The 144,179-nt window shown below is 38.3% G+C and overlaps 4 protein-coding genes across 29 annotated transcripts; 2 read left to right on the forward strand and 2 right to left on the reverse strand.

The window, feature by feature from the left end:
• Nucleotides 1–6,043: 6,043 nt before the first annotated feature.
• On the reverse strand, nucleotides 6,044–42,357 carry sema4d (sema domain, immunoglobulin domain (Ig), transmembrane domain (TM) and short cytoplasmic domain, (semaphorin) 4D). 11 transcript variants are annotated; one of them, XM_041969934.1, is made up of 20 exons: nucleotides 42,212–42,357; nucleotides 33,579–33,691; nucleotides 17,994–18,127; nucleotides 16,112–16,257; nucleotides 15,963–16,025; nucleotides 15,781–15,879; nucleotides 15,570–15,663; nucleotides 15,328–15,444; nucleotides 14,634–14,785; nucleotides 13,839–14,014; nucleotides 13,557–13,713; nucleotides 13,198–13,420; nucleotides 12,893–13,005; nucleotides 12,366–12,538; nucleotides 12,116–12,162; nucleotides 11,485–11,856; nucleotides 9,610–9,831; nucleotides 7,532–7,744; nucleotides 7,246–7,334; nucleotides 6,044–6,474 (listed from the first exon to the last, which is right to left on the reverse strand). In XM_041969934.1, exons 2-20 carry the CDS (start codon nucleotides 33,614–33,616, stop codon nucleotides 6,436–6,438), a joined length of 2,667 nt encoding a protein of 888 aa, XP_041825868.1. In that variant the 5' UTR covers nucleotides 33,617–33,691; nucleotides 42,212–42,357; the 3' UTR covers nucleotides 6,044–6,435. The 11 variants fall into 11 exon arrangements, with proteins under 11 accessions (XP_041825868.1, XP_041825872.1, XP_041825875.1 ...); XM_041969938.1 differs by lacking the exon at nucleotides 9,610–9,831; XM_041969941.1 differs by lacking the exons at nucleotides 7,246–7,334; nucleotides 7,532–7,744 and having other exon boundaries at nucleotides 42,212–42,356.
• Nucleotides 42,358–46,357: 4,000 nt separating this feature from the next.
• Nucleotides 46,358–75,365, forward strand: add1 (adducin 1 (alpha)). Of its 16 annotated transcripts, none has more exons than XR_006008439.1 (18): nucleotides 46,358–46,473; nucleotides 55,383–55,590; nucleotides 55,889–56,051; nucleotides 56,353–56,504; nucleotides 58,471–58,551; nucleotides 58,678–58,827; nucleotides 59,677–59,820; nucleotides 59,923–60,021; nucleotides 60,290–60,463; nucleotides 61,934–62,284; nucleotides 65,430–65,525; nucleotides 65,701–65,793; nucleotides 68,418–68,574; nucleotides 69,168–69,545; nucleotides 70,406–70,495; nucleotides 71,221–71,254; nucleotides 72,770–72,823; nucleotides 73,269–73,334. XR_006008439.1 is itself a non-coding variant. In XM_041969631.1 (18 exons), exons 2-18 carry the CDS (start codon nucleotides 55,396–55,398, stop codon nucleotides 73,291–73,293), a joined length of 2,418 nt encoding a protein of 805 aa, XP_041825565.1. In that variant the 5' UTR covers nucleotides 46,358–46,473; nucleotides 55,383–55,395; the 3' UTR covers nucleotides 73,294–73,431. The 16 variants fall into 16 exon arrangements, 14 of the variants coding, with proteins under 14 accessions (XP_041825565.1, XP_041825569.1, XP_041825575.1 ...); XR_006008438.1 differs by having other exon boundaries at nucleotides 71,221–71,258; nucleotides 73,269–73,321; XM_041969631.1 differs by lacking the exon at nucleotides 71,221–71,254 and adding an exon at nucleotides 71,855–71,870 and having other exon boundaries at nucleotides 73,269–73,431.
• Nucleotides 75,366–77,923: 2,558 nt separating this feature from the next.
• nop14 (NOP14 nucleolar protein homolog (yeast)) lies at nucleotides 77,924–86,956 on the forward strand. The gene is made up of 19 exons (XM_041970628.1): nucleotides 77,924–78,089; nucleotides 78,342–78,524; nucleotides 79,347–79,481; nucleotides 79,870–80,011; nucleotides 80,395–80,549; nucleotides 80,658–80,795; nucleotides 80,903–81,025; nucleotides 81,105–81,236; nucleotides 81,316–81,658; nucleotides 81,804–81,934; nucleotides 82,042–82,127; nucleotides 82,219–82,354; nucleotides 82,674–82,775; nucleotides 83,007–83,160; nucleotides 83,259–83,418; nucleotides 85,824–85,971; nucleotides 86,054–86,172; nucleotides 86,263–86,418; nucleotides 86,509–86,956. The coding sequence occupies exons 2-19, from the start codon at nucleotides 78,342–78,344 to the stop codon at nucleotides 86,603–86,605; spliced, it is 2,640 nt and encodes an 879-aa protein (XP_041826562.1). The 5' UTR covers nucleotides 77,924–78,089; the 3' UTR covers nucleotides 86,606–86,956.
• A 3,913-nt stretch (nucleotides 86,957–90,869) lies between these two features.
• On the reverse strand, nucleotides 90,870–99,600 carry LOC121630601 (alpha-synuclein-like). Its single transcript, XM_041970999.1, has 6 exons — nucleotides 99,325–99,600; nucleotides 98,802–98,958; nucleotides 98,652–98,681; nucleotides 97,425–97,567; nucleotides 91,976–92,047; nucleotides 90,870–91,525 (listed from the first exon to the last, which is right to left on the reverse strand). Exons 2-6 carry the CDS (start codon nucleotides 98,920–98,922, stop codon nucleotides 91,508–91,510), a joined length of 384 nt encoding a protein of 127 aa, XP_041826933.1. The 5' UTR covers nucleotides 98,923–98,958; nucleotides 99,325–99,600; the 3' UTR covers nucleotides 90,870–91,507.
• Nucleotides 99,601–144,179: the final 44,579 nt, after the last annotated feature.

The following is a 144,179-nucleotide window of genomic DNA, read 5'->3' on the forward strand; positions in this document are numbered from 1 at the left end:
GATAAATAAAAAAAAAACTGATTTGGGGTTCAACTTGTTCTCTTCTGCTCTTCAGCATGTGAAAATTTCTGCTCCAGTAACTGCTGCCGCTGTAATGACTTTTGATAACTCTTTATTTGAACCCACTGACTGACAAACAGCAGGTGGTGTTGGTGCAGTACAACACATGGGCCATCACGTGGAGCCTTTACTATGCTTTAACCAGGATAAATTTGTTAGCAGGTCACTGAACATACTCAAACTAGTGTTTTCCTCCATTTTTCCAAATTACTTTGTGACTTATAAGATCTTAACCTACAGCAGACGAGTAACAGGTATAACTTTCTAAATAAGAGTTCAACAACAGTACCTTTCACCAGTTTCGTAAAACATGTACATTTATTAAGGAGTGTGTTAACTGTTCATTCAATTCAGGCAAACATAAATAGCATTTGAATAGGAGGAGAAAGAAGAAAAGAGCATCCATTGCCAGGAAAGATAGCAGACACTTCTCCACTTTACTTGTTGCTTAGTTACCAAAAGCATTTTTTTTAAAGCAAGGGTTATTTTCAGACAAGCAAGGAGCAAAAAAACCAGTGTTACAAAAAGAGCAGACACATTGTAAAATTCTTCATGACATTTGTAATATAGCATGATGATAAGATGACAACAGGCCATCACTAGTTTTAATGAGGGACAGGAAAACTATATGTTGCAGTTTACGTCTTAAAATCCATAACATCAAACCAGCCCTGGGGGATTGTTAGACATGTAGCATTTTTACTAGTAAACCAGTTCCCACGAAAAGTTACCAGCTACCTTTTAGGCTCAGTTTTCTGTTTTTAATGACCTTTTAACAAGGTTTTATGTGAATGTATGAATTAATTTATTTGTAAATGTTTCCGTAGTTAAAATAATTTTAAATAGATTATTTTCATGCAAAGTGTTCTGATTACAGACATAGAGGTGAAACCCCCACAACTGTATAGGTGTCACAAGTCAAAACAATGCAGGGACAAGAGGATTGGGAGTCCCCACCCAATTTGCATATTAGAGCAAATTATCCACAAACAATGAGACAAATAATCCAGTGGCTCTTATGGAGCAAAAAAGTATTTTTTACCAGGTATTTACAGTTTGGCATGCAGTAAGTGAATCCATGAAGATAGAGCCAGGTTTCTGGACCAAATATTCCTCTATTCAGTAGTCTTCAACTCATAAGTCAGTGTGTTCTCGGTCAAAATCTTCCAGTACAGAGCTTAACTGATAAACAGGACAGGTGTCAGCCAGGTCTATTGCAATAGATACATGCCAGTGTCAACATACAACACATTAGAGAGTACATATCTATTACGTAGGCAGTGGTTGGCATGCTCATGTTAGTGATAACTGGCCAATTACAATCGGTTGCCTGTCAGTCCAACCAATCTGTGTGCGAGGAGCCGTCCCTGCCCTGGAAATTAAATGTAAAAAAACTTCCTAAGATCGAGACTCAGACTGACTGAGATCCTGCAGAACCTCTGTCTCTCTGAGTCCAGCTCTGCATTGCTTTACCTGTGAGCTGAACTTAAAATAAATTTCTACTGAGTTTAAACGGATCCTCTTTTGTTTTCTGTTCTCAGGCTTCCAATCAAAGAATCGGGTTAACAGGCTGAAGCACTGAAAACCACACAAGTCAACTTTAAGGTAGTTCTATGTAAACCCACAGGTTAATTGATCAATTGTGGACCAGTACTGACATAGTCAGAGGCCTGTGTGTTATTTTCATCCTGCCATCCTTATTTTTCTGGCTATGTACAAGAAGCAGGTTTATGCATACAATGTAAGAATCAGCTCTACAAGCAGTAAATTTTCTGTAAATCTAGATTATATGGGCCAAGGATAACTCTTCATTTATAAATAGAGGTAAAGCTTATACAACACCTAGTTACCATTATGTTCACACTGAAGGAAATTTCCCTTTTTTATACTCTCCTAACATTGGGCCTATTTGTGACCATCAATAACACTGTTGCCTGTGGTTATATAGCCTGAATCCTGCTTCTTACAATGTCAGTGAAACAGTACAATGATGGCAGATGGGCCTGCTTGAGGATGCTGATGTAAGAATTTACTGGGTAGACAATAACCTCCCTGGCTTTGAGAACTAATGTCTGTAACCATGTCTGAAGGATCATCTGCGATTTCAGTGAATGGTTCTTTAAAAAGCATCAGAAGAGGATCACACTCACATGTGTGTTTGTGTTTACAGACCTGTCAGCACACCCACACACCTAATACTCTATATGCCAAATGAGCCAATTAATCACTGCAGCTCTGACACTTAATATCACTTGGCTGTTGTGGGTGTATTTAAGAAAACATTAATCCATATGGAAGTGGATAATGTCATCATTGTTCACAAACCAGACCACAGCTACTGGAAGAGAACATTTATTGATCTTAACATTTGTGTTTTGGATCAAGGTTTGGTGGTTGCTTGGTTAGATAGAACTAATGACACCAAGTAATCACTTGAGTTGAACATACCCACAGAACATCCATTAGTAGCAACAACCTTGCTCAAGTGTTTTCTGTAGGTGCCTGTGAAACAACATGTTCTGTTGTCGAGTTTCTTGTCAGCTAATCTAAACAGATTAGGCCAAATCTATTTAATTACACAAATTCCTCTGTCATTGCAGGTCATATGCAACTTACGCTGAAAGTATGCAGACTAACTAAAATGTTGGCAGAGGACCTGTTGTGGAGGACAGGTCAGGCCACTGTGATATCACATGCCCTACCTAGGATGACTTTTAAGGGGTGAAGACATTTAAAGCGTGCCTTCAGGTGAAAGGTCATTTCTGTTCCTACTCTTGTCCTGGCATGGGTATTATTATATGTCTGCTGTGCTTCCTGAGGGTCTGTAAACTGTGTCAGGAGAAAAGCCTGGTAGGCATACCCTCTGTCCACCAGCAATACAGCAGAGAATTCACATGTGAATCCAAAATGTCATCATTACAACCTCAATAATGACATTCCTGACACAGCCAGGATGTTAAAAGGGATTATTCACTCTGGGCTGTGGGCTGCGTGGCTCAGCAAGGTAGAGCGGTCGTCTTGTAACCCGAGGGCTGCCAGCTCGATCCTCTGTCCAAGTCAAGTTCATGTCGAGGTGTCCTTGGGCAAGACACAGAACCCCTAACTGCTCCTGATGGGTCGTGGTTGAGGGCCTTGCATGGCAGCTTCCGCCATCAGTGTGTGTGTGTGTGTGTGTGTGTGTGTGTGTGTGTGTGTGTGTGTGTGTGTGTGTGTGTGTGTGTGTGTGTGTGTGTGTGTGTGTGTGTGTTTTTATACTATTTTGTCAACCTAGGATTGTACATAACTAAGTCTTTATTCTTCCAAACTGTAATTTAAGATTACTTATTAAAGCATAAGCTTCACCTGTAGCCTATATCACTTTGCCTGGTACAAGTTTAACTCATTTGCACAGTTGTGCCTCTTTAGTCTAGTACTGGAATGGAGTAGAAGTTGCTATAACTCCTTTTAAAACTGAAAATATAGTAATGTTTTTTTTTAAATGTGTTTGATAACACATAAAATACTTATTAAATGTTCTAACTATGCTATTCAGCACCATGACGTGGATCTTACCTGTAAAATTGGTTTCCTTATGGTGCCAACACGTGCAGATTAATGCATGCATTTAATCAAACTGCACAATCCACACGTATAGAAATGATTAAGAAAAACGTCAAACTTTTGACAGATATGTGCCTGATACATGTATCTGTGTGGTACTGGTTAAAAGTTACCGCTAAAATATTTCCATTTTAATTCACTGCATTTCAATGAGAAAAATATAGTGGTTGCCACCGCACTCATATTTTGATGCCATCCTTAGTGGTTACTTTTGAAACAAAGATTTTTATTATGCAAGAAAGTAGTAGTACTTTACAGCATTTTTGGAAGGCTAGAAGGATTTGCTCCCCAGAATATTGATGCTTATCACCCCTTTTAAGCTTATCTATAACTGTTTTAATAAATAGTAAAGATCAATATCTCACCAACATTTTGATTTTTTTTTTAAATCCCCCTAAACTATAACCAGCTTTGCATGACAAGGTTTTGTTTTTCTATATTTCTTCTTCCCAGTAATTATCTCCCAACCCTTCAAATATATCTGCTGGCTTTAAACACTTCAGCTCATTTGACTGCAAATAAAATTTTTCTTAAGTTTAAGTGTACTTAGACTTCATTATGGGTATTTCTATGTAGCTGTGTTGTATTTTGTGATGACTGCTTTCTTTAAGAATGATAATCTTTCCCCTCTCTAGACATATTGTTCTGCCTCGGCATATAGCTCAATTTGTCCCAAGATCCCACCTGTTGTTTGAAGAGGAGTGGAGACAGCTGGGAGTGCAGCAGGGTTGGGTCCACTACATGATTCATGAACCAGGTATAGCAACCTCCTCACGCTGTCAGCCTGCTTTTTTACAGCAAAAAAAATTCCTTCCTCATAATTGTAGAAATGAATGTGCTAGAAAAGGCTATTGATCGCATATTACAAGATCAATTGAAAATAGTTTTTCAGAGCCCCACATCCTACTGTTTAGAAGATCCCCACCAAAACACTGCTGATATCATCATCTGGACGGCTCCTGTGATATATATGTATTTTAGAAATTTTCTTCGTGATTGGTAATCATTGCTTACCTTGCAATGGTTGTCATTTTCTACGAAGATATATTGGGTACATACTGCTTCATAAGGAGTGGTCCACTTATTCGAGACCATTTTCTTTTGTTTTTTGTTTGTTTGTTTGTTTCTATTCAGAAGGAAAAGAACTGCCCTGTGTTGAAGTGAGAATCAGCAAGCTGGACTGAGTTCATGATGTGATGTGAAACCTGAAAACCTCCATAGATTGTATTGATCTTTTTGTGTAGCCAAAGATTATATGTATGCAAAACCGAGAGAGGGAATATATAATCTTTTTTAAGTTATATCTCCTTAATTCCACTTTCAAATGGGTATCCACTTTTTTTTTAAATACGTGTTCCTTTCTTGTACACAAGAGTGTGCTGTGGCTCAAGTTGTGATTGTACCATGAAAACAAATTTGTGTCATGTCTCTATTCCTATAATATTTTTTTCATACAATAAATTTAAAATATGGAGCACAAGAAATGGATACTATATTCAGTATTCCTTGTAGTATTGTTTATGATCATAACTAGTGAAATCTGTAAGGCACCGTTTCCTTGATCTATAAGGCACATTAGTATAAGAAATCAGTCAAGTCAGGAAAAATGTTATGTACTCTAGAAATGTTCTAACAGACACAAAATTACAGATGGTTTTAGTGTTTCTGTGGAAAGTGCTGATGTGGAACACTAATCATAACATTCAGTGGTGGAAGATGTGTTCAGATTGGTAACACTACAACAATACAAAAACACGTCATTACAAGTAAAATCCTTGAGATGATTAATACTGAAGCATTGCTCTGTGAACAGCTTATTGTCGCTACTGGACCAGCAGTAGAAATGAACCATTTCACATACAGTTTTGTGTAAAGTAAATAACTTTTTCTTTCAGGGCTTTCATCTCAGTTTTTGGCGAGATATTGGATCATTTGCACATTTATTAGATTAGAATTATGTGGAAAGTTTGTAGGGGAAAATTAAGTATTTGGCATAGCTGTTAACAATTTGAATCTCTGAAGTTTGATCCCTACTGCTCATTGGCTTACTCTTAAACAATGTGTTTTAAAAGCATGTTACATTATCCACTGTGTAAATGTGAATTATATGATGACAAGAATGTGATGCATTCATGTAAACAGCAGATAGTGTTTATTTCTGCATCAATCAGGTATGCTGTCACAGTTTGAATGTGCAGAATATAAAGGCTTATAGTGAACAGTAAGACTAACATTTCAGTGTATGACATTATTATATTAAATACCATTTGAATCCTTGTTTTTTAGAATCATGCTCAAACATCAAAAGTTTTACTGTGGATGAAATGACAGATGCTCAATTTCTTCTATCAAAAAAGTACAAAAGTCAAACAAGGAGGCTGTGAAGAAGCAAACAGGTTTTTAAGGAAGTGAAGAAGCAAACATTTCAATAAATATCAGTCTGCCACTTCTTCACTTAGAGAATTGATCAACAGATCTCATACACAGGTTTATTGTTCCATACAAGCAGTGCTTTCAAGACATTTGTTGCAGCCCAAACATCCTCAGACTGAGGTAACCAATGAGCTTCATGCCGTTATAGACTCTGTACGCCATCATCACAACCAGGTGAACCCCTAAAGGAGGCAGGAGCTGTGAAATCTTTACTTCATGGTCCATCAAACCCCCCACCTTTTTTTTTTAGAAGTGACACATTTTTCATCTGTTTCTGAAAGTTTTAGTGTCAAAAAACAAAGGTATGGTCCACCTGGGCTGGGTACTAGTTCGCTTCCAGATTTAGCAAGTCTTCATAGCTGTGTGGCCGTCACAGCCTTCCTGCAGAGGGAAAACAGAGCTGTACTGTGCAGGTAGCTGAAGGATGCATACAGAAGAAAAAAGTTTATGCAAGGATTTATGTCTGATTGTGTGCCACAATCTTGCTAATGCACATGAAGCTATAACACTGTTTACACTCATTGAGGCAAAAAGCATCCCTGCCTTCAGTTTTGTATCTTGACAGAAACAAAATGATAACTCTCTTAGGCTAAATTTGCCTCCTTTGTTTTATTTCTGGTTTTAGTCAGTGCTAAGAGGTAGCATTAAATTTCTAAAGGACACCCTTAATGTCTGTCTGTCTAAATATCACAAGACAAATAATAATTTGAAAACAACATGCAAGTATTAGTGTTACCAGTATGTGGAGTTTAGTTAGGTGAATGTGGTTAAACATCATGTGCTATGGGAAATTTAGTTAGATGTAATTAAGTTAAAAGCTCATGGGTAAAAAGCTGCAGTGACTGCTTGTGATTCATTAGCATAAGGTTACTTGAAAGTATCTGATCACTGTTTGCAAAGCCCTCTTTCAGAGTCACTGTAGGACAGAAATCAACTGCAGAACACCAACACTGTTGTCTCAATAAATCTGAACTTTGCAGTTTTCTTATGTCCCCAAAGGGAAAGAAAAACTAACTAGCAAAGAAGTTTGACCACTCGCCAACAGCCAAACATGCAGGGCAGGTTAAAACTGGTGCAGATGATGCAAGTCAATCCAAGCAACTGCACAATTATATTTATGAGTTTGAAATACCACACAGATCGTAGACCTACCCAGGCTTTTTGCCATCTTTTAAGCAGTTGCTCATGTTCTGTGAGTGCACTTCTCCATTGGTTCAAATCCTTGGATGGAATGTTCTCATCTGTCAAACGACATCATTTATGGATATAAACCATTTAATGATCAATCTCTACAGCAGTAGCACTGACAGGCAAGCCTAGGCATTCAACTCTGTAACACTTCTGCATGTGTTAATGCTTAGCTACAGAGAAATCTCAGTTCCACAAATGTTGTACACATTAGATGTTTTCACAGCCGTGTAAAACCAGGTCCAGATACCTCCAATAGTGAGGTGGAGGTCAACCTCAGACATGTCATTTCCTGTACTGGCCTCAGCAATACATTGGTAGCGGGCGTCTTTGATCAGCGGCCCCTCTCGGAGCCAGCTGCTCACTAGCGCCTCCTTCTGACCCAGCGGCAGGCGATACTCCTTAACAGGGGTGTCCAGGCTGTGCCCATTTATTAGCCAGTGAATATGGACATCACTGGGACCTGAAATGGAAATACTTTTGTTTTTTTGTTTTATGGTAGGTCTGCTTAGGGCATTTGGTATCATGAACATTTCCAGAGGATTAAACATACATGCAGAGATTCAAAAATATTTAGTTAAAAGTTGCATGCAAATGTCTCTCAGCATTTGGACAAAATACGTTTCCATGAGAAAATAAGTTAGATTTTAATATTTTGTTTTTATTTTCAGCTTTTATGGGTTGTGTTGCATATATATGGGAAGAGCCCGAAGCAAGGCAGCTGCATGGTTACTGCTTTGCAACACCTTTTTTGGCAAGCACAGGTTGTAAATGCATTTAATTTTCTTTAAAGAGCTTCTACTTATGTGGTCTTGCACACACACCTGTGTTTAGGTCGATTCAAAGCGTTTAGGTGATAGTTTTCTCTGCAAGAACCATAGCTACACATCCAGGTTCATGATAGGTTTTTCATATACTTTTCAGCTCAGTTGCTTTTTTTTATGCAAAGTTGGCTCCACAGCCAAGTCATCAAATCAAATCCATCATTCCCTCGTGTGCAACTAAAGATAAAATCCACCCTCAGTGCTCAACAGCTGACAGTGCAATTTTACGTTAAATTAAGCACCCATTTTTATAACCAGAAAGTTTGAATTTAATCAATTTGTTTCTGAAAGTTAAGATCTTTGCACTGAAAGTTGTGTAGACGAGACAGAAAAGTTTATCTGACCGTTCTGAGAAAGTGCAGGTGTGGATGCACAGCAAGTCAGATTGATTAGATTTTGTAATAATCCTACAAGAACTTCTGTAAAGTTCTCGTGGTCCTCCAGACCTCAGTTTTACCTCCATTATTGTTAACTTCCATTTCTTTATTATATTACAAACTTAATAAGCCTAACAATGAATAGCTGTCTTGTTTTATCTTTGCTTTATGTAGGTTTTTGAATCTCAAGAAAGCTGCACAGAGGGGCTCAAATTTACTGAATAATGGGAAGGTTTTGAATCATTAAGATATTTAAAAAGCTTTGAAAGTCACATCTTGCAGTCTCTTTTAATCAGCATAAACAAGCAGCGTGCTAATGGTGGCCCTGGGATCCTACTTACAAGACCTCAAATATTTTGGTTGTGCAAACATCTGCATGATGTTCCTATTCCCCCTTTTTACCCCAGTGTGCAAACAAAACATTCATCTTGTCTCATATTTGATCTGTGCAACGTCTGAATATTTGTTCATTTTTGACTTTCTTCACAGTCAAATTTTACATGCCAACATACAGTAAGTATCCAGCACTTTTTGTTGGTATAAAAGGAGAAAACATGTAAGAAAAGAAATCATCATTGAAAACATTTGACAAAGTTTATTTTTCCCTAACATGAACCAGTCCCAAAAATTGTCCCCCTAGATTTATGTTCAAAAGGTATTTTTCATATATACAAACATATTTACAAATGTTTACAGGCACAGAAAAATCCAGATTAATGACAGTTGAACAAACTTTAATTTGTATATATATGAAGAGATACTTAACACCCTGTATAAGTATTCATCTCTAAATTTCATGTTTCTCATCCGTGTGGTTACACTTAATTTAGAAAAATGGTACCTTTTATTGACAGAACTGTGAGATCACACTGAGTCTCATTTGTGTAATTTTCAACATTCATTCATCATGTTGGAATTTAGTTCTCCACAAGTCAAAATGTCTGGCCCGCACTCACTCTTGGTTAGTTTGTGTTTGGGTAGTGGTAACATGCAAGGTAGAAAGAGGATGGAATGAGTGGAAATTAATGGGTTAAAGAAGAGGCAAAGATTTCCAAACCGAGCATGAGTCCCTGAGTGAGGGAGAAGTCTGAGGTGTAAGCTGAGTCAAAGTCACAGGCACCACTCACCCAGGGCAAGGCAGAAGAGTAGGAAAGCCTCCTGGGCATGAACTCCCCATGCCTGGTCCTTCAGCAGGGGAGGCAACAGTCTCACCTCTGCCTCTCGAGTCCCCACATTGTGGGGCTGGGTAGAAGAAGAAGAGGAAGAAGAGGAGGATGGGAGGGCAGAGCGAGAGCGAGAGCTACTTCCAGAGGAGAACGGGAAGGATGAAGTGTCGATAGGAGAGGCAGCTGTGAGAAGGGGTGATGGGGGAAAAAAAGGGTTGAGAATAATCTAAACAAGTGTGTGACATGCAAAGAAAACTAATGATCTAAAAATCCGAGCTGGTGCAATAAATAAAAAAAGAGGAAAATTCACTACTACTTATGGAATAGACAAAATGACATTACCACAGATCTGTCACCTTAAATAATGAAATGAAAATGTTAGAAAACTCAAAGTTTAATAAAAACAATAACAAAAGAAAAACTTCAGATTTTTCCAGGGCTCTATTATCAAGCTTCAGGTCAAACTGTACATTTCTATTTAATAAACAGATTATTTAATAAAGGTTAACACACAGGATTCATCAGGAATGTCGCCTTCACAGGTAGGAATAAAAATTAAAAAACAAACAAGAGTGCAGCAGTGCTACTTCTCACAAGTCAGTGGTTTGATACATTCCAGTATTTAAATCCAGCCATCTGTCACATGTCCACTTCTATTCCTCTCTCCTGATCTTCAAATTATCCATCTGTCACATGTCCACTTCTATTCCTCTCTCCTGATCTTCAAATTATGCCACATCACACACCATTTGGCTGTAGATGACAACACTGTACGACAAAGCAAAGCTATAACAAACAGCAACTCTTCCCTGAGAAATCACTATAATGCTGAAGCTTTTACAGCCAATTAGATAGCAAAACAAAAAAGATGCAAACACTTCAAGAGATTAATTGTCACTCAGGCTATACAGAAATATCAGTCCAATTTGGAAAACATCAGAGTAACTTACCAATTTGGTAAACAATGTTTCCAATTTGGAATGTAAGAAATAGCTTTTCTTGCTGGACTAAGCTGAAAGTATGAGAATCATCACCTTAAATCAGACTGCAGGAGTTAAAGCTTCACAGCTAAGCAGGATGCTCAACTTAAGCCTCATGATGATTAAATTGAGCTTGATGCTATACACTGGACAAACTTTCATACAGATGTGAGCTGTGCAGATGCAGCCAGAGTGTGACCTACAGCTTCAGCACAGAAAACAGTTTATAGCTAACAACAAGGTTCATCTGCATCTGCAAACTGGATGGACTGAGAGTCACAGTCCACATCAAAAGGTTTCTCCTGTGATGGGCTGTCGCCTCCAAAGCTATGAGAGGGCACTTGGCCGTTGCCGCACTCTGGCTCAGTCTCGTACCCAGTGTCACGGAGCGCCCGCAGGTTTTGTGTGGTTTGACTTCCGTTCTGCATCGGCTGTTCAGTCATGTTGATTTTGTCCATGGCAGATGCTTCCATCAAACCCGCTTCGCAGGCTCTGTACTCAGGTTGATGGGCGCTCTTGTGGCTGCCCAGCAGAGCAGCTCGCAGTCTCAGGCAGGGAGCTGGAAGGTACTGCATGTGACAGTTGTACACCATTGCAGCCAAAAAGAGGAGGAAAAACAGTAGAAAGAGGAAGAGGAGGGCCATACTATTGTTGTGCTGCAGATATTCAGCTGAAGGGTCCTGGCTGTCTGGATGGGGAACAACGGAGTTTGGGGGAAGGTACTGCTTTGGCTGGAACTTGATTGTGCTGCTGGGAGGCGGGGTTAGTGATAGGTCAGTTTGGGGTGGGGAGGTGAGGACGACTGCAGCTGTGAAGCTGGCCGAAGTTAGTAGGACTCTGTCTGTCTTAAGATTACCTTCAACTGCATGCGTGCCACTTGTCTCCTGGTTGCCGAGTGTGGTGGCCACAGGGCTTGCCTGAGGTGGGGGCCTGGGTGGAAGATCCAGACTCAGGATGTATCCAGCTAGGAGGCGGCTAAAGTTCTTTCCAGCAGCAGGGGCCCATTCCACAGACCAGCATTCATAGTAACCTTGATCCTCGGGAGCCACGCTGTAAATGAGGAGCCCATTTTCAGCTATGAAGTGGAAGCGAGAGGCCTCAGTGAGAAGTGAGCCATTAGATTTCCACATCACGTGGGCCAGGTTGGAGTTTATTAGGCACGGCAGATCAGCAGAGCTCCCCAGTCTCACAGTCACACGCTGGTAGTCCTTCTGAGACACAGCTGACACTAAGAGGCAAACAAGAAGAAAAAATTACTTTTGGATCTAGTATTTCCAGTAAGGTCTAGTAATAGTTTTTCTAATAGAGGGCAGTGATCCATCAGGATCAGAAAGTGTCTGACGATAATAATGGTATGTAAACTGAATACCCTAATTTCTATTTAGTTCCATTATCAACACCTACAGCAAGACACTGAACTATACCGTGGAAGTAAAAACTAATTCTGTCCACTTTCAATTCATGTTGTGAAGCATGTTGCACCCTACCTGAAGGACACCGATCTGCATCCCCATTCAGACTCTGGATTAGCCTCCTGCAACAAAAGTATTTCTTTAATGAGTGTTAACTAGACACATACGCCATCGACATCTAGCATTACACAGTAAAGCACGTCAAACTGGAAGGAATATCAGAGCAGATCTCATGACCATGACAATAATGCATGAGTGGAGTACTGGTATGGAGAAAGATGATAAAAAGGGTGAATGTTGCAAATCCAGCTTGGTGGAAAGTTACCTGAACTGCTGGCTGGAAGAATTAAGGATATTGACACAAGCGGCATCTTTAGGGTCCCATGCACAGTAGGGGTCTCGTGCCAGGATGCAGTCATCACAGGATGAATACTTACTGCAGAAAGCTGTTGGTGACTGGACGACACCAGAGTCTGAACCAGCATACAGGGATTGTGTCTATGGAAGTGTAAACAGGCAGAAAGCATGCACATACATACGTTGTTATTAAGCAAGACATAAGCTATGTTTTAATATGACTTGGATGAACCCTTAAACACTAAAAAGATTTTCGATCACTTTAAACTATTGAGCAAAGATCACAGATTTCAAAACAGCAACTTTCACAGTACAACAATCTAATGAGATTAAAGCTTGCTTGTTTCAAATGCAAATGTTTTCACTCTTCTGTTTCATGGTTTCTCACTCTGGATGGGTTGTCAACAAACTTTTGTACCCCTCAATATTTTGGCCCAAATACAAGTGGAAAAGTGCTGCTCTCTATAACTGTTACAGCCAAAATACAACACTTACCTCTGGGGAAAGAAGCAGATTTTTGATGGGTTCAGAGTTCCTCAGAAGCTGAATTTCCTCCACAATATGAACCTCTCCTTCAAACAGTACCGACTTGTGCAGAACACCTTTATCTAAAAGGCACAAATGGAAAACATCAATTATTTAGTCAAGGAAAGCTGTTAAGATGTGGATTTTTAGAGAGGTTTATTGACAGACACTGAAATATCTGGGATACAGATGAGCAAACCGGGTTAATAAACCCAATAATGTAGAATTGAAATGGGAGCTCTATGCATGCATCACGGTAATAGGTGAATTATTACCTGTCCCAGTGAAGATAACATCATAAATGTTCTTGTCAAGCGCTTGCACCCTCTCCACAACAATTTGAGTGTAATTGACATCTTTGGTAATGAGGCGAGGCCTGTTGCCGATGGGCAGGACGGGATCCTCCAGCAGGGGGTGGTCCTTAACAAACTGAAGGGTTTTGTCCGGCAAGTGGAGTGAGCTACTGATGTTCTGCTGTCGCATCAGGTTGTTAATGCACTGGTGCAGAAAAAAAGATAAGGACAAATATTTAAGATATATGAAACAAAAAAAAAAACATGTGCCCATTATTTCATGTAAGTAATGTGAACCTTAAGATAAAAAAATAATGATTAATCATGTTTAAAGTACTTACTGCTCCAGGACGTGGAGAAGGTGTGATGCCATTGTATCGTACCCACTTTGTGTGAGATTGCTCCACTGTGGCTTTCTGCATATACTTTCCCTTAGAAAAGACTTCTTCCACCGTGGTCATGTGGTAGGCGCACACAGCGGACAAACCCACATTTCCCCTGCAGGATTGAAGGCAGGAAAAAAAAAAAAACAGAGAGAGAATGGTGAGTTTAAGGTCCTGCATCATACTGTAGAGTTGCAGTGAACATTGCTTTTTGCTAGTTTATGACTTTAAATTCCTCACCACTGAGAGGTGAAGACGCCATAGAAGACCGTGTCGCTCCAGTCGCTCCCCTTCAGGATGAAAACGTCATGCACCACATTGAAAACGAAACTGAGCTCAGGCATAGAGCACACCAGCTTGGCTTTCAGAAAGGATGTCCATTTTTTCTGCAGAGTGCGCTGCCCCCCAAGATCCCCCTGTGAAGGAATATTGCAAACAAAAGGCTTTTAGGAAAATCAGAGAAAATGAGGCTAATCAAAAGAGAAAAAAAAGAGATGGACTAGCAGATTTTGAGGTGGTGCAAGAGCATCATTTAAATGGGAGGAAATCTCTCACAGTCAGGCTTTTCATTGTCATGTTACAGTCTCATTTTACTTTTATAAGCTCAGGTTGACTTTCTGTTATGTTTTGGGGGATTTTCAGAAATAATATTCTTGAAACACATTAAAAGTCGTAAAGAACCATAACATAACGACTGGACCACTTACTAATATTATTTGTAAAGGACAAGCCCAATATTCAAATGTCCCACCTTCTATGTAGAATTAAGAGTTATTATTCGTTAAGTCTGGAGCAAATTTCTTTTCCTTACATCATAATGTTAAAGTGTATGCCTTGTCGAACCAATGTCTCAAACAATCTTATTTTTCCTCATTGACATGTGAGCCGAGCTCTTTTATACCCAAGCCAAAGATTATGAGCTCAGTTTAGATTAAAAGAAAAGGAAAGGAAAAAGAAGAAAGATATGCACCCAAAAACAACAGGAGACAAAGGCTAAAGAGGGATGCCGCTGGTATGTGCAGATGGTGTACTGACCTTACAGACGCGAGCCACACGGGGGATGAGCAGCTTGCCAAAGAATTCATATTCTACTGACACCTCAGTGAAGAAGTAGTAGATTTTGTCATCCTCACCATCTGCTTTGTTTTTCCCTTCTCTGATCACATCAGCAAAGACAAAACTGGGTTCTGCAATGAGTGCAAAGAGGCCAGACAGACAAAAGGTGTTAGGAGAGACACTTAAGACAATTAATTATGAAATCCTCTCTATATTTTCTTCTTTCTCATTTACAGAGAAACTTTGAGGATTGAGCCCAAGTTGTCCCAATTTATTTTTACTTTATTTTTCTGCCACAATGACCAGAAACTAGTTTAATTTTGTTGGTCCAGTCATTTAGAAGTCAGTGAGACCAATTCTGTGGCCATCCTATGCCATTGTAGCCCATGACGAGACATGTGTCACTGATTAAAAATAAGAAGCCGCAAGATGGATGCCTCTGCTGACAAAAAACAGGAAGAAAAGACTTTTCATTAAAACCACGTCATTTGGAGTTTGCTCATTAGGAAAGATTTTAAAATGAGAGCAGTGCTTCAACTTGAAATGGAATAAATTGTAAACTAAGAACAAGATCAAGGCTTGACTGGTTTCCCATACAGAACTATTAAAATGTGTCAATACAGTCTTGCAATTGGTTAAAGCTCAACACCTCTCATATATTGTCCCAACTCACCATTGAGCCATGATGTGGAGTACTCAGTCCTCAGCAGAGAGTGGGGTGGGGAGTATCTGGAAATAATTGGTTCACTTCCTAAGAAATTATAAGCTGTCCCAGAGTACAGCTCCCCATCTGATGGAAAATACAGAGAATAAAGCAAAGTAAGTTTGCCATCATGCAGAAAGAGATAACTGGAGTTTGTTTCTTCTTTTACAGACATGCTGACAGCCAAAGAGATAAAACTGTCCTCAACTCACCGACCATTACAGTGGTAAAGCTTTGTGAGGGGTCAAAGGAGCACTTCCCTCTGCCATCTTCAGGCTGACCCTCCAAAGAAAACTCACCAAGATTCTGAAAAAAGAGATCACATACAAGTTAAAGATCATATGGCTGATTGGCAAGTCCTTACAGTTGATTGTGTGAGCAGTTTAGTGTTTTGACTAAAGGTAGGAAAGAGCATTAACCTACCAAGTAATCACACTGAGGTTGAAAAGCATGTGTGCCACAGACATAAAGCCGCTCATCGTCTACAACTTGGAGCACCCGAATGTAGTTTAGACAGTCTCTCTGAAATGCAACAGAATTAATTCATTCTAGACTAGAATAGATGTTTTTGGCTCTGCTTTAACAAATAAAATATGTTATCGAACCTCTTTTGATTTCCCTTTGAGCGTGCACATTGCCATGGGTTGCTCTGAAACCCTCCACAGAACCTGAAAACAGCAAGAAATCCCAAAAATTATTTTAAAAGTTTTTATTATTATTCCTTTTGCTACAAGTGTTACTCCTAGTTGAATACCTTCTTGTTTCTGATGGTCACATTCTTCTTACTGAGCTCAAAGATGGCCTCCCTCGCTCCCACATACAGCGCATCTCTTTCCTCATTAAGCAGTAGCGTCGAGTAGTTGAAGATGCCCGGCTCTGAAAACTCCATCAGATCTAAATCTGAACATATAAGCCATTTAAAAAAAAATTACATTTGCATCCAGATTAAAAAAAAAGTATATATTATATATATATTTTTTTCTTCTTCTTTTTTTTTTTTTTACATCAACATGAAATGTGTGTGTAGGTAAAAAGTTACAACCCACAGGTCTGTTTCTTTTAAGGTCCTGAAAGGAAACCAACTTCTGAGCATCAAACAGACAAAAGATGGCGACTAGTTGGTGACAATCTTTAAACATTCAGCATCTGAGAGTCACATGTTTGCATTAGTGTTTCTGGGACCAAATCAAAGCTAAATGAGCTAAACTTTAATCATGTTTCTTTCTAAAGCAATAATACGATTTCCTTCATGTCACCAGTGATTTGTATTTCTTCTGATGTCTCTATAACAAGCGGCTACGTGTGAGGCATGGAGGAGAATGAATTTGTGCTGTTGTTGACTAAGATTTACCACTTTCCAGATTGAGTCAAATCAGTGTTGGGAAACAGATGAACAGCTTCAGCTGGCTTAGTGAAGACTTTATATTTTTAATGCTCAACTGAAATTGGGAAATGCAATTTAATTGAATAACAAGACAACTGACTAGCTGAAATAAACTGCTTCCAATCAGTACTAATTACTACTGGTGGTACTGGTTATACTCAACCTATAAGATAATAAGTGCAGAAAACCCAAACCTCAAAGCTTTTTTTAAAAGTCCTAATAAATAATTTTCTTGATTTTGACCAATGTTATTCCAGGGGAAATGCACACAACATTCAGTTTTTAGTATCTGGGAAAGTGACTAAGAACAAGGAAATATGGAGTTAATCTTCTTTGTAGAAGACAAAGACATCTTTGTAGGTGTCTTTTATTGAAAAACAAGATCAAGATAGATAATGACAGTTTTGTTGTTAAGACTGTTTCTGCTCCTCCAAATGACCAAAAACTGCAAATATCAATCATTTTTGCTGAGTTAATAGATGCAGCTTGTACTAAAAAAGCAGACATGAACGCCGACTCTCTGTTGCGAAACTCAGTACATAATGTCGTCGCACAAAAAAAATTAAAAGTTTGATTAATGGCAAATTTGTGTTCGGGTGGTACTGTGCCAGGTGCATGTGGGATCAGGTTGCAGATGCAGGTCATAAATGCCACAATGATGACGGCAAATACCATTACTGAGTGCCTGAAACTGTGACTGAAACTGCTAGAAGAGAAACTGAAAAAGATGAGCTTCTCTCGTCATTCTCACACAGAGATCGAGTTACTCAAGTTATTCCTGTAAATGGTGAGGCAAACATAAGTCTAATGTCAGAGCTTGTGGTCAAGCTCAACGCCTCACCTCAAAATGAAAATAGGAAAAAGATTAAATGAGGTATTGTACTGTTAACTTGAGACACTGAGTTGAAACTTGAGACACTGAGTTGAAAGAGTTTTGATAAATAAAAATTTAAACAGTGTGACGGTTCACTTCCTCCTGTGCCATCAGAACAAGTTTTGTTTTTTTTTTTGAAGAAGAACTTTTACAAGAGAAAAGGGATGTGGTTTGAGCTTAAAACAGAAGTATAAAGATGCTTTTAGCCCATTTACACATATTTATTTAAAATTTGACAACTTGACATATCTTTCAATTCCATAAGTAACCACCATAATAATCACATTAATATTGGTTTGTTTTTGCACTTATAATACATTCCTATTTTTTTCCTCTTGGTGTCATAATAGCTGAAATTAAGACAGCATAAAGTCTTACCCTGCTGCTTCCAGGAAGTTCGTGGCACGGCATGGGGTCCATGGGTGGAGACCTCCAGGAGCAGCCCCAGAAACACTCCCAGCACACCAAACCCCATATTAGACTCTGACAGCTTTGGAACTGTTAAGTTTCCCCTGCAGGAACACACAAAGGCATTATTGAAACCTGCATTAACAAAGCTTTTTACAGAGATACAAATTTCCTCTTAGGCTGATCTTATCACGCAGCAAAAACAATAGATGTGACACACATCAAATCAAGTTCTTTCAAGCTTGAAAACTGCAAGTCAGATGCATCCGCCCCTTAAAAAATATATATAAAAAAAAGTTACACAGCATGTCACATGCGTTTGGATAAAAATCTGCATCTCTAAAAATCTGGGCTATTTTTTCCTGCGTGATGATGACGACAATGACCATAACGATGACAGAACTCCTGGTAGCGATCAGCTCTTATCAGATGGAGGTGTCCTTTTCCATTTGTCAATTTATGAAGCATCCTGCCCTTAACAGCTTTGGCCTGTTGCATTCACCTCAAGATGAGTCTGATACAGACTCCATTAACTGCTTTGTGCCATTATATAAGCACTTAACCTATCCAGACCCACTTCCAGTTGTTGATGTAGTCACGTTTTATAAAAACATATGCTTCACATTTATCTATAGATCTAACTATTATGAAAGTACAAGTTTTTCTCTTGTAGTGTTGTTTTGAAAGAACAAATTTTTAAAAATCTAAAATGCTTTCTCTCTCCCAGGAACATACCATGCGTCTAGCTGGTAGTTTTAGGTCAACAGGAAAGCCAGGGTAAAAAGCATAAGCTTTAAAGCTTTAGTAAAATATTATGTTAAAATCTCTAAATCTGTTCTCAATCCTGCTTGTAAAACATGGCCAAATTTACTGTTACACTAGAGGGCACTTACAAAATTATCTCTGTCAGTATTCATGACTGTCAAATAAATTCATTGTGTCACAGAAAGGAGACCAATTACCTTCTTCTACTGTGTTATTAACATTGAGAAGACCTCAGCTGGGAAGGTGATTAACAGACATAATTCAATTGTAAAGCTCACATACTTCTTTTCTCTTGATCCAATCATGTGAATGCAGCAGTGTTTGAGGGTGTCTGCACAACTCAAGCTTTGCACCCAGCTTTGTCTTTTGTTTAGACATGGAGGAAATTAACCTTTACAGCCATGTTCCTCCTGCATGTTGCATTTGCTAAAGGTTGAAGTTGTTGTAATAAGCAGACGCCAGGTGGGTCTGACTGGTCAGGTGGTTTGTGAGCACTTCTCTCAGAAAGTAAACTGATCTGGCACAAAGCAGGTTTGTCTGGTTTTTCAAAAGAAGAAGTATCTGTGCAACACCTCCAGAAAATGGGCGGATCAGCCGTATGAAGAACACAATTCAAGGTTATCAAATGTCTTGTGAAATGAGTTTTAAGTCAAGAAGCTGGGGGTAAAACAACAACAAAACTACAAGGAAATTGTGTATTTCTTTAGTGCATCATTGGGTTATTGTTCCTCCCATAAATCTTTTTTTTCCATCCTGAATTACAGAGCACATTTAAGATCACAGAACAGATAAATCATTGTCATTTACTTTTTAATGATCTGGTGCCCTCATTATGGCTCATTCCACTCAAATATAGGTTAGTAATCAGTCACCCAGAAGGGGGGGAGATATAAGGCACAGAACAAACAATCAATGGGATCCAATGTAGCAAGAAAAAAAAGAAGAGTAATGATAATTGGATATTGATTTGATTTTAAATGAGAACAACTTGCCCCTTGGGCCATGACCCCTTATATTTGTTCTAGTGGAAGATTCCAATGGCAAAATCTAGTAATTCCATCACAGCTTCAGGCCTAACCATGGACCTCACTCTGCTAAAAGGGGGGTCAAATGCACAAGGACCTATTGTTTACCAAGGATGAGGGTAGCCTCCACTCAACTCCATTCCACCCCCCCTCTCACATCCACGTCATCACTGCAGAGCAGGCAACAATGAACAGAGAGCAAAGGAAAGGCACTTCTCCCTCTACTCCACTTCTTCTACAGTGTTGCCAGCTTAAATGCCAGGGAGGCTTAGCCATGAGGAAACCCTGAGCCAAACTAGTCTTGGTTAAGATCACACACAAGCCCATGAGATGTGGGCGCAGCCCATAAAGAATGAAACACTAACTGTCCGATGACAGCAGCAGAAACTGTTCCTGTCAAACAAATAGAAATGACAAAAATAGCTACAGTGTGAATGGATAACAATACCGAAGCTATGACGAAGAACTCCAAGTAGACAAAACTGCTCTGTTTTTAGTCTTGGGAAAAAGTTATGCCACATTTCTTAACCAACTCTCACCAAGTGTGAACTCCTGGTACCCTCTATCATGTTTGACCATTTCCAGCTTTAATTAGGGCAAAGCACAAGTTTCAAAAACCTTTGAAAGTCAGGATTACAGTAACAGAGAGAGCATAGTGGCAGCTTCCCTATGCTGGTGAGAGATTTAGGAGTGGCTGTACTGGCCTGGGATATTTAAGACGGTAACCATGCTGGCAGGTCTCTTTGAGCCCTTTGTGCTCCCCTCTCAGCTCCTTTGGCAGGGTAGGGAGTTGACACCTGCTTGGGGCCTTGGGGTTCCCAGCACTTTAATGTTCACTGGGCGCAGATACTGGCAGGCTGCCCACTGAGGACAGGGCACAGAGAGGGGGAAACTGGAGCTCAGTTTATCTTTGCCCGTCAACCTTGACAATCCTACAGAGTACAAAAACATTTTTGCCTTTTTCAGCTCTCTGTATGCTATTATTAGTTTAAGACTGGTTCAACAAATGATTTTGACCACTATCCATTTGTTGAAAGTGTGAAATTTTCTTCCACTTAAAACAAAAAGTGGCTACAATGGCTGTTGTGTTTGCAACTAAATCCATGACATGAATGTAAATAGATGTTAAAATAAAAAGGGGAAAATAATCGTCAGTTTAAGCCTTCAATTAAAGCCAGAGCAAACTCCCTGGAAAAAAAAGACCAAAATAACAGGATACAAAGAGCGAGTAGTCGTTGCAAACATGATTTAATGTATTCAGCAGGTGTAGATGGAAATCTCAGTAAAGCAAAGTTTGGGATGTAGTTTTTATGTGCAAAAATGAAATATCAATGAATCATCCAGATCATTCCAAATTATCTGACTTTCATTTAATTCTCTTATGACATGGCCAGCTGTAGCAATTTTACTACTTGCCACTTAACTTCCATTGCAAAGATGCAGAAAAGCAGCTCAGCATCCTGTCAGCAGAGTGGGGAGAGTATCCAGAGCGGAATGGAGGGCGATGTGAGGATGTAGGACATTCAGCGCCTGCCAATGTCTCCAACCCCGCACTGGCTGCATTTCCCCTGTACTCCCTCATTATCAGCATCAATGCACAGAGATGCTCTTCTTTCTTTGGCTGCAGCATGCCAAGAAACTGCAACTTTTCTGACTCCATCTGCTATTATACCAATGTGCCCAATGCAGAGACACTTTGCAAAAACAAAACTGTTATAAGCACTTCATTTCAAAGAAAGACTGACATCTGTATGGTGTACTGTGCTGCACACCGACTTTTTCCACTTTTTTCTTTAGAGGTTGCTCATCTCATGTAAAGTTATTATTCAATTAAATACCTGGAGACATTAATGGTAAAAACACAAAGTCGCTACGCAAACTACATACCCCACCATCTTATAGACTTACATTTATCAGTGGTACAGTACCCACCCAGCTGTGTGGACAGTGATAACACTCCACCAACAGCTCATAATTGGTAAAGCTACTACATAAAAATGTTTTAAAAAAATCATAACTAGTTATGACAAAACAATCATGCAATTGTTATTAGTATTAGATGTTGATGCATAAATAAAGTTCTGTTGACGGCAATCATTATACAAATTAATCCTTCAGTTAAACGGCAAAAAGATGTTAACTGCATTAGAGTTATACATGACTGTCAAATCACCACTGCTGTCTGGTTGCCAATACTTTAATTCTTTATTATATTAATTATTTTTATCTTGAAATGATCAAAATTAACTTCAAACTACAGATAATCTACTTGTTACAGATGTATTAATTTTGCTCCAGTATCTCAAAAACTCAAATATTTATATAAAACAGATTTACGTGAAAGGTTTTTGCAATTTGATATATATATATTATTTTATTACACTATTGGATTATATTGTTTTGCCCATTTTAAATACATCTAAGCACCTTTTGCTGATAATACTTTCTTTTTAAGCCTCTGGTTGTACATTTTTGGTAACAAAGCTTTGTATCTGAAATAAATAAAGAAGGTAACCATACTTCATGAGAAACAAAATACCACAGAGGATGACACACTGATGTTGACAGATGTCTGTCCCAATGCTATTTACAGATTAATGGAGTTTGCCTGCAGATGTGGGACAGTTTTAGTGCGCAGAGTTTCCTCACGGGTGCACGCAATACTGGCAACTGTGGGCATCAAATCCCTCCTATGAGACCTAACAGGGATCAAGAATCTATTCCAAAATATTACTATGAGCATCAGAGCTGTGAGCTACATTTGAATCAGGCAGACCTTCTTTTTTTTTTTGAGTATAGAGAGCCAAGACTTTACAGGAACCTTACTATTGGCTAAACTACTGACAGCAGCTCCAGCTGACCATTAAACTTCTGATGCTCACAGATATATTTAATCTTTCTTGCAACTACAAATCAACATATTTGCCATCAGATCGAAATTTTTAAAAGTCATGAAATAGTTTTTATTTGTTTGTGTTTTGATTTATGCCAGATAACTGCATTACCCAAGGGGCTCTGCAGACAGCAAGTCAGAGATTTAAGTGTGTTACGCTAATATCTGCTAATGTAGCATTGGGCTGCCAGCCTTAAGCAGAGCTTAAATCACTGAGACAATTCATCTCCATCTGGAGCCAATTATAATTTTTCCTCCACACATGCAGCAGCATTCCTAAATGTCTAACAGATTCCTGTGTAAAACGTTTTTAAAAAAAAAATCTTGAAGGTTTGATCGATACACAACAGTTAAAACTGCCGTTATGGTTTGTAATTCAGAGGATAGGCATCGGCCTCTAACTGAGACGTGCAAAGCCACTGAGTCAAAGCCCCATAATGTTAACAAAGTCAGCTGAAAGCCGGTGAACAGCTGTGCGACCTCCACTCTGCAGCTGGCTAGTGGTCATAAAAACTGAAACAGATGATGCAGCACTCATCAAACATTATTCATGGTGAGCTCACTGGATGACAGACAGGAGATCAAGTTCAACTTTTAAAAAGTCAGATCGTGGATTAAAAACTTGATCGGCCACATTCACAACATTTAAGGTTAAATGCTGATTAGATGTACTTTCTGATGAGCACCAGGGTGGAAACAAGTGGTTTCTACTACACTGAGATGTAGTACGTAAATTTAAATTGCAGGTAACCCACCAATGACAACCCAGATGGCTAAATTGAGTAAGTAGAAGAGCTCGTGTTAAGGCAACACTATAGAGGGGATATAAAATGGAAACCCTGCTATATAATTACTAGTTGTTTGGCCCCTGTTGAGCTAGCATGTCGACATAAAGTGGCCACAGCAAAGGCAAATGACGGGTCAGGTCCAGTAAAGGGTATATTTAGTCTACCGATGGCAAGCTTTTTAAAAACAACACACCCTTTCCCTGAGTCACATGGCTCTGGAAGATCTGAAAAACTTCCCTATAAACATGCAGACAAGTGAAATAAGCTAACTAGAGGATTAGTGTGTGGTGTTCCCCGTCCTAGTACTGAATGTGCCTCCGTAGTCCAACATGAAAACATAATCACCAGGCTCTTTTTCTTTTAATTACAGAAGAGGGAAAAAATTGGGAAAGTTTTACTATTGCCATCTGTATGGCAAAAATAAGGGACAGAAGTTCTGGGGATCACCTTTAAAAGGCCACTCAAATCTTAAAATTGCCCTTTTCTCATCATTCAGATGTGTTTAAAAGATACTCAGGTAGTGTCCAAGTGGAAGAATGCTAATATTAGTAATAGCTGTGCTATTACGAGGCAGCTCACAGGTGATTCTGCCTCACTAAAGCCCGGGTTTAAATGGAAGCCATAGCCCACAGTAAAATCATACATTTTGATTTTATGCTATTTCTTTGAGGCCATTACGAAGTTGGCTTGGCCTTGGGGCAAATAATGTGAAACTATTTTGGGAAGCTGCAAAAGCCCAGCTGAAGGCTCTGCGGTTCCCAGCTGAAGGTCTTGTGGTCCCAAGCTGAGGAACGGTAGTCTCATCGGCGGTAGTTTTCTTAAACAGCAACAGCCAAGGACAGATGTATCTGGGTTTGGGGTTTAACATCAACAATCGTGCAATCGTGATTTACTGTATGCAGTAGTCAACAAAGATGATAAACAAAGAAACTGTATTTCAAATGACAGCTTGATGTTCTCACCAGCTATGGAACATTTGAGGGAGCCGTTAACCTCACTACAAGCCTGCTATATTTTCTCCTACCCTTTCTGCCTTTCAGCAGGACTCCTTTATCTCATACTTTTCTCTCAATGCAGTCTTCAGCAGGCACCGATTTCATGGTGGTAATTTTGGCCGGCAGAGACACAAACCTCCTTTGGAGTGTTGTGTGTCCTCCTGAACTTGGCATACCAGCACACACGCTAATTTCACCGCTTCGTTCACAGCACAGAGGGATAAACAACAAAAGCAAAGTCTAAAACATTAAACACCTATCACACCAATTTCTCGTGATCTGGCCAGCAGATTTAGGTCAAGCATTCTTTTCCAGCACAACACACACTGTACGCAGTTTACAATCACAGTGGGAGATTAACTATTCATTCTTTGACAAGCTTGGATATCGTACAGAAATTAGGATCCTGTAGGAACATTTATCCATTACTTTTGCAGAGGCTCCTGAGTGCCAGCAAGTAGCTGCCTTGAAGAATTTCACCAAAAAGAAAATAAGTTTGATACTTTTTATACTGTTAAAATACTTCTAGCTAGATTTAGACTCAAGTTGTATGGTGATGGCTCATTACTTTTTGTACATTAGTATCTGAGGCAACGCATCTTGTCAACATCTTCAAAAGCTCATGAGCCATGTAGCAGACAAACCAAAAAGCAACACAGCTAGTAATCCATGGAGTTATGCATGTGTTTCTCACTGATGCTATTAGTGAGACGTGTGACTAGGCACAATTGAAATCAAGGATCAATGGCTATATGTTTACAGCAATTACATGCAAGTTTGCTTTGTTTCACGCTGCACAAAGTGGCAGAATTAGCTATTAGCGGCAGAAATCTTGAAGTAGTTTGAAATTACAGCTAGAGAAGAAAACATGAAGCCACTTAAATGAACTCTTGATACTTGTAGGGTCAAGACTTGGACTGAACCACTGACAAGAGACGCTGACTGATGGCTTCAAATAGAAAATGCATGTTACAGTTGTTCACACAGAGAGAGAAATAACGTGCGCTTACATTCTTTTCAGGATCGCGTGTGGCTGAGTAACTTCCTGTAATAACACCCCCCCACTGGCCACACTGGTGCTAAAGCTTGAATTTTCAACTTTGTGCTGCATGAGCTTCCTTTGTTGTTTGCAAAGCAAAAACCATGTCTAAAGTAGAAGTTTGTTTTAAATCACTCTAAAGTAAATAACTGAAACCTATGCATTAAAAATGATCTGGTGGTTTTATCTGTACTGTGTACATCTTCAGCTGTGTTTTATTCTTTTAAACTATTTTTTAAAAAAAACTTTTGAGTTTGAAAATAAAAATATTTTAAAACTGCAATCAATCTTTTGAAACAGGTCACAGAGTTGTTTGAATCTAAAGTTACTTTACCACAAACCAAATTGCTGCTAAGGATAAATATTTTGATTAACTTTTGAACATGCATTTATGTAACATAACCAAAATAGGCTCACAATAACATTCTTAGCTTTAACAACAGTGGTAACCCAGACAGTGACATTTACAGTTCTCAAAGTAGACAAACTACTTTCCACCCAATGCTCACATTTTGGCTTAATGGTTTTAGTTGCAGAAAGGTGATGGAGACGCTCCAGAAGTCCTCAGATGCCAGCTTTCTCTCTTACTACATCCATATGCACATTACTTTGGCACTTGTAGAAAAGCTTCTCAGACCTACCGTGCATAGATACAGTTGCTAAGTCGTAAGTGGACAATCATTGTTGGGGCTAGGTGCTTAGCAATTTTAGAGCAAAGCCAAAGGCCGCTAGAAGGCAGTGATGCATGTGTACCAAATGCTTTTCATTATAAGCATTGTTATACAGCAATTAAGTTTACTTAAAGTAAATTCAAAAACGTGAGCACTGAAAGTTTAAGAGGAAAAAAACACCAAACACAAGGAGTGACATGGCAAATAATAGGTTAAATAAAAGGAAGAAATCATAGAAAAAAAAAAAAAAAAAAGAATCAGTGTGATTGCCCAGGTTTGATCATGCGGGGATTGGGAGAGAGGACAAAAACAAGCAATGCCCCAAAGGTGCTTACAAGTGGGGGTTGGATAAGCATGCAACATTCGTGTAGAAGCTTGCAGGCCACTGAGAAGCTCAGTATCAATCTGCAGAGCAAAACAGGGAGGCAGGCAAGAAGGAGGGAGAGGAGTAGAGTTTCTGACCTGTGGCTCCTAAAAGATGCGACGCTCTTCCTCTGGAGAGAATTATAATATCCTCAGGCTAGGGAGGGGTGGGGGGAGACAGAAAGATCAGACAAGGCAGTTATGTGGTGTCAGTGAGTGTGCCTATGGGGGAAAGAAGGTTGTACATGTGTGGTTAGTTGTAAGAACATGGACGATGAATCACTGAAAACACAGGTTGCACATTTAAAATGTCATTAAATAACATCAAACACTGACGAATATCATTTATTTAACTATCCACACACACCAACACAAACACACACACACACACACAGAGGAAAAAATCATTTACAGTAACTTAAATATGCTTAATCACTAAGCCAGTCATATCATCTAATGATATATGTCAGGATACTGTGTTGATTTTTTTAAACCAAGGACAAACAAATGGTGAGCAGTCAAACGATAAAAATAATCTTAGGTTCCCTAACTGGCTTTACACGAGGTTTGTGACATCTAAACTACTTCACTATTCCACCACCTGATTCTACTACAAAGTGTTGGCTGTTTGTGAGAGAACTAATAAAAATGTGGGCAGCCACATTTTTGAAACCATGTGATAAAATTAAAGTATTAGCCCTTAGACACTATTGAATTAAATCTGCTCTGCTTGTACTAATCCAATAAGGGGTCAGCTATGGCCCAACCTTGAATATGCAAAACTTCTATTCTGAGAAAAGTTGGCTCAATTTATAGGCTTATTGATCATTTTTAATTGGTGACTTTGGATTAAGTTCTTATATTGTAGAACAGTTTCATCCACTTCCAAATTTTTCAGGATGTCTTTTTAGATTAAAAGAAAACTTTTGTTCTACAAAGCAAGTCGCTCATTCACATTAATATACAGCTTGTTTTTGTTTTGTTTTTTTTTTATGAGAAAATATATATTTACAGGGACTGAACTGCTGATACACTGATTAGAAGACCAGTCAGCTCAACTGATGCAGTCCCTAAAGCAATCATCTAGGTTTAAAGTTTGCTTCAAATTTTTATTTCCTAGAGAATGACAACCTGGCTGGTTTTACCCTGGAGAAAGGACAGACAATGTACTGCTCCTGAAGAAATATTACAAGTATGTTCTTGACCTCCTGACTTCTACTGGAGGCAGCTGGTTCTTTTAGAGTAGAGTGGCACTTGGTCTTTGGGTGGGAACTGCAGACCAAACTTAACATTTCTTCTCTTTGCAAGTTTGAGACCCCTCATTAAATTTCAAAAGGCACACTTACAGATTGTCAGAAGAGGAATTCAGAGGATCCAGGAGTGTAAGGACTACTACAAGCCACTAAACTCAACTACTACTGGTTTGATTATAGCCAATAAAAGTCACATTATTTTTAGTTTATAATAAAATACAATAAAAAATATTTAAATTCCACAGACTTAAAATCTTGCAACTGGAATAACTAAAACTAACTTGATGAGAATATTCTGCCTTAATGTGGGAACAAGAGGAAAAAAAGCTCGAAGCTGACAGAGCAAATCATCTTTAAAAGGGGTTTAGACTGTTGTACACTATCAGTACCAGTGTTGCGCATCACATATTAAGCTAAAAGAGTGCAACTATTTCAGGAAATAAACTTCAGTCAGCTGGATAGTTCTATTGCTTCCATTTTTATGCATGAAAACAGTTTTTTTTTTAAAAGTTGAACGAGGGACAGTATAAATCTTCTGCTATTGTGACAGATGGTTGGGCCTCCTTTCACAACACTTTCCAGTCTGTTCCTTTAGACTGCTTCCCTGAGCAAAATGAAAACCCTTACAGCAAGGCTGAATACATTCTCCCTGCTCAAGTACACCGGCTTTATTCCCACAGTCCTCTACAATCCAACACTGTTTGAGTGGAAAACATGGGCTCAGGTTTACTTTGCCTTGACTTTAGTTCAGTTTCTCATGGCCCCCCAAAAGAAACAATTCCTCATTATTAGTATACCTAAAAAAAAAAAAAGAAAAAAAAAAACATCTCACACTCAAACCAGACCAAGATGGGTGTTGCTAGCAAAGCAAAAGCAGCAAATTGTCCCACAATAACAGCATACATCTTCCAGACAAGAGAATTCAGGTCACCTAAATCAACCCAAATATGCAGATAGGGTAAACTAGACTATAATGCAGACCCCCCGCTTCACTGTATAAAAGAATAATCAGATTATGTTGAGCAGTGATGATACACAACAGTCTACTAACATGGATGTTTCACTAATTCCCCTTCCCCCAAACAACAACCACCAAATCCATAGATGTTCAAAAGCATTACCTTCATGATACTTTTTAGGTTTATTTTATCCATGTGGTGACTACGCTACCCTGTGATCAGTTAGCTTATTTACTTTCTACCATCAAGTATAGATTTCAGCCAATTATAAAAGTTAACAAATTGAGATCAGTTTCAAGATTGCCAGTGCTTTAAGCTATTTAGTCATCAAGGTCAAGAAGCTGGGTGACTGCAGGGTGGTGTAGTGCTGTTCTGCCCTGTACGCAATGTATCACTTTGCTTTTCCCATCATCTGCACTTTCTAAATCATTCTGTTACTCTAAGATCCTGTTACTCAGACACTAACAAGAACATCTCTGACAACAAGCACAAATAAACCAAGGATCAAATCTTCAACTCTCACCATCTTCTGATAGCATCCATTGAGCTCTTGGGGCAGATGACAGATGCAGAAGATTGATGAGCTGTAGGCCAAAGGGTGCATCCCCCTCAACATCCTTAGGAAACACTTTGACTTTGCTTTCCTCAGCTCCCTCAAAACCCTCTGACAGCTGATGCAGAGTTTTTACAATGCAATCACGAATCATAATGAAACCGTGCCTTCCCATTTCTCAATGCAGGAGGTGTTGAGGGGGGGTTCGGGGCCCGGGTGTGAGACCAGCAGTGAGTCACACCACGCCCTTCATGACACAGCGGTCTGGAGAGGTGACGGACAGGAAATGGAGATGTCACGGGTCTAGCGTATTTAATTGATGAGTGGACTTGAATGAGGACTAGGCAAAGCAGGCCTTCTTCAGAGTTTTCAAACCAAAACAAATGCATTATTGACCCTAATTCAAATTCCTGCCATTGGTAAACATATTGACAGGAAGTGCTATTGAACTCAATCTACTCTGACACCCGATTTTCTACAGGAGCTGATAAGAGGTCCCAGTTTAAGCTTATTATCTCCTTCATAGTTTTTTTTAAGCTTCTGAACTCTCGTTTGTGGACAAACTTCAGTGGAAATCCTTCAAAAAAGCTTGGCTGAGGAGAGATTTAGGTCTGTGCAGTGCTAGTACAGAACATTTCAGATTTTTTCCAGGTGGGGGGAAAAAAGTAAGGAAAAAAAAAAAACTTAATTACAAATTGTACTGCACCAGGAACTGTTTTTTAAAGCCTCAGAGTCCAAACATGGGATTATGCATTTATTATATACTAAATTAATTAGGCTGGGTTTCACACTTATAATTTGCATGTATGTTAATAACTTAACATGTGAAAACACTTCCTGTCAGTGGTGCAGCTTCAGACAAAATATTTAGGTATTTAATGGGTTTCAAACTGCCATCAGTGTTGTGGTTTGGTTCAAGAAGATCACCTTTGAGATAGCATTCTCCTCCATTGATCCGACAGCAGCTTAACATGTCTGAGTGAGCACCCAGGTCACTTCTCTGTGGAAAGCTATGACATAAGCTCACCAAATCTGACCTTGTTACAATACTGTATCACTTTAAAACGCAGATTGAGCCTAAACTGCAAGCAAAAAAACACAGGCATAAAGACACTTTTCAGATTTCTTTAGCTGACAAGTAATAGTTGCTTTTTTCATCAGTCAACCTGCTAAACATGTCACTTCAGACTTGTTTCTATCAACTGATTTGGATGAAAATGCTTCGGTGTAGTTGTAAATGATTGGAAAAAACTAGGAAGAAGACGAAAAGCAGTCATCTTTTGCAACTTATGCAAATTGTCTTGAAGCAGAAAATAGTCTACAGCTCATGTGGTCAATCATGTGAAAAAAACTGTTCCCTATAGCTAACCTGATTTGCAAAGTGTTTCAATAGCATTGCCTCTTTTGCAAATAATCAATGTTTTTAAAACGACAAAAAAAAATAGTAAATTTGACAAGTTCTGCTTGTCAAATTTTGTCTGCTCAACCAACCTTATCAAGGAGGACACTTCAATGCCTGCATTAAGAAAAATGTTATTAAAAAGTGTTATATATTTCATGTTGAGAAACAAAGCTTGACAGCTTCTGGCCTAACTCCCCTGAGACCGACATGAACCCACACATGCAGGACACTTGGCCAATACCAAGAGGTAAATCTGATGTATTTATACAGAGTAGGCTGGGAAAGGGCACTCATCTCTATGACAGTGTGGTCTTTCCCGTAAAGCCCCCTCCCCAACCCCTCACATACACACAACCTGTGCAGCCACCCTTAGTGCAGATCTATAAACATCCCAAGTCTCTGACAAGGCTGTCAGCGACACCAAGACAGGTGGGGGAGGGAGGCCAAATAAAAACAGAGTAAGATAGAAAACAAGCTTTGATATTCTTGTGTACAAAAACAGAAAACAAAAAACGACTGAGATGAATAAGAAATGAGGAGGTGGATTACTCTGATGGATGAAACATGATAGTATAGGAGGGCTTTTGGAAAAATTCCACATAGTTTGCTTTTGATTTGTGTTTTCACATACATGACAGTCTGGGTTGAAGAACATGCAAGCCCCTAGTAAGAGTTTAACACTTATTTTGGTATTCTGACTTTCTTACTATGGCTATGTTGTCAAATCCTGCATAAAGGACGAATGGATGGATATTACCACATAAACATATGTATATGCACATAAAAAGCTGTGTAGGAGAGGATTATCCAGACTACAGGCACTACAGGGCAAATCTGGCTTTAGAAACTTTCCTCATTGAGCATCCAGGCACAATAAGAGGCCGAACTTCAAAAGCAGCTGATAAAGCATGTTTATTTTTGTGAATGCAAGAGGACAATTGCAGATGGATAATCACCTCCTTCATCATTGGCAACGTCTGCATGGAAAACACAAATGCAAAGCTCTTTTTACTAGATAAATTTCAAGCATGTGCTACTGACAGTCTAATTAATTTTGTTGGGGAAAAAAAGAACCCAAAAACAAAGTATCCCACGTGTAATATACGTGTCCACAGGCTAACCTGTATCTGGGAATGCCAAGAGGAATGCACATATCTGTAGGAATGTCCACTGATATCCTGCTAAGTGTAAATGTTTACCCATGAGTTTGCCAGAGGGAAAACGGGGGACATTTTTGTGTGTATGTTGAAGATAAAACAACAAGCAGCCATCTTCTTGTGCTTTTGTATGAATCTTAAGTAGTCCCATGTTGAGGCAGGCTTTGTTCACAGTCACTGTTGGGGGGCACATCCTCCAACTTTTCCCTTCACTTCTTTTTAGCACAACATTTATCATTCTTCCCAGTCAAACAATAATCTTACAATGCGGACTAGCATCTAGCACACAATTAGACGCCCCTCTCCACAGTCACCACCAATTGCATGTTGCTTGGATACCTTTTATTCAGCAGAGCAGCTTGTCAACATCATCATCTCTTACTTAGGAAAAACGCCCAACTTTCAGGCCTATGGATTAAGTCCTGTGAAAATAAAATTTCTGAAAGCATTTCTGCTTTTTTGTTTTTTTCTTTTCTTTGTGTTACATAAAAAAATGCACTCTTACAGGACTGGTTGAAATGGCACAACCCTCTAATTTGTGAGGAAAAGTCCCCTGGGGCAAGTATAGCATTATGCGGATGCACAATATTTTACACTGACATTATCGCGTGCAAGCGCTAGCCGGGGGAAGACCCCTAAGGCCCGTCTTATAAAAAGACTGAGTTATATTCACCAGGCCTCTCTACCCCGTCTCCACTCTTCTCTTGCACTTTCAAAAGGGTGAACAGGTGCATTAATAACAAGTAGAGAGATGATGGAGGCCGACTAAGTGCACACAAACATTGAATCCCATTAGCATCATTGCAGCAATACCTTAGGAACTTCACCCTGTGCAAATATTCTCATTTTCTTCAATGATTTCTGCATCACTAAAGCTTTATCAAAGTATTCTGTTTCTTTGAGTTTGTTGCAGACCAAACTTTTTTTTTAAAAAAACCTACCCATTTTTTCTGTAACTCACACACACATACAATAGTCCTGACTTTATTTGGGTCTATCCCTTTCAGCTGACTGGCCTGTACCACTTATTCCGCTTATTATGGATGCTGACAGCAGATTACTTTGCTTACTGCACCCAAATTCTCCATCGTCTATAGATCAAATCCAGAAAACACTGGACTGAGAAACAAAGCCAAAGTTGACAAAAGACACAAAAGCAAAAAGAGATAGGAAGCAGAAATGGAGATTGGGTGCAAACTGAAAGGGGGAAGGGAACAAGATAAAGAGAAATTCACCATAAGGGAGGAAAAAAAAAAACAGGATAATACCAAGAAGAAGCAGTAGAGCAGCAGTATGGCAAAGGCTCAAAACCCTTTAAATGACTCTGTTTTGTCAGGGAAATAAAGACCAGCTAACAGCAGCAGCAACATACCAGCACAGTGAACAAGAATGCAAATCAGCCCTGATGCAAATGTCATACGTCTTCAGGGGCAACACAGACTGTCTTTATACCAACCCCCCACCACAACACACTTCTCTCTGTGCAATCTGAGCCCCTGTTTCTCCTCCAATTCTGCACACAAACAAACTCATACAAAACATTTTCATAACACAAACTTGGACAGAGTGAGAAAAAGCAGCAACATACGGCCCCGTCTCCTTACTTCATGCTCAATTAAAAAGGTGGAGCACTGGGGCCCTTTAAGCGCACACACACGCACACACACACACACAAGTTGAGGAGTTACTTACTTGTCAGTCATGGCATCGGCTAGCGAATATTGATTCATTAAATCTCCTTTTCACTTTTCCTCAAATAGGTGGAAATTATTGAAGAGATCCAACGAAAGTGTCTCAACACTGATCTGCAAGACAAACATGAGACATTACTTAAAAAAATCATTAATTCATACCTAAAGCATTCAAGATAAAAACCAACTCACATGGAAAACTTTGCAAAAATCTAGTTTAAGGCAGCAGTTGACTACTACTTTCTGTCATGACCGAAAGTAATATCAAAATCACTTTATCTGAGGTCGATAAAATATTCAAATTTCAGAGTGTAAAAATGTAGCTGTGGTTTTCTTTGTCATTTCAGTCTCTTTTAGAAGAGAATTAATTTGAATGGAAAGTATTAAAAAAAAAACTTCCACTACAGCACAAATAAATAAAAATGATAAGCTCAGTTGAAGTGTTTTTCCCCTGATTTGAAGAAGATTTGATACCACCTGGCACATCTGACCTGAAAAAGATTAATATGACATGACTCAGCAGCTGTTTTCTGGTCTGAGCTGGTAACTGAATGGCATCTTCCCAGATACAATTTTTATATCCCAGATATTTTGAGACATCAAAGCTAATATATGAGGCAGAAGTTTATCCTTTCTTAATCTCGTGGATGTCCATTGCGGCTATCGTTTCTTCTTCCCCAATATGTTTTCAGTTAGAGCATCTTCCACCATACCAAAAACATTTACCACAATTTCCATAAGCCCAGTGATGCTTAAATTGCCAGAGACAAATAAAACATATTTTTGCCAATGGAAAAAAGCAAGCTAAAAGTTCCTATGCTTAAGATACATGAAACATTTAGTTTGTTTTCATTGAACGTTGGCTAATACAATATAACTGCAGATAGATTTCTTTTAAGTTTAAAAAGATATGTGGCAAATTCCATTAAAGTTAAAACATTACTATAATGACGTCTTTACAGAACATCTGCATCATCATCATCTATAGCAGTCTCATTGTAACGTCTGTTTAGTTCCTTGTGACCGAGTTACAGCACATAATTTTGTTGCTCTAACGTCATGCCTCTGATGAAAAACTTCATTATCAACACAGGTCTGGCTCTTTTTTTGTGATGGCCACTGCAAAAAAAAAAAAAAAAAGCATATTAGCTTGTTGTCCGGGCCGGTACCACATCTAAGTTCGCAGACATGCTTCAACTCTTCACAAATGAGCCTACCAAGGCCTGGTCTCTTCAGCTTTCTGGGGATACGGCTACCATGGTTACCGAGGCAGCCCACCAGCCAGCTAGCTAGGATAAATAGAGTGCACCAAGAAATCCACAAGATAGGGAGCAGGCAATGTGAATACAGTCACGGATGAGAAATGCATGCATGAATTAGTGGATCAGAAGAAGAATAATGTATTAATTTGCACCAATAAAAAGGGCAAATCATCAATAAGGTGCAAGAAACAGTGTGTTGGAGAAATCTATAACAGACCTCTTAAAATGCATATTTAAGAACTCGCAAATCAGAAGATTCACTTTTCTGTCACCGTTTTGATCTAGAAATGTAATAACCCCACCTTCTCAGTAAAAGAGAAGACATGATTGATCAGCAAACTCCAAAACCTGCCATTAGCTCTTAAACTAATCCGCCTTTAACAGATTACAGTGGCAGCACATTAGATTAATAGATTATCCCGTCATTTGTTAACACACTGCTATAATGCAGACCATGACCTGCCAGAGTGGGATTCAGCCTGCAAGCAGATACACATTAAATAGCAATTCACAGGCATCCGAGGATGGATAACAGACATGAAGAACAGGATTGAATAAAGGTCTCGACCCCACCCAAACCAAAGCCAGACATCAGCCTTGGAGCCAGCAGCAGTTCATCTGTTTGGAGGCCTTGGCTGTCAGTTTCCTTTAACCTCTTACACAACTACTGTTCACCTCCCCTGGACTCAAGACGAAAAAGCACTGGGCAAGAGATGCCCCACAGACACAGAGTTCAGTCTGTAATTCTCCTGATATGAACTTTTGTCTGTCTTTCTGTCCATCTTCAGGGCACTAACAGGTATTAGCTGTACACACCCGAGTTATTCCGGCCATTTAGAGGCTATTTCCTCTGGTACATCCGCTGCTGCCTTCTTCCTAATTAATGTCAAAGAATGAAGATGTAAACATCAGAGGTAACCTGAACAGGGTTGATGTTTTAATCAATGTCTGCAATTATTATTTTTTTATTATTCATCATTTTTAATCCATGCCAGCAGAAAAAGTTAAAATGTCAGCTTTTCTACCATGAAAACTTATCTCCATATTAGACAAGTCATGTCACATGTCAACAACATGTCATTTCTTGTTGGTCTTTGTGATCAGCACAAGATGTTTTCAGTCTATAAAGAATGAACACTGACGAACAGAATAGTGGAAGTAATTGCCATTTTGAGAGTACCCGCAGTCAGCAGTGGCTGTCATCTTTATAAACTCAGTTTTTTTGAGGATTTCTGACAAGTTTGTCATCCTACATTCCCAGAACATATTAATTTATTTAAAATGAATCCACACAGAAGAACAGGTCATTTATTTGATTTCAGAATCAAAATAGAACAATAAATGTTCAACATATAAATTTTCAGTATGATGGTTTAGTTGCAGTTGACTGCTTGTAGACTAGCAGGTTTTAATCCTTCCGTTTGTAAAATGGCTGTATGATGTATAGTTTTTAGATTCATGACGAATTTAGGAACTTACACCAAACACCAGGTAAAAACCAACATCAAAGACTGGAACAGGTGGCTGCGCACCTAAAACTGAACTTCATTTGTTGTTCAGCAGATTGTAACGATCTAAGTTATTAATAATTAGTGTTTCTGCATCATAACAGCTCCTCACCTCTCCTGAGTTTATCGCAGGATGGACGTTTCTTTTCAGCGTGTTTTATACATGTTCCTAACACAGTTTAGTAGTGAGAAACCTGAAAGTGTAGCCACAAACTGTAACCAGGTGCTCCCAAAATGGTGGAGAGAGCCACGGTCACCTCTGCATTCCCTGAAGAGACAGTTGTGTATCCCTCAGGAAACGCCAATCAACTATTTGGTGGCATGATGCACCTCTAAGCTAGTTGCTAACCACACAATGACAATGCCAGCAAACTGAGGAAGGAAACAGCAGAAATATAGGAGATAATGGAGTATAGCTGCAAAGAGTCGTGAAAGCGGGAATGGGAGTGAAACTGAACTCAAAGCTGTCGTAGTAGTTGACAAAAAAAAGCCCCACTACATCAGTAATATGGAAGTGGTTTTAATATAGTAAAAAAATATCAAGATTACTTTAATACAATGTGCAAACAACAGCACAAAGCTCTGTTCTAAAGTTAAACTATATGTGTTTTAGGTTGCGGTCATTATCTTTTTTAAATTGACAGCATTAGGAAACTAAATTGTAATTAAAATCAATCAATACAGAAAATAATGTCATGATTTGTTTTTTTTTGGGGGGGGGGGGGGGGGTTATGTTTCCAATCTATGCAGTGCTATTCAGCAAAAAATAAATTAAGCTTGTCTTTTCTTTCTTTAGCAAAAATAAACAGAGCTGTATCCATGCTCAAATTTTTTACATAACACTGAATGTAGAGCAAGATGAGGAGCAGTGAGTGTGCTGCAGGAAACTTACAGTTAGTGGTCTGAGAAAAAAAAAAAAAAGCCAAAAGTGGTTTCCACATGTGCAGAGCAGAGATAGAGACCTGCAGAGAGCCAGAATAACAATGCTTTTTAAATGTAAAATGATAGAATTTGGATTAGCTTTTATCCTTCTGCACCCGGCAATCATAAACCTTTGTTTAATGCAGCTTTCCAGGAAAAAACAAACTTAACATCTTATAATAAAGCAAAACATTGATGAAACTAAATAAGAATACTGTCTATCATCCAAATGGAGGCAGACCAGTTACTTCAACTTTTTGGATATCTCCTAAAAAGGAGGATAGTGGAGTTCCTCTAAATGCATCTTGAAAACCTTCAACCCACCACAACACTGAATTATTTACCTCTTCTATGAGATTTGGATAAAAATAGCAACCACCACGCTGGAGACACTTTGCCCTGCTTAGAATAAGCATTAAAGCCATATCCTCTGCTATGGCAGAGGAAGAAAACGGTGTCAGCATTGCCAATGGTTTACACAGTTGTCTGTGTCAACGTGAGGTGTGTGCAACATGCATCTTACCATTATCTGAAAAGGGAGATCCTGCAGGCTGAGAAGAAAGAGAAGCTCTCTCAACCTGGCTCACTGTCACAGTTACAACAGGAAAGAAACTGCTTGCATGGAAAGGAAAGGAAAAAAAAAAAAAGAAAAAACAGAATATGATCTTCCAGCACAACTAGACTGCAACCTTCTTCCTCTCATTTCATCCGCCAAGCTTCTTCTATCACGATCGCTCCCTTGGTCTCCCACTGACCCTCCCTCCTCTGGCTCTCCATCTAGAGTGACAAACACTAAAAAGAGCACAAGATGCTTTAAAGGGTGGAGAGTCCTTTCTATTAAAAACCCATTTCACTTCAGTGCATGCCAATAGCAGACTGTCTCCATCTGACTATCACAATACAATAAGCATTTCATCTCCCCAATGTCACTGCAGTCAAACGCTGCACGGCAGTGGAGAGCGACAGTGCGCAGATCGTGCCTCTAGAAACCGTCAATCCACACAATTGGTGGGGAGGGGGGGAGGGGGAAATTTGGGGTGGCGGGTGAGGGGTGAAAAGAGGGGGAAGGGGGCTGAGGTTAGCATGTTGTGTGTCTGTGGGAGTGTGTCTATTGTTAAGGGGACATTTTTGTCTCTCCTTAAAGGAAGTGAATAGAGACAGCAGGTTCAGATGCTTCCCTCTCTCTGCATTATATTCAGTCCTTAACATAAACGCACACATATCTGTAAAGACCATTTGCATCCTCAGGCAATGAATCAGACTTCTATCTATGCAAACACTAAACTAAAAAGGAAGCTGGTTGAAAGAAAACTGGTTAACATCTGTGAGCCGTTAGTTGTGTGCTCAATGTCATTCTCATGCAAAACAATCACCTTTAAAAAATTTGTATTTGACAAATTCAGCGTGACAAAGAAAACACCTCCATTCAGCTGTGTGAGAGCACAGCAACAGAATGTACTGTATGCACGCTTGCGCTCTCACCACTCCATTCCCTTCCAGCTCCCTGCTCTCAGCAACACAACGCTGGGAATCTTTTCAAAACATCAAGTAAGCTGTCAGCAGCACTGCAGCAACAGATCAGTGAGCTTCCTGCACTCTCAGCAGTATCAGTCATAGCTGTGGATGCAAAATCTTGGGGATGTTCACTCATTTCCTGGACAGTTTGCATTTGTGATTGTTGCCAATGTTTCCTAGCACGCAACACTCTGGTTCCTTAAAGAACACCTGCTTTTTGTCAATAGAAATAGTAGCCAACCCTTGCAGGGTGTGGGGTGTTTTTTACTTTTATTGTTATGCTAAACAAAGAAAAAACAAAAAACTAAGCTAAACATCCGGACTTTATCTTAATACATTTAAAACCGCCACACAGTCATAAGGCAATTTTGCTGAGCCAACTCTGGAATGCATCAATTATGTATTGCCAGTAAGACACAGACACACACTATCTACTGCTGATATGGAGCCAGATGCTACCGTTGTTGCCAGTTTTTTAGATTATTCTAGCATGAGGGTGTTGGGGTACAACGGCAGGGTGTGGCAAGAGAGGTTTGTGCCTTTGAAACAGAGATGGGGGTTGTCCCAGATGTGCATGTCATTAAACCAGCACAGCACACCTCGTGATCAGAGAAGCAAACAGACCCCTGACCTCTATTTTAACTCGTGCAAGAAAAAAAGAAAAAAAAACCAATCAGGTTAATGCTAGATGAAACTCATGATCTTATTTCTTTGAAATTTAAAGATGAACATTGACATGCACATATATTCTCTTTCATCTCTTAGCATAAGTAGCTACTTGTCTTTGAGTATGAAATGAAAATAATGTTTACAGTGAGTGGTAATGAGCAAGCGGGAGCAACTATGTGTCTGTGTGAAAGACAGCACCTCTTACAGTGACTTTCACAGCAAAGTATTTCTAACCCTTTTCTGTGAGACAGGATAGGAAATTATCATGAAAAACATCCTCAAGTACACATGAATGGTGGTCACCATCAAATCTATTAAGGGTTCACATGAAAGTCCCTAACTTCAGGCATGCAAGGAGTCTTTGATGTTGGTGAATACTATTGCATTTGAATGTGAACACAAACACAGTATGTGCTCTCAACGCAAGCTCCCTATAAGCAACACTCGATATGCTCCAGTAAGAACCGATTTCAGTGCTCCAACTTTTAACAAGGGTGAAATCTGACAAACAGCCAGAGCTTGGTTTGAAACCAAATTAGGCATGCAAGTAAATAACCACTAAAGATCCAAAGCAAATGCCTTTTCTGCACAAAGTTCAAGTTTAAAACAAGGCTCTCTTTCAGTCTTGCATTTCCTGAATGAATTCACATTTCCCATCCATTTTAAACTGATTCATTTCTCCTCTATAGATGGGTTTGCGTGCTTATGGGTTGTTATAAAGAGCACTCTTTGTAATTCAGTTCAGCACATGTAAATCCTGTGTTTCCAATTAGGAGAAAAAATATACTTTAAGATAAATCGATCTTTCCACTAACAGAATAAATACAGAAGTGTTCAAATAGACTAATTAGCTTTTGCACATTTTTATGTACGCAAAGATTTCCACCCATAAAAAGCAGGTAAACAATTGGCTGCAGTTTATATCCAGAATGTACAGTGGAGAAAACAGCTGTTTGCAGCTTTCTGTGTACATGAACCAAAGACTAAGTGATTTACATTCAAAGAAATTTCAAATCCTACAAGTCGCAGCAACAACTTCACAGCACAAACACAACCTGAGGGAAAGTTGAGAGTGACAGACAGAAATGTCTGAACCTCTCATCGGCATGCAGCCAGCGGTTTAATGATTTGTCTACTGCTGGTGAATGATCACACAGTAATATCCTGTTCTGGCTAGCTCTCCAGGCCCCCCTTGGAGTCTGGCTGACATGATTCTGGGTAGCTTGTGTGCCAGCCAACCCATCAGATTGACAAGATCCGGGTGGCTGCCCCCATGCCTGATGTGACCCAGCCAAGGACCTGTGGAATCAAGATCGATGAGGCAGAAGAATTACTTATTGAGCCCGCAAGGGAAGGGATGTCACAGCCTATGCATTCTGGTGAAATGCTGAGCGAAGAGGACGGACAAGCAGGGCGGCTAATGTCACTAACGATGCTGTGGAAAACAGATTTAGAAAAGACAACAGTTGTATTTAGAGGAAAAACTGAATTGCTAGAATGTTAAAAATTCCATAGAGCTGATGCAATGTAAACTAAGCCTATAATGAGAGAGGATGTCTCTTTAACTTTTAAAGTGAGGAGCATTAAGTCATTCAAGCATTTCAATTAGTTGAAAAGTATACAAAATGAGAAGTACTGCATGGCAAGTAAAAACAAAATTCATACTGAAAGGCACCAAACTAAAGATCATAGAGGACAGAACGCACAGAAATTAAAAATTTAAAAGTCCTTAAACTTTGACTCAGTAAAAGTAATATGCACATTTTTAAGCCATTTCATAAAAAACAAAAGCAGATTAAGTAATGCTGGAATAAATTAGTTTAGCCTTGTCCAAAATCAATAGAGCTCCTATTTTGTTCACTGACAGCAACTATTAAAAGATAAACATGATTAGGAGAAAATTTAGGAGAAAAAGATTTTGACTGTGATATCAGCACATTAGTAAGAGCCTATACTTTACCTAAAGATTATGGATGGTAAAGAAAATGTATAGGATTATGACTTTTAAAGCAAGGACAAGTAGGATTTCAGTCATTCAAGCCTGAGGGTCAAACAGAAAGCAGCTCAATGACTTATTACTCCCATTGACTTAACATGCTGGCAGGTGAAAGTCGAGCCCCTGATGTACTGTATGGTCCTCCAAAGCTTGACAAATATTAAATCTCGCCTTAAGAGACAGTGCGTGCTGCGGTTATTTGTTCTGGCAGCTTTTAGTTGTTCTTTCCATCCTCATAGAAACTGGTGTTAGGTGCTGTCAACAAATGCTCATTTGCTATTATGCGTGCCAAGGGTAGAAACCCCCGAATATCATATGGGTGGCAGAGTGGCTTTTTAAATGTGCAAAGTGAGTCTCTGTTAATATACACACACGCCACAAAAAAAAAAAAAAAGAAAAAAAAGATGCGTGTGAGCTTGAAGGCACGCAATAAAAGCACACATACGAGTTATCTGTCCTTACGGTTACCTGCTATCTCATTTTCCCTACACACAGTCCTTATGCAAAACCATGGGAAAACAATGTGGAAAGACTTAAAGAAAAAAGAAAGAGGGAAAAAGGGAAGTTGTAGCGGGATTTTCTTCGGTTTGTGCCTCGGTGGGGGTTTGGACTGCAGTGCAACAAGTGCAGCTGAGCTGAAAGTCCGCGACAGCACGCATGAATACGACAAGCAGTTTCTACGAGAAAACACCCGGTGTTACTTTTAAAAAGAAAGCCAGTGCTAACTAACGTCTTAGAAATGATAAAAGCGACGCTGACTCACTGTGAGAAGTTTTTCTCTTTCCTTCTGGTTCGTGCGAAGTCGAGTCGCGGCGGCAGCAGCGTGACAAAGTTTGGTTTGTCGCTGTCCCTCAGCTCAGCATGGCGACGGCTCGAGCCACAGATTCAAACATCTCCGGGCTGTGATATCAACAGCGGGGGGAGGTGGAGGGACCAGGGGGAGGTGGAGGTACTCCCAAACAGACATCCTTCAACAACTTTACAGGCAGATTTAACCTGCACTCTTCATCTTTTCTTTTCTCTTCTTTTCTTTTCTTAAATTATAAAACAAGTCTTATTTGTAAGCAGCCTATTTCTACATAGTGTTTTACCAACATAAATCAAAGGAGGTTGCTATAAAGTCTTCAAATAAATTAAACAACTAAATAAACATTTGGTCATTTTATTCCTCTTGCCTTTGAATGCACTGGGATAAGTGCCTATAATATTACAGATTCATGAAATGTCTTTTATTCATTTTTATTGTAGTTACTGTGGACTTTACTTGACATTTTAAATATGAATAATAATAATAACAATGTGTTTTTTTCTCTTTCTCTCTCTTTTTTTTTTCATGTGCTCACTACTGCATCCCCAAAGGTTATTTAAGTTCAGCGTCCTCAACTTTATTTCATGGGAACTCATCACACAGTTGAGTGGAGTGATATGGTATGGCATGAATGCTTCTTAAAGCAAAACCAAGTCTGGATTTAAACATTCGGAGTGAAATATTCGATCCCAGCTGCTTGTTAAAGTTAATCAGCCACTAACAAAGTATTCTAAAAACATCCCAACCTAAAATTTTTCATATTTCATTTGATTACATTTATATGTAACTGATTTGTGATCTGTATCTCTTGTTTACTGAATGTTGTTTTAAGATTCTCTCTGCACTTCCTTGTAGTGTGGGTGGAAAGGACGTGACTTCATTGTCCTCTATGGATGCTAAAGCAACAGTCCTGGTGAAAAATAGAATCCTTAAACTCTCTGTTTGGGGGCCTTATAGGTGGGGGCAGTGGGTTTAAAGGGTCACTGTTTAAGGTTGAAGGTTACACAACATTTTCCTAAAGGAGAAGAGTCAAAAACACAGTGAAGGAAATACAGACTGACCCTTGTCTCATTGTGCAGGGTGGAGGAGGAGGGAGAGGGGTTTTCCATGGCACTGCAAGTGCAATACAATACCATCTTTGAGTAAAACAGATTTCTTCAGGCAGAAGATAAAACAGCGTCACAGTCTACCTCTGTGGCTGTTTTGCAGGATTGCTCAGTAACAGATGTTAGAAGTTTACCTGTCTAGTCGAGCTGTGATAACGCTTTAATGCACATAACTTTAGCACAAGCCAATACTCTCAGGCATAATCGGTCACACAACAAATTGTTTATTTTCACGTCAGCCCCTGATGATTTGAGAGCTTAAACGTGAAGACCAGCTGCAGTTAATATGGAATGGCAAGTGCTGCCTGAAATAAATACGAAAAGCAGCTGGGTTTATCTTCACTCACTCTGTGACATGTGCTGCTAAGAGAAAACAGGTGACCCAGGAATGTGTGCTGAAACTTCAACAAATACTGGCACTTATGATTTGTTGCCTCTCAGCTCTGCATTTTTAAAGATATGTTTTATGTTTTAAATCTTCTTGTGTTCGTAGGTCTTCTGTCTTGTCTGACTGCTGTTTATTTTACTTTATTTGTCACTCTTTAATGGACACACAAACTTGTGTTTTGCTGAGTTACAGTATTGTGACTCTGTAGAAGTTCAAATAAAGTGGCAGACAGACAGAGACAGAGAGACACCAAACACAGAGCCTAATTTTAATGCTACTTTAGATATGAGGATCAGATGAATCCACAATGTGAACAGGGGCAGGAAGTGTCAGCAACACTCACGCACAATAGTTGGGGAAAGTAATATGGTAAGGTGTAGATTTCCAGTCTAAGTACATGATCTTCATGCTTGCACTCTTCAGACACACCAGTTGGATATATTTAGAGTCCATAGCGGGTGTATCCATGCTACAAGGCAGACCACAATTATTCACAACACTGCAAGGGCTAGTACTGGTCTGGGATCAGTCAGGAGGACCCTGTATGTGTGTTGACTGGTACAGAATAGGATTAACACCACAAGAGTCAGAGGTCAGAATTTAATGGTTCATTTATAGTAAAGTTACAGTCGTTAAAATCTAAAGCTTTAAAACTAAAATTAAGTGTAATATAACAACAATAATATAATTTTCTCACAATTTAATGATAGAATAAGAAGTAAAAAGCATTGCATATTGTTTTTTTCATATAGGTGAGACTGTTGTTAAGTCCTGCTGCTCTACCACTAAATATTTTTGCAAAGATATCAAAGTTGATCTGAACAATAAACAAAAGCAGATCTATTTAAAGATCCTTTCTCACTTTCTTCTTTGATTAGGCAAGGTGACTTGCAATGAATGGCACATGTTTCATACCTAATATTAATTATTTGCTAAGATAATTTTCCTAAGCCAAAAGCAATATGGTAAACAGTTATTGGCCTGTTATTTATGTTCAGTGGGCTAAGGTTATTGCAATCCTATCAGAGACAATCCTGCATTATAATGATTTTTTCCTCTGTTATTTATCCTATATTAATATAATAAATGAGGCAAGTAAAAAGTAGAAAACAATTAACCATGTACCACAATACAATACAGTTTCATAGCTCTGATTTCATGTGATTTGAACATGCAGTTCATTTAACATGTCTCTAAGCATATCTCCTTGAAGTAAAATATTTCTGCTGTATAGCACTTTGCATCAGTTTTAGTCAGGTATCAATAAACTGAAGCAGCATTGTAAAGAACTAAACTTTCACTAACACAAAAATGGCAAAGCAGCACCATCTAGTGGTAAAATGTCTAAAACGGAGCCAGAAAATTGCGTTCACTTGAAACCCCCCTTGGATCTCCAACAAATAAAGAAACTGTGCTTCCTGTTTACCAAATACCGTCTCAGTACTCAGAGTACTATGCACTGATCTCCCAATATTAAACCATTGACAGGCAAAGTGAATAATGCATTTTCTTTGGACTGATTTTATTCTCTGTGTTTTTAGTCTTCTGTACAGCACTTTGGTCCACTGTGGTTGTTTTAAAGGGCTTCATAAAGAAAATAGGATTGGATTGTTCTGCTGGCAAAACATGCAGATTGGGATTCACAAGTATGTGACACTTGATGAAGAACATGTTATACTCCACGTCAGCCTGACAAAAATGACCTAATAAGGATTCACAGTACATGACAGAGTCTACAGTTTTTACCTAGCTTTAAAAAAAAAACAGATACCAATCTGACAAGATTTGATTACACCCCATCTCTTTTGCTAATGTCCAGGTATCAGACACTCCAGATATCCTCAACAGTTCTCTGTTATGCCCTGATTTGGCTGCACTTAAGGTATCTCATGCAATATCAGGCAGGTAATCATAATGATATAGACAATTGGTGTATATTGTACATTTTTTGTAAACTTACTGTTGACCCATCTAATATCAACAAGATATATTTGTCTTTGAGGATCACCAGGATGGATTTTAGTGTGAATCATGTCCCTGATTTGTACCATAAAATAAAATTGGGGATGACTGTGCAACAGCTCCAAAGAGATATATTTCTTGTAAAATTAAAAAGAAACGCATAATATCAGCTTGGCAGTCCGCAAGTCTTTTATATTGCCAACACGTTTAGAAAATGTTGGATATTAAGTTTCTTTAAATCTACAGGAAGTGCAATGCTGCAAACCAAAACTGAATCATTATGATCTTCAGGCCTTCAAAGAGTACTACATATATGTTGAACCATACTGTATTTTTTAAGTTACATTGCAGTCCAGAAGATATATTTTCTCTAAAGGCTTTTTGTATTTCAGCAAAACAGTAGCAATATGATACTGGTTGATCAGTCAGCATGACATAGATTATTTAGAAATTAAATGTAGCAATAAAGTTATATTCTTTTAACTTCTTGATCAGAAATAGAAGCCCAGCTACCCTTGGTGGGGCGAACTCATACATTGTCCTCCAATCAAAACCGTTTCTGATGTCACGTGTTTCCAGATGTCCAATAGCAAGTCGCACATTAGCCCTTGCCGCACCCAAGTAGGATGATGGTGAATGGGCGGAGCGAGGACAAGCGCAGAGAGATAAACCCACTCCAGGGTAGGGGATAAAAACATTGAAAACCTTCGTCCAGCCTACGCTCAGCTTTGTTTTAATTTCACCACCATATTTAAGAGAGGGTAAGCTAAACCTTTACAGTCGATATATTTAGAATTTCGGCGACAGTGCCTGTCAAGTATAACATGGTCCATGTGTTTTTTAATGTGCTGTAGTCTTTTTCGGTGTGTTTCAGTGGCAAGCTGTTTTGCTAATGTGTTGCCACTGAGCGGGGGAGTCCAAACAGAGGCTACTCTGCACATTTTCGTACAGTAAAAGCAATGTTTCTTGTGTTTAGCCTTTGTTTAATGGACTCTTTATACTCACTCGCTTTAAGGGACTGAACAACAGCCGAAGGGCACACATTTTTAGCTCGAGGTGTTCTGCTGCAAGAATCGTTAGCCTGCTATCTGAGCAGGCCTGTGATGGCATATTTTTTTTTCTTTTTTGCAGTTGACATGCTCTCAGTTGCTGTAGCTCTTTAATATGGACTCCGTCAGTTTAGATGGATCTTTTCAGCCTGGGTGTGTTTTTGGAAATGTTGTTTGTGTCAAGCTTGTAGGGTGATAGAGCAGTTTCCTGTCCTAGGTCAGAGAGCTGAATGATATCCGTGCACACTCTAATTTAAATGGTAAGCAGGTTTTGCAGATCAGGACAGAAGAAAACGGTATGCCCTGACGCAAGAGATCACATTGATAATTGTACATCTTAATCGAAGCAATTTAATCAGTATAATAAACAAATACATCGGTATTAGCACAGCTAAACATTTTAATTAGAAATTAATTTATGTATTGCCCAAATGACACAGTACTACAAGAATGGTGCTAATCCAATGATGATCCAATGTGACTATGTCGCACAAAATTATGAACAGTAAGAACCACCCATATATTACTAGAGTATGAAGTAGTATGAACTCTTTCAACCCACTCAAATGGGACAAATAGCTTATTTTCACCGTTTTACATTATGATAAATTCACCACCTTTATGTCTTTCTCTAATGATCAAATAAACCATGATTATCTCTTCGGAATATCTACATTTTTTGTATTCTAATGGTAAAGTTAAAAGAGGATTGAGAAGAGATATGGACAAATGCAGCCTGTGTCATGCAGTGCAATGATTTTAGCATTTTAAGTGCTTTGTTTTTCTGATGGATGTGCTTGATATTAGCTATAAAAATCTAGGCAATAACATAAAAGCTGATTCTTTGTCTGAATCTCTGTTTAGGTCCTTCCCCTTCTTACTGTGTAAGGATTGGCAAAATGAACTTTTGGGTGTTTAAGTGATGGTAACTCCATGGACTGGTAATTCCACTAGAATGAGTAAAAACTCCCAAAGGATGGAGCTTAGCGCTGCCAGTTTGGCTTCGTGTTGCCACTCTCCAAACACATTACACCAAATGTACATACACACTCACAGTGGATAGGAGTTCTGTATTTGTTTAACTCCCACTCCCTACACGCCCACACCCTTGACTGCAGTGCAGCTGAAAATGTGTTCCACATTTAAAGCTCCATTCTTACTATTTTGCTTTCTCTTTCCTTCCTCTCCCCATGTGATCCCTTGGCAGTATATGTGCTTTTTGATATTTGTATAGGTTGCTTTTTTTTGTCTAATCAGTCATTCACAAATGGTTGCTGTCACACCAAAAGGGTCACCAAAGTTGACTTAAATAAATAATATGCCATAATGTTAGGGTCAAAAGCTACACAGACACACTCCAGAGTGTGAGACCAAGGAGACTGTACAAAGAGCGATCCCGCCACTCTGTCTGATATGACGTGCAGCTGCCAGATAAACCGATCTTTACTTGCACAGTAACACAACAGAGCGTCTCGTCAGGCTGACCATAGCAGTTTGTAACAGATAACACTTTTCCCATGTAGAAAAGCCCATTGGTTCTTTCCTTTTAGCTAATATTTTACAGCTTTGTAAACGTCAACATGAAAATAACTAAATGAAAACAAACAAAAATATAATGTTGAAATAGTGCATAAAAGGCTAAATGTTTTGGAGCTGTAGAAATTTATCAGATTTAATCACGACTTGCAAAAATAATGATTTGGATAATAGACATTTGGCCAGAACAGTTCTAAAAGTGTATATATAATATAGTTGTAAACTATTTAGTTTTAAATGTCTAAATTTGATTTTTTTTTTTATTTTAATGTGTTCTCTGTCACTGGGTTTTCAGTCTAGTTAATTCATACACGTCCTTCATATGAGGTTAGGTTCTTAAAAATCCAGACAGCCCGGTCAGTCTTTTTAATTTTGTCTGTTTGCCACTGGAGCTCACCAGGTCAGTTTTCCTGGCGGAATAGCATTAGTTGATTAATCATTAAGTATACTGTGTAATCAACAAAACACATTGTAAAACAAACTGATGGAAGCTAAATGCAATAGGAGTGGACTGGATAATAAGATTATGTCTTTCAAGCTAATTCAGTGACACTTTGATCCCTCAAATCTGCTGAAGGACAGTTCATTTTGCTTCAAAGAGGACAGCAAACACCCTTAACGTTGATGTTGATTAATGTAGAAAATAGGCAGGTGCAGTACTGTTTAGCTGGAAGAAATGTTTTTAAACTGGTCTAATGAATATGTTGATGCTTTTTGGTTTCTAATAGATTTGTTATTTATTTAAAAATGCGCTCTTTTATTCAGCTGTTCTCGTCCAGTTTTATTATTTTCTTTTTTCTTTGTCAATCTAAGCAGGGCCTATAGGCAAACTTCTTACTTTGGCAGTAATGCAGAGATGGATGTAAAGCTTGTTATTGCGTCCTGTGGGGAAAGTGGAATCTGTGTCACTTCCTGGATTAAATCTCTGCCTAAATGTAGGGTTGATGCATGCTCAGCTTTCTTGGATGAGTCACATTTCTAAATGACATGTGGACAACAAAGAGAATCTGCAAAACGCTGTTTTTCACATGGTGTTTTATTTAAACGCAGAAAAAAAAGTTAGTTTGTTGCAATTTGTAAAATAGTAATAATGCTACTAAACCTCTTTGCTTTGTTTAAACTGAATGAGCAGTGACATCAGGAAGCATACAAATGATATGCTGCTTCCTTTGTCGAGCACTACATCATTTTGCCTGCCGTAAGCTAGTGTTGTAAACGGCTGTTCTTTGAATTAATTACGGCTAATTACGGTTTAGTGCACAAGAAAAGACATTGCATAGAGAATGCTAAAATGACACCTAATGCAATCCTACTGGTCCTAGCAGTTAGTGGTTAGAAACTGTGTGCACACAGTAGCACATGAGCAGTTGCTGTTGGATTCTTAGACCCCAGTAATGACAGGCATCCAGCTCAGAAATATAAAGAGGCCCTGTCTGACTGCTCTGTTTAGTGCCTGAAAATGGACTCTCACACACATTAAAATGGCTAAAAAATTAATAGTAACACTTTCAGGCTATCTTTAATAAAATACACAAAATAATCTTTTCACTGGCAGTCACTTGAATGGCAGATTTTTGGACTGAATAAAATGGGTCATTAGTCATAGCTCAGTCATGCTGAAAAGCACAAGCTAACATCTCTCAAAAGTAAATTGTAGTAATATTAAAACATGAACCAGTGTATGGTGTAATTTTGAGCTTATAATGGAATAAGTGCAAAGAAAGCCTGTTAGTCTTCATACATTATCCCCACTCTTAATTATTATTATTTTTTATTTTTATTTTTTTGTTGTGTTATCACAACCTACCTACCTATATAAGGGGAAAAATTCTGTGAAGTCATGGCAAGTTCAAAGACAAAAGTCTTGTTCAGTAGGACAGCTTTTTAATAACTTTCATTTAAGGATACATATGTGCATTGTCCCATAAGAAAAATAAAGTTTTTATTTTATTATTTTTTTTCTTTAATTAATGACATTATTTGTAGACGCTTATCTCAGATAATGTATCATTTAAACAAGATGCCAGCCCAGTATTAAGTCTGCTTAATTCAGGAGTGGGCAATGAAAACCAGACTTCAACATCGATAACTTTCATTTCCCTGATAATTAATGGCTAAATAACTGCCAGTGGAGTTTCTGACCAATGTGCCACATATGGTGGCATTTGCAATCAAAGTTTCTCTCTGTTTCAGCCATGCATATAAACATTTTGGGTGGACTGCTGTTCATAAATCCAGTTCATTTTAAAAATGGGGACAATGTTGCAAAGACAAAAACAGACTTTTGTTTAAAATTTCATTTGTTATGCAGACTGGTGATATTAATTCATAAGTTTGAAGGTAAAATGAGACAGTCCTAAAATGAATCTCAGTGGAATTCAGCCATTCTAGTCGGATATAAGCAAGAGTCTGGTCTTAAACTAGAACTAGAAATAGTTAGGAGAATGGCCATAAAATCCCATAATTTGTGTAGGAGTTGCAGTTTTTTTCTAAATTAACCAGAGTCTTTGACAGCAGTTGATTACCCTTAACTGGGTAACACAGTTATTGAGGGTGTCAACTTTGTCAAACAGACTGGTTTGCAGCATGATGTTAGCTTACAGTTGTTCTTATGTAACAGTAATCTTTAAAGACTGCCCTGTGTTTCCATGGTAATGTGCTTGGTTTCCACAGTGAATAACTCTTATGAAGCCCAGTGCACATACATTTGTGAGGTGAGATGAGAGCAGGGGATTCTGAAGAAATAACAATATTGTGCATAGTTGAATGCTTCCTGCATTAGAGGCTGTTGTTTTTGCTTCCCTGTCCACCAGAAATAAACAGCTGTAGGATTTAATAATTTGTTATAGCCATGTGTGTTTGCAAAGGAGATGCTCATGCTGGTGTCTGTTACACTACATCTGGAGGGATTCAGTTAAGTTAATGGAGCAGGAAATTGGTTCAATCAAACAGATGCTTTTTGAGATGGCTGCTAAAGTGACCAGATTTAATGCCATTCATGCATTAAATGATGGTTATTCCTTTTGATCTTTCAAAAAGAGGTAAAAAATTTTTAGCTGTTTCAACAAATAATGGATTCACCGGGTACTTGCAGGTGTAGCAGGTTTTTTGGTACTGTGTACTGCAGTCTTGAATATTTCCTGGGGTGATGCCAGCCTCAGTTTAGAGGATCCTATTACACAATAACTGCAGTGCTCTAATGCACAGAGACGGTATATGGTGAGGAATAAAATCAACCCTGTCCTCTAGGTTTCGGGATTTATAAGCTTCCTGTTCTGCTGATGACGATGCAGCACTACAACCAGAAGCTTTGCAAAATATGACCTAATAATTATTTTGCAGCCTGGTTTGAAGCTATAAAGATAGTTTTATACTGTCACAGAGAAATCCAGCCTTCCAGTGCAGATGGGCAGATGTGTAATCCTTCAAGAAGCGAACAATGCAGAGTTTATGGAGATGATGCTAATGCTAATTGAATGCTAATTAGTTGAAAGCAAAGGTGAAAAACATGACAACAGCTGCACCACACAAACTTAATTTTTAAGCTTAGCTTCTCTCCATCAAGTCTTTGTCAACTTTGACTTCTGTCTTTTCCACCACAGAACAAAACTAAAGATCTACATTCTCAACACAACCATGAGCCGCTCACCGCGCTGATATTTCTGAGACTGCCCCATGTCGCAACAAAACACTAGAATATCCAGTGTGTATTTGTGAAGCACCAGTGGAGAATGAAGGCAGAACTTTGTTCAACGCTTAGATGGCACATGATCAACTAGCCGGTTACATGGGTTTTCAGTTTTAATAGTTAAGAATACACATACACAGCCTAAGCATATAGAAACAATTTTAATCAGAATGGTAATGACGACAGCCTGTTTTAGGGCGTTGAGCTCAATTAAAAATATCAGGAGTGTTTTTGACTTGCAACTAGTGTAACTAGTTTTTAGTTATTAGTTTTTAGTTATTAATGTTAATAGTTAATGAATGTTTATTTCAGTGCAAAGACTAAAGTACTAGTTTTTATCTTTTGCTCATCATGACTCTTGTAATGTGAGCACAGAAACACTTTCTGGCCTTGTTTGGTTGGTTGTAACACAGTAAAATACATTAGTGAAAATGCTGATCCCTCTGTCTTTACCACACAGATGGATGTCTGAACAAGTACATTCCCTCTCCACACATTAAAGGCCAGTAGGAAGAATGACTTGATTGTTCAGTTCTGTGAGGTTTTGTCACTTTTTTGTGCTGTTTGCAGCAGACTCAATTATTTAAGCTCGTTGCTCCAAGCGATAAACACCACCACGAACAATCAACAATCCCAGTATGTGACTTGACAGTAAGTTACTCCAAAGTAAATACAAACTGACAAGCAGTCTGGAAGCATTATGACTTTTGCAAACCAGGCTGATGTTGGTCTGCCTATAAAGAAATGCATGCACTGCAGGGTTGTTGGGTAGCTTTTACACATGTTTGACTCTTGCAACTATCAAAAAATTAGGTTAAATGTTTAGGATTTAATGGATATTTAATGCTTTATTTGGAAGGGTTTGCTTTTTGTCTCATGGCTTAAATTTGCAGCAAAAAAATAATTTATAAAAGTTTTTATTAAAAAAAATTAGATTTATATAAAAACAGAAACAGATCTGAGCCAGAATGGTGGGCATGTTAGCATATGGGAATTTTCATAAGAGAGGGGTTGCCTCTTAAACTTCCTGTTTTTTTTTTATGAGGAAATGCATAAATCTGTGGAGGCAAACAGCTTTCTGGCTGCCCTTCATGGAGAATTTAAGTTTTTCCAGAGGCAGAATTTGGTTCTAGACCTGTGTTTTGCATCAGTGGTTTTCCATTTTAAAGTAGTCTTCTTAGAAGACATACAATTAAAGGCATTACATCCTGTCTGTGTTGCTGTGTTTTCCTCCTGAATAGTTACACCCCCTACTTTCTCATTATCTGCTTTGTGGTTTCATTTTTTTAGAGCAGCAGTCAAGCTTATGAGGAGATTTGTTTTTTGTTTTATTTAAGGTATTATTTCATTTGTCAAGAACTGAAGAAACAGAACTTGAACACAGAGTTCTGATTAAAGCTGGTGTCTTGAAATTTGTGAAAATGCTTTATGAGAAATCCCAGAACACAAATAAAAATGGACAGAAACGCTGAGAGGGCCTGACAGCTTCTCTGTGTGACACTGGATGCTTGGAGTTCAGGCTGTAGTTGTCATGGGAGTTTTGGCTCAACATTTGCATTGATGCGGACTAATGGGCTGCATCAGTCTCTACCAGAGAACTCCCCCCCCCACATGTCAGTTTCCATGCTTGCATGCAGATTCACCCATGTATGCCTTCCTGTGTCCTTCAGAATCATAGCTTGACTAGTCTGTGCTGTGACAGACAGGTGGAGAATACGGATCCTCTCCAACAACCAGGAAGTTGGTTGGATATTGATCTGATATCTGACTTGATTAGCTTTTTGTCTCTAAAGCCTGTTCTGTTGTCAGTTAACTTGCTAAAGGACTATGTCATTACGACTCAGCCAGTTTAGTAAATAAAGAAGTAAAAAAAAAAATGTTAACAGGACACACTTGTGTGGTAGCAAGGAATTTAGGTTTTGATGTTTTTTAAGGCAGAGGCAAGTAATTAACTAGTTCTATTTTCAGCTTCTGCCTTTCTTTGCCAAACATTGATAGTTGTGCTGTGATTCCAGGAAGTGCTTCATGGAAATCGATGAAAGCCGTTTCTGACCTGGGTAGAGAGGCCACATGACCGTGGCAGGAAGTAGGGGAGAGGGTAGGCAGTGTGACTGGCTTTCTGGTTCAAGGACTGGCAATATCCATAGTCTTAATTAACAGACAAAGCTGCCTTCTTGTATCTTGATATCTATTACCTGAGATATGTAGATATGTTTTTGCAGATGTGGTATTCTACAGTGGAAAAGTGTTATTTGTTCTATATTTGTATCTTCCATTATTTAAAAACTTGATATATATTTTTTATATTTGCTTTAAAGCCTCATAAAACAGACTTTGCTCAGCTTGTTATATAAAAGAATGTCTTAAGGCATTCATTTGTACTCTAAAATGCTTGCATGGATTATTATTATTTATTTATTTTTTAAAAGTAGTTATCTGTGCTTTTACAAACAATATTATGACATATTACAGTTTTACAGATTATTAAAACATGTGCTTAGATTATGACACCAACTCATGCATGGCCTATAATGCCAAATGGTTTATCTAAGTGTGGCTGGAGGCCAAAATATATCATTAATCTGTAATACGTAGCAGAAGGCTTTATCTTTTTCACATTCGCTAATGTGTATTTTCATTAAGGACGGGAAGCCTTGTTTCTGCTAATGGGTCCAGTTCTGTGCTGTACAGGTTGGTACACATTTTTTTTTCTGTTTCCAAAGGAACAAACTGGGAAAGGTACCCGAATGTCTGACCCAACCTGGCCTGCTTTTTTTGGAACCCTTCGTTGGGGTCCCAATGTTACTGATGCTACACAAAAAGGTGGAGCTCGACGTACAGCAGTTCACTGATTGGTCAAAAGATTCATCACTTCATGCAAGAAACTGCACTAAGAAGAAAGCAGCAACAGTGCCATGTTTAAATACATGGTGGAGATTTGTTGTTTAGTCACATGTTAAGAAAACTGAACACAGCCACGTGGATTGTCTTCCTTTGTTTCTGTGTTGTGTTCTTAATTACAATTCAAAGCAGGCATTGCACTGCTATGACTTTACGTTTTTACATAGCTGTATACGGCCGATACGCCATCTACTGGGTAAAGGTACAGTTGGCTGTGGAAACGCAACAGAGATCAGGATTTACCGAACCAAACCATCCCGTACCGACCCGGACCTGTTGGTGGAAACGGGCCAGAGATTGTGATTTTAAGCTGTTTGTACTTTTCTCTATGAAATGTTTGTGCCTTCAGCAGAAAGTCTTGAACCAGTCGCTCACGTTCTGGAGATAATGAGTAACTATAATATTCACTATAGACTGATATATGGGAAGATTTTGTGTGTTATGTTTTTTTTTTTTTTTTTTAATGTTTAATGGTTCTTTTATGTCACTATTTCAGGAGGCCACCCAGGATGAACGGTGAGTCAGGTGCCGGAGTGGTGACGGCCCCCCCTCCCACCACAGCCCCACACAAGGAGAGGTACTTTGACCGAGTGGATGAGAGCAGCCCCGAGTACCAGAGGGAGAGGAACATGGCGCCTGACCTGCGACAGGATTTCAACATGATGGAGCAGAGGAAAAGGGTCTCCATGATATTACAGAGCCCGGTCAGTCAGAACTTTTACATAATAATTGTTATTCAGAGCAAAATTTGACAAGCAAACAGAGCTGCACAAACTTAGAGTAAAAAAAAAAAATTAAACATTCTGCTTTAGAGAAAGTAAGCAACCCTCTCAACATCACACGCGATCCAGTTTATTCCATATTAAACAACGTGATGGTGACCAGCAGATAACCAGCTAGGACAGAGAAAAGCTCTGTTTAAAGGCCTGTTGAAAACACTGGCCCTGAAGCCTGAAACAAAGGCATTGGCCCATAATTCTTCTTGTCTTTTATGATTGGCAGGCATTTTGTGATGAGCTGGAAACGATGATCCAAGATCAGCTGAAGAAAGGGAAGACGCCCACAAGCCTGTTGGCGCTGCAGCAGATTGCAGACTTCATGACCACCAGCATGCCTTCCATGTATCCTGCTGCACCACAAGGAGGCATGGCAGCACTCAACATGAGTAAGCAGAGAACAGAATGAGCGTATTTATGGGAAAATTGAGCGACTTTCTGACTCTAGTCCTATGTCTGTACTCACAGTGAGTAATGCAGCATTATGAGTCTAGTTGGTTTTCAGTAGGTAGACACTAAAATGTACCAGTGGTTTTAAAAAAAAAAATCCTCCTGCTGCTAGCAAAGAGAAAGAAAATCACCAACAAATGATCAGTTTTTGGACTTGTAGTACTACCTTCTCCTCACCTAACTTAATGAGTACTGTTCATCTTCTTTTCTGTAACCATGTGACCCTGTTTCTTCTCTCAGGTTTGGGGATGGTAACTCCTGTCAATGATCTTCGCGGCTCAGACTCCATTTCCTACGACAAGGGTGAAAAACTGCTCCGCTGCAAGCTGGCCGCTTTTTATCGACTTGCTGACTTGTTTGGCTGGTCTGAGCTCATCTATAACCACCTCACAGTAAGATCATTCATTCTCTTTTATAGATGAATTAGTCCATCTTGAAGGAGAAGTCAGTGTGCAGTTCACTTTTTTATTTATTGAACATTGACATACCAAAGTTTGGACACTTTAAAAGCTTACTCTTCAAAAACTGCTGACCTTACCTAGTTTTGTGAGGGTATTGCTTGTTCAGTCATCATTAGAAAATGCCAAATAATGCACATTTTAAAGTGTTGTAGATGCTGAATCTTCAAACCTCTTATCAAGAAACAGCAGTTTCAGTTAAAACTATTGATGCCACAAAGTGTTTGCAGGTAGCAGTTTTCTCAGTTGGTATTATAAATATGAAACAGGCTTTAACAGTAATGGTTCAGTAATGGTTCTCGTTTGCCTGGAAATGACCCTTAGGTGATTTACTGTTGTAAAGCTCATCCAAACCTACATAAATACACATGCTCAAAAAAATAAAGGGAACACATAATCATTACCATGTAACTCAAAAGACGACACCAACCCACATCCATCCACCCAGCAACAAATAACAATGAGTCTTTTTGACTCTTTAGTTTCATACGTGTAACTTAGATACAGGCTTAATGAACAGGGTGTAAATCTCAGCCTCTACTGAAGCTGTACTGAATAATGCATTCATGAACTCTGCAGCTGTGACCTACAAATTACAGCATTACAGTGTAAATACAACACATGATAATGACAAAATAGCCTCATTTAACCCATAAGAACCTGACGTGACATATTTGTCACATACAGTTTCTGAGACATTTTGCCTTAATTTATGGTATAAACTTTGCTCAAAATCCCGTTGAACACAATCTGATACTTGTCTTCTGTCCACTAATAGATACCCAGAAGCAGAAAACCATATTATAATATTTTCATGTATCACATGGTAAGAAATGGTAGATGTACCCCTAAAAAAATGTAAATTTTTTTGTTACATTTTGTTACAGGGCCAAATAAAGACCTCATTTAAAAAATTGGGTTTTTCTTACCATTTTTTCATGGCTCGGGCCTTAACGGGTTAAACTTCACGGGACAACTCGACTCAGCTTTGAAGTCACGTCGCATTTCCAAACTTCATGATGGACAAATTTTCCATAAATGACCGAAAGACGGTGATTAAAAAAAAATCAAAACAAAATACTTAATTTTTTTAAATGTCCCGATGAAAACAGTTTCCTTCAGTAGAGTCATTCTAAATATTCTTGAAATTCTCAGATAACGTGTTGACATTAACCTTCAAAGAATATTGGATCCATTTAAGGCGTAATACAACTCAGAAATTACTACAATGACGGGCTTCCAAATGAATGAGATAACGACCCTTAAAAAAGACCTCAAACTCCACAAAGTATTTTTTAAAACTGAACAAGCTGGAGGTTTTGCCATGTCTTCCATTCCCGCAGCTGAACCTTGTCAAAAATCTGAGGATAGATTACAAAAGAGCGATGCATGTTGGATGGCCCAAGAGTCTTTAAAACTGAAAGCTTTTTCTGGAAAAATGAATAAAAATCCCCCAGACAAGAAAGAAAGTTCTTAGAAGCAGCTACTGAGTTATTACCACACAGGGTGCCCGGACTGCCTTCTTTCCTTTATTCTCTTAAAATCATAAAAGCTTAAAATCAAGATGTTATTTTGTGTTTTAAAGGAATACCATTTGTAATCACCTGTTAAAAATCATCTATTTTACTATCAGGTAATCACAGTAACAGAAATTTGTAACTAGAAGTGGTAGTAGATGCTTTTTTTCCATAAATATAGCAAGGTTTTCACTCTGTGTGTGTATTGTGTTTAACCTGGGACATGTCTCGACAAACTTCAATCATTGTACTTATTTCTGATCTGTTGCTGTGTGGAAAAACGTTTGTGTCAGCCAAAAGCTTCAGTTGATTTAGTTCAGTTCAGTTTGATCCACTTTATGTGTAATAACATAATTTAACATGACTGTCTTCTGGACTTGTAGGTCAGAGTGAACTCAGACCAGGAGCGCTTCCTTATTGTCCCCTTTGGTCTCCTTTATAGCGAAGTAACTGCTTCCAGTCTGGTAAGATTCGGTCCAGATCTTTTTACTGGTTTATTTTTCAACCACAAAATGATCTTTTGTCAAAACAAAACAATAATGAGTAAAAAACAAGACCATATTGCAGCTTTGTTGTATCATACCTTTCAGGTCAAGATAAACCTCCAAGGTGAGATAGTGGACCGAGGAAGCACCAACCTCGGCGTCAACCAGGCCGGCTTCACTCTCCACTCTGCCATCTATGCTGCACGGCCTGATATCAAGTGTATTGTGCATATACACACAGCAGCAGGTGCTGCGGTAAGAGATGTGTCATGATTCCAGTAATGCTGGGCTCACACCAAACGATTTTAACAGTCGCAGACTAAAAACGGAAGTCTTTAGGAAATCTTAAGAGTTTTACTGGAGTCACAGCGCGCTCCCGTCATCTCGATCGTTTAGTTTAAGCTGGTAATCTGCGCTGTTTAACGTCAATCTTTTCCTAGTCTTGGATCACCTAGTCGCAGTGACGAAACATGATCAACAACCAATAGATCAGCTCTGACAAAAGCAGAAACAGGAATCCCGACAGTCAGAACAACAACGGCAAAAACGGACGGAAAAAAAAAAAGCTAACAAGAACCGGTGATGAAACGTCGTCGGTGGACGGTCCAGAAAGAGGAGAGGATGGTTATTAAGAAGTAAACGTCTGCTGTGGATCATTTATGTGTTACACTATAATGATCTAACAAATGAGAGAAGAGTAGAAACTCATTCATTCCTCCAGATTCTGATGAGTTGGTGTAACACCTAGTGGAGATGCAAAGGCACACTTAATAATGATGATGTGTAATTCCCTCCTGGTGGGAAACTCTCCCCTTGTTTGCTTTGCTGTGGGCAGATCAGCCCTGTTCCATATCAGCTGACCAACATATCACAAAAATGCCAAAAGAATCTAGTTGTAGTCTTGCAAATAGTGATTCACAGTCTTTGTCAAATCTCAGTCTGAGACTAGGCTGAGACTTGAAACTCTAAACATTTGTCTTTAGATGTGAGCTGGTAGTTTTCTAGTCTTTTGCAAATCTTTTAAAAGTCTTCTGGTGTGAGCCCAGCATTAGGCGAACAGTAACGTCTTAGTTACATGTTGCATGACTCTGTGTTTGGTTGCAGGTATCTGCCATGAAATGTGGGCTGCTGCCGATCTCACCTGAGGCTCTGTCCCTGGGTGAGGTGGCTTACCATGACTACCACGGCATACTGGTGGATGAGGAAGAGAGTACACTCATACAGAAGAACCTTGGGCCAAACAGCAAGGTAACAGAAGTGTGTGTGTTTGTGTCTTAGAGAAAGAAAGAGAGAGAGAGAGATGGCTCTGCAGTTGAGGTTTTTTGTTTTTTGTTTTTCCTCTGTCTTAAGGTTCTCATTTTAAGAAACCATGGCTTGGTGTCAGTAGGAGAAACTGTGGAGGAAGCTTTTTATTACATCCACAACCTGGTCACTGCCTGTGAGATCCAGGTAGGATGCACTTAGCTTCATATGGAACATTATTTATTTATAAGAACAAACTCAATTAACATTTTAATTTTGGATGTAATTTGACTTGATATGTTTTTTCCATCTTTAATAATAACTGCCTTATTCCATTGTTTCCATCTATATAACTGTTCATCTTTCTTTGTCTTAATTTTTGTGTGTTGTCTTGTGTGTCTGCTGGTTCTTTTCCTTATCAATTCTTGTTCTTCCTTTGTTTTGTCTGTTTGTATACACCCTTAATGTTTTGCAGGTGCGAACACTGGCCAGCGCTGGAGGGCCAGATAATCTGGTCATGTTGGACCCAGCAAAGTATAAGCTGCGCCCACGGGTCCCTGAGCCAGCTGGCGATGGGTCCTCAACACACCCTAAGTGGCAAGTCGGGGAGCAGGAGTTTGAGGCTCTCATGAGAATGCTTGACAACTTGGTAAGCATTAAGAGAGTTGGTTGTAAATGCATTTTAAGCTGGAGGCTTTCTGGGGGAAAAAAAAGCAATGCTGTCAGTAACCTCACCACGACCCCTTACACAGAAGGAGCAGAGTTTGTATTAATAATGCTTCATTGCTTTGACTTGTTTGGACGAAACGCTGACCTTGACACTGTGCTTGATGCATCTTGCTGTTTGGGTGCTGACAGCACTTTAGAGAGTTACAAGACTGGTGGCTTGTGATCTCTACGGGTCAGTGGAGGGTACAGCAATGCCCTTCGTGAAGAAGGATTGCATGCTGCAGGATTTTCTCCAGGCACATTCACACTGCACTGTTTGGTCCGCTTTAAACAAACCCCAGTCTGCTTCCACAGATAGTACGGTCTATTTGTGTGGATAGGACCAGCTCCTGCTGCTCATAGTGGACAGCTTCTTGTGAAATGTGTAGTAGGTTTGAGCATTAAAGTAAAACAGAATCCCCAAGACTGCAGAAACTTGCTGTTGTTCCATTTACTTTCAGTGAACAAGCTACTTCCAGTCCTGGGCAATCAATGAGCTGCTTTTCTTCTTCCTCCTGCTTTTTTTTATTTTTTTTTATTCTTGGCCAGTGGCTGTTTTTGGAAATACCACCCACAAACGAGCAGTCTTTGTAACTGCATGGAGCTGTCCACGTGATTTGGTTAAAGTTTAGTGAGATGGCAAGCCAAACCAAAAAGATGCAACATTTCCCCGCCCAATGGAACCGAGTCCTCCAGGCTATCCAGGTTTTAATGAGCCCTAAAACATTACATGAAGTGGTCCGACTAATTCCAGTCTCCAGAGTGGCAGCAGTTTAGGGTTGACATTATTTAAAAAAAAAGCAACCTTGCTCCATCTTTTAACCACAATCTACCCCTCATAAAACATCCTAAGGGTGTTCAGCAAAGGCATTCATTTATTAAATGGTAACAGGGGTTGGCTGACTCAAAAGTAATAGTTTTAGGTGTCATGAATGCGGCTTTCTTAATATGGCTAGGTCGCCTTAGCAACTTATGTTTCTTCTCTAACTTGTTGCATTTCTTCTTTTCCTAAGGAACAATGCATTTTCTCACCTGAGGGAATATATTTTATACTGTATGTGTTGCTACTAGAAACTTAAGGCACTCAGTTGGTGATGCAGAAAATATTTTAGGCTACAGATGTTTCTCTCTTTACACCGGATTTGTTTCAGCAACAAGTATGTTTCACTCTGCCAGTACTGAATCTAACATGTGTTAGAAATTAAAGAGTCCATTACTATTTATTTAAATTAATAAAACTTAAGGAAACTTTGATTTAAACATAAACTGAAGTGTTTTCTTATTTTGGTATAGCAGAAGTATTAGTATTTTGTTTAAGAGAATTGAGATTAAAGTTTATTTCTTATTTGACACAAGGGGCTCTTCAGAAATAATTTCTAATCCCTGTTGCTCTTTATGTCTCTTTTCATAGGGCTACAGGACAGGTTATCCTTACCGCTGTCCAGCATTGCGAGACAAAGGTAAAAAGTACAGTGACGCGGAGCTCGCTTCCTCCGCCCACGGTGGTTACACATACGGGGAGGACAGCGACTCTGGCGCTCGCTCCCCGCTGAAACACAGCTTCCAGCGCGGCCAGCGCGACAAGACCCGCTGGCTCAATGCCGGTGGCCGTCCCGACGAGCCCTGCGAGGACGGGCCCGACGGCAGCAGCCCCAAGTCGAAGCCTAAGGTGTGGACGAACATAACACATGATCACGTCAAACCCTTGCTGCAGTCTCTCTCGTCCGGTGTCTGCGTGCCAAGCTGTATAACCAACTGCTTGGTCTGTGCCTACCTTATTGTTCATAGTATAGATTTTACAGCTACCTTGTTGGTGGAATTGGGTAGGTGGTCGGCATTCTGAGGGTCTGGATACAAAAAGTTGAAAGTAAAGAAGCTGAAATTTCTATTTTCTGACCAGTGTCATGAATCCTTTACACAACTGCTTCCTGAGCCACATATTAAGTCAGAATAATCCTGCTTTTCATTTTGGCCTTTTTTTGGCTCAGCCCCTGGTCTGCTAGACTATTAACACACCTTTTCTATTGCAGTCAGTTTTGTCTGCTAATTAATATCTTTGCTGTGATTACTTCTAGACCTTCTTTGCTCTTTCTTCTTTCTCTGTTCTGATGCTTCATGATGCCGGGCCACCTGCCCAGAGCATGTCCCACTGCATGTGTAGTAGTGAAATGCATTGTTGGTGTTGATGTTTTTCCCAGAGGAGCGAGCAGCAGGGGTGTGGCATGAGTCCTCCGAGTAGGCAGGAGAATGTGGCAAGATTAGGTGATATTGCTGCTAACCACATTGTTGCTCAAAAACCCCTGAATACTTAATTTTTTCCTTTTGCATCTTGCGTTGGCTTACTTTGTTGCTTAAAGATGAGTCAGACAAAATGATTAAGAAATGTAGAGATTTGAGGCTGTAATGACTAAAGTTGCTTTGTACACTTGCCAATAAATCTACCAGATCATTTAGGAGATAAAGGGGAAAGTAGCATGTCTAATAGCATATTTATTTTTTCTAGGATAGTGGCAGATGCCTTCCACATTTTACAGAAAAGCTAAATAAAATTTGACAAGAGTGATGCAGCCTGCTTTTTAAAAAAAATTTTTTTTTTTGTACTTGCAACTATTTCCAGTTGCACGTTTGTGTTACTTTTATTATTTTTGGTTTCAGTTTTCTTTCTAAAGCAGCTTTAAACACATCCAGGCCTGCATGAGTGGTTTTGTCTGGGGAAAAATAAAAAGAAAAAAAAAGAAATGAAACAAAAACCAATGAAATTTGATCTGACCTTTAAATCAATTATCTCCTGTTGGGAAAGTAGGAAGTGTTGTGTTGTGAGACTCTTTCTCAGTGAGTATATCGTGTTTACATGTTCATCTCATACTCAACCAACCCAACTCAGCTATTCCCATCCAGATTCCCTTCCTCATCTAGCTCCTGGTTTGGCAGGTAACCAGCCAAGCTCAGAGTAAACACATGAATGAAGCCATGAGCTTATGCTTTCCACTGCGAGTTACATGCTTACTATAAAACAGTTTAATAAAACATTTTGCATGGAGGTTTGTTTGTTTTTTTTTCTTCTTCACCTGCTGCTTATTCAGTTTGGTGCAAGAAATGGGTGCAAATCTCTCCCCTCATAACGCTGAGCATTACCAGGTTTACAAAAATGCTTTTTGTGAAATGTGCTCATTAAGGGAAACACTTTACTTAGCAAGTCATTAAAATGTTTCATCCTCAGCAGGAAGGATGTTATTAGTCTGTAGTTGTGTGATGATGGCTTTTTAAAAAATTTTTTTATTATTTTTTTGTCCCACAACGGGCAACTGTTCTCGGGTGTGTTTCTCTCTTATCTCTGTCATCTTTGTTGTCGTGTATCAGCCTGGAAAATGACTTTGGTGATGCCAGCTCACCCCTCACTGCCACTCTCGCTTCGTAAGCCAGCCTCATTGTCTCAGTCAGACATCTCTCACTTTTCCTCCACCTCTTGCCACCAACAACCCCTCACTTCTCCACTCCTTTACCCTTTTTACTCCCCCCACCCCTCATGCTCTTACATTTTCAGTTGGTCTTCAATGTGCCTGGTTTTAGTTCAGATCGAACATCAATGATGATGATTTTCAGAAGCACAAATGTTGACTTTATTCTACATCACTGCACCTTATACTCCAATATGTCAAATACATATCTATATAACTGTGTATAGCTGAGAACCATGATGTTTTACAGTCTTTAGATTTAAGCTGTAAATAAAAAAACAAGAAAACAAGAATTGAAAAATAATTCAAGGTTATGTTATTGCAATATCTGTATCAAAATGAAGGGTTTATATAAAATTTGGTAATGATACTGCCAGATCATCAGATCATTAGAATGTAATTGGCCTCTATGGTATAATAATACATTGATTGTGAACGTAAGAAGGTGGCCTCTCAACATCACTGTACAGTCACACTTCTTTTACATTAATGAGGACATCTAGACGACCTCATTAAAAAAAATCACAATATATGTGTTATAAAGCTGTAAAAGGAAAATATGCAATGTCATTGTTCAGTACTATTCAATATAACAGATATATTAACACATATTTAAATATAAAGAGCTAATTTCATGGTGGGACAGAGTCCTTGATGAGGACTCTATCCCACCTCTGCACATGTGTAAGCTGGTTAGTTATAGAACATGCACAAAACAAAACGGGAATGCAGCCCTCATTAATGCACCTATTATTTTAAGTCAAAACATGACTTTTGAATACTAGAACTTTATTGTTTTATTGATATTGTGATAAGAATGTTTTGACATCACTTGTAGCCTTTAGTGCAATATAAAGACAATATCAACATTACTTTGGTTTTGAAAATAACATTTATTTTCAGCAGTTTGCATATTGCAACAACCAACCTCAAGTCCCTTCCTGAGCAGATTTATCCAAAAAGAGAAGGGAAAAAAAAACAACTTTTTTTGATGTCATTTTATATATTAGATTAAAATTTTCACTGTGCAGCTGTGTTTTCACTTCACTCCCAGAAGCGATACATCTACATAGATCAGCCTATATATTAAAACTACCAGGGACAAGTTTAAGAACTGCAAAAGTGTAAGGTATCAACCAACCTGATACTTCGATGGAATCTGTACAGCAGGCTCCTACTAAATTAATTACTCTCCAGGAAATTTAAATTAAATTTACACACTTTCCCAAATGTGCTTCATCATCGTTGGTTCACTTTTTACTTTTATTTATTTTATTATATTTTATTTTATTTAACAGTCATCCAACTTTGTCAGTTTCATTCCTGCATGATACTTGTATTATGAAGCCTGCATTGTATTGTGTCTAAATCTATTTTTGTGCTTGGACGTTATGTCTTTCTGTGTCTCTGACATTAGCTGCTTTTTAACACTTAATGTTGCGTTTACAGTGGACAAAGGAGGATGGGCTCCGCCAGGCGGCTGTAGCCAATCAGTTCATCCCTTTGAATACCAACCCTAAGGAAGTCCTGGAAATGAGAAATAAGGTACTACAGCTTTATTATTTTTTGTTTTATTTTTCTTTCTTGGTCATTAGTTTTGATTAGTAATGTTCTGAATTTACTGCTTCTGGTTTGATTACAACCTCCTCGTGTACATAGAAACGTCTTGACCAGAACACACTGTTTGTTTATCTTTCATGAGTTCCAATGTCATTTGTAGATCCGGGAGCAGAACCTGCAGGACATAAAGACAGCGGGGCCCCAGTCTCAGGTTCTGTGTGCTGGCACTGTAGTGGAACGCACCTTCAACCAGGTCAGTCTGTGGACTCTTTGCATTTGAACGCCTCCTTCTGCAACTGTCCAGACCTGGAGATGAATATATGTCTGATGCTGATGAAATAGCTGGATATCTTATTGAGATCAGTTAAATTAAAACCAGTCTTATTATGTTCAGTCCAGGTCTGGATTTCCCCGTTTAAACCAAGATGCTGCAATGTGTGAATATTGTGCATGAAGTTATCCTGGACACTGAGCTGAAATAGACCCCACTGAAATAAAAACAATGTTTTCATGGCTATCTTATGTGGCTTAATTTACTACAGAGTGAGCATTAATAACAAAGTCAAAATATTTCCTCCATGATATTTACCAGAACCACGGGGTGACTTTGTAACTGTGACATTATTCTTTGACTACAGAGAATGTCAATCTTGCAGGTGAGTAGTTTGTGGGAGAGGTAACCTCACTCTGCTCTCCACAACTGTCAGCTCAGGCTGTGTCCATATTCATACATTGTTTATATGAGATACTTTATTTTTGCATTTTATTTGGTTTGCCTCTTTTGGGCTGTTAGCCGTACAGCAGCATTAAAATCCCACTTATACTGTAGTTGAGCTTCTGTGCATGTGCTCCTTTTTTATTATTTCCCTGGTGAAAATATGCTGATCATGAGAACATGCTTACTGGTTCTGTTTGCATGACTCACCCTCAGGATGTTCTGAAGCTCTTTGCTGAGTTTTTGGAAGCAACTTGAAAAGCTTTGACCTCACACTATGATGAGCAGAACATAGTTTCCTTGACTACGTTCAATTAAAACTCTGCTTCAATAGGAACACCTAAGGAAGCACTAATATCATGTAGCTTTGCATCAGATGGTGTAATCCATGTGTCCCTCCCCCCCAACACAATAGTTTATCTTTACAGTGCATGCCCATGGCTAAATGGTCCATCCCTGCCCACGCTTTTTCATAACAACATATCCCTTTCCAGAATAGTCTCTCTTTGCATGTGCTTCCTATGTGTAAGTGTGTGTGTCTGCATATAAGAGTGAATGCAGAGGTGGAAAGTCACTAAATACAAAGCTAAAAATCTCCCCAAAAATAAACGCAGCTAGCTGAGACAGCACTATGACCTTATGTAAAATTTTGCACCCGGCAGGAACTCTGTTTTCTACTTGAATATTTTCCACATATCATCTCCTGCCTGTCTGACAATTACTGGAACTATCTCTTCTTAGATGACATATTGTCACACTCTTTCCACCTTTGTGTGAGTGTGTGAAAGACAGTATGTTTGGGAATATTGGCACACATTCACGACTGCCTGATAGACTGATAACCTGATTGTGCTCAGTTGTGCCCCCCCTCCCCCCTCACTGGGTTTGCTATTGCAGGATGCCCCTCTGTCTGACTGTACAGACACTATTGATGGCCTTGATGTGTCCGAGGGGTCCTATAGTCCTGCTAAATCAATTAGAAAGGTACTTAATGCTCCAGTCACAAATATGTTTCATCTACAGTGGGATGAAAAGGCCTTGGCGTCCCTTTTTAAATTTACTTACTATTGAAAAAAATCAGTAAAAGAAAAAGGTCAAGATGAAACATTTCTTTAATATTTTAGGTGACATTACAGTGATACAGGACAGGAAAATTGGTTTCATCTTGAAGTTTTTTCTCTACACTGCTACCATTGGCTGCAACTGGAGCCCAAATTATGATTTATTCACCCTGCTGCTTAACATTTGGAGAGGAATTTCCACAATACTCTGCAATCTGTTGTTGCTACAACGCAGGAAGTGTTTCTACAGATGACTCAACAAACTACTGTCCAACATCACCTGCACAAATGTAACGCTCCTCATGACTTTATTGCAAACAGTTTTTAACTTTCTATTCATCTCATAAGCAGTGCTTGCTTAAAAGTTTGGTATCAATTTTGAATTTTTGAATTTTGAATTTTAGACCAGGTCGATTTAATTTTGAGACAAGTTTAGATTAGTAGATTATTAGAAGTTGAAATTTATTTTAGAGTGGAATGCTCAAATATTTGCATGATGCAGCTTTTCTTTGTTACTCTAAGATTATACCAGACAATCATTCATCTATTTATCTGTAGGATAAATATTGTCCAGGGGATGCCCAAACCTTTACATGCTACTGTATACTTCACATCATCAGTCCTCTGCAGAAAGAACTGTGATATCTGGATCAAAACAAATTCATGTAAACTGCATCTGAAAGGTCTAAAATAAAAATATTTCAGATTGATGCTTATAAATGTGCTCATCGCTTTTTTAAATGAATTGTAATAAAAAGTTTTTCCCTTAAGTGTTGGTGCATTCAAGGCGTTTCTCTAATAGATTATGGTTTTAGATGCACATAAACAATGGTTCACTATTAATGCCCAGAGGTCATGGGTACTTGCTTCAGGCGATTTTTCTGTGTTGTATTGTTGGCTCGGACTGTTTTTTAGACCTGTCTGTGTTTGCTGCATTGAAAATCGCAGCCTCTGATAATCAAATGTGTTATTTTTTAAAATTGTACTTGCTTGGTATTAGATAATATTTTTTAACCATTGTTTGTTTCTGCGTAGCTTTCACTTCATAGACTCTTTTCTCCCCTAATTTCCTGTTTTCTTTTCCCTCTCTGTATCCTAAAGGGCGAGCTAGTGACCGCATCCAAGGCCATCATTGAAAAGGAGTACCAACCCAAGGTTATTGTCAGCAAGCAGGGTCCCAACCCCTTCACTAAACTCACTGACCAGGAGCTGGAGGAATACCGCCGGGAGGTAGAGCAGAAACAGAAAGGAGGTGAAGGTAAAAGCAGAGAACATGAAATTATTTTCATGTAATCTTTCGTAACTGAATGTCCTAATGACAAAGTTTTGGTTTTCTGTTATGGTGAAATAGATGTTTAAGGATGTTTAAGCATACACTTGTATGTTCAGGGTAGAGGTGGTAATTCTTCACATAATTTTTAGTCTTATCTGAATAATATGCTTTCCTATGCCATGGTCACATAGAGATACTTCTTCCATCCTTCTTCGATTTGCCAATGAAATATCTGTTTCACGGTAAAATTACTGAGGGCCACCAAGAAAGTGTGTCTATCCTACATCTCACAGCACTTTTCCTCTGTAAACACTCTTACCTGACCTGCCTCAGGAAATTGTTGAAATCTCATTGTTTTCCCTGTGGACAAATGATTATCTAAGATAATCTGATTATCTAAGATGATTGTTTTTGTTTCTTTGTTTTTTACAGTAATGTGCTTTTTTAATTTTACTAGTAAAATGATGTTTTCTTTTTACAAATTGGTTTAAGGTCATAATTATGCTAAATCCTGAAGAAGTGCAGATTGGCCAAACTGTTGTTTCTTCACACACACACACACACACATGGATTTACAGTGCTGCAGCCAGACGACTGTAAGGAGGGATCATCCTCCAGCGTAACCAGTCCAAAGCCTGAAATTTCAGGACAGGACCAAACACCAACCTCCACACTTCTACAATCAACTGACTCACCCAACTTAGAGAAAGCCCAGCCTCCAGCTCCCACCCCAGCCTCTGAGCTGAGCTCCTCTTCTCAAGGCCTGTCTGGAGGCTGTGACGCAGCTCCAAGTGACGCAGCCTCTGCAGGGACAATTGCAGATGACGTATTTTCAGCTTCAGACGATGTCTTATCAGCCCCTGATTCGCCACATAAGGAGTTCCACAGTGCCGTGCTGCAAGCACTCAGCAAGGATCCGATGGTGGGGGAGGAAGCTAAGGCAGGTCAGGTTCCAGGTACAACCAGATGAAGTGGAGTTTTGCCTAAGCTCTGGCCCTCCACTCCCTTCCTTCCCTGCTCAGCCCTGACTCATCTTACTACATACCACTGCACTGGGAGTCTGGGAATCCCTGCCTGCTGTTTTCTCTCCTTTCTCTGCGGGTTTAGAGTCTGCTGCCATTTTTTTCACCATGTGCAAGCACCCTCCCTACCCATATTTCAGTCTCTGAAGCCTTTGCTTGATTGTTTTTCCCCTCATCCCCTGTATCTGATGTCTTATGAAAAGGCATCAGAGCTGTGGCAGATCAGAAAGCTTTCTGCAGTTTGATTGGACGGAGCTGGGGAGAGAGGATGCTTGCAGTCAGACTGATTTTGATATTAAAACCATCCCATTTTTTTTAAGGTTTTCTCTCCTCATGTAAAAAATGGCTTCTGAAGGGAAGAGTTTTGAGGAAGCTGCATCTGAACTCAGTCATCCAATCAGATCATCCCAAATGTGGAAAACAAATTATGGTCCTCCTTCTCTTCCTGCTAACCTGTCTTGGTTTTATCTCTGTTGGTGTCATCTTTCCCTTATTATTTCTGTTGAACCTTGTCACTTTAATCAGGGCTTGCGGGATTATTATTATTTTCATTTAATTACCTTTTTAAGGTTGACTTTGTTTAAGTGTCAGTTTAAAAACAGTTTGCAGTGCTCTCCTGATTAAAGCTTTTTCCCTGGTTTGGGTCCTTTTGTTGTCTTTCCTTTTTTTGTTTGCACAAGCATATTCTCATATCACTATTTGTCAAAAAATGAAATTACAACCATATTTCTTTATCAACATTTCCTATTTATTTAATGTCAACAGTTTCTTACTGCACATTTAATTGATTTCAGATCCAGAGCAGCAAGTAGAGCCTGAAGAGGAAGCCAAAGGCCCAAAACCTACATCCACACCACCTAGCACCCCGGTTAGAGCAGAGGAAGGTAAGTTAGCCTCAGCGGCCTGGTCCTGCCTGGTTCAGCATGGGTTTTCTCCAGTTTTCTGGCTCGGGTGTTTCTAGGGTCCACACAAGGGACACGGAGGCTTCCTCCTCTCTGCCTGCCTGTCTGTTTGGGGTCTGTTAGTGTCTTTAATAATACTACTACAGGTGTTGTGTTGTTTCTGTAATAACAGGCCAAGAGGTTTTTATATTTTAGGTCTGAGGCTATATATCAAGAAATACAGAAGGGAACATAATGAGACTTAAATCTTTGTTGGACCACAGGGCAGACCTTTTATTTTTATTTTCCTCCTCTTGGTCTTTATTACCATTGGATTACACCTATGTCAGCAGTATCATTCACAATGATACTAGAACTGGCCCAAAAAACAGTTCCTAAATTATTAAAAGATAACTCAGATGTGGTCAGAAGGGGAGAAGGTATGAGTATCTTTGATTGTGGGTGTAATCTAATATCAGAGATATTGTAATGTAACTGTTTCTGTACTGTACTTCCTATCCCCTTCATTTTCATCCTCCATTGTTTTTGGGGTTTGCTAAGAATGGTTCCCAACCATTCTTTTTTTCTTTTTATCTTCTGGTGTTTCTCTTTTTTTTTTCCTACATTAAGTTCTTTTTTTTTATTTAACACAGTGCCTGTGGTTTGATCTGCATAGACATTTGTTTCTACTTGTGCTTTTTCTTCTTTGTGGCTGCGATTTCAATCAGGAGATGGAAATACAAAAGAGTACCTGTTGCCATAGTAAGTATGTACTGTTCCACCTCCTTGCAACCCCTAATTACCGCTCACCCTCCATGCTTGTGTTTGGTCTTTTTATCCATTTTTATTTTCCTTTGCATGGCTTCAGTAGCAGAGCTGGTCTGTGGTCTGAACTAACACTTTTGTTGGGGTTTGTCACTGTTCACTGGGTTCCCAAACTCCTCTGGCTCTATAACTTTGAGCTGGTGGAGGTTATTTCAGAGCTGCTTTCTCTTATAAGTTGTATTTACTGTTTCTAGTTTATATGTAAAAAGTAATTAACTGGTCATTACAAAATTATTAAAATAAATAGCTATGTGGGAGATTTCCTTCAGGTTTTTCCCCATACACCTGTCATATAATGCATTCAGGTCCTATTATGTTTACTGATGGTGATGAGAAAGGACTAAGCTCCTGAAGTAAACCTCACAACCAGCTCACTGTTTTACATTAGATAAACTTTCCTTCCTCCTGATATTCACTATGTAATTAACCACCTCTTTTGCACATAAGCACAATATGAATTTTCACAGAATTTCTATCTTGTTAAAAAAAAAAGGCAATATTCTCAAAAATGTCTTTAAAATGTTGTCTATCTTGCAGGCGATCCCTTTACCAGGTACATCGATGCTTTATTTTAATGTGTGGCTTTTCAACCCAACAGGCTGCTGTTGGTTTAGCTTGAAACATAGTTGAAGCCTGGTTACGAGCTGACTGCTCTCCATTTTTATCTGTCTGTGTTGTTCGGCCTTGTCTCTGTTCTGACAGACGCGTGAGGTGTGAAAATGACAATAATGCGTTGTGTTTTCTCGGGTCTTCTGTCACACTAGTCTCTGTCGCATGGGAGCCAAAATAATAATGAAAAGAAGCTGTTGTGTAGCAGTTAATTGCAGCGTATAGCGGCTTGTAGCTTGTTTTGGATGCTGACTGTTGTGCTGATGCAGACTCTCAGGATGCAGCACAGCTCTCTTTTTGCTGGGAGTATTTTAAAATGGCTTATCTTTGTGTTCAACCTGCTGTAGTATTTACTGAATCCTACAGACAAGAGTCCCTAAAAACATAAATCCACTTAAGCTCTCTGTTGTGGCAATAGAAGAATGTTGGGTTAACTAAAAGCATGGCCTCAGGCAAAATTTCCTGCTTTCTTTTGTATTCAAATATGCAGGTTTTCTATTTTAAAATATTAGGGACTGCAATGGAAGAAGAAGAAGAAGGAAAACGCATTTATATTTTAGACCTTAAGATGCAAACGCAATCAAAACCTCATCTGAACTTGGCTTGTGTGCTCCCAGCATCTGGATTACCTCTACTCACTGATGAAGACTTTGTGGCTCCTGTTAATTCATAACTTGCTGCTTTTTGAGTGCTGCTCCAGTTTGGAATTAATTCAACTTCATCCCTTTTCCTCCCTGTGTGGTTTCCCTATCAAACTCTGCGACAAATAAAAAGTTTAATGTTGTGTTCTTCGACTTTTGTTGGCCCTGTTTTTTTGCTTCACTTTGTTTTGTTTGTACACAGGGTACAAATGAACCAGGGAACGGCACTCGTTAAGATTTCCCTGTATAAATTAAGGTAAAGCAAAAGTGCTGTGCACCAGCGAGAAGAAATCATGGTGAATGAGAGCTGTGTTGTGTTGTTGCTTAACGACAATCATGATGAGAACAGTTAGACTAAGTGATGTTGGAAAAAAAAGTGCTTCTTTATTTGGTTCAGATCTGAGGACGGTTGCAAATTTATCTGTCAGATTATTTAATGTATTTTTTTTTTAGGAAGAGTTGTTTTGACTTTCAGTGGGAATGCTGCCTGTGAAAGTGTAAAATGTGACCTCTTTAAGGCTCAACAGTGTCTGGAGAGTATTTATGGGGTTGAGTAGTGACAAGTTAATGCTTTGTGAGTAGAAAACTGTGAATTTTGCAGCGTACATAGTCGTTGATAAGCTGTAGCTTTTGCTGCTGTGCGAGCACATCCATCAGTTTGTCTTCTGAGATCAATAACTCTTCATCCCCCCCACTACCAGAGTCCCTGCCCGAACAGACCTATAAGGATGAGAGTGATGCAGCCACCCTGAGACAGACCCTTCCTGATTTGACACCAGACGACCCCTCCGACGCTCCAGCACTTCCTGCTGAAGACTCCACCCCTGCGCCTGCCAGCGCAGACACAGCCGAGGGGGAGGAACCCGCCGACGCCGCGGACCAGGAAGGCGACGAATCTCCCAGCAAATCACCCTCCAAAAAGAAAAAAAAGTTCCGTACTCCTTCCTTCTTAAAGAAAAACAAAAAAAAGACAGAGTCCTAGATAGGAGAATGTTGGATCAGTCCTCCAGGCTGTCCCCTGCTTCTTTTCATTTTTGTCTTCTATCTTTGCACCCTTTGAGCAAACCCCACTTCCACGCTGTTATGCTTTTATTTTCTTTTGTTATTTTTTATATAATTTGTCGCTGGCTTATTAACCAATATTTCCTTGTTAGTTTGTGCCAATTTTGTATACATTGTAATAACAATTGCATAAAGGTTTTTAATTATTAGAGGCTTTTTAGTTCAGAGTGATGTGGTGTGTCCACTGCACCTGGCCTTTTATGCATGTCTGTTACTACAGACTCACAGATGTGAGGTTGTAGAGTTTTATCCCATTTTTTTAACTATTACTTAACCATTGTAACCACTAGAATGTATTGGGATTGTATCAAAATATGTCAAGTGTCTTTCTAAAAAAAAACAAACCAGTTAATGCAGAAAGAGAAACTCGCTCCATCTTATAAAACTGGAGGTAAAATTCTGACAGGGAGACCTACACATTGCATTTTATTACTTACATCCCTGGAGCTGTGCATTAAAGTGTAATTGCATATTAACAAATCAAGAAAGCTACAGTTGAGCTCTTTTGAAAGGAATCATAATGCTTTTTTTCCCTAAATAAATCATTCAGTACATTCAATTTTAATCTCATGTTTGACTTTTTAACTCAACCTCTACTACTCCAAAGTGGCTTAATTCGTTCACAAACCAGATTCATTTCTCTGCAAAGAAATCTCCAAACCCGTCTGCAGACAATATTATCAAGACCTTTGATACTGAGTGTAATTGTCAAAGGATTAATCATCCCTGATGTGAGCAAACATTGTGCTTAATGATTACTCTGAGGCTTAATTCAGTGTATTTACCACTGGCTTTAGGGAAAAGGAATGTCTAAGTTTATGTATTTTATTCAGATAGTTGGGTGTTGCTTTGCTATTGATTTTCCCCTTGGTTTCTCTTTGTTAATGTGAAAGTCATAATCTGGCAGCAGTGCTAAATTTTATGGGGGATTACATATTTTTAGTTTTTATTTTTATTTTATCTTATTAGCCCTCTAATGCTTTTTCCTCAGAGTAAATTGAGCCATGATTACTTGCTGTGAAGGAGCACTGTGAACCTCCTGTTTTCTAACCCACTGTTCGGGAACTAGTACCACACACTGCTTTCAATGAGTCACAGTTAATTACAGAGAACACACAAGTGCACTGTTGGAAAGCTGCACGATCAGTTATAGCTCAGAAGTTTCCCGAGTTAAAATGCCGCTCTGAGGAAAAATGCTTTGAATACTTGGCAGTAAATGTAATATATACACTGGAGAAATGATTCATTATGTTGATTCGGAGTATTAATTCCAGTCAATTAACTTTCATCCGGTTTTTAATGAATAGTGAACTGAAAGTAAAAAACTATCAGATTGCATCATCTAATTGAATATGCTTGAAAATCTTTGCCCTCGCTCACAACAGCTGGTTTACTTTCAGCGTTATGTAAAAGATAAATCATGAAGGACTGCAGATGAAGTGTTCAGAGTGTGTGCTGTCTTATCAGTGACTGTAACCTCCCCTTTCATTTGAGGTTTTTTTTGGTTCTGATGGTAATACTAATGTCCCAAGTCATTTTAGTCAGCTTAATGTTGTTTTTTCTAATTAATTTTAAATCTCACAACTATACTGATTTGTATCTTCTGTTTGAAGTACTTCCAATGTCACTATCTCATCATTATTCCATCTACAGACTTAACACTCCACCCCTTGTTTGTCATGGTTCTGCCTCTGATACACCCATGAATAATAAAGACAAAAACACTACCCTGAAAATCAGTGTTGTGTGATTATTTTTATTTTGAATGTGTTCTTATCTAATATCTTTCTGCAGAGATGAATTCAAGAAACAGTTTAAACTGTTGCAAATATTTCTTTGGAATTTATAGGTTATGGTCTGCCTACATTATTGCTGAGGGATGAAATTAACGAATTATCCTAATACAGTGGTTACTATAAACGACAGCAATCCTGCAGAATACCATTTATTACCATGTGATACATTAAAAATATGTGGTTTTCTGCTTCTGGGTATGTATTAGGGGAGAGAAGACAAGTATCAGATTGTGTTCAACAGGATTTTAAGCAAAGTTTATACCATAAAATGAAGCAAAATGTCTCAGAAACTAACAAATATGTCACACCGGGCTCTTATGGGTTAAGAGGGGTCCACATCTGTAACCAACAAACTGCTCTAAGGAATTCTCTAAGGGGAACAGGTTTTGGTGAAATGATATTTATTAGGACCATTGTCTTTTTGTTTATTTATTTATTTTTGGCTCATACCAAAAATTTGAATGCCATCTTTTGTTGTGATCTGAAAATAACAGCCTCATCTCATGGTTACTCTGTACTTCTGTACGGATTTTAAATTTTAAAAGGTTATTAACTTAGCATAGGTTAGAACTTAACACTTACACATTTTTGCTGTTTATTTCTTTTGGGAACTCAGTTTATAACTAGGCTTTATTGATGTAGCTTATCTTTGCTATTATTACATATAAGTTATTGTATTGGGACATTATTGCTTGCTCTTGTGCTACACTTTGGTCCACTCATGTTTTAAATGTTCTTTAGCTTTAGTTTAGTTGATTTGTATAGAATAAAAATACATCAAGAAGACAGAATAAATACTTTGAGTCCAATGGAGGAAGAAGCAAAAAGCCAGTCTGGCTTATCTAAAGCCTGCACCAAAAATAAAAAAAACAACAATTTAAAACATGATAAGAATACAAAACAATAACAACAGCTACAGTAATACTAAAAAAAGGGCAATGATGAGGATGGAATGTTGTTTTGGTCCAACCTTTATTTTATGAGTTCTTAAAAGACGATTTTCCACTGATAAACATTGACTTGCCAACTGAGAAGGAATATTCCAAAATGTAATACCCCAAATTGCCTTCGACGAGTAAGGTATTAGGGAAGATGGAGATCCTTAGGCTGGTACGTACTGTTTAAGTGAACAGATGAATTTACTTTAAAATAAATATTGAACTGTTTAAGAATTTATCCTTTGGTTGACAAAATATTATAAATGAAAACACATTTTTGAAAAATATAAATTTCATAAATTGTCAGAATCTTTAGTTTCTGAAATAAAGAAAGATATGTGTAGTTCTCATCAAGATGCTATCCTAACAAAGCATTTCTGAAGCAGTAAAATCTTAAAAGAGTAGTGGGGAATGTGCTCCCCCAAACCAAGTTGCAAACACAAGATAAGGATACACAAGGCTGTCCTACAAAGTGAGAAGACATTTTGTAGTAACAAGATGGCTAAACCTCCGTGTTATACAGATGGATTTGTTGTTCTTCCTACTAACACAATCAACATGCTCTCTCCAAATCAAACTCTCATCAGTGACAACTCCCAAGAATTTTGTAGTTGATACCTGGGAAAACTCAGTGAATTAAATTTTAATTCAATTTAAATCTTTATCGTATGATGTTTTGCCACTGAAATAATAATATTAGAAATTTTAATTTTTAAAGACATTTATATTTATATTTAAATTTATTCAATTTGACCTATGCATTGCAGGCAACGGCAAACATTTGCATTCTTGATTAGTGTATTAAAATTTGAGTGTGAGAGCTAGGGCTGTGTCATCTGCAAACATAATTGAAGAAAGCCCATTTGTAACATTAAATAAGTTGTTTATTTAAATAAGGAACAACAGTGGTCCAAGAATGGTCCCCTGTGGGGCCCCACACTGTAGTTTAGCTATGTTTGAAAAGCACATCTTAACAGAAACAAACTGAGTTCTATCGAAAATGTAATATAATAACCATTTAGGTAACTTTTCTGAAACCATATTTATGTAATTTAGCTAATAGGATTTTGTGATTTACAGTGTCACGTGGATTTGAAAAGTCTAAGAAAATACCACAAGTAAACAGATTATTTTCTAGAGCTGATAACTTTGTCAGGTATAACATATAATATAAGTGAAATGATGTGTGAAAACCATACTGGTGACTCTAAAGAATCACATTTAAATTTAAATGAAAAACAATCTCTTTTTTTTTATTTTTATAAACTATTTTTCTAATATTATTTTTTAAAACTGTCATGACACCTGTTTGTAGACGGACAGAGAAAAAAATATGAAAAAGTGGTTGCAAAATAAGTTTCACCTGTTTGACAAGAGATACCAACATATTTAGAGATAAATTTAATAACTTAACTTGAACTGGGTAAAGTCCAAAGTGTGCACTTGCGTTTTTCTTGTGTCTGGTTGGTCTGATAACATGAATCTGACAATAACAAACGTCTGATTTCGGACGCTAGAGGCGCTGTGGGGGCGAAGAAGACAGGAAGTAGCTCTTCCTCTGTCACTGTTTTCAACTCTGACCTCGAGCTGTGCACGCTGAGGAAAAGAGCCCCTGTGAAGCAACGTGATATCAAATATGTATTAAATAAAGCATGAGCAGAGCGTAATTGTTCCTTGTTTGGTTCCTCTTGGATTTGTAAATTTGACGTCCGTACGCATCTAAAGGGTAAACGACCTTTCTTTGAAAATGTTTGTTTGTTTACAAACTACGATGATCAGCGTGGTTGTTAAAAAATAGTAACTAGCTTCTTCTTTAAGTCGTTTTTACTGTTATTAAAGGAGTTTTTACTTTATTGGAAGAAAAACTAACTTGTAGCTAATATCCTCGGAACCTATGCACAATTTTTAATTCTTCTAGTTAAAGCTCAGTTCAGTAGATGTTCAACCAGTGAAATCTGCTCACCTGCTTTGTAACCAGATGGGAAAGGTACCAAAGAAGAGGAACCTTGCTGACAAGGTCCGCAAAACCAAGACGAGCACTGAAATAAAAAACAACCCTTTTGAGGTGAAAATCAACCGAAAGAAATTCGATATTCTGGGGAGAAAAACTAAACATGATGTGGGTCTCCCAGGGGTATCTCGGTCCAAAGCCATCAATAAGGTAAGAAACGAGCTCATCTTTTCCCACACTTTGTTCAGAAGTGTTGACAACTGTCTGGGAACATTAAAAACCTATAAATATGATGTATTTTGTATATTCTAATATAGTCAAACGGAATGATGTGGGTTGTAAAATGTGTAGCACTTTGCAAATTAGATCCTATATAAAAAAACACTGGTAACATTAAAGGGGATTGTTGTGAACTTAAGTAACATCATACTTTGCCTGTGTACTCTGCTTCTCTCCAAATGCAATCAATCCCAGTGAAACACACTGTTTTCCCTTCAGCTAATGTTAATTCTAAATCTGGGATCAACAATACTTGCTAAGGTGTCAAAATATCCTCTTTAATCTTGTTACTGTTGTGTTAACATCAATTATTAAACACAACCTTTCTCATTTATTACTTGTTTGCTAGTGTGTGAATAATGACACATGGCTGACTGATCTGAACACAGTGAAAGAGAAAAATGTTTTTAGAATTAGCAGAGAGAAGAAACAAAGTCATTAGTGGAATTACAAATTCCACTAAAGCAATAAATTTGGCTCCCACTGGTCAGAGCAGACCATCATCTTAACACTGTCTGTGCTGTGAAGCCTTGTGCTTGCAGTTTCACGCTGAAAGGGTTTTTCTGCAGTTGTGACTGGGAGGTTTGTAAGAACAAAGGGAACTGTGAACTGATCTCAAATGTGTAAATATTTGACAAAATTGCATCACATTGTTATTATGTTTGTATAAGAGATTTTATGTAGATATATTTCTCTTAGAGGGAGTAGAAATCAATCATAAAAGTCAAGAATTGCCTATTTGTTTTTCTGTAGAGGAAAGAAACCCTTCTGAAGGAATACAAATTGAAGAACAAGTCCAACAAATTTGTTGACAGACGTTTTGGAGAATATGACAACAAGATGGCACCAGAAGACAAAATCCTACAGAGGTTTGCCATGGAGAGACAGGTCAGTGATATTATTATGTAGAAGAACACAGTGGCCAATGTGGATTTCCTTTTTATTGATTTTACAATATTTAGTAATAAAGTATTAATTGTCTAGCGTATTTCTCAGCAGTGTTACAGTGTGCTTTACAAGAAGGGTTAGGGTTATGTAAAATGTGATAAATGTATCAGAAAGTTTTTAGTTTAATTAATCAGTTCTTACATCCTACATTGTTCATTTACAATGTGGTCATCATGCAAAGCTGCAGAGGTTAGAAGTGATAATAATCACATATAAGCGATTGTATCGTACTTATATGTACTACATTTGACTGACACCTTTCTTATATACAGAGACACAAAACCCTTTAACTTCTATATGCTGCATCAATTTTCTTTCTTTTTTTAAGCGTGTTCATGAAAAGAAAGATGTATACAACCTGAACGAAGAAGAAGAGCTGACTCATTATGGCCAGTCATTGGCTGAAATGGAGAAATTTAATGACATTGTGAATAGTGACGATGAATCAGAGGAGAAAGGGCTCTTATCAGGTAAAATGCTTTTTGCTGTACAGTAAAATGACATTGTATTCTCATCTAATATCACAATGATTGGATATATTTATAGTTTAAGAAACATGAGTTTTTGTTCTTGTACTTTTTAGCTAAGCTTCTTTTTAATCTTTTTTTTTCGCAGCTTCACTTAAATGGTATCAGTAGAGTGAATTTGAAATCCTTGTATGCGTGTTTTACTCTCAATAATTTATAAATTAATCAACTCTCTCATATATGAAAATGTTTTTGCTCATAGATGTCCTTTTTGTTGTGGTTTTGGTGATATTTATTAATTCCCAGCACTGAAACCCAATATGATTAGTTTGATCATAGATGTCAGAGCTGGCTGGTATCAGTAACAATACTTTTCTTTTCCACAGCTGAGCTGACTGCCTCACACTTTGGAGGAGGAGGGGGGCTCCTCAGGAAGAAAGCATCAGGGGGGCAGCAGCAGGATGAGGAGGCAGGAAGCCAGAGGCCCAAGACCAGACAGGAGCTCATTGAAGAGCTTATCCAGAAGTCCAAACAGGAAAAGGTGAGCTGCCACCAAAGTCCTGTCAGTTAAAGCATTTATTTATCTGATTATGGTTGCCATGGTAAAGGTGATGTAGTGCACATGATTGATGTTTTGGTTTGTTCTCAGAGGGAGCGACAGGTGCAGAAGGAGGAGGCCCAGGAGCTGACTGAGAAGCTGGATCAGGAGTGGAAGAGCATTCAGGCTCTGATGGTGAAAAAAACCCCTAAAGCTGAGCATGTGGACAAGCCGGAGGAGAAACCCAAAGTAGGGATGCAACGTTCAGTCAACAGAATCCTGCTGTTGTTGTTTTTTATCTGTGTGACTGAGACTGATTTTTCTTTCATTTCTGCGTCCTCCTTTGTGCCTTTCAGCTGGAAGAATATGACATGATGGTCCGCGAGCTCGGCTTCGACATGAAGGCTCAGCCTTCGGAGAAGATGAAGACTGCAGAGGAGCTGGCCAGAGAGGAGAACGAGAAGCTGCAGAAACTAGAGGTGATGGTGCACATATTAACCTCATATGTTCTGTGTGATATAACTAGATTATAGTCTTCATACTCCTTGTGATCTCCAGGCTGACCGTCTGAGGAGGATGAAGGGAGATGAAGGCGGGACCGGCACTCAGAGTCAAATCCACATATCTGCCGATGACCTCAACGATGGCTTCGTCCTGGATAAGCATGACAAGAAGACTCTGGCCTATCAGGTATGACACAACACAAAATGTGACGTTTGTATGTTAAAGAGATTCCACAGAACACAGCCTGTTTTATTTCTATGTAAAGGATGGAAAGTGGAACATTGGGGAGGAACCAGAGGAAGACAAGGAGAAAGATGGAGAGGAAGTAGAAAGTGATGAGGAAGATGGAGAGGAAGAGAGCGGTGAAGAAGATGAAGAGGAGGAAAATGAGGATGGAGAGGAAGATAATGAAGAGGAGGAGGAGGAGGGCAGCGATGAAGAGGAAGAAGATGGCCACTCAGATCTGGACTCTGAGCAAGAAAGCGACAATGAGGGAAAAAAACAGGAGGATGAAGAGACCGGTACCAAACCGAAGAAAAGTCTCTCTAAAGAGGAGATGAAGGCCCAGCAGGAGGCAGCCAAAGCAGAGCTCCCGTACACATTTGCTGGTATTTCCACTTACTACTAAAAACATATTAAAAAAATCAGATGCTGTAAGATTTGCAGTAAAACATCTTTGAATTTACTTCTGATGAGATATTGGGCAGTTTTAACAGTTTTAATCTCTTTTTAAAATTTATTTGTGGTCCTCAGCCCCTGAGAGCTACAGCGACCTGGCAGATTTGCTCCGTGGTCACACCCCTGACAACCAGCGCCTCATCGTGGCCAGGACTCAGAAGTGCAACCATCCTGGTTTAGCTGTTGGCAATAAGCTCAAACTGCAGGTGCGATTTTGGAGCAGATGACAACATTTGTGTGCATATCTTTGTTCGCAGTTGGATGCTGATTTGAGGGCTGTATGAATTTAAACGTTTTCCCCTGTTTGTCTCAGAAACTGTTTGGTTTTCTCTTGGAGTACATCGGAGAGCTGGCCACCAGGAGTCCACCTGAACTCACCACTATAGATAAGCTCATCCCGTGAGTTCATAAAGCTGCATTTCAATCTGCATTCAAATATTTATTAATAAAAAATGAATACATTTACCCGTTTCCTATTTCCTCTCTGTAGGGAGTTGTATGCGCTGTGCCAGATGTTTCCAGAAGCAGCCTGTCAGACCATGCAGAGCATCCTCAGAGATGCTGCCCACAGCACGGAGGAGGTGCTTGAGGTCAAAGGTCATGCTGCTTTACCTACACTAGACATGGTTTGTATTATATCTTAAGTATCAAGAAAGAAACAGGATATAACCAAACTAAGAAAATATTACATAATAACACAATCACCATAATCACATTAAATATTCAAACAGAAGTTCACTGTTGGATTCTCTCCTCCTTCATGTGTCTGGCTGCAGGACTATAAGACGCTGTTTTTAAGTTTATTGACCAAAACCAAACAGAATTTGGGAGACAGCCATTCTATTTTTAATGCAAGCATGATATGTCGGCTAAATGTTTAGACTTATCTGTTTTTTTTCTGCAAATAACATATTAGTAACAGTTTGTTTGTTTTTGTGTGTTAAGCTTATTTACCTGAAGGTGACAGCGCTGCTATTTCCCACCTCAGACTTCAGACACCCAGTTACAACTCCAGCGCTGCTTTACATCAGCCAGGCTCTCACCAGGGTAAACGCAACCTTGAAAACATCTGTTATTGTTTGTGTTGTTGGAGCTGTTTTTGACGCCTGTTACCTCCTGCCTGTGTCTCTGTTTTGCTTATATGTGACTTCATTGTGGTGAAAAGTCGTGCTGCTGTTTTCTTCCGCGAGTTGCTTATGAAACAGTAAATTTAGGAAAATATTTGCAGCTTATGGTACAAATGTTGTATTATCACGTCTCTTTTTTGTGCATCTTTAGTGTCCAATAAGATCATTGAGTGATCTAACATCAGGGTTAATGCTGTGCTGCCTGGCAGTGGAGTATGTCTCATTTTCGAAGCGTTTCCTGCCTGAGCTCATCAACTTCCTGACTGGAACTCTACACCTGGCTGTGGGGGATAAGTCTTTGCTCGGTACATTCACACTCAGGTTTCTCAACATGCCAATCATGGATGTTTTGGTGTCTGTTTTGGAAAAGTGTGAAAGAGAACTGATGAACAACGTATTGCAGGTTACAAAGTGGTGCCACCTTTCAGACCAACAGGGAAGTACAGTGATCTGCTGGTGGTGTCGGCCTCAGAGTCCTGCAAGACTTGGAGCAAGAACTGCCTGCCTCTGTCTGCTACCCAACATCTGGAACTCAGAACCGACCTGGAGAGAGATCACCACAGGTAGGAGAGAGAGGAACAGGGAGAAACTGGTCCAGCCACAAACAGTGTGTGCATGGTTCTAGAAAGCATCCTCATCTCCAGCTGGATTTTTCTTAGGCTGTTTGTGTTTCTCATTAATTCAAGAAAAATTTAAAATGCATGTTTGCAGAAGTAAAGGACTGCAGGAAACTAGTTACAGACCTTAGCAAATTTAGCCTTTTACAACCAAGGCTTCTAACATCTGAAGGGTTTTGTTTTAAAAAAAAAAACCTTCAGATGTTAGAAGCTTTAATTAACTGAAAACTTTAATTAAAAACTATTTGAGAGGTTAAACTTTTGGCTTGTAATATCACTTAGTGATTATTTAAAAAAAAAAAATTGTAGGATGTCTTAAATGTTAATTGCATTAGTGGATCGTGGATAAAAACAATCTTCTATCCAAGCTCATCGCAGTCTTTGATGACAGGAGGATGTACGTCTCTAAGAAGATTTCAGTTAAATTTTCAACAATAAAACACCAACAGGACGCTTTATTAGGTACACCTTACTAGTACTGGGTTAGACCCCTTTTTGCTTTAAGATTGGCCTTAATCATTTGTGACATTAACAAGGTGTTGGATACTTTCCTCAGAGATTTTTAATATAATTCTCTGTTGGATTGAGATCTGGTGACTGTGGAGAACATTATAATACAGTGAACTCATTTTCATGTTCAAGAAACCAGTTTGAGGTAATATGAGCTTTGAGACATGGTGCATTTTCCTGCTGGAAGTAGCCATCAGAAGAAATGGTCAGCACTAAAACTCAGGTACGCTGAGGTGTTTAAATGATGATCAATCTGTAATATTTCCCCCACACCATTAAATCACCACCACCAGACTAAACTGTTGATGCAAGGCAGGACGGATGCTTTCATGTTATTTACGCTAAATTCTGACCCTACCGTCGGAAAATCAGCTAAAATCAACACTCGTCAGACCGGGCAACGTTTCTCCATATTCTCTTGTGCAATTTTGGCGAGCCTGTGTGAATTGTCACCTCAGTTTTCTTTTTCTTGGCTGACAGAAGTGGCACCCAGTGTGGTCTTGTGCTGCTGTAGCCCATCTGCTTCAAGGTTTACAGAGATGGTATTCAGCATACCTTGGTTGTAATAAATGGTTATTTGAGTTCCTGTGGCCTCTTTATTTTTTCCAACCGGTTTACCCATTCTCAGAGAGGTAACAGAGAGGGTCATTTTGAGAGAATAGTAAGTACAGTTGGAAGCCAGAGAACATGAGGATATAGGAAAATATATGTATTTTTTTGTCTCACATAGCTTCTCAGGTTCAAAAATGAAAAATAAATTGATACTTTGAATAATGGGCTTCATTATTATGCAGTAGAAGCTGTATGGATGTAAAAACATAAGATAGGCCATCATTATGTGTTTACCTGTACACACTGTAAGGTTCAGAAATACACTGAGTGGCCACCATGTTTTCACACAGCAGCTGGTGTGTGGGCTCAAAGCAAAGCTTACAAACAGGCTTCAGTGAAGCACGACTACACAGTTTGAGAGAAAATACATTTGTTCTCTGCTAAAATTTTTACTCATGACACTCAAAAGTGGGTATGTTACAAAGAAATAACATTTTGTTACTAGCTAGATTAATTAATTAAAAAAGGAAATGTGGCTAAAATAAAAATGTAATTTTCCTATTTAATCACCTTCATTCATTTGAGTGCAGCACTTAATTTCATAATAATTCATGCAGAAGCTGAGAGCATAGAAGAGCATAGATACATGTTCAGCAAACCATCTTTTGTTTCCAGACTCATCCATCCTGTCATGAACACAACACGGCACGTCTTCACACCTGGGTGACCAGTTATAGTCTAATTTCTGCTATCCTTAAGGCCCTTCAGTGACATAAGCTCGCCAGCAGCTGTGTGTGTCAAGTGTAGTCGCTATGTTGTAATTACTGCTGAGGTGATAAAGCCCGTAGTGTACATGCACGAGGGCGTAAGTGAGTCCAAGTTATTTAAAGATGAAGACGTGTAGTTGTACTCAGAATAATAACCCCATGAAGTAGAACTAAGAGTTAGTAATTGTGGATAAATTTCAGAACTTTACAAAACTGATCCATGTGTTGAAAAATAACTATTGGTGATGCAGTCTTGGCTAATAGTTAATAAAACCAATAATATTTTTTGTTTGGGTTTTTTTTCTCTCCAGAATAAGTTGACATTTGCATATTGGTGGCATTTCTGAACTGCCGTAAAGATTGATATGAAACTTTACTCATTGTTTTAAAATGCACTGTTTTTGCAATAATAAATGTTTCCAAGCTTGTCCAGGATGCTACTTATGTTAGCATTTAGCCATACTGTTCAGCAAGTAGGAATTTTAAAACTGTAGTGCTCATTGTGTATTTATCACTTTGCAGGTGGACGTGTTTGTCTACTGGTCTGGACCTGGTGGAGAGATGCTGCCAGCTCTATAAAGACCTTACTTCCTTCACACACATCTTTCAGCCAATCAGAACAGTTCTTTCCAAGCACCTTTCCTCCCAAACTTTACCAGAATCTTTGCAGGTTAGTGCCAAATGTTTGTAGCTGTTTCACTCTTATCTTTTGTGGCATTGTGCTTTCATTTACCCCAGTGTTTTTGTTGCAGGAACTTCACAGTAACATCTTAACAGCCATCAGCAGGTCTCCTGTGTTTCACAGTCGGCTGGTTTTTGAAAAGAAAAAACCCATTCCTCTCAAGCTGCTCACACCCAAGATTGTTGAAGTGTAAGTGCCAATATAGGAATTGTTAATCCAAACCCATAAATGTCCACTTTAATATCTCATTTGCATTCTTTATTTATTTATTTTCATCAGCTTGGATTATGGAAAGAAGCATGGCAGCACCAGAGAGGAGAGAGAGAAAGAGCGATTGAAACACAAGTACAAGAAGGAGTTTAAGGGCGCGCTGAGGGAGATCAGGAAAGATTCGCGCTTCCTGGCCAGAGAGAAGCTAAACGAGACCATGAAGAGGTGGGTTAACTTAAGTGTCCACATAGACGTGAACCAAAGCGTTCCTTCTTTTCGTAAAAACCTTTAACATTTCCACTCTGTGTATTTCAGGGATGCGGAGAGAAAGAGGAAGGTCAAAGAGCTCTTTGGCAGCTTGGCCACTCAGGAGGGAGAGTGGAAAGCCCTCAAGAGGAAGAAGAAGAAGTAAAACCAGGAAACAAAGCCTCCACCTATTCTCTTCATCATCTGTTGGTTTTCATGCAGATTTCTTCAACTGAGTCGTGAGAAACCTGCAAAAGTCTGAAATCAATGGATGTGACAATTTATCAATCGTATCTTTTATATCTTTGCTGTTCATCTTCTCAGTAAAACACATTTTATGCTAGTTGTGAATTTGCTGTCATGATTGTACATCAAGCTGTTGCATATTTTGACATGTGCGCTTGATGTGACGACTAGATACTGTTATTTGAAGTGCCTGTCAGCAGAGCAGCCAATATTTCCCAGAAGTCATCATAATAATGTGCAAATACAGAAAGAACAAATCTTTTTATCTTCATGCTGTGTTGTGTGTTTTGTCAACTGTATGGATGAATGGATGGATAGACAGATTGATAGAGGACCATCTCTTAAAATAATCAAACAAGCAGGAACAAATCAGAAGTGGACACAAACACAAGAATCTGTCAGTAAGCAGAAAAGATGGAACAGAATATATTTTGACTGGACTAAGGATAATTAAAGAAGAGCAGGCTGTGATTTGGTGGTCATAGCTTAAGATGAGCAGAACTGTGTCAGACACATAATTCTGCCTGAGATGATTTCAAGGACAGACCCTTGTAAAAGCACATCTTTCGCCTCTTTCTTTATATACTGCAAAGCCTGCAGCTGAACAGCTGACTGCTGCACACAGTCAAGGCCATCTTGCTTCACTCTAATCAAGCAGTTGTTACTTTTGTGGCTACAGGCTGGATTATATTTTAAACTCCATGTCTATATTTTTTCATCTGATGGGAATGTAGCAGAAATGACATGTAAAATCCTGAAATTCCGGGACAAGATGTGCACGAGCTCCTGTTGTCCATCAGATGATTGAATCAGACTTGGATGACACATGCTCGTTTTCACACTAACACACAAACATGCTCTTGCGCACACACCGCTGCTACCGTTGTCAGGGGGATTGACTGACTGACTGTTTTTGTCCCACTTACTCATGAGATTATAATGAGTGTGAAGATGCATTGCAATCCATTTGAGCATAGGCATTACAATGTGTGTAATGTTTTCTTTTAATGAAGAGGATAATCATTTATTGTTACATTTTAATGATGCTGTTCCATGTTGATATTACCGTGTTCGTAAATATCAAGATACTGAAACGTTTTGAATATACAGTAAGGGTGGTGTAAAACTAAATATTCTTTGTTTTTGCACTGAAAAGCAGGCTGCAGGAAAATGTATAAGAGAGTAGTTGCATGACATAACAGTATAATCTTTAGAATGCTAAAAGATCATGGTTGGCTGTCTTTGTCCATGTGTGCATGACAAAAATGAGCATTCAACCCATCAAATGATGTCTATAAAGAATATATTTAAAATAAGCATCATACTCTACCCTGGATAGAAACGAAACAAAAAAAAGCCCAAAACACTAGTGACAAAATGTTATAATACACATGTGCATCTATCAGCATTACATTCAGTAATTACATTGACTCACAACATTTCCTGAAATACAATTTAATGCATAAAACACATAAAATCGATTTTTAATAAGGTGTCAACACTCAGTAGATCCTGTTTCCTTATTTGCTTCACCTGTAGCATCTTGTTGATCTGACTGGTTCTAGTTAATCATGACAGATAGCTCATGCAATCACCTGCACCTAGACAGGTGGGCACCAGAGGAATACTCAGATGGTTCTGGGATACAAACCATAATGATGGGTAAAATAAGATTTCTGAAGCCTCTGGAAACATATTTTAGATTTGTTTTTAATATTTGTTATCTATTTTCGTCTTTCATTTCTTGTTTTGCTGTTGATATTTACCTTTGCTGTGTTTTCTCTTCTTTTACATCACTAGAAATGTGTATTTTCCAACATGTCAGTTTGGGTAAATTAACTAGTTTATTACTTAAATGAGTCTTAACTGGATCCATAGCACATCCAGTCTGTTTCTTATTTACTCAATCACACAAATACTAACTCACCGGTTGTGATGGTCCTGCCATGCAGCTGGTCTTCTGTCATTGGGCGAGGGCTCGATGTTGTGGTCAGGGCTGGATATGGAGGCATATGAAGAGGCAGAGGACCAACAGTCTTGAGGATTAGAATAAAACATGCTCTTCTGTCTGAATCACAGCCTTTTACAGGCTCTGGCCCTATATGTCTCTGCTCTGGTACATATAATAGATGTATGCAGCCACAATCACCTTCATTAATTAGTTAAGTAATTTAGCACTTGCCATCTTGGATGTTAGGGGCTCAGAATTATGTATTTGCCTGGGAACTCCAAGACATTAAAAATGGTCATTGTACCACAGCAAGTATTGCACTCAGTACTGCTATGTACTGTAAAATATGACAAACAATGCACCAGCATGTATCCCAACCATGACTCATTTCCAAATTATTCTGCAGGTTTTCGGTTAATGAAACATTTCAGTTTTTGTTTTTTGGTGGAGGATTTTTTTTGTTATGTCTTCTGTTTGTTTAGTAGATCACTGATAGTAATCTCAGATAGATTTGATAATTAGTTTCTCAGGTGAGCTTAATTAAAGGGAAACCACTTAGTGAGGTTTCCATGCAGTATAGGGGGAAAAAACGATCTTTCTGCAAATGAAAAACATGAAATAGTGCAGTGCTTTGCAAAAAGAATAAAAACATTGGACATTTAATGCATCCTTAAGCAAGATCATCGTACTGTTAAATTTGCATGTGATTCGGAGAACAAACGGATTCAGTCAGATTATTGCACATCAAGGAACGTCTCCATCTGCATCGTATTAAGAGAGCAGCTATTGAAAAGGCACTGATGAGCAGCAAGTAGGTATTTAAAGCTTCTGGTGTTGATGAAAACTTAAAAAAAAAGACTCTCCACACATGATACTCCAGAGGCTTGCAATTGTCCATGAAGCTGTACTTCTGTCACCCTTAACCAGTTCTGTCAAAGAAACATTTGCATTGGGCTCAGAAATACACGAAGACTAATTTTCCAACAGTTTTCTTCAATGATGCCGTGCTGCACTGGATGGTCCAGAAGGAGAGAGTTCCGGATGTTCCAACAAGGCTGCTACGTCAGCAAGGTGGTGATGGAGTGATGTTTTGGGATGGAATAATGGGGAGTAATATGCCCCAAAAGGTGTCAAAATAACACATGCAAAGTACATGCTGTTTATAACTGACCATTTCCTACCAATGAGTCTTGGGCTGCCATCGTGTGTAAAGTTTGTAAAGATTGTGGTGTGGCCACTATCATCCCCTGACCTGAAAACCTAGAGAATCTGTGGAATATCCTTAAAAGGATGAGATACAAGCAGAAACTATCCATCCACTTAGTTCAATGGATGAGAGTTGTTGGGATTATATCAATGAAAGGCTTCTATTTTAATATGTAACCGGATCTGTCACATTATTTAATTTGTTTTACAAAAATAATGTAAGCAATGTAAAAAATATGACAGTTGTACATTTTTAGTTCTTTATACCTATTTAATGTTTTAAAACTGTTATCTGTAATAATTTAGAACAATTTTCAGTGATTGGCAAATAAATGCTGTTTTACTTATAGGCAGTTTTGTTCAATAAAACCCAGCTTATTATATAACCTAATGTAATTTTTGACAATTAAAAAACTGTATTGACTGTTATTAACTTCTAATATTTAGGAGAATTGAACAAAAACAATGCATAATAAAGTAGAAACTTCCCAGCCAGCATGTTCACTTAGGGCCCAAAAGGGTTAAATTTAGGCTGCAGATAAAGGTCCCAAGCGGATTTATCCACAGTTTCCTCAGAGGCCTCACCTGTGTTTGTCCATTTAGGTTTCAGGTTGGTTTTAACTGGGTTTCAGCTGGGGCCCAACTTGGTGAAGCCCTGTTTAACTCCGTTAAAAAAAAGGTTAAAAGGATACCACTCTATAAAGACCATCTTTGTCATTTCTTTGTTTAATGCTGCATTGGCGGGATGTCATTATTACCCCTTCTGGTGGTTCTAGTGTTCAAAAAAATCCCTGGATTCAGATGGTGATCCCGATCACTTTTATTCCATTTCAGAGAATTCCTGAAAATTTCATCAAAATCCATCCTTTACTTTTTCAACTAGCTTGCGAACAGACAAACAGATGTGCGCTGCCGATAATGTAACATTTGGCTGAGGTAATTAAGCCATCTGCATTTAGAGGCATACTAAGTTTTTATTGCGAAACACATCCAAAGATTTCTGAAATACTGGAAAGACAAGTCACTCCACTCTTTACATATTTTATTCAACATTTAAGTCCAAATAAATTCATGACAGCAGTTAAGCTGAATTGTAGTTTACATGCTAAAAAATACAATATGAATGCACAAAGAGCTCAGCACTTTATAGTCCATCACAAAAAAACAGTTTACGGACAAAAATAGAGAATATCATTATGTTTCCATCGTAAATATATCACTGTAAATTATTCATTTATATAGAGACACTTAGGTGTTTGTAGTTTATTTCCATATTTGAGTTACTTGTATAGCCACACAGTCAACAGGAAGGAACACACACACACACACACACACACACACACACACACACACACACACACACACACACACACACACACAGAATGTGATCAGGTGGCCTTCTCAGTGGGAGGGAATCACTGTAAATGACAGCTGTACACAGATGACACACACCTGAGGTGCCTTTCAGGACAGAGGACAGATAAATATGCTTAAACAACATTTCTCAGTCGCGTTTACACACATTAAGACATACACGCAAACAGAAACGCACAGATGCTGAGCACAGACGCCACGATGGACCAAAAAATGAGGCACGACGGGACTTGGCAGAGCAACATGGAATGTTTCGGTCACTGATCTTCGATTGTGAAGCTTTCAAGCCATTTACTCGTCGGTGTCCTCCTGTGAGAGGCAAACAAAATACAGAGGTGGGCAAGGGATCTACTGTCTCGCATGCAGGGTGATGACATCACCTTACAGCATAACAATATTATATCACAGACATTGTAGCTGATGTAATATTACTCCACCTGTAAATGATTTATTTATGAACCCTGACTGAGGCCATGCTGGGCTCAAACGTTGTCTGGCCTTAGCAGGATTATGTCTCAGAGTCTTTTCTTTATTGTTAAATAAATATGGAGAAATGCATATTAATTGTAAACAAATTCCTAAGCTGTCATAGGATAAAAGATAGAAAAACAATATTAGATCTGTCTTTTTTCCTGTTACAGTATATTAAAGATGAATATATACTGAAGTGACTAACTGTAGCCATCATATAAAAGTGAAAATGTGCTTGACCTTTTGTCAGCGGGTAGCAAACAGCGGGAGGTGTGTGATTGTTCTTACCTCTGTGACCTCAGCTGGGTCAGTATCAACTGGTGACTCTGCGGCATTTGATACTGCTGAGGGGTCTTCACCCTGCAAGAAGACAAAAGATCATTTTAATTTTGTTCGTGTTTTAAAAATCACAGCTTGTATTCAGGTTTCTAACTAAACCGCAGCTGTGTACGATCAGAAAATAATTCAGTATTGCAGCTGTGATTTGATATTCAAAGTACTTGTATCAATTTAACACCCAAAGTACATTTTTAAATATTTTTTTTAAACATTGGTATGCCTGATTAGACGAGCTGATTAAATCCTTCCCCCTTGCCTTGCTTGTTTAACCTCAGTGCTGTAGAGACTCAACACACATGGAGTTGTGTTCAGTAGCTGCCATGCAGGCTATGACAACACGAAGGAATTGCATTACATTGCATCCTGCAGGCTGTGTTGGGCTACCGTCTTTTTTATACAATATCACTTCCTAATTTATTATTTTTGACTGGAAAGCAGATGTCAGTCAGCACAGTGGGACGGAGAATGAGCTGCAGATGTCTTGCAGAGAGCTAAAAAATTAATGAGTCTCCTCTTTTTATAAAAGTCAGTTTCAGAGCCTCTAGGTAAGATTTTACAGTTGGTAAACGTGTTTATGTCGAGGAAAAGTTAACTATGCCCTTTTTTTTTACAGGACCCACTGCTGGATGATGGAACCCTGACATCCCCTCCTGAGAGGTATTAGAGTATGAAGCTGTTTGTCTATAAATTTAGAAGGAGCTATTGGATGGGCATCCTGCTTTTAATAAAAAATAAGTTCAATATTTTTCAGTCTTTTCCCCTCACATCTGCCCTCCATATCTGGTATTTGGGCTTTTCATCGTTCTACGCTTTGTCCCTTTCATTTTTGTTACACTGTCAAGCTCAGCCCATTTTTAATTCTGATGTCACAACTCTGGTATAATGACCTGAGTGGCTACAATACAAACCAATCAGTTTGATCCCTGTTCATCCACTTCTTCCTGATGCCAGAGGAACAAAGAAGGCTGCTAGGATAGATTTCTTTCAGTGAGCTGTTTGATTATCTTTAAATAGCAGTTAGGTTTGAAGGGGAAGAAAATAACGATTTGGGTTAAAATTGAAACCTTCCACATGATATTTTCACATGACTACTGTGGAGGTTGCCTTCACAATCCAGGTTTATTAACCCAAAATCTAATTTACACCCGATTAACTAGTTCTAGTGTGTAATCAGAAGCTTGATAACAACAGATACAAGTCATTTAAAAGAATGAACATTGGTGAAGTGGGTGCATCTACGCTACATGATGCTACTTTTACAAAAGCAAGCAGGGAGACAGCTTCAGATCTATTCATTGAGGTGACTTAATCCAATTGGGAAATAAAGATTTGAATGTAAATGACACACAGAATTCCCCAAACTTTGCCCTTGGATACACTGAAGGACACTTATTTCATGAGTCATTGTGATAGCAGATCACTTTAAATGAGGGGCTTGCTAAAAAGGGACAAGGCTCGAAGCACTAATGAAAAATGGAAGTGACGTCGGTCCTGTCTTGTCATGATTACACTGTGCCATTGAGCTGTCCTTCCTTAATGAGGAGTGGTCACAGCGTGTTGACATGTGTGTGCGTGTGTGATTGCGAGACGACTGCAGATGGACAACGTAACCTGAAAGCAGTTCTTGCACCTTCTCCTCCTGCTGATGCATTTAACACCACCCATCAAGCCTCCATCTGTTCACCTGGACAGATGTGTGTGCCTTTAGATGCACATGTACTTGGACCATGCCAGGGGCTTCTGCTTTCTGTGTGATCACTTTAAAGTCAAAAGACTTTAAGATTTGTTCATTTTAAATTGCTTCCTGAGGGACATAAAATAAAGCCGCATCTTTTCTGACGCAATAAGGGACGTCTTTCTTTTCTTCTCTCTCCTTTACTTACACTTCTCTGCCTCTCTGTCTAATTGTTATTTTCCATCATTCTACCTTTCCAATGTGTCTGCATCCCAATGAGTCACCAGCAGCTGATGAATTGATGAAACAACCAGATGAGAAGATTAATCAAGACTTAAGCATTCCACCGTCCTCTGTTTGCTCAACTGTGGGTGTGCTTTTATGTGTTTGTGTGTCAGCTGAGAGTCACAGAAGGACTTTTTCAACCTGGCATTATTTTTTTTAAGTAAAATCAATATTACTGATGTTTAATGTGCCTGAGAATGATGGTTGAATGAGGACAGTCTGCTGCTCTTTGTATGTCAGTGTCCTCCTGAAAAAAACTGATAAATATTTTTCAAAATCTGTGTTTATTTTTGTCAGACAGTCCACCAACTCTCCATCGGTTAGGCTGCTTTAATTTGCTGTCCATCTGTTTGTCTGTTCTGCCTGCCAGTTTTGCTCATCAGGATTCCTCGTAATGAGGCTGATTATTTTCATCATTTCATCCTTCATGGTTTACTTATCTAGCCACATTGATGAAACAATTATTTTGAACAATTAATATACTGATACAAACTAGTATAAAATAAAAATGGAAATGAATGACACATGATCTGTCTACATTAAATGTAACTTACCACAGACACACTGTTTGCATCCCTGAGGGCTAACTGAAGCATTTTTCATGTCAGTGAAATGTTAAGACAAAAATAGGGTCAGGGTCATGTTAACCACTAAGGTGCAGCACCTCTTCTTTTAGCAATAGTCTGTAAAGTGTGAACTGAGAAGTCCCAACATGATCTCACGTTAGAGTAGCTTCTTCTGTTGTGAAGGCGATTGTGGAAGATTTCACTCAAGTCGCCAGAATGCTTAACCCAGTTTGGGGTCTTGGGGCATGAATATTATAAAAGAATAATCTTCCAAAGCCATCTATACAGCTGAAAACCTAAATCAAGCAAAAAATGGAAACAATTTATCTTTTAAAATTACTGCAATTTCTCATTTTAGTTTCCAAGACTAGAAAAGCTATAATACCATCAAACTTCAATACAGCATATTAAAAAAAAAACAACAACATATTTGACTTCCAGCATTAGATATGTTGTCTTTGTGATTTATTTATTTATTTTTTAAATCACAGTCATTGCCATTGAGCTACAAATTAATACACACTGGAGAGTTTTTTTTTAAAAAGAATTTTTCTTTTGTGTGTGTGTATGTGTGTGTTTATTTTTTCTTGCTTGGTACAGGAAAGTTATGTTTAGTGGATATATGATTGGATGCAATCTTCAGCTTTGCTGCTAGATGTCACTATATACCCCCTAGATTAGTCCTTTAAAAGACACTACAAAAACGCTGGAATATTTTCTCAATAATGTACCCTATGACGACGGCTAATTCAGCATCCAGCTTGCATCCTACTTGTACTCTGAGCTCTCTCCAGGCAGTAAAAGTCAGCCTGGTGTTGTCTCGTCTCTTAACTCTTCCTCTGTCTCTCTTTCTTTTATTCTCTTCCTTTCTATAATATCTTCTTGCAATTCTTTGCTGAATCAGCCATGCTGCATGTTCAAAACAGCCAATGTATTTATATCTAGCAGCTAGTGAGTAATGTCACTTAGGCGTCCAGGAAGCAAAAGCTATGAAGTGTGTTTCTCAGCCTCGGGTCATTGCTGAGTGCACCGTCTCCAGAAATGTACACAATAGATGTCAGTGTGGCATCTAACAAGTCAGAAATTCATAGTTTTAAGGTTAGAAAGATAAATTACGTGACTCCAATGTTTAATTAAGTTTGTAACAGCTCAATTAAAGTCTTTGTACATTAATTAAATGTCAGCAAATGTTTTCAAGCACTTTTCTTATATATTTTGTTTGTTTTTTATTTATTAAAAAAATACCATATTTGTAAAGAAAAGCCACATGCATGAATCACTGTTGCATGGCATACACGAGTTTTCACTAAAATCATTCAAATACTTAAGTTTGCCACGTAAAATGGTTGCTTTGCTTTGACTGTATTGTAAGACAGAGTAAAAGACAAAACAAGAGAATCCTCTGAGAGAAATGAAGGAGAGTCATTTTTCATGTTTGACTTGTGTCTCAACAGCAAATCGTTTGCTACGGTAAACTACCTTTGCTTCCTCCCCTCTCCTTGACAAACGAAGGCCAGACTGACTGATGAAGAATACAGGAAAGCTAACAGTATGTAAAGCTTTCATTTCAGAGAAGAAAAACTTGCAGCAAATATGAGAAGTGATGACAAATCACTCAAGGTCAGGACACCATTTTAGGAAAGGGAAGCGTCAGCTTACAGCTGCTATAGAAAATGGAGGGATGTTTTATGTTGCAAACTACTGGAATCTGTCATATTTGTGCGTACACTTTTTATTGATGTAAGTGTTGAAATGAGCCTCAACTTATTGATAGATCAAAAGTTTCTGTTTTTATGACTGAAGACTATTAAACTTCTTTGGACATGTATTTTCGTAGAGCTCCAAACCTCTTCTTTGACTCTTCTCATTGTTGTAGTTAACTGAAATGTAAGCTCAATCGTATAAACTAATGAGAAATAAAACCAGTTACCAGTTAGGATTCAAACAAAAATTTGTTTTCAGAACTGCATACAACCTCAAATGCCAAAAGGTTCAAAGACCAAGGCACAATGCTATGAAGAAGCAGTCTGCTCCTCCAGCTGTTAGCAAGCAGCACTGAAAGTAAAGAAAAAGCATGCGGTTTGTTATGTCAGTTGCCTCAAATTCCTGCACTCGTCTCCTCTGCTGAACTCTAACACTAAACCTGCAATTTTGAAGCTGTAAGAAGAAACGTTTAGTTTATGGCTGCCCATCATACTGAGTGAAACACAACATGCCACCAAGAAAACGCTGAAATGTTGAAAATGTCAGGGAAATTTTAAATTAATTTCTCTTAATTCTGGGACTTAACTCCCACCTGCCAACTCTGAAATTTGATGTTACTTGATGTGTAATATGAGAATTTCTCTGTAGCTCAGAGTGCTGATGGTAATTTTGAAAATGATACCACAATTAAATAGTTATCTGACTTCAATGATGCATTAGTCTAATCAGGTTTCACTGTAGCTCCTCCCCTTTGTCCAAATATGGTCACATCTGATTCTAAGAAAAACCAGTGTGGTAATTGAGGGTAAGTGATCTATCTTTTGTTTGGCCTTTTGAGCCATCAGTTAACCTGGAAAAAGAAGCGCTCACCCAGAGTCCCCTGCATCATGAAAATCTCTCATTTCTGAAAGGCATGGATTTATTACGTGATCTTTATTTAAAAAAAAAATAAATAAATTTTACCTACAGAATTTTCTCAAACAGACTGAATTATTTCAGATTGTTCATATTGCCATATTGCTCTTGTTTAGCCTGACTGCTTAAAAAAAAACAAAAAAAAATCTAGATTAATACTCTGTGGACAAGCTCTGTGATCAGGCTCCATTAGCTTCACGTATAAAATCAATTACGTTTCAATTCAGTTTAAAATAAAGTGTATTTTTCTTACTTGTTTGGCTGGATCTTTCTTGACCAATCCAGTGGCAGCGACAATATTCCCAGCACCCTCCACAGTTTTCTGGGCCACAGCGGTAACCCCGGTAACCACTGCTCCACCCACCTGAGACACTCCAGACACAGTTTTACCAGCAACTGTAGGAACAAAAGAAGGAGATGAGAGATAAAAAATAGAAGTGAGGACATTTGAGCAGGCTATCTGTACAGAGCGTCTATACCTGCGAGGATTGCAAACATGAACGTGACACAGATCCTACAATACTTGATTTCTAAGCTATCCATGCTTCTGGATTAATTTGAGTGGCGAAGCTGCAGCTTTTTAATGACATGCTCAGGAAATATAAAGTACTGTGGGCACTAGCTGTTGCTTTTACACTCAAAATCAAAGCCTCTTCTTTCCCCATAGTCTATATTTTACCTTGCAGCTTGCATTGAAAAGAATGTGGTGGTTGGGGGGTATTTCAATGAGGCTTAATTTTTAATTAACACTATTAATGTTATTAGTTTTTTATATTTGCAGCAGAAACCAGGAGTCTCTAAGTGCTTGTAGTGGCATTTGATGTTTTAGGTATTCATTACACCAGTGCTTCCAAAGTTGATTAATGCAATCAATTTCACTGAAGCCTTAAACATATTTTTCCCCCTCATATTTAAATTTTTTTTTTCTAAAGATTGTTTTTAGCATTTCAGAGCTGAACGAGCATCAAGCTGAAAGGAGGGGAATTACAGCTCACACCAATCCATCAGTGTAATTAATCAAGACTTGACAATTTGCAGGGTATCATCTTGGCCTGTGTGGACTTCTGGAAAGCAGATTATCAGATCATCTCATGCAGATCGCTGACAAGACATTATGCCCTGACATATTTGTCTCGTAATCTTTTTATAATCCAGGCTCTAAAAGCTTGAACATGCTTTACTTGCAGCCATCATATAGGAAACAACAATTCAGCAATATCCCTGGGTACCAGTATATAGGCCTCCCTTTGCTTCTCTGCTTGTTATATAGCAAGGCCAATAGGGAGTAAAGCAAGTTGTGTTCAGGGAGGCTGAAAATATGACACTTATTCACTTGCGGGATTGCAATATAACTGTCTTTAAAAAAACACCTAAGAATTCAGTAAGAAAGAAGATTATTGTCTTTATTTTATATATCTTTTGTGTTAGGTTGCTCAGACAAGACCAGCAAGACTTGCATTAAAATACATTATGTTGTTACCTGTGGAGACTCCATCCTTTGTTTTAGTTCCTGAAACAACATGAAGACCAGTTAGTCACAATTGTGAAAACAGTAGCCTAAGAATAAGTATAGAAATAGGATTTATTTTAAGTGTTAGTCCCCTCCTTCAAATTAATTCCCAGAACCCACCAACAAACATAACTCCATCCTTCGTCATCTCAGCCGCTCCAGTCACTCCCTGCTTGGTTTTCTCCGCCGCTGCCACGACCCCATCCTTGGCTTTAGAGAAACCCTTCATTAACGCGTCCATGGCGGCTTGATTGGCTCCTAAATAACACGCGCACAGCTGCAAGGAGACGCGATGAGAAGAGAAGGCACAGGGATGAATTTAAACACAGTATTAACACACACACACACACTCAAACGATGGCACCGCCCCGTATTTCTCTACGACAGGTTTGTTCAGACAATATTGTCGGGTGGAATATTTGTGCTGCTGACAGGAGCAGCTCTGTTCCGAGGCTGCTGAAAATCCCACCTGTAGGAATTGGTTACAATCTGGCTGTGAAATCGTCAATGGGTTTACTATTAATGCAAATAATAAAATGAGTGAAAGAACGGATCTTTTGGGTTGTTCAAATTGAACAAAAGGCACATTGGTGGATGATATTTTAAGAAGAAAGACATTAAATTAAAAAGACGTGTTTTACGCACCTGTTTGCTTCAACTTCCTCCCAGGCAAAAATTGTGATGAGTCTTCCGGGATCACACCGGAGAATCCCACAAAGAGCAGAAAAAACGGGTTTATGGTCTCAAAACTTCAGCTCCTCTGAAGACGACGGGTGTAGTGTCTTCCACGGACCGACAGACACAGCCAGAGAGGACGCACAGACGCTCCACAGGTTTGACAGACGCCTCCTACGCCACAGAGATGGAGAAAGAGCGATTGATCACTCACACACGCACACACACGCTCTCTCACTCACTCACACACAGACTACGTGGCTGTTTCTGTACGTGGGTTGTCCACAATGAGTGGGAGCATCATTGCTCTTTAAAGTCATCTGCGGCTCAACGACCAATTAGGCTGGTGGCAGGCTAATTATGCGACATTAGGCTGCTAGGCTGCACTTATCCAACATGTGAGTAAGATGTTAACTACAGATGCACGTCAGTTCCATGATTTCTGTCAATTAAAAAACAATTAAAGGGTAGCGTGGCCAGCATAACTGTTTTATAACGCTCTCTTTAAAATGTGCAGCTAAACAAAGGCAGAAAAAAAGTGCACATAAACCCTTTAAATGATGCCTTTCACCTAGAAGAGAAAGAAAAGTCTGGGATTGACACAAACTGAAAAACGTTCATTTTATATCAAAAATATAAACTCTTTACATACACCTCTTTATATTGCATAATCATTATATTGCCCAATTGTATAATTTATTAAATAGTCTACCTCTAATATAATTATATATAGTATGTTTTTACACCTCATTTATTCTTAGTAATGTGTGTTTTATACCTTGTTTAATATTTACACTTTTCTTACACCAATGTGCACAATAGCTGGGTGGAGCGCCCACAATTTTGTTGTACTTGCAACTGTATAATCACAATAAAGCCTATTCTGTTCTATTCTATTCTATTCTATTCTATTCTATTCTATTCTGAAAAAAAGGACGTAAGATTATAAAAACCTGTTACTTGATGGATGGATTTTAGAATGTCTGTTTTTAATTAATTAAAAATAGCCCATTGCTAGTGTCACCAGCAGTGTGAGCAGCAGGGAGACATACCGGTAGGATTAGTGGGTGTTGAGGACCAGGGTTGGGGATCACTGTTCTAAACGGCCTTTTTGCTGCTTGACTGCTTTGTTTCCCTGGAACACCTCAAAATAACAAAGAATAAACACCTGTTGTCCTGCCAACTCAACTACTAAAACGTTGTTCTTCTAGCATTTAAATGATCTTTAAAGCATTAAAAGCATTAAATCCATTGCATTAGCATGTTAATGCTCTAAATCTGGTTGTTATAAAACTTCCACTTTAAGTCAGGTAAGTCTACATTTATGAATCATTTAAAGCTAGAGTTTTAATAATCAAAGCCTTAAGAAGTTGATTAATGGGGTTTTGAGTATCTGCAGGCCTTTAACACATTAAGAATGTAACTCTTTTAAAATGGAATAAAATATAAAATTTCTTCTTATTAATTCTTCATGACAGATCTCTCCAGTAGTTTTGTTTAGTTTTGATATTTTCTGTCATCAGTTTATTGTGGACTTGTTTTTGTATGAAAGTCAACATAAAATTAAACACCACATAAGTCAAATTATAATGAAATATAATGTAACATAGCTCTCAGTATTTATTCACCTGCGGAGTAACTATTCAAATATAAATGTATTTTACTCTAATGCCCTCTTTCTTTTGGGGCAGTAATGTCTTTAAATGTGTGTAAGGCACCTATGCACATTATGATTTATTTATTTCAGCATATTATGTTGATTTATTGATCCCTGCTTAATATCTAATGACATTCAAACCACCAATCAGTGGTAAATTGTGTAATAAAATATCAAATCAAATCAAATCAAATCAAATCAAATCAAACTTTATTTATTAAGCACCTTTCATGCCACAGGCAACACAAAGTGCTTTACATGATTAAAAACATTTCTGCATATAAAACAAAACAAAGTAGGAATACATAACAATAGAAACACTCACCAAAATATTTCACACAGCTGCATGCACACACACACACACACCAAGTAGCCTTCCCTCACCATTCTATACAAACATGATTCTCTTATTTCTGTCTCGAACTGAATGTTATTAAAAATACTAAAAGTGATAAGCATCCGGCCTGATGCTGCTGTGAGGAAACAATATCAGTGTCATGGGGATCCATCCACACCAGGGGCCAGTCCACCCATGTCAATATAAGAAACAATGAGTAAAGATTTTAAGCGATGCTTAAGGAAATGATTTTAAAAGTATTTACAATAACACCTGTCTCTGCCTCCTCATTGACCTCTTGCATTAATGGTCTTTATGTTTCCCTCTCTCCATATGTTCAACATTTCCCTTCTATTTAAAGAAATTTGGTACTTATGTATTGGTTATGTATGACACTGCTGGAAGCTTGTCTAGTGACCATAAACATTGACACACTTGCAAAGTAAGTTTTACTAAAATAATGACCAAAGGAAGAATTTGTCTAGCATATCTCACAAACTTTTAGAGTGTTTTGCTTGTTGTCTTTAGAGACATATTCATTATTTTTACAACATAAACACCCAAAAGTGTTTCTTTAAACATTTTCCAGTAAATTTTGGTGTATCTTTTGGCTAAGTTACCCTGTTCATCTACATAGCTGAATTTGAACTTTAAATTTCAGGAAGCGCTGATGACTGGGTAAATACTCTCAGTAAACACAACGCACTTCAACAGCATTCATGGTTGAATGTAGGTTGTGAAGATGATATGAAGCCAGTGTTGATTCTTGACTTCAAGATGATTTTCATTCCCCACCAAAGTTAAACATTTTTCCAACATTAGCTCAATGTACCAAGTGCATGGCATTGAGCAAAGAAATCACCACTGAGCTGATTTCTCTGCCACAAAACAGCAGTGAAGATAAGTTTTAAGTTGTTTGTCTTTTTATTTGTAGGCCAGTGAGATTTTTGAATATATCAAGCCTCCTAAGACCTCAGCTTCGACTTTGTATTTTTTTTCTCATTGTTAATTGGGATGAGTAAATCCTAACAGCTATAAAACCTTAGTATTGTCTTTAAAGAGGAAGCATTTTCTGAAGGAATATGTTGTCATTTGGGATTACAGGTCTGTTTTTTGAGAACTTGCATCCTCATATGAGATCTCAGAAGACTTTAATGATAGATGGTGGAGACATGAAGTACCCCATTCAAGCACATTTGTTGAGGTTAGTATTACAGCAGGTGTATTATTAGCAACTTAATTATCAGATTAGAATAGGTTTGGGGCTTTTCCTTTTTAAGATGACCTGAGCTGCTTTCAGTCACCAGTAAGGGGTGCTGAAGACAACTAGCTCTGTGATGAAGATAGTTCAGGTAGCTTCTTGGTCTCTGTTTATCAGTGTGACTAGTGACATGTCCAAAGTGTACCATGCTTCTTACCCTTTGTTGGAAAGATTTGGTTCCATCCCCACTATGACTCTGAACAATATGAAGAGATTATTTAAAATGAATGCATAAAGTTTCATTTAGAAGATAGATGTCTATATTTAGAAAAAGACTCCATCCTCAGGGAAGTCACAGCTAGGCTCAACTACAGTAAATCAAAACCTTTTAATTGAGCTATTTATGAACTTTTAAACAACTTTTTATTCACTTCATCAAATATGATATGTTGGACTCTATTTTATAATTAGCAAAAAACACAAGTAAAGCTTACCATTCATAAAAAACACAACAAAACAGTTCTGTATAAATAGATTATTTAGTTCACTGTGTACAGCACATCATGTTGAGTTCAAGTACAACACTGCAGTCAGATTTTTCAGCCTTTCAACTGTTCAATAACTTAGTTAATGCAAAATCTTTTGTATTAGACTGTAAAATCAACTGGCTTTCATCAACTGTGTAAAAACCTGATGCTTAGATTGCAGATATGGTACACATACAGTATGATGCATGTTTTTAAGTATGATGTATGAATGTGTAACAGTGCTGTGCTCATGATGTCTTTTAGTATTAACACGCCTACATAATGAAAGCATTGCCACACAATAATGTGATTTATGATCAGAAAAATGAACGTCATCAGTCACTGAGACAGACAGTTGATTAGATGACAAGGAAAAGAGCACAATCAAAGGGATGTTCAGAAACTTAGGTATACACAAACACAATTGTCAAAGGGGAGCATCCCATTTGTTTGAGAATACAATTTATGGGTTTGTATACAGACATTATCATGAAACTGAGTTTATCACTGTGCTGTCAGTCAGATGCCACAGAGCAGAGCCATTACGGTCCCCTGTCATTTATCACTAGCTACAGGGGACCAGTAGTCTCATTACTGTCTGTCCTGGCTCACCATGATGCAGTAGCAGCAAAGGCTCCGTTAAATGAAGTGGATGAAATAGCAAAGCGGCATTCTTTAAGACTAATGTGTAATATACGTTTGCAGGTTGGGGAAATCGGAGCGGAGCAAGCAGGGCTGAGTTCTGGTAACAGCGATGTGGAGATGAGTGTAGAGTTGGTCATGAAGATATACTGCAGCTCGATATGCAAGATGAACAGCAGGTGCGAACAGTCGTCACCAGGGAGACCAGGAACCTCCTTATAGCAGAAACACAAGCAGGCAGGAGGCACAGACCATGACAGGCGTCTAATGTCTTAGTTGTAAATCTTGCATATGTGTTCAGTTGGGCTGAGAAATAAGCAAAACCCGCAGAATGAGATAGGCCTGCATCTTTAAAACGTGACACAGTGCTTATTTGATGCTCACGCTTCATTACAAGCTGGACAAGAAACTCTGCAATGGCATTTTTGTCAAAATATCCAAAGGGTAATGATGTCAGAGTAAATGCCCAGAAGCTGTAGGATGGAAACAATATTTCGAGCCTGATGTTTGGGAAGTGTTCAGGCAACATGAAGCAAAACAGTAAACATAGGGTGTGTTTATTGGTATTTAAAGATAACCATCATCAGTCTGTTGCAATGTTTCTGTAGCCTTAAACATTTAGTTATTTTTATTTAATTAATTTTTATTTAATTGACAGATTTAGATAGTATCATGAGACCAGAAGATGTATTCACTGTACTTTTTTCAGCATTTATTATTAAACTACTGAGTTTAGCTTTGTGTATCAGTTGTTTGGTAGCAACTCCATCTTTGTGTCCTTCATATCCTTTATTGAGGTTTTTTTTTTTTCCTTCATTTGTCTGAATCTCTTCAAATGTAATTTTTCAGATCAAACACAGACACGCATGTCTTGCACAACATCACAGTTAGTTATTTTGGGAAGAACCCAGTCCATATGCAGGATATTTTCTACTCAGCCGTGGAAGTGAATCTATCACATCATCAGCTGGACAGTGTGGGCTTATTTACTTCATCATGCTCTTTACAAATACTTTTCATTTATTATTTTTTTTATTAACTTTTATAAATCACTGAACAATAATCAAATACGGACAAAGGCAATAGATTGCATCTAGAGGCCCAGACCGGAGCATAAAATCAAGTCTGTTTCATCAGTGATGTCAATAACATGCTGCTAATTTAAGCTACAATGAGACCACTTGAAAAAATAAAAACCAGTGTTCAGGAGATAAATTATAGGAGCAGTAATGGAAAAGGCTGCGTCTACCCTGAGCTTCTGTTTAGATTTTCCTACAAGGAGCAGCTGATCAGCTGACCTGAGAGACTGAGCAAGAGTGTATGGGTGAAGCATCTCAGAGAAGTTTCAATCCGGCTTTCGCTCACACCACAGTACCGAAACTGCCCTTATAAAAGTCACCAATGACCTGCTCTTAGCCACTGATACTGGTCTATGTTCAATTTTAATTTTACTTGATTTAAGTTCAGCATTCGATACAGTTGACCACGCCACTCTGTTAAAGCGTCTCAGAAATTTTATTGGCATTACTGACTCTGCATTATCTTGGTTTTCCTCTTACCTCTCATCCCGGTCATTCTCTGTAGTACTTGGAGAGTTTTCATCTTCCTCTGCCCCCCTATCATACGGTGTTCCACAAGGTTCCATCCTTGGACCTATTTTATTTTCCATTTACATGCTTCCCATAGGTCAAATCATTCAAAACCACAATATAAATTTCCACCTATATGCAGACGACACACAACTATACGTCCCGCTGGCTATGAACGACCCTGAATCATTCACTCACATTTTTAACTGTCTTTCCGACATCAAGGTCTGGATGTCCCAAAATTTTTTAGAACTCAATGAATCAAAAACAGAAATAATTCTATTCGGTCCACCTCAAGTCACTCAAAATCTCTCTTCTCTTGATAGTTTATCCAATCTGGTAAAACCATCTGCCCGTAACCTGGGGGTTATTTTAGATTCACAATTTGATTTTAGCCCTCAGATTACAAAGGTTGTCCAATCTTGTTTTTATCAGATTCGTAACATAGCCAAGATCAAACATTTTATTTCCCAGTCTGACCTGGAAAAGGTGATACACGCACTAATTTCTTCCCGGTTGGACTATTGCAATGCACTATACGCAGGTTTAGGTCTGAAGTTGCTCAGTCGTCTCCAGCTGGTCCAAAACTCTGCAGCAAGACTTTTAACAGGCACTAAAAAACATGAACACATCACCCCTATCTTAGCTTCCCTACATTGGTTACCGGTCAATTTTAGAATTGATTTTAAAATCTTATTAATTACTTTTAAAGCCCTCCATGGTGTAGCCCCCACCTATATTTGTGACATGCTCTCCCCCTATGTCCCTGGTCGGTGCCTGCGCTCCTCAGGTCAGAGCCTCCTGACTGTGCCCCCCTCCCGTCTCCTCACTAGAGGAGACCGGGCCTTCTCAGTCAGAGCTCCTAAATTGTGGAACTCTCTGCCTGAGGAGCTCAGGGTAGCCAACACTTTAAGCACTTTTAAAACTAAATTAAAAACTTACTTTTATAGAATGGCTTTCTTATTGTGAATTTGTTTTTATTAATTTTATTGTCTCTTTTGAATTCATGTTTTATTGTTTTACCTTTGTGTATGTGTTCTTAAATGCTGTGAAGCACTTTGTAACTTTGTTTCGAAAAGTGCTATACAAATAAAGTTATTATTATTATTATTATTAAGTAAGGCAGAGCAAGATCATTTAGGATTTAAAAACAAAAACAAAACAAACAAACAAAAAAAACAATAAAAAAAAAAACCAGTGGAGCAAGGCCAGAGTGGATGTAATGTGCTCCAGTTAAAAGATGGAAAGGGGCATTTTAAGACAAGACAACAATAGGAAGACTGGTTGATCCCAGGGAGAACCCGTACGAGTCACTGATTCCAAAAACCGTTACTTGGATTTATTTTCCATCATTAAAGTTTAAGAAGTTTAGGGACATCCAACATTTAAATTTTGGTCAAGAGGAGGTTCAAGTGTCCATAAATCTGACTCTGCTTAGTCTAACTTGGTTAAGCATGAAGGCAGTTTGCAGTTATGACTTAACTCTTTATTGTTTGCAAGAAAAAAGGAACAGAAAAATATTTCTGTCCATTTCTTTGGTATAATAAGAAGAATAATACAAGTCAATATAATAATGAGTAATGGTATCAAATATACTTATTTAGCCATTCAAGTGTTAGAGGTGACTCAGGTAGGTTTACTTCCACAAATTCTTAATAAGATTCATAGTCACTAAAATTTTGCTCCTCCATACAGAAGAGCATTACATTAAACGGTTATGTTCTGAAACCTTCTACTTCTTCTGTTGTAGATGAACAGAGGAAAGGAAAAGAAAACAGCCTGATGAGCAACCAGCAAACCTTGAAAGTTTAGAGACACATCAAAACATCAGAGCAACTGTGCAGCTTTGCCCTGCTGTCACCAGTGGTCATGTAGTAATTGGTGTTCGCTTTCCTTTGTGTGTATCCAGAGATTTGTGTATGGGGGAGTGTGCATTAAATAATATGTACGAAACAAAATCAAAGGACTTCACTTGAAACTTTTTTCTGTCCTCATTACAGATTGACTGACTGAGATCTGACATTGCAGAGACACAGAGGCATGAACATGACTCAGATGACTGAACAAAACAAGAAAATGAAACATATTTTATTCAATAATACCAGCAATTATCACACACTTTCAAACATGCAAGCTATAATTATCATTTATTGCTAACTATTTATGGTGATATAAATTCATGACATCCATTTATTTCATGTTATGCAGTGCCACCTACTGTAGCAGAATGGCTACAGCCTTTTGAACTCACTGACATGTACAAGAGAAGAACCACTAACATTACCATTTTTTGATCAGATTTAAAGAACTGATTACATTTAAGTTGCCTTGGAAATCACTGTGTGTTGGTTTATGCTGTACATTTCACACATCTGCAGTTAACTATTTTTCTTTTTTTTGCTCCAAAGTAAAATAGAAAAACAAAGATTTCTTTGATGATTGTTATGATTCTATTCCTGCACCATCCTGCATCGACACATCATTTTTCACTTGCTGGATCTGTTAAATACTCCAAAAACTGGAGGCTTGTGATTTACAAGTTGCCTTGACTCACAACTGTGGCCATGTGAAGTGTCTGTGGGCGCTGACTTAGAGTCACACCTTAGTTATCGTATTTAGTTTAAATGAACCAAGACGGTAACCGGCAGCGCAGCTATATCCATCTTTATGTACTTTGTCTTTAAAGGATATTAATGAGGTGATGTGCCTGTTTTCCTTCAAACATTATGGTGAGAATTCAGGCCAAATTGCTCAATCTGAATTTAATCAGATTTAGCTTTTCATGGGCGAAGAGTGATTCAGCTGTTGTGCAATGTGGTTTCTATCTGATTATCTGAAAAGCATGACGAATGGAGTTCTCTGCAGTGATTGTCATTCTTTAATGTTCTTCCACCTCCACATGATCTCAGTCATGGTGACTAATGGCTTGTGGGTTACCTGGCGTGATCAAGGCCCTTTGTCCCTGATTATGCAATTTAGGTGGGTGGCCTAATGTTGGAAGTCTTTTGGTGGTTCCAAACGTTTTTGGTTGATAGTGAAAGACACAATGAAGGCACCAGAGCTCCACTGAAAGTATTGCAAAGGGAATACTTCATAGGATGAGTCTGAAACAAGCCAAAATGTTGAACATTTTAAACACTATGCAAACTTTCTGAAAGTATTTTCTGAGAAAATATTTAGTTCTGTGGAAATTAAATCTAAATCTTTCTCATGTGCTGTGGGATACTTTTTAATTAGTTTGAAAAATACATGTTTATTGATCCCGGCAACATTTTTTTCCTCTCATTTGCATATTTTTCTTTTTGATGACACATCTATCCACGCACTGACTCACTATCGCCAGTTTTGCCTGTGTCTTGTCCATGCTTTGGCAGAGCGTTGTGGATGGGTAATGGTTGGTTAGTAAATCATTCTTTGTTTGTTGATAAATGGTTTTAATAAGTGCTAAATGATCCGAAAGTGAGTGACACTGGGAAGAGTGTTGTGGGGCTGGGGGGTATCTTCCAGGAAAACTTTACAAAACAGTGTACTTGGACTATAAGAATCAGGAACCTTAATCTTTTCAAATTTGCACTAAGAAAAAAGAAAGAGAAAAATATTTCTTTACACTTTTTCTTTTCCTTTGGACATTAATAATAAGAATTTTTTTTTTTTAAACCAATGGTTGAAACAACAGTTAATAATATAGTAACAATAGTTAAATGATCAAAGCTTAAAACAGTAATGGGATAGCAAACACTTACTTTTGGCATTACATACTCAAACCAAGTGGTGGAGATGGCGCTGGTAAGTTTATTTCCACAAATCTTTTAATAAGATTCATTACAGTCTCCAAAAATGGGGCTCTACCAAACAGTAGAGCAGGCAGTTTAAGGATTAAAGTACTTAATACAGTTCTGGTTTGTCATTAAATGTCTTTAAAACTGTGAGAAAGACATGAGTAAGGATATTTATGAGGAAAAATGGCATGGATAGTAATGTATGCATATAAGCACAACACTAGAATCTGCCAATACAAAAAACATACATAAACAAAGCAAACAAATAAAAAATCTGCAAATGCTGGTAAAAAGTTATGAACAACACTTCTTAGCAACATCAAATACAAAGCTTTGGAGAGTCAATGAAGCCTGTGGTTTGTCATCTCTGTATACGATGGAAGGAATTTCATCCTTCTCTTTTTCAGCAGTTAGTCAAGTCAGTGTTCCTATCTGTATATACTTACAAACTGGAGAAAAAGTGGCCATGCAGTCGCTGTTGTTTTCCAGAGGATACTGCTGCTGAACCCCTCTTTTGGCATTAGGGTTTGTAATTTAGTTTAGTTATTTTGTTGGTTTAATTTTCAAACTTTTTTAAGATTTTAAGTGAATGGTCCCTTTGGTTGCACCTGGTCATCTCACATGATAATTTTCTATTGATCTGTTTAGGCATGGCCAGTTTTGAGGGATAAATTCCCTGTTAATGTCATACTGACAAATACATGACAATACATTTAAAAAAGAGAGCTTTTTATTTTTCTTTCTGAATATTTTTTTCTCACGTATGTACATTGACAATGATGTTGATAGTACTGATGTATTGCTAATTGATGTCTGCTTGTGCCACCCTCTATGTACTCTGCAATCTGTTTCTCTTTTGCTTGTTCTGTTTCTGTTCCATTTCTTTTATTCCTTTTAGTTGTTTTTTATTCTTATATTTTGAATGTGCTAGTTAATTTTTCCTTTCCTTTTAATGTAATACATTTAATCTTTTATGTAAAGGAATTTGAGTTGTCTTGTACATGAAATGCACTATATAAATAACCCATCTTGCCTAGCATAATAAATAAATATCTATCAAATATATGACTTAAAATATGTTATAATTTAGTATTACTATTCCAGCGATGGGATGTTACTGTGGAGATGAATCCTAGACCTTGTGCAATACTTCTTAGTGTTATGACAGTTTGCTTCTCCACTCTCATCCTGCAAACCAACAGTGGTTTTACTCATTCTGGCAATATTGTATTGCTTGATGAGAAGCATCAAGTCTACATGCTGTAGGCTGTGTATCCTACAGGTGAAGGATTTCTGTCTTTGTATCTCTTTCAGACACACAGCCATTTTATCACTATGCACTGTTTTCTGTGTGATGACAACTCCTTGTATACTACATTATATATATATATATATATATATATATATATATATATATATGTGTGTGTGTGTGTGTGTGTGTGTGCGTGTGTGTGTATGGGGGAGAGAGAGAGAGAGAGAGAGAGAGCGAGAGAGAGATCAGAGAGAGAGAGAGAGAGAGCTTCCACTAGGTGGCACCATGTGACACTGAAATAATGAAGGGAGTAAAACCATTCACTTGTAGACTCAAAAGAGCTTCTCCTGGTAGGTGTTTTTTTATTTTTTTATTTTTCTAAATTCAAAACCACATCTGCAACAGCTCAACATGATCACAGTACCTCTCCTTATCTTTATCTATAGAGATGCTGTAAATATTACACCGAGGACACTAAAGTTCAACAGTATCCATCATTAAAAATATTAAAGCTTTTGAAGCAAGTGTGGTTTAATAAGCATGTGATATTTCTTCAAGAGATCTAGGGAGAGATTAATGAATATTGCTGTAAAAATCTGCTGCAACAGATTGTTGTTCACAATCACCCCATGCTCGTTGGTCTGGGCAGGTGTGGTGTGGGTTTGCAGTCTGCTGTAGAAATGTCACCTTGGAGAACAAAACTCTATTACTCAAGTGGAGTGTTGAAGACATGGAACTGTTACTTATATCTTATGTTAATGGTTAAGAAAGATAAAATACAAAGAAATAATGTGATCATATCAAAAACATTTATGGAAGAAACATACAAAAGGAAACACGGCTTACAATGGTGCAGAAGCTATATGGCTAAACATAGAAAATACAACATATAATGACATTATCTCTTTCACATAGTGTCAATATAGCATGCAAGTTCTTCTTTCCTGGTTTGTTTAGTTAGAAAATACTTTTTAAAGTAGTTATAAAAGTAATTGTTGATTTTGTTTAGTGGCATAATGGGTATATTACAAAAGCAATCCTTCAAAGTTGGTTCTTTTTATAAGATCACATTTAAAGAAGCTATGAGTGTATCCTGTGCAGGATAGTGTCTGGTTGTGTGATTAGGATTCATGCTACGGCTTTGTATTAAAAACTATATTTAGATCTTACTCAGTAGAAAATGCTATCTTACAAAACATCTCTTTTTAGGGATCCTATCAGATTCATGGCACACGCTGGTAGCAATTCAATGCATCAGTAATATTCAAAATGGAAAATTTCAAGAATAAACAGAACACTTGGGTGACTCATCTGAAAATCCTCCTGAAAAAAAAAAACAAAAATAACAAAAACAAGAAACTGGGCGTGCTTTCAGTCAGATTGTGTGATAACTTGAGCAAGTTCAGCCTGATCTGTTCTGTCAGACTGTGGTAACACTTGCTCTGTTAAAGCTTAAGAATGATCTTTTCTCATGTTATAATATACACAGGATATGTTTAAAAGAAAAAATATTGTTTCTCTTTTAAACGGAGCCACATTTGTAAGGAAACTGCATTTGTGGGATGAGCAGCAGAGTTGAGTATGTGGGTTGCACCCATGTGGCCTTTTCTACATAATTAAAATGATTGACATCTGAAAAAACAAGACAAACTCCCAATTTAATAATCTATTCGTTTGACAAACAGGGGCATCAGTAACACATGGCAGAACCAAATATATCCACAACAACCTGGTCACCAGCTTGGTCACACACTACTGTGGGATGGCATCCTATTCTTCAACCAGCATTTGTCACAAGCCAATGCGGTTGTGTTGGTCACTCTGGCAGAAATAGCACTCCCAAGCTGATTCCACATGTGTTCAATGAGGTTGAGGTCAGGACTGCCAGCAAACCACTGCATCTTCTTCACGCCCAAATTCTGGAGGTTGTCACCATGCTCTGTGGGGGGGGGGGGGGGGGGGGGGGGGGGGTCATCATGGGGGATGGAGTTTGGACCCAGACTGTGGAAATATGGGAAAGCCACTAGTTATCACATCTTGATATCTAACTGTACTGAGATTGTCTCAGATTGTGCCTTTTTTTCCAGCGAGACAGATGCCACCACACATCACCACACTGCCTTCACAAAAAAAAAATGTTACCCCATCAGTGCAGCAATCAGCATCTTCATTTCTTTCCCACACTTCAATCTCATGATCCAATTGTCATAGACAGAATCTGAACTTATCACTGAACATAACATTCCCTCACATATCCAGGTTCCAGTGCACATATTGCCAACACCAGTATCGCTTCTGGATGGTATAGGGCTCACTAATAACTTGTTTTTAGGGAACACCAGCTTTGAATTGCCCTTAAGTTATCCAGATCTATCAAATGTGGCATACTTGGAGAAGACACCAACAGACTGGTATAGCCAGGTCCATTCTGCTAATCAAGTGCCTGATTAGCAGCGCCTGTGGTCACAGAAGCTCAAAACACGAGCCAACTGCAGAAAAAGCTGTTTGGCACTGGCAAAAAAAAAAAAAAAAAAAAGATTTGGCACGTTTTTCATGGGAAATAAAGAGGCTTTCCCACAGCATCAAATATATTACCAAGGAGCTTTGTTAGAACAAAGAAATACTAAACCAGACACAAATTTCTTTATTTCTTTGTGATAAATTTATATTCTTTACAAGCCAGCCTCACTGCAAATCATAAATAAATTATTTAGCAATATTACTTTCTATTTGTGCTCATGTAATAAAGCAAAAGGTCTTTATCAAGTTATATTAATTGTGGTAATTGTGGTTCAGCCTTCTGTAGTGAAAAGATGTATTTATGTCAGCAAATAGCAAAACAGTTTTACACAAGAGATAACTAAAATGGTTAAATTACATATTACCGAATATTAGTTTCATTGTTTAATTGTTTTGTGTGTGAATATTTGTTAATGTAAGATAAGTAAAATTTATACATTTCTCCCCTTTTCAGCATGACAACAAATGCCTGCAGAGTTGCTGTGCAGGACCTTAGAAAAAGATTAGTTTTTACAGTAGTGCTGTTACATCTCTTAACTGTAGAGGCAGCAAGAGAGCAAAACCCTGACTGATTGTCTTGGTTTGTCTGGACTGATAAGCTTCACCACAAATCAAAGATCATGGGCGAGTGCATGCCAACCATTCCCATTGCCTAACTCTTACTTGTTCCACTCATTGTGTTTGAGGTTGTTTTATTTCCTTTTGCTGAGCAGTGCTGTGTTTAGGATGAATAACTGCATGACCAGCCTCACCAACTTCCATTTAGATTGATTGAAGGTCTTTTTGCATAGTTGATAAGAGAAACTAAGTGATGAAATAAAAAAAAGAACGTTCTTTGCATGCAAGTACTAGCTTTAGATGCTAAAGTGTTAATTTTCAAAAGCTCAAAAGAATCCAGCACAATGTGCACTTTCTAATAATCCTTGTGTATCAGCTGTCTGCATGTCTGATAATGGATGGATGCAGCCATCTGTCAAGATGAGAATTTACTTGCGCAGTGTGACTATCATATATGTTTTCCTTTTTCAGTCCATGATGACAAGTTCAAAGAAAAGTTGTGGAGTATCGGAGGAAAGGGGACCAGTTTGATGGATGGGTAACTGTACAGTGTATACAGCTGGAAACCCACAGCTGTTTTTTTTTTTTGTTGTATCCAAGCAACATGGATCAAGAGGACAATCCACAGACCAAATTAGTTAAGCATGTCTTCTTCAAAACATTTCCATTAGAACTTAAAGAAAACAAAAAGAAGAGTGTAGCAGAGGTAAATCAGGTTTAGCTCAAGTTGCTATTCATTCACACAGCAGTGCAAACATCAGATGTCCATTAAACCCGATAGCAACTTGTTCCAGGTAGTTTATTTTAGCAACTGATTCTTTGCTGTAAAATCAACAAGACACTTGGTTACAGTTACAGTCAGAGGACGATTGAAACCAAATGTAACCTTAAAAAAGCAAGTTGGCCCTGCAGTGAAACACACATTTTTCTGTGTTGTGTTAGAGGAAGGCCCATGTGGTTTTGTGCCATGGATCTGTGGTTTCCAATACAAATCTTTGGCAGGGGACGAGGCATTTTCACTTTGGCCTGCTGCTACACAGCATCAGTCACTGTTTCATAACAACATGCTTCACTTGTTTTCTCAACATTACTCAACAACAGTGAAACTACGATCTAAGACCAGCATAATCTGAGTCCCAATCTGTGTGATGTCAGTCCACTACAAACACTGCAGGAACACTTATTTAATAGCAATCATAGTGATCTAATTTAAAATGTTAATTGTTTAGCAACTCTGAGTTTAGAAAAGGAACTGTTGCAATAAACCCGTTTCAGGTTGTCACACAACATCTGCCTTGGCTCCAAACCGTATACATTCACCTCAAACATGAGGTTCTACAGCCACTGACACCCAACACATGATGTTAAGTATGCGTGGATATGTGTGTGTGCTAGTGTTGCTATTGGAGGGCATCCAGGCTTGCAGATGGCCCTGGTTTGTGTTTGCACTGAACGGCTGCAAGCCTCTCGCCTCCCCAGTGACCATGACAAGCCATTTGCACACACACACAAACACACACACATATGCATGCCGCACATAGGAGCAATGGCTTAAGGTTTCAAACTTCTTTTTAAAATTGTCTTATTTGTTTCTGTGGTACTTTGATGATGCAAATCTTTTGTTTACAGACCCGAGGAAATCATTTGGATGATTTCTGTGATATATGTTTCAGTGTAATTTTTATTGGTTATTTCATTGTGTTAATGCTTATAAACTAGTTTATGCAGATGCCGAGAGGGAGCATTGCGTGTATCTACAGTCCAAACATGCCAGGCTGTAATGTTTTGTAACTGGGGAACCCCCCTCATTGTTATGCTAGTTGTGACGTCTTTCAGGTGTGTTGACACTATGATGGCGTTCTGTTTCGATCTACAGTTTAAATCAAATGTAACAAGCAAAAGTATGTGCACCTACTTTCACCTGTACACACTGCCATGCTGGCAGCCACTACTATAGCAACAACAACAACACAACCAGAAAGCCTTATATACTTCCTGGGAGATCCTCTGGTATGCAGGCTCAATGTTTGTCAACTCAGGAATGTTGCCAGGGCAACCAGAGGCCGTGAGGAGGGAAACCCCTTATCTGCTGACTTTGTCGTTTAACCGTTGTCACAGTTCAAAGGCCGCTTAGGTAGAGATGGAAAAAAAAAAAAAAAAAAGAAGAGATGCACACCTTGAAGGTTGGCCTATATACAGTGCGTCACCATGGAGATACTGTTTGGGTGGGGTGCATGCTCCACAGGGCATGAATGGTTGCAAGGCTGATATAGTGAAAAGAGAACAAGGGCGTCCCTTGGCTTTGAGTCAGAACTTGCACTTTCAAGCAGGAACTCCAAAGTAGTAGATTCATGAATGAGCTGCAAACCAAAGGCTTGTTTACATATGTGACGGCAGAGAGGGTTGGATTTTAAAAACCTCACTCAGGGTGTGATTGCAACATAGTTTTCCTCGGTGTTGTAAGTGCTGTTTAATGCTTTGTGAATCTCATAATGACTTTGAATCTGGTCTGTTTTATAACTGTGGGCATTATGCTGAGAAATTAATTTTAGTCTTTACAGGCCTGCGTGTCAGCACTAGATTACCCAGGACAAACTGTCTGTATGTTGTAGCATGATGACACATAGTGGGTGGTTGTGGCTCAGGAGAGGGAGTAGAGTCCACAACTTCAATCATCATCTACGTAAACATTTTTGCAGATCAGTGACACCAACCCACATGACGACAGCACTCCTTTAGAGTGGAAAGGTCCTGCGAACCCTGTCACAAAACTGATAGAATCCAATCTGATTCGATCATAAAAATACTTAGCAATACAAACACAAAAATTACACCCCACAACCGAGTAGGCCCAAAGAGTTAACTAAACCTCCGTTAAGCAAACCTTCAGGACACAGGAGATTTTCTTTGTCTTAACTGGTCAGAACTCATTTTATAGCACGAGTTGGACCTACTTAATATAAAGAAATGGTTAATTAGTTGCTCTCTTTCTACATTTGGATATACAGTATTTGTAATTTGCACACTATTTGTACAAAATTATTTTAACATGAATATACATATGATTTATTGATAATGTGGATTGCATTCTAAGATGCTGTCAAAAGTATAAGCTGAGAACTGTATAACCATTTCCATTAGACTCCAGTCAAAAGAATAAAAAGTTAGTGTCCTAACATAGTCAACTTTGATTTATGGTCACGTGTTTTAAGTCTTTCTTAAAACACTTAATCAGTGATCTGCTAGGATTTTTAAAAAATAATCCTTTTTTTTCTACTTTTGTACACAAATATCTGTCATTCAAAATGGCAATTTTAAGACCCAGATTTTAATTATAGGATAATGTGGTTACAAGAACATTTGTGCACCTCAAATCAGCATGAGAATTGCTTAGAGTTTAGCCCTATGATTCTCCCTCATTACTGAAACCAAAACAATATTTTTAGTTGTTTCACTTTCTGTTTTTGTCTGTCAGAAAAGGTTTTAACCTGCACTGACTTAAATCTTTGTGCATAGAAAGCCTGCAGAGTTCAATGATAAGCTTTAAAGGACTTTAGACAGTTCTCCACTGTCTTATATGATAATGTAGATAAAAATATAGTCATTGTATTTCCCTCTGTAACATCATCCTACCGTCACCTGTGTGCCAAATGTAGCATTAGACAAGCAGCATGCTCGTTTATGTGCTTACAAAATTTATCTAACCTGGCCAAGATGGAAAATTTAACAATCTTTTCTTAAATGTAATCAAATGTTATATCAAATCAACCTCAACAGCCTGTGGTCCAAGAATAAAAAGAGGACAAGGAAAAAGAAAACCCTGCCATTTTCCATTTTCATTATCAAAAGTGCATCTGAAATTAATCCCTGCTTTATCAGACACCATGACTATCTCATGTTTGCTGTCAAGTTACAAAGAAGACTGAACATTTAGTTCTTGGCTCATCTTTTTGTAATTTTTTTTAACGTTTTAACACATTATAGCTTAACTGCCTAAAAACCCTTTAAACCCCACAAGACACCAGCCCAAACCATACAGAGCAGTGGATTAGTGCAGCTGCAGGGGTGAGACATTTTGCAGTGTTTGTATGAGTCAGAGCTCCAGAACACGCTCTTTATGGTTTTTCACCGACCTGAACTTTGATTTGCATACAGCAGTTGTGATAACGATCTTTGCTGTTCCATTTTTGCTTTTTCAGTTGGACCTCGCTTCTTTTTTCAAACATGCAAGCATTTGTTTTTTCTTACTACTTCCCTGAGGGGATGTGTAAACATTTACTTGAATCATTAGTGATGATAAATCCAAGCTAAGCTAAACCATTGATCAATATTACACCATGTCTTCCTATGGAGTCCTCAGGAAGATACCCTGTTGGACAGCCAAAAACATCAAGTGACCTTTCCTTTGATAAACAACATTTAAGGACGGCGAGGCAAATAATCAATTTGGATAATGTTAATATATACGTTGAAATATTGATAGGGATGATCTGCCTCCTGTGGGGTGAAGCTCGTTAAGAAACATAATCCCCCGAGCCTCCAGCCAGCTGAAAAAGATCAGATGGGGATGTTTATGCTGAGGTTGACCTACTGAATTAAAGATCAACAAAAATCTAATTTACCCTCAAAAAGCATCAATGATTTATAGCTTAAGCTTATATCCAAAAACAAGTATTTGTCTGTCTCTCTTTTTAATTTAATTTAATCTTTTACATTTCTTTTTATTTATTTAGTGGACATCTTTCAAAGGTTTTTGTGTTCAACTATTCTTTATTTAATGTAAACTATTTGCCTCATGCCACACAATATATTAGTTATGCTGCTTTTATACAGCTGGTTATCAATAAAATCTTATTTTGAAATTTTCACAGGTAATTCTGAGTAAAATAAAACTAAATTGCATTTCCATATGCCCTTGTGAACACACGTGTGCAAATAAAACCCCAGCTGTCTTCAAGCACTGAACAGATCCGGATGCCTCCACCAGCTCCTTAACAGCAGCAGTGAAGAAATGGACAACGGCGTTTGTAGCTGGGTAATAATCATCATACCAGGTTATTCACCAGTGGGGTATTATACATAGTAAAATGTACCATAAAATATATTCTTTGTGTTACAATTCAGGGAGATGAGTCCAAACTGGTCTAGCTGGTTCCTCAAAGCAGCAATGGACAATGGAACCTGGGAATGCTAGAATCCACACCCTTGTGAGCACCCGTTGTCTCTGTCAAAGCTCATAAAGTAACACATACGCAACTCTACATGCGTAAATGCATGAATACAGGAGAGCCAATATTTTCCATGATGACAATGAAGGAATCCTGTAGTGCAAAGGTCTTGATTGTTTGAACCTATTAAAGCAGAGATGACACACGAGATGATTTTCTCGCTTCAGTGAAAAAAAAACAAAGAAAAAAAACAAAACTAAAATGTAGGGCAATTCCAAGTGACTTAGTAACACTGTTTAGGGATCTTAAAGAGACAGATCATAAAAAATAGATGATATGAGTCTGGATTCTACTCTTCTCATTATGCAACATATTTTGTTTATCTGTCTGGTTAATGTCCACCCTCAACTCCCTCTTTACAATTTTTTATTCAGAATGTTGTAGTCTTCAAGAACAAGCTAAAATTACCGTACCAAGTAACAAAGATTCAACAGAAGACACTGTTCATATGTTTTTACTTCTCATGACAAACTGATTTTGACATGTAAAGTGGAGGAGTACCTGTTAAGTACATACTGTCATGAACCTTAGCTTCACCCACCTTGACCTAACTTTGCCTCTTTAATGACCCCACTCATGTTCTCTTTCTCTGCTTCTAGTGTTGCAAGGCTGATCTAACATCATGGCAGATACTCTGCTGGTCTCAGGTCACAGATGGCTGACAATTACAGCTCCCATTGTGTTTCATACACTCTTTTGCACCGTATCAACCCCCCTGGCTTTTCCATCCCAGCTTCCCAGCCGCTTTCTGCCCCCTTAATCAAAGCTGAATAAGATTTAGAGAGGAGGTAAACACTCTGGTTTTATGATTGGGCCCCTTCTTACAGCGTGGCCTGTATAATTGAAAAGCCCTCTGTGACTATTTTAAGACACTAGTGGGAACACACTCCCATGTGTGTGCTATAGCTGGGAATGGGGCTCTCACTTTTTCTCTCGTGTTCACCAATTGCTGAACGTAGTTTGTCCGCTTCTATGATTACCGTATTGTGTTGAATACACAGTGTATTAAACAAAAGCTCAAAATAAATATCTTCTGTCATCACAGCTGTGATCTGTGAATTTTTTTTTGACAATGGTGGATGGTGTAACCAAAGAAGAAAAGGAAGCTGCCCTGACCCAACCAACTCTGTGTTTCCAAGCAGGTTTTACTCAGACCATCTGTTCTTCACACCGCTCTGCAATCCCCGACCACCAACATCCCGCAAACCAAAATTAGCGTTGTTTCACTGTGAGTAAAAAGTTTAAACAAACAGAAATATCAGCAGTCAGCGTCTCCTCTCAGCAACTGAGTCAGCCATAACAGACTCTTTGTTTAGCTGAAATTATAAAGTCTTATTTTGGGCCTTGTTTGCATGTGTCAAGTCATTCCTTCTGTGTCATTATAATAAATGTTTTGTGCATAACATTTATATTAAAAACCGCTGTAAGGACTTAACATAGACAAATACAGAGAACAAACAACCTCTACTAAAATGGAAAAAAAACAAATAAATCTTTTCCAATTGTACTTTTAAAGCTGCTATTCTATAAAGTTCTTTGTGGTGTTCCTCATTTCACACATTTGTCCACCAATGATAAAACTGCTTTGCAAGGTGTTGGACTGTCATTGGAAGTATTTAAGGGTTCAGTATCTTATCCCCATAAAATCTGTCATTATGTTGCCAAATAATTTTTATTTTAACAAGGTAGTTTAACCTTCTAAAAGTTTACAGAATTTTCAAGTGAGTTAAACCAGTTCACAATGTGCTTCACCACTACCAAGCATAAAGACCCTCAAACTGTTAACAATTCACTAGGTATATGTTAGGTCTTACAGTTGTTTTACAAAACAGAATAACCAAAGAGTAGGAATAAAATTAATTAGTATTCATCCCTATCAATGATCAGATTGATCCACTGGCTTCATCTTTGGGCTGGGTCATCTAGGACCAAGTGGACCAGTCAGCTTCCTGACACACTGATACAGCTTCTGTATAATACCCAAAGTCCCAACATTAACAAGAAGACTAAATCTATATTTACATTGTGGAAAATAATGCACAGTGACATGGAAAAAAACAAAGCTCTGTGAGTCTTGTGGTAAAGGGATATTTATATATAACATTATTGCCTTGTAAAGCTATTTAAATAACATGAAGACTTAGTCCCCCATCTCCAGCAAATATGCTCATTGCCACATAAAAGACAAGCTTTGCTCTCTGTTCAATCTCCATAATAGTCCAGCATGTTGTAGCTTTTTTACTGGGTGTACCTCTTCAGACAGAGGCTCTGTTTGTGAGGGTTTGTTGAAAACCTTGATATCCTTTTTGATAATATCTGACTGACCAGCTAATTCAGAAGAATTTAAATACCTAGGTAGCCCTAGGTGTAACCATTGTTACAGCTCAACCAAATACATCTGCATACAGTATTTTGTGTTTCATGTTTTTACAATTTTACCACATTACAATGTGATATGTTTCACGTTTCTACAAAAAACTGTCATGTTATAACACGTTAAGGTCTCACTTTTTTATAAATTTGAGTGACAGCTCTACGCTTCAGTATGTAGCTAAATGATCATAGTTTCTGAACCTAACTGTCATTTCATCATATTAATCTTTATCTTAAAATTATAGTCTATTAGTTGAGGAATTTGTGGTGCCCATATAAGTGATGGGACTTTCGAGGAAACTACAGTTGGTTTTGTGTTATTTTCAGATCAAGTTTTATTTAAGATATTTAATCTTTTTATTGCATTTTCTGTAAAAACTAAAGGTCACAAAATCATTTGGATAGGTTAATAAAAAATTATAATTTAGAGCAAACAGACATCAGAAATCTCCATTTCGAGTCCCTTATCAGATTATCAGTGAATATTACTGCATGTTTAACCTGTTTTTTCAACAGGTTCAGCTCTCAGCTGCCTGGTTTCTCCAATTCACAACCTGACCTGCACACATCCCAACTGTTCGTACCCCTCCTCCCCCCTCACTCTCCTGTGGTGTGCTCTCCTGCACAACATCTCTCCCTCTCCTCCTCCTCGGACAACTCCCATACCTTCCCCCGCTTGACAGTGACAACAGGCCAGGTTAAGAGACAGGTGGAAAAAAACTACACCAGAAGAAGGCTGCAGGTCTGGATGGGATCTGCTCCAGGATCCTGAAGACCTGCGCCACCCAGCTATGTCCTATCTTACAGCACTTATTCAGTCTGAGCCTAAGTCAGGAGAGAGTTCCAGCTCTTTGGATGACATCCTGCTTGGTTCCTGTCCCCAGGAAGTCGAGGCCAACAAACCTCATCAATAACTGTCCAGCGGCCATCACATCACATGTGATGAAGGTTCTGGAAAGGCTGGTCTTGGCCAACCTAAGGGCCAGGAAACACATGCTGTGAATGCAAGCATACACGTCAACGTTCTGCTGCATTTGTGTATATACTTGCTGCACACGACGGAAGCACAGCGGGTCAAAAATGCTCAATACTGGAGGTCACCACTAGGGGCAGTACACAGCACTAGGACTTTGAAATAGTGAAAAGGTCAATCTACCGGTCACATTGTATTTCTGGGGCATCAACTCCCAAAATGCTTTCAATTTGTTGCAAATTTTAAAGGCACGAGTGTTTATAACTGTAGGGTAGGAGAAATAATACAGATGGTGGTAGTTGCGCAAAAGGTCCAAGAGACTTCAGAACTATCCGCTATTGTGTTTACATCAGACCTGTCGTGTTCATGCTCTTGTTCACATGAGCAGCACTAATGTTCAAGTCATTATTGCAACTCATGCATGTAGCAAGTTACCTCGCGTCAATGCAAGGTGCCTACGTGCTAAATGAACACTAGGAACGTGTGGCAGCCATTAAAAATACACAGACGCATTGCTAACAGCAAGTATATCCCGGCCCTAAGACCGCAGGTGAAGGATCTGCTGGACCCTCTGCAATTTGCATATGATTTGAGTGTTGATGCCGCAGTCATCTATCAGCTGCAGAGTGCCCATTTGCATTTGGATGGTGGTGGCAGCACTGTGAGAGTCACTTTCTTTGATTTCTCTAGTGCTTTTAACACCATCCAGCCACTGCTGCTGGGTGAGAGGCTGCATGGGATGGGTATCAACGATTCTATGGTCTCCTGAATGACTGTCTACCTGACAGACAGGCCACAGTTTGTCCATCTGGGCAGCGTCCTGTCTGACTTGGTGGTCAGTGATTTAGGAGCTCCTCAGCAGACTGTGCTGTCTCCTTTCCTCTTCACCTTATACACCACTGATTTTCAGTACAACACCTACAGAAATTTTCTGATGACTCAGCTGTTGTTGGCTGTATAGGAGAGGGAGGGGAGGAGGAGTATGGAGCTCTGGTGGACAGGTTTGTGGAGTGGACTGGCAGAAATCACCTGCATTTGAATGTTACCAAGACCAGAGAGATGGTAGACTTTTGGAGGAAGACGATTCATCTAACTTCATCTAACTGAAGATCATGGGACGGGGGTGGAGATTATTGAGACCTATAAGTACCTGGGAGTGACCATCGACCACAGACTGGACTGGAGATCCAACACAGATGTTGTGTACAAGAAGGACACGAGCAGGCTCTACTTCTTGAGACAGCTCAGATTTTTCAATGTCTGCAGCAATAGGTTGGAGATCTTTCATCAGTCTGTTGTCTCCAGTTTTCCTTTCTTTGCTGCTGTGTGCTGGGGAATAAGCATCGGAGACAGCAACAACAATTGACTGAACAAACTTATGAAGAAGGCATTGGGTACAAACTGGACAAATTTGAAACTGTGGTGGAAAGAACTCACCTCTGGCAGACAGAGAAGAGCTGCTTAAACAACAAGCTTTACCTGCTGCTTTTATCCACTTGCCATTTTATTGTACTTTTAAAATTCTACTTTGGGTTGCACATTGTTTTTTTTTTTTTACATTTGATTTTGCGCAGCCTTATTTAAATTTATATACTTCTATAGCCTATTCTTCTTACTTATTCTCTCTTGTTCTGTTAATTTATATATGTTGTACATAGATTGGTATATTTTGTTTATATTCTAGTACATAGATTTGTATGTTTATTTTGCTGCTTTATTTAATTTATTTATTCATTTTGAGTCTTTTGCACCAATGCATGTTGCTGCAACCCCTAATTTCCAATCTATCTATCTATCTATCTATCTATCTATCTATCTATCTATCTATCTATCTATCTATCTCTCTCTCTCTCTCTCTCTCTCTCTCTCTCTCTCTCTCTCTCTCTCTCTCTCTCTCTCTCTCTCTCTCTGGTTCTGAAATTTTCACATAACACTGAAGTGAATAGAAATATTTCCCAGAATGTGAAAGCTTTTCTTTTACTCTGTGATGTACTATACAATATTCTAATGCTCTGAATAAACTATGCTAGGAAAAAGAAATGCAACCTAAATTTGAGAGCTGTGCTGAGAAACATTCGTTGCAATCTGCAGCAAGTGTGTTTCCAGATTTCAAAGTTACCCACAATCATTATATTTGATTCCAGAAAAAGATCAAACAGAGCGGGGGGGAAACCCGCACACCACAAACACGAGGAAAAGCTCCTCACCAGAAGTCTGTGAAAATAGATGTTTTTACATTTCAACCATTCCCAAAGATCAGTACCCATTTCCATCAGTAGATCTCGCATAGTGCATGATATTACATAAATCTAAAGCAGATAGAGTGCAATACTTTTTGTTCCAAGCAGTTGCAAGTGAAATGAAGTTAGAGAATGCTTTATTTTATGAGTATCCGTTTTGGCACCAACCAACATCGACACACTGTCTCTGCACAATTAAAGAAAAGTGGGAGTAGGTTACAACAAAGGATTTGGTCTCAGCCACTGTTATAAACATGGATACACTGAACTTCCAAAGAAGACAGATGTTCATGTAGCTGCAGTCCACCTGGATGACCCTTCAGTCATGTATGTTTCCCTTTGACCTAACACATGAGATGAATAGCTGCTCTGATTACAAAGTAAGAAAATAATTTTTCGCCCTATTCATCCCTATATTTTCAAATAAAAGGGCATTTTTACTGCTGCAGTCGGCTTTTAACTTTCAACTTGGTTTATCCATTTAAAAACCTGAGCTCACTTTACGACAGCAACAAAAACACTTTGAGGGAAAACTTTAAAAGAGCCACTAATTTTTGCAAAGTTTGTAAATGAATGGCTTAAATTCCAGTCTCCAGAGGTAGGAAATAATTTTGCTGAAGAAAAATTAAAAATTTTTGGGAAACATTCTCATTCGTTCTTTCTGTTAGTTTATAATTTACAGATAGAGACGGTGCCGGTAGTTTGATGTCAAACTGCTAATTGGGCATTTTAGAACTGTTTCTATGTAGACTTAAAAAAAAAAAAAAGGGGCAGGGGGGTGTTAGCTTCCTCATAACTGTCAGTATATCAGCAAGATTTATTCTTTAAGAAGTGAGCAAGAAAGTCTAACTTTTCACTTGAGTTGTGCTGTTAGCATTGCACACACAAGCTAACTCCAAGACTGTTTATTGGAGCACCATGGTCCTGAATTCTGTGCTGGCTCTTCATTATAGTTAACTCAAATGAACAGCCACTTCAATAACAATAAAGCAACAGTGGAGGCAAGCTAATGAAACACTGAGCTTTTTCCAGCGTGCAAGTCTGACCCAGACTTAACTCACACCCACCAGCATACTTTCCCCTGACATCAGCAAACAAGAGAACTGCAAAGCTTTTTTATTCTTCATAAAATAAGATAATATAAGCTGTCACTGGCATTGCAGACAATATTGTGAAGTTTTTTTTTTTTTTTATTTAACTGTTCATTACGAACTCATAAAATCCCCACTTTTTATTCAATACAGCATGTCTAGACTATATTTTTATTATCATTATTGCCAGTAGCTAATTAGGATTTTATTGTGCAAGTCAATTTGGGTTTTGGTTTGCCTTTGTTTTTCTAAGTTTTTGTCATTCCTTGTGTCTCTGGGGGAATGCCAGTCAACCAGTTTGTCAGCCACCCACTCAGTTTCAAAGTTGATGAAGGAACCACAAGGAACCAGAAACTGTCTGCATGTCTCCCTGAATGCAACATGAAAAGGAGCTGTGCTGACACGCAGAAGGAAAGTCCAGAAGTTGACAAAATCCTTCATGATACTGTCAGCAATGCAGAATCAGTTAGCTCATATTGTCATGGCTAATATAGCTTATTCCTAATGTTACTTCAGAAGGGTATAGGCCTGATCCAGTAAACAAAAAAGCCCCCAAAAAACAGGGGAACAGCCTGTACTGGTTCCAGTCCATCTACCTTAACGCACAGTTAAAGTGGCAGCAGAGTGGTACAAAATTCTGGACCCCATACATACACAGTCTGAAAATTTCACAAACACATAGAGAGTCAAATAAATCAGAATCAGAAAACTTTATTAATCATTAGAGAGAATATATATATTCTGCACCTTTATGATCTAAGATGGCATCCTGAGCAAGTACTGCTTCATGTATTTTTAGTATTTGCAAGCAGGGTTTTTTAAGTACCACCAGCATAAACAGCTAACAAGTGGGTTCAGAAAAAGCCCTGTGAAATCAGTTCTCTACTAGCACCGGACATTACATATTCTCACCACAAGCATGACTGACATAAAACCAATTCCTCTTTAATATTTAGTTCAAGAGCAAGTGTCATGCGTCACATCTGACATAGTCCGCACCTTATATACCTTGGAAAAGCAGATCCACAGGAAAGTAATGAAGTCGGCATCGTATCTGGCATGCTATTAGCCAGTAACTTTGGCTTGGACCTCTTTATTACCGCTTCAAACCTCAGACATGGTTGCCCCTGAGGATGTTCACAGCTCCACTCTGCAGCTGCTGGTGAAGGTGTCTAAAGAAAAGAGATGGATACGGGGTGGGGTGGGGGGGGGGGTGCACGACATAACCCTGCACATGCTCTCTTATGATTTCGCCACAGAACCACTGTCAGAGTTTTATCCAGGCAGTTTGTGCTCTAATGACTGAGAGGTAAACAACAGGTGTTATATGTGGGATGCCTGAAGGGATAATCTAAGAAGGGATTACCTAAAATAGCGAACAGTGGATTGAATGACACAACAAGAAACTTGAAGCATTGTCTGTAATAGCACTAATGCCTTTCTGGCCCTCTGGCACACACACACACACACACACACACACACACACACACACACGCACACACACACACACACACACACACACACACACACACACACACAGAGGGTAAAAAAAAAGTGCGTTAATATGTCTTTTGTATGCACTTTCTTTTTCAACTGGTAGGTGAAGCTCCAGCAGATGCTGTCTTCTTGTTTCTGTTAATGGATACATGAACAATCCACTAGCATTTTTTTTAAGCCTCGGGAGGGCCGTAAAGCTGCAGTAAAATCCACATATTTCATCATCATGTTGAAGATAGAAATAACAGACTTTATTTCTCAGTAAAGACTCAGAGTTTTGATAGTGAACAGCCATCTTAAAAAGAAACCATCTGGCTTTTTTCTTTCTGTTTCTTTTCTCACACTCAGCCTCACAGCTCTATTCTTAAACCTGTCATACTTAGGCACAATTTCTTTTTGTAATCCAGAGTTAACTAAATGGATGTGATCATCATGTGACAAATACTATGCAAGTCACTATGAGATAAATGCAAGCTTAAGATGCACTCGTAGCTTTGCAATCCATCCATTTTTTACCTGCTTCATCCTGTTCAGTTTTGCATAGAAGCTGGAGGCCTACTCTAACTGTGATTGGGTTTTAGGTGAGTTTCACCCTGGATAGTTTGCCAGTCTATCTTGGGTCCAACAGAGAGTGAGAAAAAAAAGTATAACCAACATGAGTCAAATTGGAAACACCACAACTGCAACACATGTTCTTTTTCTGACTGTGAAAGGAAGCCAGAGGAAACAGAGAAAACCCCATGCAGGTGTGGAGAGAGCATGCAAACTCAACACAGAAATGCCCAAGCTGAGATTAAAATTAGGTATTTTTTTGCTGTGAGACAACATTGCTAGCTATTACATCACAGTGCCGCTAACTCAGCTTCACCTTGGGGTTATTTACAGTGAAGAAAAACTTCTAACATTTCACTTTTTAAGGGGACAATTTAGTCAAAGTGTTTTTTTTTTAATCAGATAAGGATTAACTTAAACATTTATTTATCAAATAAACAGGTAAAAAGTCAGGGTAAAAAACTGTAGAGTCATTCACAAGCATTTGTATGTGCGAATCTTCCGGTCTGTATATGCCCATGCAGCTGTATTCATACTACCTTGTTGGTCAGCTGCGCCTTCTTATGCACATGCACATAACTGGTCTGCAGTGCATTGAAGAGATAACAGAATTTCTCCTGCAAAGTAGCTCCTAAAAACAATAAAAATAGAGACATTTTGTGTTTAGCCACAGAAATACCCATCCAAGTGTCCTTGGGCAAGACACAGAACCCCTAATTGCTCCTGATGGGTCGTGGTTGAACGCCTTGCATGGCAGCTTCCGCCATCAGTGCACGAATGTGTGTGTGAGTGGGTGAATGTGATGTATGATGTAAAGCACTTTGGGTATCATTCCAGGAACAGTAAAGCGCTATATAAATACGGACTATTTACCATTTACCATCAACAGTGCTGCATTAAACTGTTGGTTTATTCTGTGATAAAAGGAAATATAAGTTAGTCTGGTTGTTCACAGAGGAAAACATTGGTGGAAAATAAAGACAAGAATCCATAGAGGAAATACAGAGGGTTAACCAAAAGGTGCAAAACTTCCAGACCAACATTATTTGGATAAATAGACTGTCTTTACTTTAAATCAACCTGAACCAGAATAAAAGAAGCAACTTTTAACTGTGAATGACCTGAGGAATATAATGTCACCAATAAAAAGAAGTGAGGGAAGCGTGATGGCATATATAGTTTCCACTAGAATTAATTGATGATGTGGCAAAAAACACTCCATGAAAACAACCCAAGAGTTAAGAAGTGGATTATTCTACAATGGCTGAGCCAATCGCCCAAACCTTAACCAGATAAATCTACATTTGTGAAGAAAAAGTAAAAGAAAATGTTAAAAAAAGAAATGTTTAAATACATGCTAAACTAACAAGAAAGCAAGTCAGTGTCCAAATATTTCTCAGTCAAACTCTTAAGTCAGAGGATGATTAGACTATTGAAATATTAGCCTTCACATCTGATTGGAAAGCTTCAAGGAGGGCATGGTTAAATCAGCATACTGCAGGTGGCAGAAAGAAATAGACTCTTGGCCTCCATCCATTGGATCATGAGGAGCTGGTCCAGATTCATGAACGGTTTAGTTCTCAACTACATTCTTTGGAAATGTAAAAGAATGTTTTAGCCAGCTGATATCTCAGATGTACCCCTCCCTTATGGCAGCACTCTGTGTAGAAAATCTTAATTGGAACTATTTTTGTAGTCATGTGTGCTTTCACTATAAAGCCTAAAACAACGTGAAGTTTTGCAGCAATGGAAAAGTGAGGCACTTTGATATAAAGATAAAAAAAACATAGAACACAGAAAAAAGAGATATAGAGACAATTCACAGAGAAACACGCTGCAGAAACCTCCAGTTCAGCAAGCAAATGTGGAAGTTTAGTGGACACAGTGTTTGGTGAATGCCCCCGTTTTAAAGTCCACATATTATTGGGCTGAACCTCGACAGCTAACTGAGTGTGTGTTGTGCAGATTTCAGTGTGTGTCCCAGATGCAACGAGAAGTTAAGCTCAAACAGACATTTCCACTAGCAGAGAAATAATCTCTGCTTCTCCTGGAGTTCTCTCATGTGTCTCACACACACACATGCACACACATGCTGCATGCCAAGCAATAATCTGATGGGCAGAGCAGCACCCAGATGGTTTGATTCATATTCCTGCTGTTAGCTGCTGATGTTAAACAGGTGCTACCTGACCTTCATTCCTTTGCTGCTCTGCCTTCATTCCCTCCACCATATTTCCTTTGGCTAAAATCACCATGAATGTACTCCTCCCAGCCTGGCTATTTTTACTCCCAGTGGTGTTAACTGCAAAGTGCTGTAATACCGATGCCCTTACTTTGCCAATATTCTAATCAAAAGCCAATTACTGTTTTGTATAAACTGGGCTTGAAGCCATTGTCCTCCAGACTGCATTTTGGTGCCGTCAGCTATTATCTTCTGTTACTGTAATGAAATCCTCTTTCCACTCTGGTAAGCAGCACCGTCCTGCACCTAACAAAGTAGACTTGATAATGCTGATCAAAACATTGCTATACTGGCTTTCTGGGCACAGATACACTGAGGCGTGTGCCCACTTTGCCTAATGACCCATGGTGTGATGATTGTTTGTGTTTCTCTCAAGGGGGAAGCGATTGATTGGGCAAATGTTTTTACTGGAAACCAATCTGATTAAAAGTATTTTCAGACTGCCTTAGTCCTGTGGTTTCTTCATGCTGTACAAATCAACATGTAGCTACTCTTATCTAACCTACACTGATATGATTCAAAGTGGCAAAAAAATAAGAAGGAAAAAAAGTATGCTCATTCAATTAGTGGGCTTGCGGGAAAGCAGATACCCTCTATTTATTTGGTCAAACATTGCATACAGATGAAACATGCTCCTGCCATCAGGCGCTCCTTTGCTGATGTTCTGTGAAGGTTTTAATTATGTTAGAAATTTATGCTCTGAGAAAGTGGATCATTCAGATTAGGTTTGTTTCCCAGGCTTGAGTAAACATCCATGCACAACCTCTCCCACTTCACACAAACTCGCCTGCATACACACTTACTCATGTGTGAATAAACTATCAGCATATTTTATATTTGTTTTTAACATTTTTTTCTTGGTTTAGGTCATTTAAGGGTTTAACCTTTAAGATCTGAGAATTACAAGAAGACACTTTGGTGTGAAAAAGCCATTAATCCCACCTCAGGGCCTAAAGTAATATCTCTCTTCCTGCTGAATGAAAGGATGCACAAAGACAGAAGAGGACGGTGGTAACACAAGCTTTGGGCTGGTGTGACTGGTTAGCGTGTAACTGTGAGAGGCCAAGATTGCATCCTGTGGCTCAGAGAAAGAGCAAATTCTCCTCAGTGGTGTCAGATGTCTTTGGATCCAGTCATATCTCTGGTTACTAGTATATCCCTGGGGCAGTATTTATTTTTACAAGCAAATGCAAGCTTTATAAAAAAAAAAAAACCTCACATAAAAAATATTTTATATCATCATCTTTTGCTAATTATCCTACTTGTTTCAGAAAGGAAAGAAGAGGGAAGTAAAAATTGATGCTCTGAGATAAAAAAATTTGTAAATTAAAAAGCCACAAGTGTGAGAAGAAATTGCTCAACACATTCAGCCTGAGCTCAGACATTTCCCAAGGTAACCATCAGTAGCTTAGATTTCCAACTGTCTACTTGACCTGTGTGCGTGCTGACATTGTCTATGTCTGAGAGAGAAGTGGAGGATGGGTAAGGTAAAATAATATGAATGCTGGCAAGCAATGAGAAGCATGAACAAGTCTCACATATCTGCTCTGTATGATCTGTACACATTCTGGTTTTCAGAAGTACGTCATGTTTGAAGAGGAAATATTTTTATTAATTTTTATTGGGGTCCAAATAGTTTGATGTTGAAGAATGAAAAAAAAAAAAAAAAAAAAAAACTCACACAAGAATAGACAAAATATTCTTATTATAACATTTTAAAAAAAGATCTTTTGTGTAATAAAAAAATAGATTGTATGACCTTTTTTATTGTGTGTGTGTGTGTGCAACAGAATCCAATGAAAATACATCTTGTCAGCTGCAGGACAAAGACATTGCAACACCACCTAAATTGTACACTATACTTGATTGATGACATACTACCAGTGGTCAAGGAAGTACTCAAACACTGTACTTTACTAACAGTATAAATGGAAAAAAAATGTACTCTAGTACCACATAAAATGTTTCACTTGACTAAAAGTAAGTAAGTTGCTTTTAAATATAGCTACTTAAAATATTAAAAGTAAAAGTACTTGCTCAATGTAAAGAGAATGCACATGCAACATCATCGCAGCTTTCTTCACTATTTTGAGGGTTCCTGGCTACTGTTTCCATTGACACTTTTAGGTTTCTAACTAGTTAATTCTGTTAAAACATATCTAAAACATGCTGAAAAGACACTAAAAACAAAAAACAACAAAAAAAGAGTGCATTAGAAGTAAATAAAAGGTGAATAGATACAGAAAAATAATAACAATACCCCCACCACTTGTTTTTTGTCATTGTTTCAGAAAGTTTAGAAAAGCAGAGGAAGAAAAGAGGTTCCTGTCTAGCTTCATGGGGTTTTATCTAACATTAAAAATGCAGTTTTAACTTTTAATCTGTACCAGCTAAAAGCTAGCTAAGCTGAAATAAAACAGTTTCCACATAGGCCTAATGATGCTGTGGAGATCAGGGGTCTCAGACTCACAGCCTGTGAGCCATTTCCACAATATTTTGAGTCGACACCCTTGCCGCCTTTTTACCAGTCAAACGTAGTTTTGCAGTCACATGACCACAGCACACAAACCATGGCGGTTTAACAGCTTTAAAGAGACTTCACATCTAGTGGACAGGGAATGAAACACACCTTAAACTATCAGAGGCAGCTGTCTGTTACACTAAAGGATGAACACCTCTGGTCTCAAATATAAAGCATGTTTGGAGGATCACATGGTTTTTTAATAGGTTCTGTTCACTGCTGAGGCATTTACACCACCAAAATCAACTTCAGTTTAGATATTAAAAACAAGTCATAACAAAAAATTAAGTTGTGATTTGAAAATTCACTGTATGTTTTTAATCATTCCTATAGGCAATCCAAATCCTGCCTTGCATTTGCTCTCATGATACAAAGCATGAAGCAGATGTTGTATTAACGTGCTGAGGCATGTTCAGAGGTAATCTGACAGTCATTATTTAGCTTATATTTCACTTAATATAGCTCCTTTTAGTGGCACTGTATATTAGCAGCTTGTGGTTTGGGAATACATACATTCACAACGCTTTGAAGGGAAAAGAAATTCTTTTCTCTGATGTGTTTTAAGCTGTTTGGCTCAGCTTTTACCCCCTTTGGCCTGTAATTAGCTCCGAAGAAATCTGGTGCTGTCCTAACAACAAAACACAGAGCTGTTCATTCGCTAGGAGAACACTCTGCCATTGGACTTTACTTTTCATCTGTACTAAAAAAGAGAAGCAGGATGAAACATGAAATGCTTAAAATAGAGAGACAATTTGCCACACACCAAGACTGAACTCAGTCTTTGTGAATATGTAGCTGCCTCTTCTTCAGCTCACAGTGGTTTGTGATGACAGTACTGGGGAGAGAAAGCAAATGTGCTTACTCAGTTTGCTTGGATTCCCCCTGAACTGTTCCGGTGTTTGCTGCCAAATGGACAGCATGGTTTTATCATTATGACTTTGTTTTCCCCCTTCTCTATTTGTTTCTTATTATGAGGCTGAAACCATGGATCCTTGACGCTTTCTTCTAATCTTGTTTACGTAAATAAATCTACACCATGTGCATTTAATGGGAGTCCTTGTAAATGTACTTGAAGTCACACGTACACCAAAGTAGGAGTTTGTTTGAGGAAAAGCACTTACAAGATTGATAGAGTGAGGCAAGGGCAAGAAATGAAAAAGTTTGGATTCAAATGTCACAAACATCTGTTTCTCCATGATGCAATAGCATCAAGGTTGCAGCTCAATGAACCGGCTCAATGGTTTTATGAAATGGACAAAACCCTTCACCCTGAGGTTGCACATAGAGGTCAGGTATAGACAAGCTGCACCCAAACCTGAAAGGGATGTCAAACTATAAAACGGTGGACATGAATCATCAGCAGCACATCCTCCCTTTACACACCCTTGTATCGAGGATGGCCTTTGTATGATCTTTCCAATACAAAGCATATTGCCATGCATTAACATGCAGGAAACAAGTTTGACGCCACTGTCACATGGCGTGATGCCCAGCAATCCCAGATCCGTACTCTTCTCCTGATGCCAAAAGGATGACTCCCCATGCCTCAATCTAGTCTGAGTCAGCAGATCAGGGAGGGTGCCCTGCAGATTTAGTCCATGTTTGTGCGAGCAGCGCAGAGCAGACATGTTGGGGAGGTTGGAGACATAATTTTATACACAAGAAATGCACGAGCTGAGTGGTATTTTGGGCTATTGTAATGACATAGTCAGCAAGACGGAGTAAAAAGTAGTTAAGAAGTAAGCACATAATCACAGGAAAGTATGGGCTTCTGTTCTATTGTAATACAAAACAAGAGAAGTGGCTATAATTCTTGCATATAATTAAAAATCATAATAATCTGGTTAGGCAGAAGCAGAAGTATGAAATCAGCATTCTCAGATCATTTACAGGTAATTGTATATAGATAGCGGTATACTTAACCTTCTAACACAAATTGGGTTGGATTGGATGAAAGATAAAAAGATTGGCGCCACACTGAAAGGAGCTGAATTTGATTAAATATTCCCTGAAAAATTTCACATTTACTGAAATAGGACCTATTTGAATTTTTTACATCATATAAAAAGAGAAAGCCTTTTTTCGCTTTATGTTGGAAACAGGGACACTGCCATAATTTTATTGTAGTATCTATTGCACCCATTGAGACAACTGTTATGTGTCGCCTGTGTTTTGGGGGCAGAATGTCGCTCTGTTTAAACAGCTGCTTGGCCTCTCACGGGCAACACGAGGCTCGTGTATTTTTACGGTGTTTCAAATCATTGTGTGGAGATAGGAAACTTTATATCAGACATATTCTGGAATAGCTCATGGAAAATAATGTTCTGGGTGTGTTGCTGGGTTTGCTGGTAATTTATGGATGTACTGAGTGCAGAACAAATCAGCTACTCTGTGTTTGTTGATGAATATCCAGAAACTGTGGCGTTGATCAGTGAAGATGTAGGTTTATGCAGTAAAGCAACTAAATTAACAACAATTTTTTTGTTTTACAAGCTGTGAGAAGCTTTTCTTGTTACAATGTGAGACAGTACTTAGTAGTAAAAACAAAAAATATGGCACTAAGGTCATTACAAATGGTCTATTAGCCTGTGAGTTTTAATTTCTTTTTTGAATTATGAATATTTACTTGAACTATAATCAAATTTGTTTGGCTTTCTGCTAAAATTCTTTAAAACTTGTCTTACTGATCACTCACTCACTCATGTCTTTGTATGTCATTTAGCATGAGTTAGCCTAGCTTAGCAAGAACTGATAAGAGGAAACACATTGCCTATAAAATAATTTCACCCAAAACCAAAGTATACAGATAGACTAATTTAGGGTTTAGCAGGATTTTCTGATGCTTATTCTAAGCTAAGCTCAATATGTTTTAGATTTAGCCAACATTAAAAAAACTCCAGTCTTATGAAGGAAGACAATAACTGGAAACCATTATTATCTCTTATTATGTAGGCACATTCGGTGATTAACAAAGAGTGGAAACAAAACGAGAGTCTTAGCTTGATTAAAAAATAATGAACATAATAATAAGCATCTGAGTACTGATTTACTTTTAAGACTAGAGAATAATGTTTCATGTCTATTCAACCATCTCTCTGTGTAATTAAATAGCTAATTACTATGTTTTGTTTTTGTTTTAACAATATATATATATATATATAAATATAAATAAAACTTTATGCCTTAAAATACCAACATTAACAAACTACAAAATCTTGACTGCTGTGGAAATGTTCTCAGGAAGTATTTCTCGAAAAGTTTAAGTCGTTTCAGTAGTTCTTTAGATGTTGACACAGCCTTGGCTTCTTTACTTTGAAGAAAAATGGACACACACCATTTTGTAACACCAGACAAAATTGAAGCAGTGATTTAAAGTTTGTGTTGGCACATTTTACTTTTAGGTTAATATTTATTGTGCCGTCATGAATGATTAATCTAAGTTACTTAAATGTTTCATGCACTGCTGTACAACTGGCAGCTTTTAAAACAGGATATTGGAGAGGGTAATGATTGAGTGAATAAGGTAGTGATTTTTACCACTGTATTGCAGCATTTACATATTTAAGGGATTACTATAATACATCTGATTTAATTGACTCGCATGGCTTTGCTCATGAGGATTGCAAACGTATCAGAAACAGTCAAATTCCACTTGCGTAGCTTGAAAGCAGTGAAACTAATCCAGCGGTCTGCTTTTTGATGGAACTATATCTTCAAATTTAAGGTTAGTTTAGATCACAGAAACCTGACCTTTACTTTTACCTAAAATCTTATAAACACAATACCAGAGCTCACCTGAGCTGACATTATGTTTATGTCAGATTATTATTGATAAGGTGAACGGTTATTTTAATTATCGGTAAATGTTTGTGATGTACTGGACTTCAGTCACATCTCCAACCTGATTTGTCATTGAGCTGCATACTTTTTGTTTTAAATCATGTTGCTCCTGTAATGTATCCAACACTCTGAGGTCAGAGCTGTTTGTTAGAGAGATAGAGAGATGGTGAACACGAGGAAAGAGAGAAGCAGATGCTCTCTCAGGAGGAGGGTTGAGCTGCCCACCTCCTCTCCCCCTTATTCCCCTTATTTAATTCTAAGAGCATATGGACATTAAATAAAAGACTGCAGGACAAGAGGACATGATGGAAATGATAAACAAAGAGAAAGTGATGGAGAAGGAGACAAAGAAAGTGAGGCTATTGCTAAATTATTAAAGATAAGCAGAAAGAGGTGTGAGAGGGGTGTTTTAGATGAACATATTTCTTTCTGAAATTAAAGCTGGAATGAAAAGAGGTGATGGAAAATGACAAACATAGCTTTGTCCAAGAGGCAGCAAGCAGCTCAGTTGCTGAGAAAAGGTGCGGTGAGAATATCCTTGACTTACTTTACACCCCACTTTGGTATGATTCTAATCACCATCAAGCTGCAGAAAGTTTCTGAGGCTTATTCCTTCAATAAAACCATGTGCTTTGATTGGGTGATTGAGCATTTAGTTTACAATGACAGCTTGCTTCACGGAACAATTCACAAGTGTCAATTTCTGGACAAACTTTCTTTATGAGCTCTTTAATCCTTTTAAATCAAATTGGCTGGGAAGCGACAAAAACAAGAGACTGAAATCTTGTTTGAAATATATTTCTTCTGACATAAAGTATTAGCTCTCAGTTCAGATGAATTACATGAAATTAAGTTTGCAATCCACCCAACATGTGTTTGGCTTGCAAATTTCTAAGATTGGAAGCAATATTTCTACATATCACCTCTCATGCTGTAGTTTTCATGTAACATGCTTCCTTGAGTAACTACGTACATGACATTGTTCCCATTTTACTTCCCTTTAAAATAGTAATTTGGCTATTTACATCACAAATATAAGAAAGAAACTGAAACTATGTCATTGCTTCCACATCCATAAAATGAATGAAAGGTTAATATGTAAGATTATGTCTGGAGTTTTTACTTTTTACAAATGCTTGACCTTAGTGCAGCAACACTACATGGATTTCAACAGTAACTTAGCAAATCGACAGGTGAACAATTCTTGAATGCAGCAACATGTTTAATGTCATTAAGAATAAAAAAAAATGTGAGAGTTTGTTGGACATGGCATAAACAAAAGAAAACGAAAATGGAAAAGCTTTTGATGCAGTGGATGAATGTCAATACTCTATCTGTCGTGACATTAGGTCGGATTTGGAAGACTTGTGGTTTCTTAATGAGCTGTTTTTGGGGATTTTAGCATCTATGAAATGATTAAATGTTTTCCTGTTTTCTTTAGAAGTTTATTCACTTACTTAAAAGGACAGTGGTACTAAATTCTGTAAACATACTCAAATACAAGTAAAATAAAAGCTACATTTGAAATGTGCTAACATCAGTAGAGTTGATATAAAAGATAAACACTAAAAATTTGAGTTTTGTTTTTCTCCATTTTTACACCCAACAGAGGCAGTGTTTCATGACAATAAGTATCTCTAACTAAATAAGAGTAATTGTAGATCACATTGATGATTTAAGTATCATTAATGTTGTTTGCAAAATTTGACTATTTTAATATTCCCTTACGAAGTTTGTGATTTTTCTTTTCTTTTTGTTTTCTTCCTTCCTCTCTCTTTTATGTCTATGGATAGACCAGGTCAAGCTCATGACCCAAATGGGTCTGGATTACGTTTTAAAAGGCCTTAAAAACTAAACTTTCCACGTAATACTGTCACTTTTACCAATGATCATTTTGTTATGTACATTAAAATCAAGGTTTTCTTGTATGTGCCTGTAACTTACTGTAGGTGAAAGGATGTTTTGAAAGGATTTCTACAGTTGCTCATTACAGCCCAGATGTTGCCTCATGTGGTACTGATGAGCTCATTTTGCTGGCCAAAGGACAAATCAAGCTTCTTTTCACTTGCAACAAAACAGTATCTCATATGATCGCCTCAGGTCAGTGGAAGAATTACTTGTCTGGTGAGACTTTTTGACCTTTGACCTTGGCAAGAATATCATAAGAGCAGCACACATTCATTTCACAAGAGGTATGACTCCTCTGAGCTGCGTCAAGGTGACGCATCAAGCCAAGAATGTGCTGATTTCAGATGTGGCGAATGGCAGCCATGATGACTGTCAAATCGTTGCAGCGTTGTTATTGAAAACATCTTTCTCTCTGCAGGAGACACTCGATCCAGTTCTAAGAAAGCTGGTAAGCCACAGCAAAAATAAAAGTGAACAATTAATTGATCTGACAGCTGGTTTTAAAGCTGATATACAGGCAGATCTCCACTTGGCTCATGCAGTGGTCATATGACTGATTCCTGTGATCACTCAGTTTCAGCTTTTCAGATAAAGCAGCATTAAAAGTATTGTTTTAATGGATCAATTAGCTACAGACCCTGCTGGACTTTATGTTGGCTCACAGTTATATTTGTACTGTCTGGAGTTTAGTATTTAACCAGGATTGATTGCAGGAGTTTGTGAAATTCTTGTGGTTAAAAGCCTCAGAGAAAATCATTGTTTGCAAATGCTAATTTATTTAGCAGGAGACATTGTGTCTAATTTAGTGCAACCAGTTTAGATGGAGTGGATAGCTCTAAAATTATTGCTGCTTATTTGAAATTAGGAATGTTTTCTTTCAATGGCAGTAAATAATTTTCAGAATCTTATTGGACAACTGCTTTTGATAAAAGTCACAATGAATCTTTGTTATGTCAACATTGTTGCAGGCTTTCAAAGGGTTCCTCAGGGATCCATCTCACTGGCCACCATCAATCTTTTAGTGTCATGGGAGAAAAATTTGAGGTAGTTATCACATTACATCATTAAAGTAATCATAATTTCCCTTAGACAAAGTGTTTGTGGGCAAGTCACTGATCCTGTAAAACGTGTTTTCAATAGGAATCCTAAACAAAATCGAGGTTCTGCTATTGTTAATCATTTAACTGTTATAACTGGCAGTCTATGTTATCTACATTTGATCACACATGCTGATATGGACCAAACAACTTGTATAATGTCCAGTATAATGGGTTTAACACCCATGTATTTACATGTGTGTTTGTAAGTGTGTGCATGTGTAGATGAATACCATTTGTTGACTATAATTTGTTTAGCTGTGATAGACTAAAAAAAAAAGCCCTGATTTTATTGTAAGTACCTGCAATCAGTGCCTAAAATGTGTGTTTACTAAAGGATGGTACTGCTTTTGTTTCCCCCTGGCCCAGATTTTTCTTATCGCCTTTGATTTGGAAGCATTCTGGGTTTTTTTTTTCTCAAGACAAATAAAACAAAAAAATGTCCCAGAAAAATAGGGGAGAAAAAGCAACATCTGATGCTGTTTTTTTTTTTGTTGTTGTTGGAGCACATCTTGAATTACAACAATAATTTGATGACTGCATTTATCCTGCAGTCATACACTGTTTCGCTTGAGTTAGAAATACATGCAGTGCAACATTTATTTTCTAAATTTGCATTTTAAGCACATCCTGCAAATGTTTCTGATGTTTTAGAAGCCCATAATTTGAACATAACCTAAGCAATTTCAGTTTTTCTTAGCTGTGTTAATGCTAATCCCAATTTTGGGTCACTAACTGCAAACACAATTACAGCTTCTGGACTATAAAGGTTTCCTTTAAGATGATTAAATGAATAAGAGTATCCTCCTGCTTGTGGAAAACATACTTGTATTTTGTAATCAATGCTAATGTCAATGGATCAGAAAAACAACACTAAGATTTTTTTATATTGTTCACCACTGTAGACTGTAAACAAAACATTAAAGATGGACGCCATCTTTACTTCATTCATTGGTTTTTCAATTATTATTTTGAAGATTCAAGATTTACATCTGTCTTTTTCAAGCTGGAAATGAGCATATGTGGACAAGAGGAGGGAACTGAGAAGTTCCTCTTAAAGGATGACTGAACAAAAGTGTTATCCTTTGAGAATCTATATGTAATAATCACTGAATTATCTCTTGAAAGACTACCAGTTTATTTATCTTGAGAAGATGGAATCATAGCAAAAATGTATTGACTTTGGAAGTTTAAGTTTTTCATGTTGGGAGTCTATTACAGTCAGAGTAATTTCTTTAGCCAGTGCCTAGTAGCCATCTGTGGTTTTGCATTTTAAGCAAAGGATTACTCAGTTTGGCCCCACGAGGGTCACAGTCCTGCAGGTTTTCAATGTATCCCTGCTCCAACACACCTGACTCAAACATTGAGCCCTCTTCTAGTATTTTCTTTGTGTTTGACAGAGGATTACTTTGTTCATTGTGAACAATCTGTGGTCATGATACAAGTTTATATGTTATGTGGCTTGTGCAAACTAAATAACGATCAGTAGGATGGTAATTTTATCATAACATTTACTCATAAAGGGTGACATTTTTTAGGCTAGTATTAGTGGATGTAGGTTATACAATCAAATTACAGTAGTTCATTAAAAAAAACAAAACAAAACAAAACAAAACAAAAAAACAAACAAAAAAAAAAAAAAAACAAGAAACAACACTGATATACAGAACAATGTTTCTCCAGGATACTTTAAACCCTAAATACCTAAACCTGTGGCCTTCACTGCAAAGCCAGTTTAATTTACTCTTTGCATCTGTTTGGTAACCCAACCTACTTAAAACAAAAGAAAAAAAACAACAGAGAAACACACACACAGAGTGGGGAAGCCAGTTGCAGCAAAAGCATCAAAACAACCAAGAAGTCGATGGAGGTTTTAGAAGCACCAACATCCTAACTGGTTCAGGTAAGAGTGGCCGAACATGTAGATTTTTCTTCTGCTGTATAAACACCAAGAGTACAAAAGCCAAAAGCAGCCATGCTTGAACATTTTTTTAACATCATTTTGTTGAAATAATGGTTTCATGATTTTAAAACTATGATAAAACAAAAAGTTTTTATTAAACTTGGGGAAAGAGGGCCAGAAAGCAAACAGAATAACACATGCTTGCCTCAAATTACTGTAATTTGATTCTGACCATAAATTAGGTGCTAACCACACAGTTTCCAGCTCACCTTGGTCAAGTCATGATCAAAGCTAGTAACCAGTTACAGTACGTCATTACCTCAAGAAAATACCAATTTCTCGAGATAACGAGAAAATGTAACTTGTTATCATGTGAAAACAAGCTCGGTTACCACGAGATAACAGAATAAGTAACTTGGGATCTCGATGTAATGACATAATAATAAATAATTGCAGGAATGGCTGTTTTTGGCTTGGCTTGATGATCCCTTTGCTTTCGTATGACACAGGTTTATAAGTTCATGTACTGTACCTGCAAGTATTGCTGATTTGTGTCTGTTTGTTCTTAGTGTACTTGAGTACATAGAGTACCCCAACAAGCCTTTCCTAAAAGTGAAAAGCTCAAGGCCATCACTAGAAGCAGTCCTTAGTTTATTTATTTAATTTTTAATAGATTGTAGTTTTTCTGGGTGTTTACGCTCCCTTATTTGCATGTGACTTTTCATAAAGAGAGAGTTAAAAATGTACTCATGAGAGCAACCCTGTGACTGTCAATTGTCCACAGTGCTGAGAGCCTTTATGCCAGTAACATCTTATGAATGTTATATCCTGCCACAATAATTCTGATTGTAGCTGCAAGTGACAATTAAATAGCTTTGTGGCATTTCTTGGTAGTGTGTCCTTTCTCATTCACACTGATCAATGAAGGCTTAGATCCACCACACTAGATTCAATAGTTTGTGTCACAAGTAAAATGACCAATGGGCTGTTACTATTTCCTGATTACTAAAGTAACAATTTGCTCGCCATTAAGTGAATTCTCACAGAACAACATATAGTCTTTTTATTTAAGGATGTGATTTACAATCTCATTATTAACAAACCAGAAAGAAGAGTTGTAAATGCAAACAGTACAGAGGGATGTTTGCTGTTCTCCAACTATTTGGATGATGTGCACATGATCCAATAAAGTGAAATGAGTACAACTCAGAAATTCCAGTGATTGCATGTTGTTCACATAAATCATGTGTAGATTACTTCTCATCCTCAAAAATTATAGCATCTGGGATAGGAGTAGGATTATGGTTAGACAAATAAAAGGGTTTGGTTTAGATTGCGTTGAAGCTTGAGAAACTTTATTTCCGGTTAAAAGCAAGGTTTAGATTTTGAAAACAGTTAAACATTAAAAATACATTTTGTGAAAAGCTTCCCTCATAGTAGAAAACCCCTCAGTTTCAGCTGGGAATTAAACTCAGGTCAGCAGAGGCCACACCCGCCCATCTACCAGCCCAACCGCAACACCCTCGCTTTCCACCACGTTAGCACGATGTGAAAAACCACTGGCTGTTTCCTTCACATAACCCTAAAATGGTGGGAAATGTACAACTGTCACTGCTCATAAATGTGAAAATATTTGCATTGCAAAGTCTGTCATACTCACACCATGAGCATTTTAGGATAGCACTGAATAATGGGAATGATTCATGTGAAAGTCAAATCAAAACAAGAAGTGAAGGTTTTATTTAGTGATGAATAAGGCATATCTTCGATTGCAAAATTACCCACCTCCCCAGCCTTTCAGCTTTACTCTGTGCCTTTCGGTTACAGGCAGCACTGACAGAATTTCTAATTAGAGCCAGATATGAGCTGCCAAATTCTTCTCAATGGTTTACTAAGTGCTGATGTCAGAGATGCAGCAGAGGTGAAAGTTGAAGCCTACGATTCAGTTTGCGTCTTATAACAAGAAAAGGGTCATAGAAACATGGCCATAACATTACATGTGTTGTTTTTGGAGTTTATGCATATTTGTCTTCCTAACTGCAGTGTTATAGATGCAATAGAGGTTTTAACTATTTTCCTTTTTTTTTTTTTTTTTTTTTTTTTGTGGGTGCACAATTCATGTTGTTGAAATTGATGCAGGATGATAAAAGGACAACAGGCAACATGTGATGTTGTTGAAACATGGCCATGTCCCTTTTAATTGTTACTGACAGTTTTAAAAGTATGCTTACATATCTGCTTATTCTTTTAGATTAATTATATATAAATATACACACACACACACTTTTTTTTTGCTTTTTTTATGATTAAATACAAAGACAGAGACATGTTCCGAACCATTAAAGTGACATATAGAGTGCAGACTTTAAAAAATGTCTGACAAAGAAGGCTTTTACAGTTTTAACTGGCAAGAAGACTAATAGGATCAGTTTTATTAGTGTGATCTTTCAGCCACAAGTGGTTTAGATTTTGGGGAGGTCGGGGGTCATCATACATCTTAATCAGTCTGTAATAAGTATCAGCATGAACTCTCACCTTCGTCATCTCTAGCCTATTGCTCTAGACACCGCACAGTATTTTTCATTAACTTACAGCTCTTTAAAGGTCCTTGTTTGCATTTGTGGCTTTATTTTCACAATCCAAAATGAATCCTTTAAAGTTTTTAAAGGTATGTTACATTAGGCCATGAGCATTACACTGTGTTGCACAAAATGCTGGAAAAGTGAGATGATCCAGCTGCAACAAATTTTTTTCATTCTATAAAAAATGGGGGCGTGAGTTTTACAGAAAATAAGGTCTAAATGGACTGTTTGCTGCATCTGTGAGATGGAGGCTGCATCAGAAACAAGCAAATGTGACACTCTCAGGAGAGACAAGTAGAACAGACCCCCCAGACGTCTGTGTGTTCAGCAAATGTGATTAGGGGTCAATTAGGAGAGGAACATTTTGACACATGTCTTATATTTGGAGTGAGAAGAATCAGATATCAGCTGCAGAGGAAGATGGGGATCGTGTGGATGATATTTAATACATCGCCTATGTTGAGTCCACAAGGTGCCGTTAAGTTTATGATCGGTCTTAACCAGAGATTCCAAGTTGAAATATATCTCTCCTTAACTGTGCTATTCTTCTATAGAGTCTTCTCACCACTGCTCAAGTAAAATGTAACATTCTCTGTTTCACAACTTCTAACAAGTTATCTTAGAAAAATAGAGGAAGACTGGGCTGTAATTTTCTCTTGGACTCAGTCCACAACATAACACATTCTGGTGAGAAAGTACACTTACAAGACTGCC

This window comes from Melanotaenia boesemani, chromosome 19 (assembly GCF_017639745.1).
Source record: "Melanotaenia boesemani isolate fMelBoe1 chromosome 19, fMelBoe1.pri, whole genome shotgun sequence".
In the NCBI taxonomy this organism is placed as follows: Eukaryota; Metazoa; Chordata; class Actinopteri; order Atheriniformes; family Melanotaeniidae; genus Melanotaenia; species Melanotaenia boesemani.

Coding starts and splice junctions, on each gene's coding strand:
- sema4d (XM_041969930.1), bottom strand. CDS start 33,616: ATGAATCAATATTCGCTAGCCGATGCCATGACTGACAA. Junction 16,026..16,111: donor TGACCATCAGAAACAAGAAG/GTATTCAACTAG, acceptor TGCTGTTTTCAG/GTTCTGTGGAGGGTTTCAGA. Junction 12,163..12,365: donor TCTTCCAGCCAGCAGTTCAG/GTAACTTTCCAC, acceptor CTTTTGTTGCAG/GAGGCTAATCCAGAGTCTGA.
- LOC121630601 (XM_041970999.1), bottom strand. CDS start 98,922: ATGGACGCGTTAATGAAGGGTTTCTCTAAAGCCAAGGATGGGGTCGTG. Junction 98,682..98,801: donor GGATGGAGTTATGTTTGTTG/GTGGGTTCTGGG, acceptor ATGTTGTTTCAG/GAACTAAAACAAAGGATGGA. Junction 97,568..98,651: donor AAAGGATGGAGTCTCCACAG/GTAACAACATAA, acceptor TTGTTCCTACAG/TTGCTGGTAAAACTGTGTCT.
- add1 (XM_041969628.1), top strand. CDS start 55,396: ATGAACGGTGAGTCAGGTGCCGGAGTGGTGACGGCCCCCCCTCCCACC. Junction 60,464..61,933: donor TGAGAATGCTTGACAACTTG/GTAAGCATTAAG, acceptor CTCTTTTCATAG/GGCTACAGGACAGGTTATCC. Junction 70,496..73,268: donor CCCGGTTAGAGCAGAGGAAG/GTAAGTTAGCCT, acceptor CCCCACTACCAG/AGTCCCTGCCCGAACAGACC.
- nop14 (XM_041970628.1), top strand. CDS start 78,342: ATGGGAAAGGTACCAAAGAAGAGGAACCTTGCTGACAAGGTCCGCAAA. Junction 81,659..81,803: donor GCTCCCGTACACATTTGCTG/GTATTTCCACTT, acceptor TGTGGTCCTCAG/CCCCTGAGAGCTACAGCGAC. Junction 82,355..82,673: donor CTTTACCTACACTAGACATG/GTTTGTATTATA, acceptor TTGTGTGTTAAG/CTTATTTACCTGAAGGTGAC.